The sequence below is a fragment of the Lepisosteus oculatus genome, chromosome 10 (assembly GCF_040954835.1).
Source record: "Lepisosteus oculatus isolate fLepOcu1 chromosome 10, fLepOcu1.hap2, whole genome shotgun sequence".
Taxonomy (NCBI): Eukaryota; Metazoa; Chordata; class Actinopteri; order Semionotiformes; family Lepisosteidae; genus Lepisosteus; species Lepisosteus oculatus.
The window spans coordinates 2,654,583-2,779,501 of record NC_090705.1 but is presented as its reverse complement, the minus strand read 5'-3'; the positions used below and the strand labels follow the sequence as shown (position 1 = coordinate 2,779,501).

At 37.5% G+C, this 124,919-nt stretch overlaps 1 protein-coding gene across 3 annotated transcripts; it reads right to left on the bottom strand.

The window, feature by feature from the left end:
• Nucleotides 1-3,872: 3,872 nt before the first annotated feature.
• On the bottom strand, nt 3,873-113,568 carry dgkb (diacylglycerol kinase, beta). Of its 3 annotated transcripts, none has more exons than XM_006636183.3 (25): nt 113,340-113,568; nt 105,655-105,941; nt 99,141-99,217; nt 97,948-97,968; nt 97,420-97,573; nt 95,866-96,009; nt 89,965-90,014; nt 88,324-88,398; nt 87,446-87,565; nt 81,836-81,953; nt 80,122-80,210; nt 79,787-79,903; nt 77,462-77,560; nt 74,381-74,494; nt 71,372-71,445; nt 69,374-69,448; nt 65,659-65,744; nt 64,105-64,194; nt 61,844-62,004; nt 53,945-54,009; nt 32,390-32,480; nt 27,491-27,686; nt 16,545-16,665; nt 15,245-15,305; nt 3,873-8,499 (listed from the first exon to the last, which is right to left on the bottom strand). In XM_006636183.3, exons 2-25 carry the CDS (start codon nt 105,722-105,724, stop codon nt 8,386-8,388), a joined length of 2,382 nt encoding a protein of 793 aa, XP_006636246.1. In that variant the 5' UTR covers nt 105,725-105,941; nt 113,340-113,568; the 3' UTR covers nt 3,873-8,385. The 3 variants fall into 3 exon arrangements, with proteins under 3 accessions (XP_006636246.1, XP_015213263.1, XP_015213260.1); XM_015357777.2 differs by having other exon boundaries at nt 105,798-105,941; nt 113,340-113,567; XM_015357774.2 differs by having other exon boundaries at nt 113,271-113,358.
• Between the last annotated feature and the right edge of the window lie 11,351 nt (nt 113,569-124,919).

Genomic DNA, 124,919 nt, shown 5'->3' with positions numbered 1-124,919 from the left:
TGATCCAAACTGGAAAAGTCTGCAACCATAGTAACAGGGGTGTGTTTTTGAGCTGATCCAGTCGGAGCTGCGGGACACCATGTACTTCAGCCAATGGACTGTATGGGTTTCATCGTGATTGATGTACATAGACACAACAGGCTCGATTTGCCTGCAATTTGGACGAGGACCAACCATTTTCATTAAAAAAAAAAGAGAAAAGGTCAGGGATGGTCACACGGGATGCCAACAAGGGGAAAAGAGTAAAAGCGAAAATGTGTGACTGAATGACAAGGTGTCGCACAACAGCGCATTTCACTGAATTCTGTTAATTCATGTACGACGTGTCTTTGCCCTGTTGACAGACTCCATTGCCCAAGAGACAACAAAGCCGGGTTTATCTGGTAAAACACTATGAGGGAGTAGCGAAATAACGTTGATACACAAGTTTCTCGGGGCTATGTACTGTATTACTGTATACACGTATACTGTATACTGCAGACATTTTCAATGACTATTGTGAATGATGTAATTTTGTGTTCATTTGTATACCGTACAAAATAGTTTTTTTGGATTATGTTACAAGTTTCGGAAGTTAAATGTGTCTGGTCTTCAGGTTTATTCAATTCGCAAGATTAAGCAGAGTGTTATTTGTTATGCTTTCCTGGAATCTGTCGGACCCAAAACTGAGAATTAAGCGTATCCAACTCTCTAACTTGCTTTTCTCTGCAGCAGTTTGATTTCTTGTATGTACAGTAGGGGAGTGAAGAGGCTTCACTTTGAATACCTGTTAGACTTGGAATATTATCATTTTTTTCTAGCTAAACGATGCTAAAAACAGGACCACTCTGCGTCTTTCTTTATTATTTTAAAGATGACAAAATCAAGGAATTATTTTGCCTATCAAAAATAAAATACTGAGATTTAAATGAAGTGCTTTCACACAAATGACGCGACGTGTCACTGCCTTCAGGATTTCTTTATACATTCCTTACATTAATTTCTGTATGGGTATACCCATATGAGCTCATAAATGAAATTTATCTTCACGGCATTTCTAATGAATAAAATTAAATTCAAGACGTGTTATACAACAACAATTCTGAGTTAACCCCATACTCATCAACAGACGAAAAAAAATGGAACATGAGAACAATGAGATAATTTAGTGCTTCAGTGTTACAAACAAGGGCTGTTAAAATTCTGTTAGACTTGTAAACTACAATTCATACGGTACATGGACTGGTATTCAAGAGTTATCTAGAGCTATTATACCTGTATCTATTATGTTTCCTTTACTGTATGTCTATGTATATTTACCTTAATATTTACCAAATTAAGCTACCAATTGCTAATTATTTACATTATATAATGTATTTTCATGAATAAAAGACATTAAATTACCACTGTAAACACTGCAGCAATGATTTCACAGCTACTGCATGTGAAAACAGTAGTATTTTGGTAACAGTATATTGTGGGCTTGTGGTATTTGTTATCTAAGGTGATCAGTGAAGTGTTTGTCAAGGATTAAGTTAATAAATATTCATATGGTCAGACAGGAGAGACTGTAATAAAAAAAACAACTATCATGCTGTTGGTGGATTTATGACACTGGAACACGAAGGAAATTTACAAGTGCATGTTAAACATGCTTGATAAAAATGTTTCATTATGATGACATGAGTCAGGCTGTAGGGAGTCCCTGTGGAAGGAAGGCAGCACGAGTCTTGAAGGTGACCTCAGAGCAGAGTGGCCTACAACTGCGGTGAAAGAGGAAAGCACCAGGGCAGTTCTAGGCATCACTTTTGGAAGAGCGCCATGATATTATTACATTGGTGGCTGACACTGTGACAGCAATCCTGTGTGATCATATTGGGAACACATAAGGTGACTGAATGCTTTGTTCACAGAACGCTTTTCAGATAACTTGTACTGTAATTAAGCACGAAGAATCTCGGCGAAGGGAAGAGACGAGCTTAAGACTTGATTCATTAGTGCTGATATTAGACTGCAATTTACTATACAGTCACATCCCCCCAAAATCAAGGCAGTTTTATTTGTGCAGTGGGAATATTTAAATTCACCAGCAACAGAAATTCAAATCAGACTGTTTTAACAGGAAAGATCATGTGCAGCATTTGGATCTGGATGTTAAATGTTTAAAGCACACCTTGCGCCACACAGAGAGGTAATCACAGGCCGGAGATACTGTATGCACTTTCTCCTTTGCTTGCAAATCAAAGAGGGTGACAGTTCAAAAAATGTTTTTTTATGTGGTATCCATCTAAAAATTACATTCCGAAGATTTACAATCATCCTAATAATCACTTAACAAACTTTAACCATCACCTTTGCACTTAATATGCTGAATAAGGGCCAATCTTTTTTTTCTGAGAAGCTGTCTTTTTGATTCAACCAAGCAAAGTATGCTGTGAAGTTTGTAAAGCCAAATTTTATTCTCACTTTTACAGATTGTTTTTTGTTCATTTGAGAAAAGAAAGAGAAATGAATTCAAAGGACTTGTAGCAGCAATCTTTCAATACATTTCTTGGGAAAAAATCCTTTTATCTTTAAGACATATTGAAAAACACGATTCACTTTAAGGAGAAAACATCAAATCCTTTTATCTACTGTCCACAGCACTTCAGCCAGAGGGAAGAGATGAGCTGAGCTTATACTGGCAGACAGGGGGCACAAGATGCGACTATGCACCAGACAGTAGGGGGTGCTCACGTACAGATCCCAATTAATCTAGCCAGTGTGTCCAGAGCACATGGAGAAAACTCACACAAACACAGTGAGAACACGTAGACACAAAACAAAAGGTGCCCCAGTCCAGAATCATAAGAACATAAGAACGTTTACAAGTGAGAGCAGCCAAGTGAGAGCAGCCCTTGGAACCCATTAGGTAGTTAGTAGGTAATTGATCCCAAGATCTCATGTCATCCATCCAAGGTATCAGCTTCAACAACATTGTTGGGTAACTTATTCCCTACTCCAGCAGCCTCTTGTTTTCGGTTCTACTGTAAATGCTCTTCTGCTGGTTTGTGCTTTGTCTGTTATGAAGAAATACAGTATTCCCGGGTTTATTTTGTCCATGCCTTTGAGGATTCCTTCTTTGTTGAAGACTAAAAAGGTTCAGTTTCTCCAGCCTGTCAAAGATGGACTGAAACCCAGGACCCAGGAGCTTGACAGCATTTCAGTATCCTTTCTGGTTATTTAAAAAATGTTCATGGAAGAGCCTTTTTTATCTGAATTAAACAGTACAGAATGTGTAAAGAAAATCATTTTGTAGAAAATCTGTAGCTCGAATACTTAGAAGACGAAGTGCACTTAACCAGTATAGTGAGAAGTACTTCCCTTATTTCGGATGAAGTAACTCCTCTCGGAAGGGGAATTTAGGGCCTGCAAATGCCCTTGAAGAGGGACTGTGTGTCAGTGACCAGATAAGGATGCATTCTATCCAAATGTTTTTTCTAGCAGCAGTATGGGGTTATAGGAAGTGCACAGCCCTGCTGAAACTGTGTTGTTTTATAGGCGCAACCCACATTCTTTTCTGCATTCTATAATGCTATCTACTAAACTACGGAGGTCTAAATTATGTGTAGTGTCCTCTTTGTCTGCAAGTGAAAAAAAAAACATTTACTCATTAAATAGATAGACACACCACAAGTCAAATCACATGCAAACAAGGTATTTTATTTAAAAGTCCTCAACAGCCAGTGAGATTATATCCTAGCAGAATGTGACAGGGCTACCTTATTTAGAAACAAATTATTTAGTGGAAAAGAAGGCTTGCTAACACAAGGATGATGGATGGGGGAGGGCAAACTGTAGCATGAGGCATTACAAGTGCTAATCACATCCATTGCTAATCACATCCATCCTTCCATTGGCCTAGCAATTTACATACTGTACTGTCGTCCTAAAAAGATCTTTTATCTATACAATAATAATAATAGTAATAATAATAATAATGAAGATGGTGATGATGTACTTGAACATAAAGGTCTGGACAGAAGTCATGTATGGTCTGTGCATGCCCATTTACATCAGCATACAGACAGAATAATCTCCACTCTTTGATGGCAGAGATGTTTATTAGGATGGTGTTTTTCTTCTATTCTTGTTCAAAGCACGCGTCCCACTTTTTCTAGAGTCTGGAACAAGCTGCCCAGCCATATCATTAAAGCTGGCACCCAGGCTTCTCTCAAGGAACAGCTGGGTGGGAATCTTGCATAAATAAACTACTAACTACCTAATGGGCAAGATGGCCCAAACAGTTTCTCTTGATTGTTTCTTTTGTTATAACTTTAAAAGGTGGAGACACAGCAGCCACTTCTTCAATATTAAACTGCTCACTGTAGCACCGCAGTATGTGACACACCATACCAGCTCCACAATGTTGCAGCTGCAGTACAACATCAACCGGTCTTATGTACAATAACAATGTCCTGTATGGATTAAGAATTAACCAATTGCATGTATAATGTCAACATTCTGCGTCCATTGGCTCATAAAATATCAACATTTACTGTATAACTATATTTCAATCATTCAAACTTAGCACTTGTTGTTAATGTTAGAGCTCTGAGGTTGATCTCGCTCTTTCTGTTTATAATAATAGGTTAAACAGGTATCAAAAGAACCTCTTTTCTCTTTTTACAGTACCATACTTTATTAAAGTTGGCAAGCTTACCCAAACAGCCATAGCATTGCAACAATTTGCACAACAATGTGACGCCTCATACAGAATATCAGTGTCATTTACAAAAATACAGTTACATGTTAACACAAAAGCAATTTTCAGGTTTCTGACAGTGAAAGTTGAAACCCCAGTATTTCCATCCACAACAATTTGTTTCTTTATTGAAAAAAGGCATACTTCTTAAAAGACAATTAAAATCAATGTGCAAGAACAACATTCACTTTTTTGCCCCAAAAGTTGCCTTGTCATTAACAAAAACATATAAATATATTTCTTTTAGAAAATTTAATAAAACTCAAATTTTATTGGAAAACCATCTTACAAAGTTATTAGGGATGATTCCCACGAGTCAAGTTAAAAACCGTGGCTCAAAATATATCACTCTGTAGTCTGTTTTGCCCCTGTTGATCTATGTTGTTTCATATATACTGTACAGGGATTGTTGTTTAATTTAGCTATTAGAGATTTTAAAACTAATTAAGTTATGCAGTATGAGTAACTGAATCCCTTTTATTCAATTAGAAATTATGAACTTTCTGACTTTTATTGGGGCTATTTTGTGAAAAGAGAGACCGAGACTTTATGAAACCGATAGCTTTATGAGCCAGACAGTGCATCTGAGACTTTACACATGATAAATTATAATAATTTTATTCACAAATCTACTGTAGTTATCAAAAGAAGCTTTGAAATATCAAAAAATAAAAATAAAGATTATTTTGTTTCCTTACTGGAAAAAGACACAAACATTCCCAACTCCATTAATATTAATATTAAAGTAAAGAAATACTGTAAATACTTGAATTTTTGTAATATTTCAAACTACATTCTTAAGAATGACATCAAACAAATTATAACCTACAGTATTGTATTTCCATCAAAAGAAAAACGTGCAATATGTTATCCCCATAGAAGGTTTGATGTCAAAATAGGGTTTCCTATAATAAATCAGGTTTACAAAAATTTTTTTTTCCATCTAATAATTTTATTCTACCATAAGAAAGCAAACAATGTAGTATCAATCATGCATATTGGATATGGTAGTTTAAAAAAATAAACATGCTAGTTCAGTGTAAATTAACTATATTAAGATAATGCATAGTTTTAGATCTTAGAACTAACAAAAATGTGCAGAAAACACCATTCATTGTAAGATTTCACAGTAACCTGCTTTAGAATATAACGCAGATACGGGAAGTGTAAATAATAAGGTCAATTTCTTTGATAATGTTAACATCTGTTATTTTATTAAATACAATTAATTCTTAATAACTCAGAGCTTTGAAGCATTTTAAAACAAACTGGGGATATTACACATCATATTATTGTCTAAAGCTTTTTCAGAGGCATCAACAAGTCAAGCTATGATCAGAATTTTTTCTTATCAGCTCAATCCCAAATATACATGCAAGTGCATAAATACAAGTAAAAAAATCCACAAGTATGTCTATAGATATAAATCTTCAAATGGTTAAAAATGTAGAAAGCCTGAATGTAAAGGTAGTAGTTTAATTAAATAATAAAATAAAGGCTCATAATGCAGCAGAAATTCATGATCTTAATGTCTGAGAGGACTAAGGAACATAGCGTAACAATTTGGCACATAGTTTTCTGTGGCACAAACAAATGTGTTTCTTTGTGTCGCCTTCTGCTGTTCATAGGAATACATATGACAGTGTATGATTCCACAGTTAAGGAGATGGAAAATAGGGCTTCTAAATGAAGCTGTCTGTTTGTGACAGCTTCAAAGGGAAATCCACAGAAGAGAAGAGTGCTCCTGTGAGCAGACGCCAAAGCAGATGCTGTAGAACAACAGGGGACAGGCCTGGTACTTCGAGGGAGCTAAAGGTAGCTTGATAAACAGCCGGTCATGTGCCTGGAAAGCCCCATCCATCAGAACTTATCAGGACAAATTAATGGTGACATGCCCTGATTAAACTTGCTGTGCTCTGTAATGTAAGGCATTTTCTACAGAGCTACTCGCTCACAAGAGGAAACAAATCAGAGGGATTTGTAAAAACTTGTGTTTGGGCTTTTTTTTTTTTGGGAATGACACGCTGGCATGTTTTTTTCTATGACATTTTCATTTTGTCATCCGTGTATTGTGTTCTTCAAAAGAAGAGAAAATGAATTATTACATCATGTAAAACACAATGTTTGGTCTTTTGACAATCTGACTATAAATATAAACATATAAAGGTGATACAAATATACATATCTATACTTTATCTTTTGAGCTGGAAGTATTGAAATCACAATTAAGTTAGGCCCTTCCTTAACTAAGATGAGTATGAAATACTCACTAGCAACACTTTTAATTCAGGTTATTTTTTATCATATGCAAAATAAACTGCTTGCATTTTTTTTCCATTAAAGCATCATTAACATTCTCACTCAGGTGTGGCACAAGCCAGACAGGCTTTTCTCTCTTTTTTCTCTCGTTCTGGCAACTCAAACGCTGTAGCTGGAAACATGGGGTAAAGAGGAAATCGCAATAATAATGCTGACAGCAACATGCTGTTTTTACAAACAGGGAGCCAAGCATTTGTGAAATAATATCTCGGAATTACACGGGAATACACTTTGATTTTTTTCTTACAAAATGTGATAATAAAATGTTATCACTTATTATTAATTCTGAACAGCACTAACACCTTGTAACTGTATTTGACCAGACAATATACAACATGTGTTAATGGGTAAGAGAAGAGTTCCATTTATTTGTCTCCTTTTTTGAATGCTTCAGTATTTTGTATGATCTGTTCGAGAAACTATACTTCTTTCTTTGATACTAACATTAATCTGGGATCAATTATAAATGAGCATATAAACTTAGTCCACAAATTCTGAATTTAATTGGATAGACCTGCCTCTACTGTTCTGGACTGTGCTAGCAGATCCAAAGTAACTGTATGAAAATAAACCAACCACTGCTGGAGAAATTCAGCATACTGTACTTAACCTGAAGTGCAGTACAACCTGTACTGTGCGCCAGGAGCTACTGTACACGCAAGAGAGCATGTGACATTACTCACTGGCCCATGAATGACCATAGTGTGTGAGTGGATTTGTTGACCTCTATTATTTCATGTAAAGCAGTGTCTGCAATTTAGATGTGCAACATGTTAGTGAAGTTGCAATTAAAAAATATAATTTTTGCACTTTTACTCGCTGGTAAAGAAGGCGTGTGGTTAGAATTGCATTTCAAAGGCTGAAAGTCCTGCACAAAGCCCTGCCTGAACAAATGTTTTGAAGTCAAAGCAATATTTTCACAAAGGATCATTTTGCTAAAGTAGAAGCAGAGCACTTTAGCTAGCATCACTTAATTCACTATGATTAACCACCAGTGGCACTGTCCCAAGAACGCTCACATAGAAATCGTTTCCTCTCCACTCCCATGGTTTGGAACAGTTCACTCCATGACAGAGACGTTTTTCCCCCGTCCTTCATGTTGTGAAAGAATGCAAACAGCAGTTTTAAGCACAAATAAATACATAAATAAACAGATAAATACATACACAGATTGATTCTGTGATGCGAATATTTTGAATTGGACAAAAACATTTAAAATATCACACACGCTCACTGACATTCCACGCTGAAATCAAAAACGGAGAAGTAGAAAAGACGGGACACGGGTGGAGTGCACAGATGCCTGCGCTGCCGGCCGTTAGGTACTGTAGGATCGAACGGATCTATTCCTTGCTCTGGCTCCGGCTCCGGGTTTTCCGCATGATGGAGGAAAAGAACCCAGTCCCTGGGGGAGGGCCCATCAGCACTGGAGCTTGGTTCTTGTGTGTTATTTTAATCTAGGAGGAGAAGAAAACATGGTCGGAAAAGTTATTCTTGTTTATAGTGCACAATAAATAAACACTTAAAATAATTTGTATAACATGACATTTTTACCTTCTCTATTTTGAGGCTGGCAGCAGTGCAAATTGTCCTGCAATTTATTATCATTCATAAACAGCCTGTCTACAGGCTGAAAGTGGTTTGCTGACCAACAAAAACACATTCTGTGTGCAGCGCAACTCATAAATAAAACTATAAATAGTATTGCAAAAATTAAAGGCTTCAGCTGAGTTCTGAGGCATGAGGCTCCAGGCCTTCCACCATCATTGAACCTGTTTCTAACAGAAAATCATAACAGGAGCATGACGTTGCCCAAAGAATGTTGTAACCCCAATCAGAATTACTAAGAGTTTTACATTTTTACAACAGTGTCTGCTGTGGTGCAGTCAATTGAAAATTAACATCTAGTCCCTGCGGTTCTCAAAATGCCCTACACTTTTCATCAGATGATGAACTGCTAGTTTACAGTATGATTAAAATGATAGTTAATGTTCGAATGTGCAAAAAAAGAACAAAATAAAGACTCCTTACAAAGTTAGTCTATGGAAGAGCACAAAAAAGGCTATAAGCATATTTGTTTTATAGTCTGCACAACTACAGTATGTTATATGTAACAGGTCCTAGTAAAGATCCTTGTGGTACTCCACTAATTATATCACCCCAATCTGACCATTCACCCCTTATCTGTACTCTCCACCGCCAAAACGTTGTGTTCTCTTTCTTCTTTTTTTCAGCATGGAATAAACCTATTACTTGTTCTCTCTTTTTATCATCCATTAACTAGTTCTCAATACAAACACACGCATTTCACTAAATGCCTTCCACCTGCAATTAATCTTTTAGGAGAATTTATCAAAAGCCTTCTGGAAATCTGAACACGCCAGGTCAGATACTGTGTGTATCCACTATGGTTGCTGATTGCTCAAAGAACTCTTACAACTTTGTTAGGCAAGAACTACCTTTTCTAGATCCATATTGACTACTTAATAATTGTATAATTTGGATATTATTTCCAAAAATAGATAAACAGATGGTGATCCTCTAGTTTAGTTATCATTTAGTTCCATCGAATTAAACATAACAGAAATCAGACGTATTGCTCTCCAGGTCCCTGGGTACTACCCCTATCTTAAGTGACTGTTGGAAGAGTTGTGTCAATGCCTTCTGTAAAACATTTTACAATTATATGATATTATGGGATAGGGCTTTGTAGATTTTCTAATCTTCAGTGCTTCTTGTACCTGAAACAATTCTGCCTCTTCTTAGCTATAACTATATAATACTTTAAAAATAACCTTCTTCTGTTGTTTGAGCCATGTCTGTGTGGTGAGCACGAGTCAATGTGCACCATGCATACTGTTAACAGGGCTCAGGTCGTGAAGGGGCTCCTATGGGTGTTTGGACTTTGGTGCTGCACCATTGGCTTCAATACAATTGGAAAATTACATTATTAAAAATGTGTCACTAATATACTGTAAAAACCACAGTTATACTGTGCATATGCTATGTTTCTCATTTTCATGAAGTCACGAGGAAAGGTCACAAATGAAAGACCATCTAGCTCATCATGCCGACAGGGTTGGTTGTAGGCTGCTCTTTTAATTATTTCATCCAAATGTTTTTGAAGGATCTCAAGCAATAAGTACAGTATACCCTCTCTTTACCTGACTAATGGAGGGGTAGGAGTGTCCGGTAAAGAGAGGGTATACTGTTAAATTACAGAGCCTAAAAACACACTCATATATGAGAAAAAATTAAACATTCTGTACAGTATATTATGCTTTCTGCATATGTATATCCATGACTGTGCTATATATAAAAACAATATATTATTGTAAATTACATTTGTAATTCTAAAAATAATACATTGTATTGATGAGAGACCAGTCTTGTCTGTATTGTACATTTGGGATAATATGATGCCTTCAGCTTGGATTAATTAATTCAGTTTCTTAAGGAACAGTTCTATCTCTTCAGTGGTGCCCTCAAAGCTTCACTATAAGTTTTGTTCTTTTTTTTGTTTTGGGATAATTTAAATACAGACGGATGTCGGATGATGAATTGCTCAAATAAGATTTTATCCATTAAATCTAAAGTGCAGTCTATTAAAGATAGGGTTTACTGTATCATTGTTGCTGATACTGTATCATTGACTGGGGAGCTTATAAATTGTATTAATTTAATCAAAATATGTTGGGTTTATAATTTTTTTTACTTGTTTTTCTTTAATTCTCTGTTTCTCACTTTTAGAGTTAGATTATCTGGAGTATTCAAAATACTGAGTTAATTGTTTTAAATACTGGACTAATTTATATAGATATAATGTTTTATGCATGTGTGATTGAGAGGTCAACAAAGTATTGGGCATATGGTATATGCATAAGAAATATTCATTATCTTATAAAAGTACATAAGAGTTAAATATGTTATAATTAAATGACCATATTCTGGAAGAGTTAAAATGTCAGAAATGGTGAGATTAAATTGCCATACCTCCTAATAGTAACATTCCTAAGATGAAGACATCTAGAATATTCTGTAAAATTAAACAAGACATTTAATGAGAGCTTTGTCAGCTCCCAGCTAATTGAAACCAATTATCAAGGTGGCATTTTGATGCCAACTTTAAGATACATTGTAAGATAATAAATGATACTCATTATGTAATAAAAAGGTCAAATCATGCCTTAGGGGCCAGTGACGTTAACATTTTGCACAGAACAGTTTGAGACATTTTCATTAGTGAAAGCAAATCCAAAGAGAGATCAATCAGCTATTAAATATCAGTTGTCGGCTACTTTCAAACTACTGTTGACTAGAAAAAAGCTATTTCGTTTATAAAACATCCTTTGCATTTTACAGACATTTTTAACATGATCAAAAACATCTAATCTAACATCCAATAACCTTTAAGATCAACATCTAAGAAACAACAAAGGAAACATATTAAATTGAAAATAACATGAAGGGTACTGTATGTTTAATAATAGTGTTATATTTAAAACATAGTAGTTAAGGTTACTACAGTATATGCACATAGTTGATATGTTTCTGTCAAATTGCTTGATATTCCTGTCCTCTGCTTCTCCCATTTTCCTCTCCGTTACTCTGTGGATCCTATTACAGAGTCCACATCCATCTCCCTGCAGGAATCCCGTTTTATTTAAATGCAAGCCAAGTTGGGTCTCGGACATGGGGTACCACAAGTGTGAGCCTTATCAGTGACTTCTGATCCCTGTTTTATGGTCTTCCCAGTACTGTAGTTTGTGATGACACAGTAATTCGAAATCTGTGACTCCACAAGAAAAAGTGTGCAATACACTGTGGCCAAAAGCACACCGTTTCCACAGTGCCGCTCCCTCTGTGCTTTACAGTGGGAACAGCATGGGTGTGTTTGTGTAGTTCTCCCTTCTGCTGCCACAGGGCAGTTTTCCCATTTCAGTCTCAGCAGACTGCAGCACACAATCTCATCGGGTGTTCTCGGTGGTTCTGTTGCAACAAGAGATGTTTGGTGACAGAGTTGTTCAGAATGCAAGAAGGCCTATAGCATTAATGACAATTTAGCCAGGTAATAATAGTTACCTAAAAGACCAAATTAGGTTTCACCTTAAAACACTTCACATTACATGACTCTATTAGTGTCTGAAGTTTTGTTTTTTAAGACGAGAACTGCTCCCAACACAATTTGCTCATACAAATGAGAGGACATGACAAGAGGAAGTGTGGTACAAAGCAAATTTTGTAATATGGTTGGAAATGAGCAAACATTCAAATAGCTACAGTAGTTTCAGAAAAAAATACAATGTGAAGTCGGTTAATTACATGACATGATTACAACTTCTTGAATTTCTTACATCGCCAATCATTCTAGAATTTGCCAGCTACTTTTTTCTTTTATATCTACTGCATCACTCTTCCATTTCTAAACTTTAAAGACTGATTATAAGAGGCAGAACAACAGGACTGGTCTCCTTGTTCTGTACCCCCTTGTTGAGATACTCATATCAACCACTGACAGTGAGTGATAATTGGAATAGGGACAAGTGTGCACATCTCTAGGTTTGGACTTATAGTGTATCCACTTCAGTTTTACTCACAAGACATAATTGGACTACTCTGAGATGGGCCCTAATAGGTCTCACTGACAGCCTGACGTCTGCTCTGTGTTCTCAGGGAGTGACAGCGAAGTGGGAGTGTTTCTTTGTGGCTGTGTTTCGGGCGCAGGTCTCTTCAAATTCTGTCTCCTGAGATGACAGACAATATCCTTTGTCCTTTGTTCAGCCGTTGAATGACAACTCATCATTAGACTTACAGTATCTGTGTAGCAGAGGCCTGTTGGCTGATGCACAGAGGATGGGAGCCTAGAGTTTCACACCTGGCATCAGTAGGTCCTTTGCCCTCTTGCTGGTGTACAGGCGGAGCTTCTCCACTGCTTGGTTCCATGGATACAGGGTGGATACTGTGTGAGGCTGGGGTGAGGCTGTGGACACCACTAAAGACCACAACTAAATACTGTGGTCTGATGGGGATTCTTTGGATCCTCTGTGGCTGGGAAGCAAGAGGGTGCCCACCCGGGCAGAGAAGATGGGATTGGGGTTTTGGGGATGGTTTATCACTGGGCGAGGTTTTTGGGGATGGGGGGTGGGGGGGGATTGGATTGTCCTTTTGCTTCTTTTTTTTTCAAAAAAGATCTGATTCCACGAGAAATTATTTGGCCAATGATCTGTAAAAATGGTAGGCATTATTTAAGCTTTCTTTAGTTTGCTCATAGTGCTCTCATACTGCTAAGGTAAATATACAGGGACATGACTGGAAGCCTTTAATACTGCTTGATGTATTCTGGTACTGGATATTGTTACTGCAGCTATTGTCATTTTTATATTTCTTTCTGTGTCAAACACTGCCTGGGAGAGAATGTTTTGCTGGAAAACTTTAAACACTCTTTAGCTGACTAACCTTTAATTAATTTATTTTTCATTTTATTTTTTCATATGGTAAATAACAGACAAATATGCCAATTAAATACTGTATGTTTTGTCACCATGGGGAACTGGGTTCAAGATCCTTCGACAGTCAGATTTAATCTATTTTTGAAAATCCACAGTATGTATTTACTAGTCTTATAACACAGTACTTCAATATGGTGTTTCTGTAAACTGTTAAACACAGGTAAAATCTGTGGGGTATTGTCATTACATGTGAACCCACTGTGAAAGTTATGCAAGTACAGTTTTAAAATATTGTAAATGATTGATTGTTTACCAAGTTTTCACTAATAGGTATAACAGAGTCTTTAAATTAATAGAGCTGTCATGCTTTATATTGTTAGAGAACCAGTGAATAACCAAAATGGAAATTGTACTGCTTTTCAAATGTGATGCTTTCAGAAAATTTACATTTAATTGGCATTAACAAAAAACTTTTAATGATCACAAATTAAATGCAAATTTGTCAAAAGTTATAGCACAGTGAAACAGAAAAAATGTTGTTTTGCATGTTAATACACTCTTCTGAAGTGTGTAAAAGCACACAAGCAGTAAATTAAATGTCAGTTTTTCTCCAGATTTTGAACTAAACGTGACGGTAGATTATGTATTGGTAAACAAACATAATTAACCAGATTAAGACATGTGAGAATAGAATGATAAAGAGAGAACATTACTGGCTGTTTCTAAGAAGACATAACCAAGCAAACCTGTTATAGACAGACCACACAACATAGAATACCAATGAATGAATAGCATAATAGGAAAAATATGTTTTATATATGAATAAAGATAGCATATTTTACATAAATACTGGTAAATTCATTCAGTTTCATGGTTTAAAATTCCTTATAAACAGATATGAATAGTTATAGAGAACTGTATTTTACAAATAATGCAGGTTTTCTAAAAGTATTCTGTGTTTTTTTTTCTAGAAAAGCCTCTGTTATACTATGTTCTGTAAGTAATCATTTGTTTGATTTTACTGTGTATCACTTTTGGTGAAGGTGCATTTCTGCATTTCCAAGTCACACACCATTTAAAACAATTTAGAAAGAAGATGTTGGTATCTGGTGACAGCAGGACCATTCCCCACATTACATCCCCCTGTCCCACACAGAGAAAGCTCTTCCTAACGCCTGGAAAGAAATGCACCAAAGAGTACAAAATCTGGGATCCCCTTGTGACCGACTCAATCAAAGACTTCATATGTCTTCTTCACTGGCTAACAGAACAGTAATATCATTGCAATTAATATTTCTCCTGACAGTGATCAAATTATCCAATAAAGTAAGTCTCAGTCATTTTGCTTCATGAATTCAAGACAAATTGAGTGGTACCTTAAACAGACGAATGGTACATGAAGAAACAAGTAGAAAGGAAGGTCTGAGCAAGATCAAGAGCTGAATGTTTTCTGAGCACGTCTCCAGGCAGGTGGCTCAGCAGGAGGTGAAAAGTGGGAGACCAGGAGAGATGTTTGTAAGACAGAGCTAAGTGACTGGCTGCCAAAATGGTATCACCCATCATACACTGATTAGCATGCACAGCAATCTGGAAAGTAATTATTAAATGTGTTAGTTTTATTTGCTTATCGCTTCTGATTTTGTTACCGATGATTAACCTATCTTTCAGAGCTGCTGCCTCTGGCCTAACTTCAAAATTCAGAGAATCAGAACGTATTTTCATGATAGCTGAATATGATTGAATTTCTACTTACAGTGCAAGGGGTCTGCATCCAGGGTTCTCCATCAATTTGCATTGGAAGAAATTTGCTGGTTCTACAATAAAGGAAGGAAATCATATACCATCATATACCTTCATATCAAGCACTGTGAGCTATATCACCCTGCAACTCACAACTGGTAGCCTACCAAAGCTCAGCAGGTGTGAGTCTGACCAGTACCTGGATGGGAGACTTCCTGGGAAGGCAAAGGGTGCTGCTGAAAGAGGTGCTAGTGGGGCCAGTAGGGGGCGCTCACCCTGCGGTCTGTGTGGTTCCTAATGCCCCAGTTTAGCGATGGAGATGCTATACTAAGGTGCCATTTGCTAGATAACGTGTAAAACCAATGTTCCGTTTCTTCATGGTCATTAAAAATCACAGGGCGTTTCTCGGAAAGAGTAGGGGTGTTAAGTCCCATGTCCTGGCCAAACGTGCCCCTGTCCTTTACCAATCATGGCCTCCAAGTAATCCCATCTATGAACTGGCTTCATCACTCTGTTCTCCTCCCCACAGAGAGCTGGTGTGTAGGGAGCGTACTGGAGCACTTAAGCTGCTGCCAAAGCAGGGTGGGTACTACATCATCCAGGTGGGGCTGCAAGTGGTGGTGGACGGGATCCCTATTACCTGGTAAGGGCTTTGAGTGAGGGCTATATAAGTGTGAGGTTTATGATTATTATTGTTGTTATTTTCAATAGTATATTGAAGTCTTGAGAGTAAGAATGATGGAAGAAAATCTGAATCTGAAATCTGTGTTCCCATTAAAACAGCTTATTCAGTTAAGACTCAAGCCTCCATTTGTGTAGCAGAATGGATACTTAGTGCACCATGTATAACATACAGTAGCAGCCTTCAGTCAATTTAAATGGTTAAATGATAAATGTGTGAATAATTTCAAGTGTGACTGGTGTTTCATAGATGAAAGTGCTGTAACTGCTGTGCTGTTGGCAATCTAAGTTGCCAGTACTGGGACAGGAGAACTCTAAGAAAAAATAGATTATTTTCACAAGTGGACCAGTAAGAGGGGCTCTCTCCACCTGGACCAGAAGGAACACTGTGTCATAGGATGAGCCGTTCTTTGGAAAGAACGTTACATGGAGGCCCTAACTTCTTGGTCATTAAAATTCCCAGCACTCTTTGTCAAGAGCAGGGGTGAAGCAATTTCTGCTGTGATGTGGGGCACTTCAATGGATGGTGTATAAAGTTGTTCCCTTTCTATATTTCTAAAACTTTGAGATCCTTCAAGATCAGAGCTTTTTATTGATAATTATTATTATGTAGGAAAACCTGTATATCTCACCTTATGGTAGCAGAAGAACACTGGGCAAGTCTTCTCCCTGCACTTTTCAAACCTGTGTATATCTGCCCCATCTCCATAGCTCCTTCTAGTCCAACTACTTCGAAAAGCTGATCAGATGGATCTATAAACAGAAGGGAAGAAGACTCGAACATTTAATTTGAAATGAAAATAATTCAAATTGAACTTGTATTATTTGTTTATAACTAAATTTAAAAATGTGCTCAAAGCAAAACCATAAAATCATGTTTGTGTTAATGCATGTTTTGGTTTTGGACTACCTAGTGAAAAATAAATACCAAATAATTAGACAGGGGATTCTCTGAGCATAATAACAGTGTGAAGTGAAAGGTTGGTGCTGTTTGTGTTTTTTTAGTGTTTTTGAAGTTATGAACATTGATTTTTCCTCTGTTGGAAGCACAGTGTCTTACTGAGGCCATCTGTTCCTCAGTGCTTCAGTGTTAGGGGTACTTCTTCTCATTGTGTGCATCTGAATGTACTGCTCATAGTCACTGTAATTAATTGAACTATGTTACATGCTGTAAATAAAACCACTGGAGCTCAAGAAAGGATGTCTGGTTTGATGTTTCACCATTAGAAAACTAAAGGTTTTCAGTAACACAGAGTAGAGGTGATGTTTTCTCAGAAAAAGAAAAGCATAGTGATTATTCTTTTATTTTAATGTAGTTGTAAATATTCTTTCACATGCCACATGGTGAACACGAGTGGTGAGAGAGAACAGGGCAAACACACTGCCCGTTAATAGTCCTATTCCCACAGTGAGCTTTAAAATGCTAACATGGCAGTACAATTTCTAAAAACTGGTGCCTGAATATTGCTGATTTTTCTAAGAACTTCTAATACAAGGAAGCAAGAATTATTTATCATGAAATTCAAAGCCTTGATGGCACCTTTATTCTCTCAAAAGATGCACTTTCATGTTTTTCATGTTCTCTTTAACACTATTACCTACAGTATATAGTAGGTCTTTTCAAAACAAGCATTGATTCAGTGAACAGGAGCTGAACAGGATTCTGTAGCCTTCAAAATTTAGATTAGCATAAGCATTCACTCTGAAGATGTTGTACAGTATTTATGTACAGTTCAATAAAAGCCTGGATTAAATTTATTTGGTGTAATCCAGATATAAATGCATGCTTATAAATGTATTAATAATTTCAGTAATAAATTGATCAGTACAGATCACATGCTTCTTTAAGCTTTTAGTCATCATTTGTTGTAGATACAGTAGGTTCTGGGTGGATTTTGACAAACATAAAGAATCAATACTACTGATGAATTGACTGATGTTATGAACATGTCTGAAACAGGAAGAACTAAATTTTTAATTATGGATCAAATGTGATGAAAATTTTGGTATTCAGAGGAAAAATAAAAACACTCATACTGTAAATGTCAAACACGCTAAACTGAATATTTTGCAACCTGTCTGCCCTCACAACTGTGGATTGGTAATTAATGTAAAACATACAGTACTATTATTAATAATATATGCGATCTCACTTTGTTCATTATTTTCTTCATAAATGCTAAGTGTCATTTTGTAAAAAGGATTATCACATTATCTTGGCTGATGTGATTGGTCTTTGTGGTTTGGCGTAAATAGTAAGGCATTGAAAATTAATTTGTATCAGCTATAGACAGGCTTGCTGAAACATGGACAATGTAATAATTTAATTAAAACCCATTCATTTATATTGAGTGTTTTTTGCAGTCAATGCACTCAAGCACAGAACAAAATTTATTCTAGAAATATGGGTGAAAAGCCTTTGGAGTACTGGCACAAATTTGGACAGTTTTTCTAGCGTGCTTTTTTTGGGTGATATTTTCATAATGTTAAGTGATGTACTGTATCCTAGTTTTGTGCAACACAGTAGCAGTTGCATCGAATAACCGTGAGCCTGGTAAGTCTTCAGTGATAATGCCTGATCCCTGTCAATGAGAAACAGATCTCTCTCATTCTAGAAATCCATGAAGCCCTAGAATAACTCCACTCTCTCTTTTAAAGCAGGGATAAAAGTACTATACTTCTCTACTGTAAAACGGTTTGAGCATAAACCCAATAATGCTGAAATCCTCAACCAGTGCTGATAAAAAGTGTGCTCTAACTTTGAACATTTTGATGCTTTCAGTAGTAATTTTCCCAAATTAACTGGATTATAAAATTAATTGGATTATTTGTAACACCAGATTTACTGTACTTAGACGGATGTCTATGTTGCCAAACCACATTATTAGAAATTTTCAAAACTTATTTTGTCTGAAACATTAAGCCAGCAGACATTATTTTTTATTGTCATAATTACATAGGAATAGAAGAATGACAGGAGACCATTTGGCCTGTCTGGCTTTTTCATTTTTTTTTATTAGCTAATTGATCTGGGGATCTCATCCAGCTGTTGAAAGACGCTAAGGTACAGTATAAACATTAACAACTTGGCTGAGTAGGTTCTTTCAGGTTCCCACAACAATATTTGTAAAAAAGTGACTTGTATTCTCATTTCTATATATTGTAACATGATTGGTAAAAAAAAAAATATGAATAACATCTTTTTGAGATGTTTATAATGCTCCCTTTGACTTCATTTTCTAGAAAATTCTAGAAAAAAAATACAACAATATTTTCTTATGTACAGTATGTTGTAATATTTGTGTAAATATCTCACAAACCTGTTGGGGTGCTGGTTTAACAAGTTATAAAGACGGACTAAAAGTGTACGAGCAGTTCACCTTTACGTATTAAAAACTACTGCAGTAACATTGTTTCATTTTTTAAGAATTTAAGGGAAAAAACAAACAAACATTAAACAAACGTGCTGCTCACCCTATGGAAGTTTTTTTACTGGTTAATCCCTAAGTATCATGGAATTGTGTTGAAAACTGAGAACAGGAAGCACTCCTTTACCCAAAGGGTTGTGGGAGGGTGGCACAGGCTGCACAGTCGTGCTGTTGAAGCCGATACCTGGGTTTCTTTCAGGACGTGGATCCTGGATCAGTTAGCTACTACCAGATGGGTCTGGTGGGCTGAACGGCTTCCTCTTAAAACCACTACAGACCTGTTTGTAACATTGCCAAAGGTTTACTATGCTTGTTTGTGAACAATAACAGTCTGACGGTAATTCCTCAGGTGAAATAATTTGTACCACGCAGGATCCGTACGCGGATCTTTCCAAGGGGGGAAAAGCTTTGGTTATGTACAGAGAGCCTCCCCTTGTTATTCTGTCTGTGAATGAGCTGCTGCTAGCCTGTGTGGGAATGTATGCACAGCTCCCTGACTCTCTTGCCCTTTTTTATAAACCCAGCTGCTTCACGTGTCTCCTCACATTAGTGCTGTCAGTAAACAACGGCCAGGATGATGAACGGCTGCTGATGTCAGCTCTTTGTGAATGGTATGCAGCAAAAGGCTGACCCTTCACACATACATGTTGTGGTGACATCCCCAGTCAACAGCTCCTCTCGTTACAAAACTTATATAACAAGCTTATTCAACCTTATATATAAGGTTAATGATATAATAAGGTTATATATAATAGTAATGTTATCCTTCAGGTAGGGGCCCATAGAATATTAAAAGAGCCCCATTAATCAGAAGTTAAGAAATCACTTATCAGTTATAAGGGGAACACGACACACATCTTCTCTCTTTTAACTACATAACAATATCCTGTATGTTCTCATTTTTATCATGGAAAATTTAAGCAAGTGCTGTGCAAATTAAAAAAAACTTTTTGAATATAGATTTTGCAAATCAAGAACGATAATAAAAATGAAATAAGAATGAACTGGATTTAGAGTACACAGCACTTTCATTCCAAAGGATCTCAAAGGAGGCGACCCACTTCATCCACCACCGAAGAGCAGCAGCCATTCTGCACCCAGGTAGTGAAGGGCAAAATGACTTCACCAGTTGAATTAAGAGAGGACTTCCAGCAGGCTAGATTGCACAAGACCGGAGGAAAATTGAACTGAGACCAGCCTACACCCCTTCTTTTACAAACTGTGCCATGGGGTCTTTTAAGACCCAAAGGACACCACCTGCTACAGCACAGTGTCCCTTCGGTTACCATACGGGAGTGTTACGACCCCAAGTGTCTAGGGGAAGAGGGGTGTAACATTTAGGATAATTCTTTTGGAAACAGGTGGGTTCTGGTGAGGGACTAGGAAGCGTGATAACAAGGGTAAGGAACTAGAGTGGTGCCAAAGGAAAGAAAATAACAAACAAAATGGAGCTGGCTAGGACAGTGAGGGAAAGCTAATCTGACTACAAAAGAAAACCCGAAACACACGGTCTTCGGCGTCTTCAACACCCTAGCTAATCTGCTCTGACTACCCAAAACCATACAAGACAAATGGCACTCACCCGTACTAACCTAGTGTACTAATACAAAATCAACTACAGTAAGTGTGTAAAGTGTACCCAACAACCTAAACTAACCTTATATACAAAAGTTCACACAAAAACACAAGTGAACCAGGAATACAAATAAGGGAAAACAAGAGTAATCAACAGGAGCAGGGTACAAAAGAACACAAAAGTTGAACATGTAACACTGGGGCAAGGTAATGACAAAACAAGGATGAACACACAAACAAACGAAAGTACAAAGAAACTAACAAAAAAACCAACAAAACAACAAAGCCGAAGCAATACAAAAATACACACACACACAAAGCAAAACAAACCAACAAACGAAGCCGAAGCAATAACCAGAAGCGAAGCGAAGCGAAGCGATAACGAAAACCAAACGGGACCGAAGTCAAACGAAAGGCCTTTTCTTTCTGAAAGCCTCCATGTTAAATAGTGAATAAAATGAGTTCTGATTGGCTGAGGGCTGATTGATGATGACATCATATTGAAACAGTGGTGTGATGGTTGGCCAATGGGGAAGGGAGAACAATCAAGGGTCAGCAGTGTGGACAGAACAGAAAAAACACACACAGAACACACACTGGGACATAACAGGGAGCAATGGATTGGAGATCCTGGTCTAGAGTGAGGACTGCCACCTACTGGTCCCCACTATAGCGTTCAAAATAAACTCAAAGCACGAGTATTCTGCGGACAAGAATCATAAATTGAATTTCAGATTGATACAGACCTTGGTGGTTAAGCCGTAACTTATTTTTAAAAATACAGTTCATTATTTATAAACCCTTCTTTGAAAAATCATTAATTTGTGTTAATGTCTGTGGGGAACAGGACTTCATAATTCCGCAACCATACATATTAATCTGGCTTTGAAAGCAAGAGATCTCAGTTGATTTATGAACAAAACATCCTACATTATATCTTACAGTTGAAATGTAATCTTTTTTTCCCCATATACAGTAATACCTTCTACTGTACTTCTAACAAAATCAATGCTCTGTATTCTTTTGTAAAATAAGTTCAAATTTACTCACATCAATTAATGGGAAAGTACAAATTAAGCAATGGGGAGAGAATAACTAGATGAGTTTAATTAATTTTCAACTTTCTGAAATGCCACAGTCTTTCATTTAGTAATTCTTGTATTGACTGTAAAAAACGGAAATAAATATAAAATCTAGAATTGTGCTTTAGTATAAAAAAAACATTTATTACATGTATCCGAAGGCCTTGCATGTACAGTAAAATAGTCAAATGACATGCTCATTCTGAGCCCTCTTCTCCTTTTAAGGGAATGCGAAATCATCCACATGCTTTTGAATATGTGTTGCATTTAACCGCACAATTAAATCCATATCTACATGTGACATTTCTGGGCCTCTAATATTTGGTAGTAATTTATCAAAAGCCACATGTTGTATATACTGTAAATAGTGCTAGCATGACAAGTCAAAACAGAAAGAAGGAATTTGCCTCTCTGTCACAACAACAATAATAAAAATAAACCATTTGCTCTCTGAAGCTCTATTGGCAGTCTAAAGCTTCCTTCACTGGGTCATATCTTTGTGCTCCACAGAAATCACTCTTTATCGCAGCAGCTGCATCCTGCTTCATCTTTCCTCTCTTTTAGACAGTGTCTGGCCATGTGCCAGGACTCCATTAGAACTTGTCTTTACCAATTCTGTTCCCACAAGCACTCAGAGAAACACAAAACTGTTATCAGGTAATTGAATGTGATTCCTGATAATCCAAAAACTTCAGGTCAATGCAAGCATGTTGCCGGTTACAACATGCTTGCATTGGACACAAGGAGCTCCGCACACGATTTTGTTAGATTTTGACCGTCGTATTTAAATTAATTGCCTATGCATAATATTTTTTTTTTGTGTAAAAATGTTTGTTGCCCCCAACAATAGACCATAATAGAGGAGTAAATGCATATTATAAAAATAAATTATACTATATTGTTATTCTAAGGCATGAATTATACCAAAAATAAATATTCCAAAAAATAAGAACCAATGCAATAGTTATAGTTATCTGTACTATATAAATCATATGATAAACTACAAAAGGTCATTAACTGAAGTGAAACAGAAGGTGAAAATAGAAAACCTAGAATTTGATGCTTAAAAGTCTTGAAATTCCTAATAGCCAATCATAAAATAAAATTGCACTTCACCATTTGAAAGGATCCCAGTGCTGAGATTTGCATGGGGGTTGTCTTGCACTACTACAATAGTAAATTAATAATTTACTCTGACGTACTGTTCACACCAGGATTCCCAGAGTGCTTTGCAATGAAAACAGTTAGAGAAGCCATTAGCTCAACACACAATCCAAGTGCAGAACAAGCTGAAGCATAATGTAAACATGTTGTGATATTTGATTTAAAAGATTGTTTTTGTCTTAATTAAGGCCAGTTAAGGAGTTTTAATTTAGAGTGGAATGGAACTCCAAGGCAAAGCTAACAGTTCCCCCTGATATTAATCAAGGTTTATGAGCCAGTGTTCATTGTCTACTCATCTCACAGGCAAGGGAATATGGAGCCTGTACTGTACATCCTGCCAGTATAGATCCAGTCTATGCAGGACTTGGTTTAAATCAATTTTCCCTTATGTGTTTTAATTTGCATTATTTTCTTTGCAGTTTCTGTTTACGATTTTTTAAGATTTGGCACATAAACAGAATCTGTATTGAGATACAACGCTCTTCTACTGATTAAACTGATTTGCAAAGCCATGATCCCCATCAACCAAATTGACTGAGCAGTATTCTGAACATGTGCTTTTCTGTTAAGTGATCCCTTGTTTTTTTTTATGTATGTAAAAAAGCGCTTGTGAAATAAATGTCCATATAAGGGTCTATTTTTGTAAGCAAAGCACAGAATGGAACGAAGAGATCAGGAACTCTGCAGCTGTGGCATTTGTAACGGATAAAACAGTTCGGTGTTTCTAAACAATAAACAAGATTCTCGTGCCAAGGAATGAGAACAAGGTAAATTTTCTTGTCAGTCCCATGACACATGAGAACAAAGTAGGGAAACAGAGTAGTTTTATCTTGGCCAAATGGCAGAACATTGCCAAGAAAGGCATTCTTGCACTCCAGCCCCTAAGAGCCAGATCTGGCCTGTAGGGTAGATGCTGGAGTTTCTAGAAGCCACATTTACCACTAAAGTCCTGCTTACAACAATAATTTTGGACCAGGCAGCTGCCACCTCTCTGTCAATATAACTTCGGAAACTCTGCACAGTGTTATTGGCAAAACACAATCGTCGTAAATTCGCTTTTCAATGCATTCTGAAGATTGAGAGAATCATTTTAACTTTCTCATGCTTTAAAATAATTTAAATTTCTAATTTATTCGTAACAAGTTACTGTATCCAGTATCATGAATTACAGCAATACTGTATATAATTTCTGTAAATGCGATATCAGAACAACCATGCATCTGCTCTTCTTCATAGTTTACATGTGTGTCCCCCAACAGTGAAACACGAACCAGAGGGCACAAGAGGAAGCTACTGTACGTGTTAGAGTATTTAAAACTGCAAACAAGAAACTAGTACACAGACGTAAAGGATGCTGAATAAAAGATGTCTAAGATATGTTTAGACTGGACATTTTGAAAAACATCTACTGTATTTATCAAGTATGTGCTGTGGCCCCTGGATACACTAAGAAAGAGTGATATTGCTATTGTTCAAATATACCATTGCTATTGTTATTGCACCGAAAATACCACTACTGCTCCTACTACAATGACTACCATTACAGCCAATTCTACCACTGCTACTGTAGCTGCTACTAATACTTCTACTGTTGTTCACAAGACATTTCCTTTCTTATTGGTGCTTTACTTGGTCCACTTGCATTAGGGTGTAAATTATATTTAATATTATATAATTCCCATTTTACAAATGTAGCAACAAACAATCACTATTCAATTTGCATGTTGCACCTATTACCCTTTCCAGAGGTATTCTCTTGGTGCATTTCTTCTTTTTTTTCCAGGGTGTTTTTGAGTTTCGTGGCCAATGCCTTTTACCGGATATACCCTTTAAACTTTGTTCGTATAAGCTGACAAACTCTGCTGCATTAGAATGGGACATGCAGTGAACATTCACTTGGCATGGTTTCTAGGCAGATGTCACAGAACATTACTTCTTCTCACACTGTACAAGTACTTAATAATTAACTTTCAACAAACTCTGTCGGGAATATTTTTATTCTACCTGAAGTGTTTGTCTCCTAGTGTCACCTGGAAAAAAAATGTAACAGCTTTGGAAAGGTGGCAGATGTTATAAGGTTGTTCCATGCCCTGTTCTTGGACTAGAGGGCTAATGCACTTTTTCGTTTATGCACTCTTTATTTCAGTTCCTACCTTCTAACGTGACATAGGCTATAACCTTGAGACAGGATATGCGCAACAACAAGGACAGGATTCACTAAGTGCCTTTTTCGGTTCAGTAAGAGAATTTTGCACAAACCAATTGATTTTCTTAGATTTATGGATGAGGCAGGAGAAACACTACTTCAGCTATAAATTAATTGATCACCCACCCTCTGTTCTTATAATATACAATCTTTAAAGCAACTGCAGTCTCTCCTCCTTTTTGAGTTATTTGGCGTCTCCAGATCTAGGTAGAACAGATGCTAAAATGGATGATTTTGGGGGATATAAAAGAGGACATGCATGCTACAAATAGCTGCATTTATCAGCGCTGTACAAGTATTGACTAAAATTAAAGACCAAGAAATCTTCCGCAATCCTCAGTTATAAGTACACAAAATAAGATAATGGAAATTCTTGTTTTGATCAAAGAGGCTATATCAAATAAGTAATTATAGACTATAATAAAGTACATTAGATACAGTAATAATAATCAAGTAATAAATAAAAAGTAACAGGTGAAATCACAGAATATTAAAATGCTATAATTTCCAACACATCATTTGCTATATGTACAATACACCCTTTGAAATTACTTGAACAATTACTGTTGCAGCCTGGAATTAAAGATGTTTTACACAAAAGATGCACTTTGAACAGACTGAAGTGTAACTAGGAAAAAAAATGTCCAAAAAGCATTTAAAAGAACCCTTTTAAAAATGTCTGTAGCTCGATGACTGAATAGTCTTCAGAACACAATACAAAATAGTCATTTTTTCACTGAGAAGAATCATAGGAGAGTTAAGATAAGCTTCAATCTAAAACTCATTCCTGGCATCACCTCAAAAGCATAGTGAAATAAAAAGCAAGTGTTTCTACCATGATTTCCCACCAGAACTGTGAAACCTCATCAGGGATCCATCATTTGTAGATCTCCCTTTGACTTGTCATGTTCAAAACCCGTCAGATGCTTGTGAAAATTAAGGCTCTGGAGTCTATTTGATTTTCTTTGCCTCTTTTTTGGACATTGCTGCTGTATTTTAAGCAATCCTCCAGTTATCTTGGAGAAGTCCTAGTGGTTACCACTTGAGATTCTGCTTGACAGAAGAGCACTGAAAGAGAGTGACCGCTGATTTTTGCCTTTAAACAAAACGGATTCTAGTTTACATTGTGACTGATGACTTACTGAACCTCCTAATACTTGACAAGAAATAGTTACATCTGGAGCAAAATCCGTTTGCGTTCAGGCACTGGATAAGTATTAATTCAAAGAAACAGAGGTTTCACTATCAATAAAAAATGCATTGAAAAGTTATAATACATTAGCTTAAACTTTTTCAGTTTTATCTTACCAACTTTTATCTTACCAAGGTGGATGCTGCACATGGTGGAGGGGAGTCCCCATTACTTGTAAAGCGCTTTGAGTGGGGTGTTCATAAAAGCGCTATATACAGTAGGTGTAAGCAATTATTATTATTATTTATTATAATTATTATTAACTACACCAGCGTTAAAAAATAATGTATCTAATAAATGAATCTAAAATAGCACACATCATGAAAAAGCCTAATAAGAACATTTTAAGATACTTAAGAGTCCTTGTAATGTACTGTAAATGTATTCAGGATTCCTTCTTTGCCATATAACAGCTAATCAAATTTGATCTGCTCAATCTGTTCCTATTAGAGAGTCCTGTCCACTGGCACTTACAGAAACCATTAGCAGTAGTATGACAGTATGAAACACTGACAGAAAACAGGGTTACAGTGTGCCCCAATACAATCTTCTGCTAGTGATTAAACCTGGCATTAGTGAATTATTAAAACTTGACCACAGAGTATGAGAAAAGTTTTCTTCCATCCACATTCTTAATTAAATAAAAAAACAATGTTTCTCAATATTAGTTGTAGGCAAGATCTAATGTTATGAATTAAGTGCCAATAACTTATAAAGGGTGACATCGGCTTACATTTTGCCATGATATTGAAAAGTCACCAACATTAGATCCATAACCGTGTGTGGTATCTTTAGTTTCTTTAGTTTTTACAACATGAGGAGGCTCGGTCTTGCTCTTCAGCGGTTAGGGCTTACCTGCTTATCTCAGTGATGATTCTAAAACTTTCTGAAACCGGGCGATGACGGACCCGACCGCCTCTTTTTACTGTACCTTGAACTGCAAACGTGAGCTCTTTCGGATCCACTATGGGGACGCGCTTTTCGGGGCTCCTCTTCCCAGCTCGCCTGTGGCTGCGCCTCTTCTTCGACTCCCCCCAGAGGTTTGAGCCCCCGTGCATGCTTGGGATGTTGAGAACTGCGATCCCTTCCAGAGAGATGTTGCTGAAATCGAGCTGGATCCCATCACACTGCAATGCAGATTCGGGGAAATAACAAAGAGTAGAAAAACACACTGGACAGTTTAGATGGCACTCGGAAGACGTTTATCCATCATTACTGCATACTAATTGTGTGAAACACACTGCTGTTTGAGGACACTGCCTTTTTGAAGCATTACAAATTTAGAATGCAGAAACCATGTCTGGTGTGGCATTTTCTTTCAGCGCTTCATTCGCCCAACCTTCAACGTTTCTCTTTTCTTTCTTACTATTTACACAGTATATATAATTTGTAAGCTATAGTTTAGCATTATCCTGAGAAGAGTTGTTATTTCATTGCTCTTGATGCACCTCTCAGAGTGAAAAAGATGAGGGCCTCCACACGCCAAGCAACCAAACAACTTCAGACAGTAATTGTGACACACTGAGCCAATATGTGGCAGATCTTCGTGGAAGAACCGGCATGTCTATTGACACTTTTTGACTAACTTTGTGTCTTCGCTAATGGAAGCATTCAAGTTTGCCAGGTCATTTATATTACCGCAGTGTTATTTGTGAGTTTCAACATATGTTCTGAGAACGCATCAAACAAAAAAAGAAAATTAATTTCATAATTAAAAATAATCTTATGTAAATAACACTGCAGGTCTCAATGAATCAAACACTCCCTGGATGTCAGGGCCCCCCGCTGTCCTCAAGTGGAATCTATTGTTTGTGTAATTAGCCGATACATATTTTTAAACTTATTTGCATACGCATTATATCTCTTGTAGACTGACAAGCAGCAGTCACAAAAAAAGTCAAATCCCCTCAGGGAATTCCTACAAAGAAGCATTTACTCCATATAATTTGCAGCCTAAATTAAAATAATTTGATCTTTGACAAGCTAGAAATGTCAAACAGAAGGGGGTCTTCTGCAAGTCATGACCTGTAGCTTCTGAAATATGCCTCATTTAAGTCAGCCACATCTTGATTCATATTTAAGCATGTTACTGTTTAAATAAATGATACGCATTCAATCTAATACCTTTGGTATACCCCTGCTGTTAATTAATGGGGGCCTCAGTCCTTGACACTAACTGGAGTTCCTTAAACAGGGGTGTATTGTGAAGAGAGATTGGACGGGACTGGGTTCCATTATCACTCAATATTAAACACAGCAGGTAGTTCAATGAGCTAATTATCTGAATCTCCTTTCATACCCAAGGTAAACTACAGGGTCTAAAATACTGCAGAAGCTGGGCCCTCTGTATTTAATTGTATAAGACATCGTCCTACAGTATGTTATCACTGGATTACCACGAAAAGGCTAGCAGTGAAAATTAAGCATTCAGCTACAATATGATCACACATCATGTGAACATTAAAATAATCAACCACATGTTAAACGACAAATTTCTGCCAAAATCATACGAAAACAAAATGCAATGGAGGGTGGATACATTTGGCTGGCAATATACTGCTATCTTTTGTTGCCTGTATTATTCAGACCTACTAGTCTCTCACAGATAACTAGATTAATAGATGATTTAATACATTATTAATAGATGAGAATAGATGAAAAACAGTTCCAATATCCTTTTTTCTCTTTGCAGATGGATTCTTTCAAATGTGTTACAAAGAGGTTAATCTTATTGATTTTAAAATTCCTGATTTAGGTTTAGTCCAGTTGCACGCTTTGTGTTGCAATATTTCCGAAAAACAAACCCTTCACCTACTGATGCCCCAGTTGAGGATATATAGTTGAAGAACAACATGACACCTTGCACCAACAAATTCAGTAGATTCAGATTCCTCATACCTTGAGATCCTCTCTGCCCTGTTTCTCTACTCACATATAATTTTCTTCTTGGCTATGACAAGTTCAAATGTACTGTAACTCATTAACTGTAACAGTGAATGATGAAGAAGGATAAATGGGCCACAATTTACCAATAAAGTAATTGAGGCATTTAATATACTGCATGTCGGAGTTCATACTGAAAGTCTGTAGGAGGATGTAGTTTAAGAGTCAGCAGACATATCACTCTGCAACTCACAATTGGCAACCCACTGAAGCTCAGTCAGTACCTGGATTGGAGACTCCAGGGAAAAACTAAGGTTGCTGCTGGAAGCGGTATTTGAGGGACCAGTAGGGGGCACTTACACTGCAGTCTGAGTGGGTCCTAATGCCCCAGTATAGTGATGGGGACGTTTTATTGTAAAAAGGTGCCGTCATTCGGATGAGACTTAAAAGCTAGGTCCTGACTCTCTGTGGTCATTAAAAAAATCCTAGGGCGTTTCTCGAAAAGAGTAGGGGTGTTACCCCAGCATCCAGGCCAAATTTCCCATTAGCCTTTCCCAATCATGACCTCCTAATAATCCCCATCTTTGAATTGGCTTCATCGCTCTGTTCTCCTCCCCACAAACAGCTGACGTGTGGTGACCGTACAGGCTCACTATGGCTACTGTTGCATCGTCCATCCAGGTGGGGCTGCACACTGGTGGACAGCAGTCCCCATTACCTGTAAAACGGTTTGAGTGTAAACCTGTAAAATGCTATAGAAGGAAAAACTCCAGTTCCCATCAACCACTGCCTCCGGGGCACTGAAATGCACTCCTGGTAAAGGCCACCATGTCTTCTTGATTTCACTCCACTCTGGTCTCTTAATGACATTATTTAAATCAATGGTTCACTTAACTGGACAATATTATGCCATTATGTAGCAATGACAATAATGCAGGCATCCAGGACCAGGAGCAAATTTCACTGCTCTAGGGTATAAATACAAGTATTGAGCCCACGTTTCACCAGCATTCACCCTGTTAACACCCCTCTGTCATCACTAGCTCCTCTACCATGTGGGGCATGGAGTGGGATCTAACTTCCTAATGCACATAAGCAGGTAGTTGTCCCTCATACCATTTGTAGCCAAAGCCAAAATATCCTTACCTTTTCTGCAATCACTTTATTATGTAGCTTCTGAAATGTGTGCTTTCACTTATTTTCAGAGCAAGAAAAAACAGCACTGTATTATATGTATTTACTGTAACCATGCAATTTCTCTTTGACGTTCCCACAGACAAGCAAAAGCAATGCAATGCAATGCAATGTGATATTTTCAATCCCTGTTATTAATCCCTCTCTTGCTGACCATCTCCCTAGCCCACTAAACGCAGAACTGTACTGTGTTCCAAAAGGTGAGCCCTGTGCTGTGAAATGGAGCTGCAAATGCAGCACACAAGGCAAAGTAGTTAGTCTGTCTAACTAACTAAAGCCAGCAGCTACAGCATATCACTCTGCAACTCACAACTGGAAGCCCGCAGAAGCTCAGCCTGGCCAGTACCTGGCTGGGAGACCTCCTGGGAAAGCTAAGGTTGCTGCTGGAAGAGGTGTTTGTGGGATCAGCAGGGAGCTCTTCCCCTGCGGTCTGTGTGGGTCCTAATGGCACAGTAGAGTGATGGGGATGCTGTACAAAATGTGCCGATGATTTACCAATCATGGTCTCCCAATAATCTGTATCTTTTTATTGCCTTCATTGCCTTCACTCTTTTCTCCTCCCCACAGATCGCTGATGTGTGGTGAGCACACTGGTGAGCTTTGGCTGTCGTCACATCAGCCAGGTGGGGCTGCACACTGGTGGTGGCGGAGGGGATCCCCATTACCTGTAAAGGGCTTTGAGAGGAGTGTCCAGAAAAGCAGTCTATACTTCAAGTGTAGGGAATTGGTATTAAGGATACTTAACCAATTCAAGCCAAACAACACCAGATGTTTGCCTGTTGAATAATGACTCCCAGAGCTAACAGGACTATTGGACTTACCCTTCATTCTGAGTACTGTCTGGACTATTGAACTGCATTATCTTTGCTGTGTGGACTATAGGGCACTCCTGGCATCCTGAGCACTGTCTAGACTATGTCTGCATTCTAGATAATGTCTAGACTATAGAGATCCCCATGCATTCTCTGTGCTTGTCCGGACTAGTTCTCAGGCTGTATTCGGAGTGCTATCTGGACTACAGGACTCACGCAGCACTCTGAGTGCTGTCTCAACGATTAGCAATCTCCTTGCTTTCTTGTTGCTGTATGGACTATAGGCCTCACCCTGTATTCAGAGTGCTGTCTGGACTATAGACTTCAATTTATATTCTAAGTCCTGTCTGGACTATAGGGACTATAGGGCTCACCTTTCATTTGGAGTGCTTTCTGCCCATGTAAACATGTAATATCTATGCTATCTGTACTATAGACTCTCACTGCATTCTGAGTTTTATCTGGACTATAGGCCACTTCCTGCTTCGTTGGTATAGTCTGGACTATAGGGCTCACTGTGAATTCTGATTGCTATATGCACTGTACTGTAGGACCCTTCATTCTGAGTGCTGTAGGTAATATAGGACTCTCCCAGCATTCTATGTGATCTCCAGACTATAGCACTTTCCCTGCATTCAGAGTGCTGTCTGGCCTATAGAGATCTCCCTGTATTCTCAGTGCTGTCTGGACTATAGGTCTCACCCTGTATTTTGAGTGCTGTCTGGACTATAGTATACTTACTGCATTATCTGTACTGACTGGACCATAGAGATCACCCTGTAATTTGAGTTTTTCAACCAGCCATTTAAACTTGTAATACCTGTGTTTTAGTGCCCATCTATGGGACCTACTGTATAATGTCTCATTATTTGCATTTTTACTTTTTTCAGCAGACAAAATCTATGTTGTTGCCCCATATATAGTACAACTTTTGCACTTACTTCAACTTCCAAAAATTCATGAAGCTTCTTACAGGTGGCAGAAAAGGTTTCAGAAGTGCCAAATTCAAAGTACCAAAACTTGTTCTTCATTCTGAAATAAAAGGAAAATGCTATTAGAAAGAGAATAAAAATGCTGCACTCCCAAACTTTTCTAGAAAGATCAGACAAGTATGGAAAAAGCATCATATTGAATTGGTAACCAGATGCAAATATGTTAATTAATTAAACAAATGCAGTGTCCTGTGAATGTTTCCATCATTCTTTTTAATGCTATAGTATCGTTGTTATTTTTGTGCAATTTTCTGTTAAATATTAGGGATACAAGGACATATAGTACAGTAGCTACATTAATCATTCATTCTAGTATGTATTGAGGCCACCTTAATATCAGGATAAAAATATTTTAATACAATAATATGATAAGAAAGATTTAATTCCACATTTATTTTGAAAGGGGAATCGTACTATAGTACAGTATGTTTAGTATGAGTAGTCTCTTTCATTACATATTTCCAGTGCCTACTAAAAGGAGGATTAAAATTATTGAAAGTTAAAAATGTTTTATGACTCATAAATTGCCTAAAAACATAAAACATGAATGTGCATCTTATTTTTGTAACATTTGAATTTAATCCAGATAATTACAATAAAAGAAGAAGTGAAGCACTGTTTGAATAATTGTTGTAGACAGTGGAGATCAGAAATTACTGTGTCATTTCACAGCATCCTCTGTGTAATCTTGTTTATATATAGCTCACAATTATATATTTGAAAATAGCCCGCAAAATAGTAAAAAGTGGCATTGAAAAAAGTCAATTTACAGTGAATTGTTGTATGTGGAGCTCAAACACAAATGCTCAAAAATATGGAAAAAACAGTTTGTTTCATGAAACGTCGATTGTGAGAGGGAGAGAGAGGTTTGAAAGAGCACTTCAGCTTTTCTCTGCCATTAAGGCCTAAATGGCCTAGAAAGTAAATCAATATTTCCAGGCAGCTTTCTGGCTACTATTTAGGCAGCGAAGATGACTTCTCTTTGACTTACTGCACTCCTCTGGGAGTTAGTCAGCCTTGAAGAGTTAATAATAAGTTACTTACTCTGCTGATCTCTTTCAAGTGTAAACAGACAATATACAGTATGTCACACTCTGTCAGGGCTCCAGGGCTGTTTTACCCTAACGAGTATTTATGGGTGTTGCATGGGCATACAAATTATCCAAAGGTAACACAAGTGCAGCGTAGGGGCAAATGCATTTTGACAAACTGTTTAATACAATACAGAATGTTCTGTACAACGGAGGCTTCCACAGATCTTTTTGGAGACCTCCAAGGAGTTTTAAGAATGGAAATCATTGGCAAAAACAACTGGTAAGAGTTGCCTGTTTTCCTTTCCCAGAAGAATGTTTTTTCTAAGACAGCTTTCATTAAAATATTTTAAAGCATAAAGTATTTCACAGCCTTTGGAGATATATGATTATGTTCTTTTGACTTTGCTAAGACTCATACTGTACCTCAACTGTTTATTTCCCAAACACAATAAAATACAACACAAAATAAAATGATTTTCTCCACCCCATACAAATCCTCCAAAAAAGCTGCAGTAAGAGAAGCCTGCAGATCAGATGCTTAAGCAAAACACATTCATAAGCCTACAGTACAGTATATGGTGGATACCAAATTCATAAGGTTTCTAACTCAGTGCTCAAACTCAGTCCTTGATTACTTGTTACTCAATTAACCATTTGATTCTAATTATTCCCTTAATTGTTTTAATACACGAGGGGTCTGCAAACTATATCACATACACTGATTACTCATTGTTTTTTTTCTACTTCATACCCCATTGCATCTAAAAAAATTGAATTGATAAATATAAACCATTTCAGTTTCAATTTAACAAGGGTGTCGTGGTAAAAAAAAATGTACATTGCATGATTATATCGGGGATTTCCAAACATTGTCTCAGGAATAATCTCACAACCATCAAAAACTGGTCTGAAATCTCTAGCTGCACTGCCCCGATGCATAGAAGACAATAGTTTTAATAAGACAGTAGTCTTATTGTCACATAACAGTGAAATCTTTGCTGAGTGCTGTTTTGAATAACTGTAGGACATGTATTTAACGTAGACACATATAAAAATAAAAATCAGTTTTAGCATACAAATACATTTGCATGTCATCAGCCCAGCAGTGATAGCAAATGTCATGATGAATAATTATTTGACCCAGAGGTGGCATTAGATTTAAAATGGGATAAGTGCCGAAACAGATCCCTGAGGAATGCCTGGGATAACACCGCTGACTTCAGAACTAATCCCGCCCAAGGTAACAAATTGTTTTCTGTTAGACAACTAAGAAGCAAACCACTTTAGAAAAGCACCACCAGAGACCTGCATATCACTGCCGCCAGCGTCCACGGCAGCACTAACGTCCAACAGAAGGAGCAGAAATGGTGAGTGCGAGTCAGTGGACATCACTAGAGCCCTCACCACCCAAATCAAGGTGGTGCAGATCTGAAACCGGAGGGAAAGTTCCAGAGAGACCAACAGTCCCCGAAAAAAGGACCGGAGCCGAGATGCAATGATTCATTTTATTGTTTTAGCCCAAACTCTTATACAATTCCCTCAAAGCAGGAGGTGGAGTTTGCCTCTGGCTAGAAACTGGTGCTCTATGGGCCTGAACCGAGCAACTGTGATCCAACCCTGGAAGGGGAGGGCAGAGCAGAACTGCACCTGTTACCCAAGCCACAGCCACCACACTTAAGTCTGTAAACTGCCCTTTTGCACTAAGATACAGGCCTCTTCTAGGACCCACACAACAAACAAACCTTAAGAAAGCAAGAGATCCTCTATCTGAACAATTTCATGATGAACTAAAACACAGAGCTGTGGGGACAGATATTCTGGCCTTGTTACCCAACAGGCACTCTGAATCCAGAGACCAGAGTGATGTTATATACTGTATGTACAGTATGTCTGAAGGGAAGAGCTCATAAGGGAGCTGTTTGTGACCAGAAAAAAACAGCATAGAAAAGAACAGCCTAAAACTGATAAGCACCTGCTTTTAAAAGATAAAACTCAAAACACATCCCAGCCTGTCTGTGGTAACTCACGGGAAGGTGTTTATGACTTGTGGAATTTTTATGTAGTATCCCCGTGAATGTCAAAAGTTACACTGATGTGCAAAAGGCTCAGAGATTTCAATTACATACAGTACTGTGACCAAGACCATTATATCAGCCTGCAACTCACCACTGGCACTCCATAGAAGCTCAGCAGCTGTGAGCCTGGTCAGTACCTGGATGGGAGACTCCTGGGAAAGCTAATGTTGCTGCTGGAAGAGGTGTTAGTGGGGCCAGTAAGGGGTGCTCACCCTGTGGCTCCTGTATAGTGGTGGGGTATACTATGCTGTAAAAAAGGCACCGTTTTTCAGATAAGACAAAACACCAAGGTCCCAATTAAAAATCCTAGGGTGTTTCTCAAAAAAGAAAGTAGGGGCGTTTACCCCAGTGTCCTGACAAAATTTGCCCCTGGCCCTTACCAATCATGGCCTCCTAATAATCCTCGTCTATGAACTGGCTTCATCACTCTGTCCTCCTCCCCACTAATAGCTGGAGTGTGGTGATCATACTGGCACACTATGGCTGCCGTTGCATCATCCAGGTGGGGCTGCACACTGGTAGTGGAGGATGTGATCCCCATTTCCTATAGAGTACTTTAATTTATTATTAGTTAAATTATTCTGCTCTTCATTTAGTGCTTTTCATTCATTGTCCAAGAGGAAACATAGTTCTATGGCTATCTTGTACTGATGATTTAACCATTTTGTTTAAAACTACCAGTTAATCCTGGTATAATGGATTTTTTGTGTTTCTGCCTTTTCTGCATTTCTTGCAAAATACTTCCCTTTAAAAAGCAATTAATAATGTGGCTTCACTGGATACCCATTTAGCAAAACATTTTCAATGCTTTCTGGATATAGGGTGGCACTCTTAATTGAACAATTCATTAAAATATTTTAAATTTTTTACTTGTGATTATATGTTATCCCTCCACTCTTCTTGACTTGTTCAACAACCTGTTTATAATAACACACAAATCCCTCAGTAAAGTACAGGACATCCTTATAGTTCAAGGGGCTATGGGATTAGTGATCAGTGTTACCTGTGCTCTTCTTTGCAGGATTGATGAGGCAGTAACACACAGTGGCCGAGATGTATCTGAAAAGCACCTCACCTTGTTTTATAATTAGCAGTTTATTAGTGTTCTTAACTCAAAAAAGGAACTGACCAAAGGCAGCTTAACAGGACATCATAAGCCAAAAAATAAAATTGTGAGCACGTGCAATTGTGAACTTTGTAGAACCACAGTAACCTCTGAGCTTCACGTGAAGAGAGGAACAAATTATGTTAATGATGAAGAAAGTCTGACAATGAGTCCATTAGATTTGATTAGTAAAGTTGATGGATTAGCTACTAGGTCTCTTCATATTGACTGCTCATGAACAGTTTACTTTGAGTTGTTAAGCTCATGTCTTTAAAGGCTGTAATCAATGTGAATTAAAGATTGCTTGATTTCTTCTCTCTCAGTCTAAAATGTAAGATCAACAATCAAAGTTCTTATAATAGAGGAAAACAGTGTTGGAGGCTTTGAGGAAATTATTGATACTCAAATTGTTTTAACTCTTGTTTGTATCAAAATTGTCAAATCATTTTGCCTAGAAGTGTGTATAAACTTTAATATATAGAGCTGTTTACATGATGTCAAATAAAAATATTTTCATATTTCATTATATACAGTGTATAGTTTTATAGTATTCATAATACAGTATATGAATGTAGCTACTGTAAAAATGTGGCTTGGGGAATTAGGAATATAAGTGTGTTAAGTGTGTTATGATCTGTGGTTGGATGGACAGAGTGAAATAATGAAAGTGGACTTGCATTCTCCCATAACACAGAAGCCTCCAAAAAATCTGTTCCTCGTGCCTATAGAATTTGCATACATTTTGCTGTTTAATTTTATTGCAAAAACAAAACAAAACAAAACAAATATAAAAGTCAACTGTGATTATTTTTTATCTTGTGCAAATAAAGAAGAAACAAACAAAAATTGTTCCCTTTAAATATGCTGACTGGACATGCAAAGCAAAGCAAGGCTGGAGCAGTATCAAAAGAAATGACCTTTCCTGCTCTTGAATTAAAATGAACTACAAGGATATATTAGTATAACCAGACCAACAATCACTGGATTATTGATTTGCTCATTATACTTTTGTCAGGACCATTTAGTGATTTTAAAAATGAGCTTTCATTAGCCACTTACAGCAGAAAAAATAGTCTGTTTGATTTATAACGTGCAACGTGGTCAATAGATACAAAGTGTAGAGCTTAGAGGGGAGAAAACTGAACCGTTGGTTGACGAGGTTACTCACTATGATACTCTCCCACATGAACCAAAATCTCAGCTCTGATTAGTGCAACTGGGATTTAGTTCACAAAAGCATCTGAAAAACTTTTACCCATTTTCCAGATGACTGCTATATACGCAAAGCCTGGGCTTTATTGTTTTTTAACTGGGCTCCTGTCATACCCAGGATTCCAACAGGCTTTTACAGACATGGTTACTTGAAGTGTTCCTATTCAGTTTATTTATTTACTGAGCAACAAGGAACCCAGGCCATGTAGTGAAGAGCACTAGCTGTTGTAATAGATAAGATACACAAACAATTGAGAGTGTGTTAACATTCTCCAGCCTTTATCCCAGCACTCCACTCCACACATGAGCTGAGGAGACAGAATCTAGATGACTACAGTGTATTCCGGAATTCCATTGTAGATTCCTGAATGACACGAACTCGGAGAAGAGCAGCTGACCTACTGTAGCTGAGACAGGTTCTCACTCGTTCCTCGATTTTAATCTTCACCATGCTTTAATCTTGATCTCTACACAGTCGATGAATCGTAAAACATACTTCCATAACTAAATAAATATTTAACTTTATATATTATTATATTATTAAATTATATATTTAATAATCCAGTTACAGCATTCAGTACTAAACCTCTCTCCTCCACATTTGCAGATATAGAAAAACTATCGTACGTTGTCTCCTTAAGATCACAATGTTAAATAAAACAGAAACTTGTTCATGGTTAACCATTAGGTTAACATTGATAGCTGATGCTCGCAAATCAGAAAGCTGCAATGAAAATTCACAATTGGTTATCTTGCCTTGCTTCACTCAAACATAAACTCTCTGATGACATTATAAAAATAAAAATGTGCATTTTTGTAATTAAAGTAATTTCTCAAAGGTAATTTCTAGCCTTCAAAATACCGTGCAGGCTACAACTTCCTTGCTGCTTTTCTTGCGTGGTCTCCTGGGGTTTCTGATCATGTTGCTAACTGGAAAATCTTCCCAAAGAGACACCATTTAGATGACAGTGATGATGTCAACAGTGTGTTCAGGCACGTTTCCGTAGCAATGCTCGTTATTAATGAAGGTCTGTCTTTGCATTACAAGGAGTCACTCCACAGGGGCTCTGGTACATTAGTCCCACTAGTAATGTAATTGTCACTAGAGATTCCTTTTGTTATTTCATTCTCAAATTTTAACAAGGTAATATATACTACAGTACATCCATTTTAAAATGGATAAAAGTGTAAAAAAATACAAGAGTGAGTTATTTGAATGAGAGATCTTATTTCAAGGAACCATACAGGAAGTAGACAATTAAATAATATACTGCAGTTTATAGCTCTTTGCAATGATTTTGAACTATTTGCTTCATTAGCTTACAATTTGTGCTTCACTGTGTGAGATTCTGAGTTTTTATCACTGCTTAACATATAACTTAAAGCAATGGGGGCATGGAAGTAATTGAAAGATAAACAGTACAGTAGATGTAGATATTGTTTATACTATACTACTATGCTATACTGTACATACAATTCCTCATCATCACTAAATAATTAGATACTGTATACAGTATTCCAATGCCCTACATGGAAATAATAGTAATGCATTTATAAAGCAAAATGTAAAACCTCTAAACATTTGTCACAGGCTGTAACTAATTCCTCCTCTCATACCTCAGACTTGATGACCATACAGAGATCATGTCGAACTATTATATCAAACTGGCAGCAATGAGTGCGTTGATCTCTCACTCGTTGTTGCCAGCTGTTCCACACCATACAGGGTGACAGAAAGAGTAATACAATACAAGCAGAAATAACACATAAACTGTTCAAAGTGACCAAGATAACTTTAAGCCAGTCTAATACATTGTCCTCTCTAAGGCTGTCTGTGGTCCTCGCATGAATTACTGGTAACTGCTTCTTGAATTTGAAGACATCCTGCATGTGTGACAGGGAAGCCCTTACAACGCGGAAAGACATATTCTTTGCTGTATTTATGTTTACAGTCAATAACTCACGGCTGCTCGATGATGAGAGCTTCGTGCCATTTCAGCTCTACTTTGCCATTAACACGCATCTTAAACAATTTGAATCTGCCACATTAAACTACTAGAATATGTCCTGTGTTAGTAAAATTAAAGGTAAAAATGAATGAACAATGTTGGATTGATGTACGGCAATGCTTTTTCACCAAGTGATCTCAAGACGGCTTGCCAAGACGTCCCTCTGCCAAAGACAGCAGCCTTGAAATGCGGCTTCTGTTGAGGCTTCCTGCACCCTCACACCCACCCTAATGAAGAACAGGGGCTGTCTAACAAGGGGATTGACGGAAATGCCAAGATAAGGGCAGCTTCAGCCAAACGCTAATGACCTGCATTGAATTTTGGGCACAATCAAGGGGCCAACGCAGCCTCCTGGGTGCATATGGACCGTGAAATTACAGCGTGTGAAGACAAACCCGAGACTCCCAACACTGGAGCTCAGCTTGGGTCCGTGCATTCTCCAGTGCGGCATTTTCTTCAAAGAACTTGTACCCCCAAATGGTGCAATATTTTCGGGTTACCAAGTCTGGCGTTCTAAATTCTGGCTAATTTAATATTCCCTTCACTCTGTCTGTACCCCTAGCTAAAGTACATCTGTCACACACCACACAGCATGCCCTTCAGCAGGAAGTTCCCGGTCTGAGGGTGCTGTAGATCAAAATTTGCCTTTACTATGCCTCTGTTTTTTGAACCCCAACCCATAACACTCTTACTACAATGTATTACACAAAATTTTGACAACTTCTTTATCAAGAGAGCTTTTTGGGGCCAGTTTTCATGGTTTAGTGTCCATTTTGGGATTTTTTCCTGTATTTCTTTTTAATCTCCTATCATGTCATATTCTAAACAAGATGTTACTATTCAGTATTATGTGTACAGAGTTCATGGGAAATTGAAATCAACAGCGAGTGCCCATTAGGAAAACAATGAATTTTCGACTTTCATATAATCAGTTTGTTTTCCCTTTAGTTTGTTTTCCATTTACATCCTCAGCAACTTTTGTTGCTGTAGCTACCGGTAATCTCATACCTGATGATTGAAGGTTTTATTCAGCAAATCATTGACGTTTCTTGTAATTTCCCTCACAGATCACCTTTGTTTGTGGAGAGTAATTAGAGATATAGTACATGATTATCATATTCTGTCACCTTCCGTGGAGCTATGGTAACCCCACTCCTAAACACTCCTGGGAAGTGTCTGCAGATGATAAAACGTAGAGGTGGTAAATGAAGGTTTGGAGTTGTTTTGTCAGTACACAAAAAAAGAGATGCAGGTGAAAATACAAAGTGTAAGTGGGGCTGTCTGCTGGCTCGTAATCAATGACTTTGATTCACAAAATGTATTTCATTTTGCCCATATATTTAAAGATTCTAGCCTGTTAAACTAGGCAGAGTAAAATACTTAGATTTTGTCTTGTTTGTCAACCAAAGCTTCCACCAATTAGATGTTCTGAACAGCCTTACTAACTTCCTGTGAATGACCGCTCAGTCCAATACAGGTTATCGGTATTCAAGATCCAGGGCCTATCTCAGCAGCCAGTGGGCTTATGACTGGATACAGTCTGGGCCGAATGCCCTTTGATTGCTGGGTACACACATGTGCATGTACAATACACACAGGCAGCAAAAATAAACATCATGGCACATAAAAATAATAAGTGAAATAACAAAATAAACTTTACTGTAGTAATAATTAAGTCATCCCATTCCTTCAACAAACAATGAACCAGATTACACATGAAATTGTTTCAATTTGGAGCAGGTAAAAAGACGATCATGTCTCCTGTCTGGTTGTATTCCAGGGACAGTTTTATGCTATTTATTTTTATGCTGATTTTTACCAAACTAAAATCTCCAAAGACCTCACAAGGAAAATCTTGCTCACTTCCACAAACTGTGAACTTTAATAAAAGACACAACTTCAAATTTCAATTCTACAAACACAGAACCTGACAGACCTTCCAGACTGCACCTGCCTAATGCACTGTAATATAATTAATCCAGCCTCCCCCTCTGAATTTACCAAGACATGTTTCTGCATTCTGCATTCTGCATTTCAACAAATTCTGATCCGTGATCACTTCAAATAAAACCTTTCTGAGGCACATAAAAGGCACATTTTGTAGCTCATAAACCAGACGTTTTCCAAAGGCAAGATAAATCGAACTGCTTGCTGTATAAAACAGTCAATGCCTTTGCAGTTAGAACAGTGTCGGATCATCATATAATACAGTGTTAAGAGGGCAGGTTACACTCAAGTGCTGTTATCCTGAGGCTAGAGTATTTCTGCACTCTCATACACAGCCGTGAAAAAAAAGGTGTTCTACCATTGATTTTTCCCTTGACACTTAATATAACCTGGTATGATCTATGACCTTATTTTCACACTAATTTCTTCTTTATCTAAGGTGATAAATAGCACATTGACATTACTAGTTTTTGTGCATTTCATCAACGTAAGTTGTTGTCTATAACATGACATCTCCCAGCGCTGTAGAAAAAGACTGCCTTGTATTCACAGTTTTAAAGAGACAGAAAGTTGATTGTTCCTCTAGAACATGAGAACGTAGGAAATGGTTACCAATGAGAGGAGGACACTGGCCCATCAAGCCTGTCTGGTGGTCAGTAGTTAATTGATCCAAGGATCTCCATATTGTCTCTAAAAGATGTGAATGATGTAAACATAAACCCTAAGGTACTTTCATAAGTAGCCTCTAACAGATCAGCATTTCACATTTATTTAGAATTTATATTTGCAATACCCTGCACTTGTCTGTATCCAGCAGTGAATGTTATCTAAATCTTTTTTAATGTCATCCGATGCTTATACAGTGTTTGCTAATCCTCTTAATCTGGTATTGTCTACAAACTCGAATAGTTTACTTACTATTCAGGAGTCTAGATCGTTGATATAAATTAAGAAGACCAGATAAGATCACTGTTATTTGCCATATACAATTTCTTGTAATAGGAATTTGTCTTTTCGCATACCCCAACTTGCTCTCCATGAGACACACAGGCACACAGAAGGGGAGAGAGAAGCTTATGGTCAGATATTTATATGGCGCCCCTGGAGCAGCTGGGGTTAAGGGCCTTGCTCAGGGGCCAAACAGAGAAGGATTCCTCTGCCGACCGCAGGATACGAACTGGCAACCTTCCAGCCACAGGCGCAGATCCTTAGTCCCAGAGCCACCGGCCCTACCACAGATCCCTGCGGCACTCCACTTTTTCTGTCACCCCAATTTGCCTGACTGCCCACCATCTGCAATTTAAGAATGAACCTTTTATAGGGAATGTGATCAAAGGAATTCTTAAAATCTAACTACACCATTTTGTATGCCCTATGTATCCATCACTGATGTTTATTCAAAGAACTCTAACAAGTTAGTTAGGCAAGACCTATATTTTCTGAATTCCATATAGGTGATTGTATAGTTTAGATCTTATAATCATTTCCATTACTTTACACTAGAAGTCAGGCTTATAGGTCTTTAATTACTTAGCTCAGTTTTCTCACTCTTTTTATAAATGGGTACTGCATTAGCAGTTCTCCAGGCCCTGGGTATTACCCCAGACTTAAGTGACTTTTGGGAGGGTTGAAGCAATGGTTTCTGAGTAACATCTCTCATTTCCTTGAGTACAATTGGTAAGATACTGTACCATCATGCTCCAGGGATTTATTAATCTGAAACTCTTCTCCCTCTTCTGTGTTAGTAGCATCCAATACAGAACCTTGTACTTCTGCTGCCTGAGGCATGCTGGTGACTTCTTTCATGGTGAATAATGTATCTGACTGAAATGATCTTTTAGTACATCAGACATTTTCCTTTTATTGTGTAAAAGATTATCGTTTTTTGTCCCAGACATATTTTAACTGCATTTTTGTTGTTGTGCTGAAACAACTCTTTTTTACCCTCCATTGCAATATTCCTTTCACTTTCTATTTTGTCCTTTCTAATATCGTTTCTTACCAGTGCTTCCACTACATTCAACTCTGTAGTTAACTGGATCCTCATATTTCTTAATGATTTTATAAAGCACTCCTTTTTTCTTTATGATTTTCCTAATTGTATTGTTTTTGGTATTGTTACTGATATTGTTTGTTAGCTTTTAATTTACACACGTTTGGGCTAAATATGTTCCATGCTTTAAGCAGAATCTGTTTAAACCTTTGCCATCTGCTTTCCACTGATTTCCAATCTGTCCTATCTCACTGTACTTCACTTAAACTGTGTTTCATCCCTTCAAAATCTGTTTTCCAGAATTGTAAACTGTTGCTTTGGACTCATCCTGAACAGTTTCAAACTATACTTCAAAGCACATAATTCTATGATCATAGTTCCTTAATGTTTCTCCCACAGTTCCCTTATGGTTCAACAAAACAATTACTTTATGAAAAATGATTCAATAATTACCATCACCAAGAAACAGAAGGAATGGCATTCCGCAGTCCAAAAAGGTTATCTTGAGCATATTCTCTGTGGAAAACTGTGGAGTTCAAAGATTACTTCAATTCAATTGGACAGAACTCCCCAGAGGGGATTACTAGTATACCTGCTGCTTTTCTGAACCCCCTTCCCATTTTGTGACTTTTAATTTTTAAGTAGATATTTTATCGTTAAAAGATGTCAAAGTTGCCATTTTGAAGATCAAATTGATTTCAAGCAAAGCTTTACATCAGAAATTTGCCAAATGCCACAGCACCATGGAAATTAAAAATCTTCACGACAGTATTACTGGTGAGACTGTTAAGGCCCTATCCTCACTTCATGTCCGAGAGTCTGAAAGATAGAAAGTAGCTTGTTTTGACTTGACAATGAAAAGGAGAGACAATGAAAAAAAGTGGGTTTTGAAGAAGTCGGTTGCCCAAGCTTTCTATTGTTAGAGCCGTAATGAAAGATTCAATTTATCGAATATCCATATCTTTATCCTTAGTCCAACAACGAATCAAACATTTGATGTTTCTGTAATTTGAATGGGTGGCCAAGAAAACGTCGCCACAGTAAGTTTTTCACTGCTTCAAAGTGAGGTGAATGAGGTATTACGTGGACACCTTTAGAGCTGAACACATCGCCGAATGCACTACAGCCTGATCAAAATGTAAAAAAAACACATTAAATTGGGAGCCTTCATTTCAATATTAACTCCAGAGGCTAAGAAAGACTTCAGCATGTTCAACAAGCAAAACACTCAAATGTGAGCAGTACCTATAACACCCTCGTCAATTAATCTCTGTTTTTAGTGATGTGCAAAGTGAGCTATTCTCAGATTTATTGGTTATAATTACATTTTAAATTATAATTTTAAATTTCCCTGCATATACAGTATAGTGCTTTCATAGAAAAGAATACCAAAGGAGTTTAATTCACCAATGTTGTACAGCCCCAGGGCACTGGGGTTAACATCCCTACTTTTACAAACAGTGCCCTTTGACAGTTAATAATCAAGTGATCAGGGACCCAGTTTAACTTCTTATCTGAAGGATGTCACCTCCTACAGCACAGTGTCCCATGTCTCCTCACATGGGCTTTGGTTTTGACATCTTAAACAGAGGAATGAATACCACCTACTGACCTGGTACACCAAGATCACTTACAGTACAGCAGCAACCTGGGTTTGATTACAGGTCTCCCATCCCAGTATTGACCAGGCCCAGCCTTGCTTAGCTTCTGAGTTTAAAAAGGTGGCGGTATTATGGATTAATGTCTTTATCCTAAAGAAAGCAAAAAATGAAGAAGTGAAGTGTGGTGGCAATGATTAATTGTTTCTGTTTTACTGCTATGAAACCAGACAGCAGTGTGTCTTCCTACTCTTTACTGCACAGATGAAAGCATTGTTGGTGATACAGCCTGGGATGAAAACAAAAGCCCTTTGCTGTTTAGGTCTTAAGGCTTCAAACCTTGCAGCACTGTCCGCAGCATGGAGACACAATGGGTGTCAACAGCAGAACAGCCAGCTTCCAAGCTGAGTAACAAAGTCATTCAGCAGTTAGCTGCTGTCTTACGACTTGCTAAAGGGCTCCAACCACCTTCAGCGAAGTTGCTACCAAAGGTCAGTACCAAAGGCCTTAATGCTGAAACACTGCATTGTACTAAAGTCCATCAAATGTTTCTAATAGTTTTAGTATATAGCACAGTATTTAGACTTTTCAGGTTTACTATATATTACTATTACCAACAGCCAGAAAAATACACGTTTTACAGTGACATCTAGTGGCACCCAATTTGACAAAACATCTTTTTATGAAAAGGTTTAACTGGGATCATTGTGATATACAGTACATCCACAAGACTAAAAAACCGACGTGCAAGAAATGACAATGACATTTTCTTACTGTTCAATCTGTGAAAATGAACATATCTAACTATATCTTTCTTTTTTGTGTGTGTGATTGTGTTTTTAAGGCTGTGCTGCTGTTCATTCTCTTCAAACCCAGTGTTCAATGATTTCTTTCCTCTCTTACAGTACACATTGCTAGTTTTTGGACAGCCTGACAGAAACATTGTGTAAAAATAGCTCTGGTAAAGAAATACTGCATTATTTTTAATTCACGCTAACATAAGGGCTGCAGTCTTCTCATGTTTTAAAAATAAAAATGAATAAGGAGGGGCATGAAAGAAATATATGGACAGATTGCTGCTCATCAGGAAACAATCTAAGCAGGCTGACAACACTGCAGCCCTGGTGGTGATTCCTCCATGTCTAGTAGGAATAAACACACAGACATGTCCAAAATGCAAAAATATTCCTGAACTATTACTTTCATGAACTACAATAGAAAGGTACTATCTTCACTAGAAGATTGTTAAGGCTAGAAAATACTACTACAATACAACTGCCACAGCTTTTATTACTGTTGTTGCTACTGTAAGCTACTAATGCTATTACTGCTGCTAATACTACTACTGCTGTTACTACGACTATAATAACATTCCTAAGATAATAAGCTGTTGTATAACTAAAAGAAAATAAAGCTAAACTACTGTCAGCTCGAAACTAAAGAAACATGTTTTGAAATGTATTGAGAGTTTCACAACGCAAGAAAGAATCTTATTGCCAAGAGCAGGGGTTTAAAGAAACAGCTATTCTGCCCTCCCTCCACGATATGTTTTAGTTCCCTGAAGAAATGAAAATCAATTACAAAAAGACAAATATTTAAGAGACTGAATCCAAGGTCAAACAAAACTTGGATGTAAATTTGTGGTTGAGAAGTGGTATTGTGAACAAGCCATCAATTTGCAAAGTCGCATTTGTGTATGGAAATAATGTACATACACTAAGAATAGCAAAGAATGCACCCTAGAGTAATGGTCTGACTAGGACTTGTGACCTACGATTGTTGTATTGTTGTAAGAAGAATGTAAACACAGGGTAAATAGGCCACAGGGACAGAATTATTTACACGATTAGCCTTTATGCATTGCAACTCTTGAGTCACCCTTAATATTTGATTTCAACAAATATACACATTCTTAAAAAATAACCCATTTCAAAACAGTACATGCTTTTACCATTCTACGCCAACTTTTGCAAAAGGCTCGTTGTTATTGGAGCGTCATCTTAAAATTATATGAATGCCAAATACATATCATGCGCGGACGCAACTAAAAGTCTGAGGTGTGGTTTCATAATATCGTTGTTTTACCATGCTATAGGCCCCTGATTTTGGCAGTGCAGCGGATATCTTTGAGAGCCGTGACCATCTTCCAGGTGACACGTACTGTATACTGCTCTTTCTACTCCTTCCTTCACAAACCCACGATTCGAAAAGAAGCAACCATTCCATCAGGCACAATCCCCAGAGGAGACCTAGATCTCTTTGTATCAGCTCCTGTTTGAATTACACATCTTTTCAAAATCATTTCTTTCTATTCATCATACTTATTATAGAAAATAAACATTGTGGGTTTTTTTTTTTTAAATCAGTGGGAGAAGAAAAAAAACAACTTTTCAGGGGGTTCCTACTGTGAGACAGACAGGGCCACAGGTGAGATCTCAATAAATTACACTCATAAGTGGTCATTAATTATAGATGACAGCCTGGTTAGACAAATTATTTTATCTCAAATTAGGTGCAAGCAATTAGGCAGCCAGAGGCCTTGGCTCCTCTAGCAAGTATGCAGGCACCGGCAGCTGGCTGGGCTGGGTCACACAATTCCTTCTTTGAAGAAACCAATAATTAAGCTAAGTATCGCAGAATGTTTTGGCTTCCCTCTGCCTTTTGGAAAGGTTAACACAGGAATATTTTAAAGCGTAAGTACGTAAATGCTAAAGGGCTGAGTAAGCTGGTTTGAAAGGGTGATAACCCCTTGTTATCCAGTTGCTCCCTGTTCTTTGTTTTAAAATTTCACTGAGGTGTTCCTTTTCCCTCCTTGCTTCTTAATTTTGAGACTTTTCTGTTTCGGAAAGCCAGTACGCAATAATGAAAATGAATAAAAATAATGCTCATTATGGGGATAGAGCTACAGGTTACTCAGTTTAATAAGGGACAAAATTATTATTAATGGAATGTTTCAGTCAGGAAGGTAGGTGTATGTAGTTCATATTTAGCTGATAATTTCCATATGTGAACTCTCAGGTATGCCTTTGAATGCTTAACATTGAAGGTGTTATAAAATAAAGCTGTAGCTGTTGCTTTCTTTGAATTTAATTAAAAAACAGGTAGAGTGTGAAGGTATTCACCCTCCCAAGAATTGATACCTATTCTCTGAAATGTGGATTCCATTTAGTCAACAGCAAAGCAGCAACAGGAAATTGCATCTAATTAGAGAAAAGCAGCAAGCCTTACTATGTTTTATTGTTTTTGCAAGAATACAACTCCTGTTGACAAACCAGCAATCATTAATGTTAAACATGATGGTGTCAGGCCTTGCGATCATTTTCATTAAGATCTTGATTTACCACCACTTTATAGGAAAGATACTGCTGCTCTGTAATCAGCCTATAGAAGAGATACAATGATGAATTCCTGGGTTTAAAGGGAATGTCCTACACTGACAGAATGACTGAAGTTAACCTTCTTAGTCTTGAAAAGAGAAGATTATAAGGGGGGCTATTCAAAAGCCTCAAAGGCACTGACAACATCAACTCAGTGGATTGTTTCAGAAAGAACAGTAAAACATGAACCAGTGAACATAAATGGAAACCACCATTTAAGTCTGCATTACCTGCATTTAACATTGAGAACAGGAAGCACATCTTTAAGCGGTGTGGGAGTGTGGATCGAGCTACAGTACCCAGCCAAGTTGTTGAAGCTCATATCCTGTCCTCTTTGAAGAAAAGAGTGGATCAGATCCTTGGAACAATTATTGTAGCTACTTACTACCAAATGAGCAAGGCAGGCCAAGAGGCCTCTTCTCATTTGTAATGTGTCTTATGTTCTTAGTGTATGCACTATAGTGAAACACTCATTGACCAGGCCAATGAATTGTGTGTGGACACAAGTAGGTTAATCTGTTTAACTGCTCCCTGTCCAGAAACTTAAAAAAATATATTTATGTACCGTAGCCCCCTGCAGCAGCAATATAAAAATTCTATTTTTAAAAACGTATAAACAAAACACCAATTAAATTCAATTAAAAAGAAAGAAAGCTTTTCAGCCCTTTATTTACCAGAAGGCATTTTGAGCCATCCAGCCCTGTAATAACTGTGATGGAAACTTCACAGATGCTTGGACCTTAAAATCTCAAGGGATGAGACATGAGAACAAAAACATTCTGTTCTGAATATTTGTTCTTAAAAAATAGAAAATGATAGAGGCAATTCAGTGAAATACTACATGTAGCTCTTCATAACTGTTTAGCCTCCTAAATTCTTTGCCCCACATGAAGAAAATTAAAAAGGAATCACGTTTGCAGACAGCAAATTAAAAACAGAAAGAGGCTGCATGAGGCAAGCCGGAAACTGAGCTTCTGTAGGACAGACAAACTGGTTGTAAACTGCTGACAGGACCTTGGTTACGGTCATTTTCCCTGTAGTATTTTTTCAAAAAGTTTGTCATTTCCAGACTTTTCCCCCTTTTTTATAGTAAAAAAACCCACACGTCTAATAGAAAAAGGGCTAAATGAGAATAAGCACAATCATAACAAAGGTCTGCATTTAGCTCCCTATCTTTTCTGAATTAATATAATAATAATATAATAATAACGTTAGTCCCCCCATTTCTTAACTCACACACAACAGAGCATAACACATCTGTCCATTTTGTCCTTTTTCTCTGTGCACCCTATGTTCATGAAAAGTGCACACCTCCCATCGGATGTGCACATTTCCTCATGCTGTCTAAGCAGTAGAGTTCCTCACCTCTTCCACAAAAGCCCTCACACCCACACTGCAAAATACAAATGCCAACTTTATGAACTGCACAAAAGCTGTTACAAACCAAACAAAATAATCACAAATGTATTAAATCGATTGGTTTCGGAAAACAAAACATCATACTGTATGCCATTGATTGGCTGCACAATGAAGAGAGGGATACTGTATAGCAGACCCTTAATTCACAAATTGCAGCACTATCTGTTTAAATTGTATGGTTAAAATCCTCCTTGGCTTTCCGTTATGTCTGATACAGTAGGTGCGTCGTATAAAAAACGATGCACATCTGCACACCCTGGCTTTGGTTTTTCAGTAAGCTCCTGGCAATCTGGTGCCATTGAGAATCACTCAATAAACATGAAAAATAAAATGATGCAATATTCCAGTTTAAAACATTTAGAAATAATAGAGTGGGACATCACTCCAAATTTCTTCAAAAAGTCTTTGTAAGCCTCAGACAAAAGCCAAGGTATAATTACTGTGACATCGACACCAATTCTAATAAAATTCATGACATTTGGTCAAAATATTTCATACCCAATTCAGGATTCATGCGAAGAGATCTGAAAACCTTTCTTTTAAGCAGAGATTAGCATATAATTACATTTGAGATAACTGACATAAAGAACAATATATTTTAACAAGCCTCTGTGTCAGTGGCCTGATTGCCTTACTTTAATCCACAGACCTAATTATCACCTTCTTATGGACTGGCTTTAGAAGTAAATTAATCTATTTGCAAAGTGTCAAATTTTGTCACCTTTTTTTTCATAATCACCTTAGGTGCAAATAAAAAGACGGAGTACTGTGTATTCATCAACAAGATCATTTCTTTAATAATTAAAAAAGAACATGTCATTATTTTGTTGTTAATTAAAACTGATCAAATATTTATGCCTTGTTTAAGGTCAGATCTATGACAAATATAACATTCTGTACTTTAAATACCAGAACTCAATTAAAATAACAGACTTCACAAAATCTGTGACACTGCTTTGGCCTAGCTGATTATGGACCTATATTTATCTGATGTAAAACTACTACATACAGTGCTTTATAAGTGTGACTGACGTTTTTCTTAAAAAAAATTTGTTTGTTTTCTAAATCGAATTTTTTAGGGATGGACACAGTCATATTCAACTGGGGTCAGTTTATTCTCACATTTTGTGAGATGGTTATGTGTGGATTCATTACTGACCAGCCCTAACATGTACACTAAATCATTAACAGTACAAAGCCAATGGAGAATAGGCACTTTTTGCAACAATGTGTGCTGTGTTGCACTGTTACTGGGACTCTGCATGACAACAGCTGGAGGTTTAGAGTTCTAGATGGCTGATATATTTGGGTTTTCTAAGAGGGAGGCCTGCCTTCTACAGTATATCAATGTCTGTCCTTCCACAGAAGGCAGGATTTTAAATGTGAGGTATTGTCCCCAACATACAGCATCACTAACATAAAAGATACCAAGAATATCAGGTTATCAGAACTTGAACCACTTTGAGCTTCATGTGGGTTGAGATTGCAAACCATTAACACTATTCTAGGGCTGCAGAAACTATGGATTCTTTGCTGCTGTTCAAGAGGCAAAGTGTGACTCCACAAAGCATGGATTCCTTTTAAAATATTCTGATTCTAAGCACAGTTTCAGGTTAAATATTCTTTATTCATACTGTGAATATTTTTTAGGTGGATAAGATAATGAACATTAAAACTGTTTCTATATATTTTTCCCCTTTGGTTACTGATTTTGCCAGTAAATTTATGTCTATGATCCCTTCAAGACACAACATTTTTGAGAACCTGTAAAATGGCTTATATTTAATATATTGAACTGGAAACTTTTTAAAACGTATTGAACAAGAGTCCTATATTTTGTTTAAGTGGGCTGAAGATACAATACCTTGAAAAAGTATAATCATGCATTATTAAAATAAAAAGGATAGTGTATAATAGAAAGATCCTAAACCCATTCCTTTCTATAAAATATTCATAGAATTCAAATAACAGATGATATAATTTTCTTAAAATATCTCAATCATTTTTCAAAATGGTATAAAACAATATCTATATACACAGGCTCAGAATTTCTAAGCATTTTGTCTCACTGAGGAAATTCACGATGTTCAGCTGTGGGATTCATTACAGTGCAGCCAGAAAGAGAACTGAGTAAACAAATGTAAAAGTACAATCTACAAGAATCTCAGATTTTTATGATCTGAGTTATATTAAAAGGGACTACACAAAAATACAGTAGTCAACAAATTACTTTGTCAAATAACTCCTTTCTACTGTACATTGTTTCCTGGAAGGAAACAGAAATGTAGACATGTGATTGGAAGAAAAGGCAGAGTATGAGCATGTATTGCAATAGATGTCATTCTGGGAGGCACACTCTCCAGACCCAAAGATTAAAAAAAATATCTGCATATAGTTTGCTCCTCGACAATTTTTTTGGTATTGCTGGATCTCTTTCTTATACTTTACTACAGTGACCTCTGGGTGGCTAGACGTCACCCACAGACTACTTTTTATGAATTTCTTCACAGCACAAAAAATACAGCTGGAAAATGTGGTTTACTAAGCAAATCACCCCACTATAAACCATTCATGTGGAAATGTGATTATTTTCCTGTCTATTAAGAGTCTCTGCAAAAGGTCTTACGTCTTCATTCAGACCCATAAATGATTTAAATCTACCCAAGCAAATTCAATTACACAACCAATTATTTCCCATTGTGACGAATGATTTATTGGTATTTTAATTATTGATATACAGTAGATGTAGATGCTCCATTTATGCATTTTTCGGCAAGAAGGAAAACACTTTTTGGGTTAGAACTAACAGGTGTATTATACTCACTCTATACAGTACATACAACGATTTCAGTTCTAGACCCTCAATTTGTTTTGTAAACCAATTTTTAATCATTTAAAAAATATAAAGTATAATGTAAAACATATTATACTTGCTATATAATGTATATACAGAAAGCAACAGAGAGCAAATCAAGATTTAAAGTATTTTAACAAATAAATAATACATCCTTTAAAAATAAATCCCATAAAGGCCAGGCAGTAATAATTCATATAGTTAATAAAAATACACACATTATATAGACTGAAAACTGTTCTTATTATTACTGCTATAAAGATCTAGCGTTCTTCTGTGTGCATGTTGTTTAAAAACAAATCTAGGAAGAAACATCTTTCTTTCTGGATGGGTAAGCCATACACTCAGTTTATGAGACAACTGTTTATCAAGCAGCATTAAAAATTAAAAATCCCCCAAAAATCTCTTGCAGAGCAGAAAAATATGTTGCATTGTAAACATAACCTCGTGCAGAGTACATTGCACATAAACCTCCATAAAAATAATACAGTAGATCTATCCACATTACTTCACACATCTTAAATCTAAACAAATGAAGTAACAGCATTTCACCAGGCATATTGTAATTAAAGAAATTGTTGTAAACTTACCAGGTTTTGCTACTGTTTAATTGTAATGTTTGAAGTACCTGTTGAGTTTCAGGTATTATATTACTGTACCTGTGTTATAGGAACAAAAATGATTTTGTGGTGGACGCAACGATTGTCCTTTAGTATAGTACTTTAATCTGCATTTTTAAAATTTATTTTTGTGCAAAACATGCATGACAAATGTGACATACTGTATATAAGCTGCAAACAATGTTCAATGTTACACAATATAAGCTGTTTAATTATCTGTTAAATCAGGGGGAAAAAGCTGTAAATGAAATCCAAACTTACCTACTGTTGAACTTCTCAGGGTGCTTCTCCCGCATGATATGAAATCTGTGTGCAATGGAAGCATCCTTAAGGAAAGAGAAAAAAAACCTGGTGAAACAGAAGTTAGAATGTAGCAGAATGAGCTTTTCTTCCTTCTCTCCCAATGTTTACTACATCAAGCTGAGAGACACAATATTTCCCTGCTTTGTGCTCGTGACATTCAACAGATGACATAAATTGTAAGAATTTGAAGAATTAATCATTTGTTTTGTTTAATAGACCATAAACACATATGCCATGTCATGTAGTATCAGAAAATTCATAAACCTGCTTTTCCAGATGAATGGTACTGTAAATAAACATCACAGAATTCTTACAGAATTAACCTAGATTACTGCTATGATATTGCTCTGACTAATTCAATTACACTTTTTCATCCATTATTTTATTTACGCACAATACCAAAATATAAAATTCTAGATTAATGGTAGAATAAATGCATTCTAGCAGTTTAAATATTTTTATGTTTCCATGCATGCTTTGATAATGACAACAGCACCAAATTTCTAGCTGTCTGTGATTTTAAAATCTCTCTAAAAATGTAGTTTTTGTTGTGTTGTGGGTTGGTTTCTGTAAACTGATGGTGCAACATGTTTACATCTAAATAGTTGAATGATACCAATATACTATATGGAACCAGAAAACATATTTTTGCTTAATCAATATACAGGTGTACTAAAACAAACAACTCCATTTAGATATATATCATATTCAAGCATGACCGTTTCATTACATAAATGCTGAAAATGCATAATTATTGATACAAATACATTTAATTCTTTTGAGCTTTGGAAAAAATGAGCTCCTTGGTAACTCAAGGCTGTGTTTTCACACAGATATCACTTTATTGACAAAAAACTCCCCTGCCATCTCAAACACCACAGGGTCTCTACAAAGTCTAATTAATTAAACACACATATTGAATAATAAGAGCTGAAACCATATAAGATGTTTTATTTTCCCTTGGCAACTATGTTGTGTTTCTTTTCCCGTTCCTGGCAACATGAGGGCTTATTTTATTCGTGTGTTATCTATTTGTTGCCATAGAAAGAATCATGTTAGGAGAAAACTCTGTGACATTGCATCAGTTTATACATCCGGCAATTAATATTTAAGAAGTCTAAAGCACAACCTCTAATCAAATCTGGCAAACAGGATTTTTTTATTGAAGTAGTAGCTCATTTATGTAGCATTTGCACTTTACAGTTTATTTCTTTACCAGTTTGACTTTCTATATAGTGCAATGTTTCATATGCTTTGGTTTCATTTGGAGTGTTTGACCACAATGGCAGAAACACAACACCTGCAGACACAGAATCAGCAGGCAAGGAGAATCTTGTGCACAACATTCCAACTGCAGGTAACACTATTTGGAAGACTTTAGGAATAGCTGAGAGAACACTGATAAATGGTGCTTCCTATGCCATTTTGAAAAACATGACAATTCCCTTTAAGATTTAACAATACACTGAGTTAAAGAGCCTTTGCTATTTATTTTGACTGAGCAAAGAAGATCTTTTTTTTTTCCATCTAAAAAGCAATCTGTTACTTGGATCCAGTTATTGTGTCTGTAACCTCAGGAGATCCCCCCTGATGTCTCACAGCATGAAACTGAGAACCCCAAAAAGCTGATTTTTTTTCCAATGTGATGTCTTTTGTAGGTGATGTTAGACGGAGACCAAAGTGATGTTTGTTTTTAAACTCCCCAAAGATAACACTCTGCATGCAAGAAAGAACTGGAGTGCTGATGGAAACATCTTAAACAGTGTTACTTGACTTCTTACAAGCTATACGGCAATCATAAAATAAGAAAGAAAAAGTTCAAAAGCAGTATCTTAAAGGCATGGTAGCACTAACATTGATCAAAGCCCTGAGATCGCAGAGGCAGATCCCGCTGGGTGAGTGAAACTCTTGAGATTTACCAACAAACTGCTCAAAGCAGACTAAAGCAGTTTCACCAGACTTCAATGTACTGTAGAAAAGCCGTTCATTTGTATACACTGAACCCATCTCAAAGTTATCTGCATAAACAGGAATACAATGGATGTGAAGCTCACCAAAACACCCTGCTTTGAAGCCAATGTACAGTAAAGTGTGGACATGCATGGATCTCAGAAGTGACACAGTTGGTATTTCTGTGCTCTTCTTTTATATTTCTCAGCTGCAGTCGGATGTTCACTGAGTGAGGACTAGCAATGACTTGTTGAATGTAGTGCAGGGAACTTGCCTGCAGTCCCACATTCAACAAAGTGGTTTCAGTAGCTATGAGTTGTGAGTAGCACTTCGGGAAAGGGTAGTCAAACAGGCACCCAGTGGCTCAGTTATGAACTCTGCTCTCATGGTGTATCGGCACATTCTTTAGCAGCAGTGCTCTGATCACATGCCAGATTGATGGCTTTCAGCGTAATGAAACAATGTTTAAATTTAGATAAATAACACATATTGTAAAAACATTCTGTAACACTGTACTGAATTGCTGTACACTGTACTTTTATATTTCTATACTTTTGCAGTAAATGTCATCCTGTTGAATTTCAGCAGGGCTGTGGAGTCGAAAGTGTCCTCTTTTTTTCAACTATTCTTTTAGTTTAGTGACTAATGCAGCATGCTTTAGCAGCATATTTAGTGACTGTTTTATATTATTTTTGTTATTGGGAACACTTCATTATATAAAGGAATAGTAAAACATCCAAAATATATTCATACAAAGAATGTATATTAGAATATATGTTAACATTTGTATACTTGTAAGTTATATACTTAAATTTAAAAAACACTTTTTAACTTTTCATAGCAGGGTCGCAAAGGTGCACAACACCTTTACCTCCAATATTCTAGAACTCCTTATTAAAAACATCTGTAAGTTATTATAATCACTTGAAGGGCCTTAGATGAATGTGCTATGAACTCTGCTTCTTAACCTTGAGTTCACAACAAGTTATTTGAAGACAGCAGATCTGAGGAAGCTCGCCATAACTGTTCTTTGGGCTGCTCAAATAATTACTTTTGTAGAATACAGCTCCAAAATTAATAAAGGACATGCATAATGCCTTCTCATAGCTCAGCTTTTAGTCCAATTATCAGTGCCCAAGCCCAAATGATATCTCCTCACAGTGAGAATAATGACTTTGGCAGGAGCACAGGGTCATTAGTAGCCTAACTACATCAGGTTCAGGCGACTTGCGTGATTAGCTTCAAGTGTTATACTTATTTCACTGGGTCATTACCTCCTGCAAGATTATTCCACTAGTTAGCACAAAGGATAAGAAAGGATCAATATGAAAATGGCATCTCCTTTCAAAGGAGTCTGAGAATCTCGATAGAGACTTGTGCAGACTCTAATTGCAAAATCCAATGTATCATTAACATGGTGAGGAAAGGTTATCTGCCCTTCTTGATTGAAATCCCACTTGGGGGTGTTTAAGGCTTTCTGTATATATGGACTGTATAAATCCACTTTGAGCACTGTGACAAAAAATTGTGTTGATACATTTTTAACAAGATAAAAATTTGCAGTCGCTTTTACGCAATGTTTTATATTATTATGTTACTTGAGAAAGAGTTAGAAAAGAGAGGGGACTGCAGTCAGAACTGATGCTACTGTCCAAAAGTAAAACATGAACCAAAGAGCACAAGTGGAAAGTACTTGGAAGTCCATTTAAAACTGAGAACAGGAGGCACATCTTTATAGGCAGGGTAGTGGGAGTCTGGAAAAAGCTACCCAGCCATATTGTTGAAGACATTATCCCAGCTACTAACTGCTAAATACACTAGATGGGCAGAATGGTATCCTCTTGCTTTTAGTGTTTTCCCTTGTGTAATTAAAATGACATTATATGCACACAATTGCATACAGTATTATCATTTTATTACCTTTGTTGTCATTTTCCTAAACAGGACCACCATCTTTTTATTTCTTTGTGCCATTGCAGTTATTGAAAATGTAACACTGACAAATGGTATAAATTGGGAATAACAACTCACCACAACATATCCAAATACATCTACTTCAACAAGATTAAAGAATTACTTCCATTAATGTGATCTTAGAAAATACAATCCGATAGTGCTCACCGAAGAACAATTTGGTGCTCCATTCCAGGATGAATCACACAGCAAATCTATTCATGTCTATATCTTCCCTACATGAACTGACACAGCAGGATTGCACAGTCTGGTAGACATTTTAAGCCAAACCTGACCTTAAATCATGACATTGGATCAGCCTATTGACTTCTTTAATTAAAGTACTGCTGCTGACATGTTATCCGTCAACTGCAAAACTGACTGAAAAAAGCAGCGAAAAGTGCAAGAAAGATCCATAGCTGGAATAGGCAGAGAGCAGTCCAGAATATTCAAACGCACATTTCAACGTGAAAGGAAACAGTGACTTTAAAATGGGAATCCTTGGTTGGAAAGTTCAGAATCTTTCAGCATAATCTGGACTTTATAGTATGAAGCATCTGGTATGATTTTCGCAAGGATACATGAAAAAAAACAGTCTTTTTAATTTAAAGTGATGTTGATTATCTGACTTTTATAAAGCAAAGTTTTCCAGCCATGCTCCCATCCACTAACTTGCATTCTATTAATATATTATATTATATTTTCTCCATAGAGACATTTATATGTGCAGTGTAGAATGCACGCATGCACAAACACAATATCTGACAGGTGTAATCCTGTTTTGATTCTTAGTCAGCTTTTGTCCTGAGCCAAGTGGTCTTTCTGTACCTCTGCACTTTGGTTGTTAACATATTCATGGTTTTTCTTCATTTATATTTGGTTTCATATGCATTTATATCTATTCTCCAAGTAATTATGGCTCGGCTCAGCACTAATCTTCCTCATGTTAATTTTTTAAACAACATATGACAACTGACAGTATGGGTCTTACTGTCAAGTTGGATATAAAATATCGTGTTTAATGCCACTGTGATTTCAGAACATTGAACATACAGTACAGCCTCTAATGCTCAAATCAACAGCTTTATTCTTTTATATAAACCCTAGCTCGCCCCTTGCAGTACATCACATGTCACAGAGCAGACCAATTAAGAGCACTGAGCCTTGCCCCTTAAATAGGACTTAACCCTTAGCCCTGGCCACAAGGGCCAAAGTCCTTGACTCTAAGGCAGAGGCTACAGGAGCTGAATATATCATTGCCTTTTTGTGCTTTGAGTTAATCACTTGCTGAGTCAATAAATCCAACAATACAACAATGAAGTAAAATGTCCATTACAATATAAAATGAAAGCAATCAAAACGTTTATAACAACAACAATAATTACAACCTCTGTGTTTTATTTTTTTCAGAAATATATCAAAGCACTTCTTTGCTAATAAGGTCCAGACAGAAACTCAAAAATGAAAACACAGTGCTGATTTTCAAACTGGGAAAAGACTGAGCTTAAGTGACCTCAGGGGCTTTTCTCAGTTTTTCTGACTTTCCAACAAGCATCTGGTTTTCTTCTGAATAGGAAAAAAAGGTATGTTAAGCTATGATGAACCACCATATTTCTAATATAAGTTAAAATGTGGGCACAAATTCATGCTTAGGCTAGGATAGTTATTTGTCCTGCTCTACAGTTCCTTGAAACCTGGACCATAAATGGTACTTTTCAATTCTGGATTATTAGACATGTGTGATGTCATGATGTGATGCTTCTTGAAGTCTGCTGCTAAAAAAAAACACATTTCTGCTCTCCTGTGTGGTGAACAGCAGGAACGTCATGTAAAAGCAGTCGATCAGTTCATTTCCAAACTGGTTTCTATCCAACACCTTGAGAATAATGAAGGAAATGGTTTTTCAAAAGACACTCAGTTTTAGACTCTGGATTAAATGACTTAAACTGTAAAGTACATATTCTATATAAATGCAGTAATTAAAAAACTCATTCATCTTTTTAAAGCCAGGACAATATTCTAAATGTATTCCAGATTTAGCTTCACTTGAAAAGCCAACATCAGGATGGAACCACTGATCACTGGTAATGTGGTGTTGAAGCTCAGTACAGGAGCACCAGTGCTGCATTAGGAGAAACTGCACAGTGGAAAATTGCATTCTCTGTCACCTGATATCAGCAAAACTACTCCACACCAAAGAGAAAGGAGTTCCTGCAATGCATTTAAAGTTAAACTTGTTTATTAATTGTTTGCTGACTGCTGATATCTTGGTGTGTGCTCATAACATTCGTTCACTAACCTGAGGCCATTGGATTTTCCTTTCAAACACCCTCTCAATACTGCATGAATGAACTTTAATTTTGCAGGAGATTAAAGGGTGATAACTCTCGTAAAAAAAATCAATGAACAAATGCGAGTTATAGCAGAAAGCCCTGGTCCTGTAGTCCACCTGAGGTCTCAGTTATTTAACTGAACAAATTTGTTTTTAAGATGAACACATACAGTAAATTGTTGGAAGGTTTTATAGAGGTAATAATTTTAAAAACACCTACAAACTCGTTGGGGTGGTGTTCCTCTAGGCTGCTAGCGCACTTTTCTGTAAATGTCTAAAAAATAATAGTTAGCAGAGATGTCCAGAATTAATGATTTTCATCACTTCTGTTTTGTAAGCATAAGGTTTGGTACTCTACAGAAGAGGGCAAAAGTATTGACTCACCCGCTGGAGCAAGGTTTTATTCACAAAATACTGACATATCTAAGCAAAGATTAAACTCATAAAAGAATGGTTAGTAAATCACTCTACTGTTTAAATCATTTTTTGAGGGGACTGTTTGGCTACAGATTCTTACCGTATGATTACAATAAGTGCTGACACAATAATGCATTAGACATAATTCAGGATTTTCAATGACTACCTACCCTGTTTGGGCCAAGATGACAGCGGGTCAGGGAAGATAACTGCTACATTATTTGAATAACATTTGTGAATGCATGCATCATTATCCCAGCATCACTTTTTAATAGCAGTTGTGAGGATGACAGCGTAGCTTAATCTGCAAATGTCAATTACCATCATTCCACTGGCATTTAGCTATAATGGCTAATATGTAAGACACATAATCTGCATCATTAGGAAAATTTGAAAGAAGTCAGAATCAGAGCATGCCTGCAATACATTGTTACTTGTAAATATGTATAGGCAGTAAGCATTTTTCTTCCAGTCGGAAATCAATTAATAAACACTGAAGTATAAGAACGTGTGTCCTGCAAATACCTTCAACATTGTGACAAGCAGGCTGTTCTCTCTTTCTAAAACATCCTAAATGTCTACAAAATGTCCACCCCTTTGTTTTTAAAGTAGACTGATGGCTGCTCTTTTTGCAACGATGAAAAATACATGCTACCCTATTGTGCAAAAAAACAACAATGTGGATTTAAACACTTATGGCATAATGCTTTAAACACTTAAACACACTTACAGAGGTGTTAAACTCATTTTATGAAATACACACAAAACATGACAGTAAAAAATATTGCAATGAATAATAAATTAATGAAAATAATAAGCTTTGCTTTAACTCTGTGCACAGCTTCTGTCCTGTACTTTGCAGAAAGCAATGAGCATGTACAGTATGTATATACACACTTTGGTCAATATAGTCATTGATAACTAAAAGTAATAGCACTAGTTCAGTCATCCAATCTGTCACACAGTGCAGAGTTTGAATATGTAAAACATTAGGAATAATATGTTTCCTGTGTCACTGGAGTGATTTTTTTCAGTAAATGCAAAAGTTAAACACAACAGAAATGAAAGAGACTAAATTCTAAATATAATAAATTATTTAGTAATCACCTAACATCTGCATTTAGCTGGCACAATGTTAAGCAAGGAATGTAATTTCAGCAGCATCCTTTGCAGAATACAGTATGTCCATGCTCACAAAGACTTACCACTCCAATGGAGAAGTAATTGTTTACTATGCTGTAAGGCACAGGGTCACCCTTTTCATCCTTGTCATTAGGAATCACCTCAATCTTCCACCGGTCAAGCAGGACCTCTGTACTGTTTTCAATATCTTTTAGAAATTTAAGCAGACTCTCTCCTTCATAGCCTATAAAATACGGCAAAATATGCCAGTTCAGAAGATTGTACTTTACTTTGGCTACTGGCATTTCAGAAGAAGATGAATGATTGTTACACATGCTATCATTAAATTTATAACTAACATTAACTTCAAACATCAACTCAGAATAAAAATGAAGAGACAACAGCATTGGATATTTTTTCATGAATCAGTTAGATTTATAAAGTGACTGTTCAATTACATCCACTTTAATGACGTAGTGCACAAACATTTTGCAACATGTCTGTGACCTACAGTATACATTTTGTAAAAGCTTCATCCAATTCAGGGTGACGGGGGAGCCAGAGCCTATCCTGGCAAGCAACAGGCGCAAGGCAGGATACACCTTGGATGGGACGCCAGGCCATTATAGGGCAGACACAGGCCTGCACACACTTACACCAGGGCCAAGTTTCCCAGGAGCCAAGTAACCTACAACTTATGTATTTGGCCAATGTATTTCCAAATCCAATGTTTTGGGATTTTAGCACATCCTTCTAAAACAACACATTACTATTCTTCTGTAAGGTGCCATGACTGAAAATGTCTGACAGAAACCAGGTACTTGGGATTGGAAATAATGAAAGGTCCCAGGAGTGGTTTGTCTCAGTGTCCACCCAGCATCTTTCTGTCACGATATTAGTTCCCCCTCCTTAAGGGTGCTCCAGCCCTTTCACTCAAGACTTTATTCTCTGCACCTTTTTCCCATTCCCAGCCCACCTTAAAAGCCAGGCGCTGACGCTCATCCGGGCTCTGCATCTGATTTCCATATCGTGCGAGTCCGGGACCTTTAACTCGCCTGGTCCCGTTAAGGTTTTAACCTCTGTTCCCGTTCCTGTTCCCCGTCCGCCGGTTCCGACCCGGTCTTCGTGGTTTTTAATTCTTTGTTCTGATGGATCTCCTGGTTTTGGACTTACCCTTGCGTTTTGGATATTCCCTAAGGACTACTCTCTCGTATTGTTCGCCTCGGCCACACCTCCCCCATACACCAGCACACCTTGGACACGCCCCCCTGTCTTCAGCCCCGTATTCCTGCATGACGTTTCCCTAGTGTTTCCCCACTCCGTCGGACTGTGTCGTCCGCATAGGGTCCGGAAAGAACTGTTCGTTACATTTCTCATCTGCTGTTCTGACACTACTGGGACACCTTCTGTTAAAGACCTGTGTAACCAGTTTGATTTTCCAGATCCATAGTTGACACCATCATCAGAACTTTCTACCATGACATTTGGTGAAGAACAGGCCAGTGACAGGCCAGGCCAGTATGGTGTGTCGCATGGTAAGACACAAACATTAGGATTAGGAGCTGCACAACAGAACACATAGTCTGCTAAGGTTGGAAGTCTAGTTTTGGGATCTGAAAGAAGGCCAAAGCCCATAGAGAACAAATGACATGTAGGGTTTGTAGTGAAGTTACAGTTCACTGACACACTCCAGGGTGCAGGAGTCCAACCCAGCAATTAAAGATTAGCAGCAGTATTTTGAACTTTATTCTGTTATGCACAGGGAACCAGTTCAAGAAAGCCAAAACACGAGAGATTGTGTATTTTATTTGATGTATTTTAGAGCATCCCCCAGCATGAGCTATATATAATAAAGGCCATAAACGACTACTGCATACATCTGCTTCTCTGTATCAGAATAGTAGAGACATGAGCAGTATTACAAAGCCAAAAATTAAGACACCTTCATTACAGCATGAATCGTGATTGTCAACTTCAAGATGCAAACTGCAAGGTCAAAGATGAGATCAGGAATTCTGAGCTGGATTGGAACAATTTAGAACAAGCCAGGTAGTATTTGCTTAATCTCAAGAATTTGGGGTTTCATCAGCACAGAAAAGAAAACAGATACCATATCTACACACAATCCGACTGAACGTGATCAGATCCGGAAATGACGCCAGATGTGACCAACTTGTTTAGAGGAATACAGGAAAGCATAAAACACCAGTTAGCAGTCAGTGGTAAACCAGTAATAACCCTGACAATCTGAAATAATACAGTGTCTTTCCACACCAGGGTTATTGGCATCATGAGTTTCAGTGTGTTTCTACGAAGACACATATACAGTATGTGTGGATCTTACCTCCTCCCCATCGCAAACATCTTGCCAGATCATTCCCTGTCCCAAGAGGCAGTATACACACTGGAGGATTCTTATTGAGATTTGCTTTATCTGCAAAAGATAAGCAGTTTGAATATCCACAGAATCAAGCTCAAAATGTAGAAATATAGTGGATCATTTCATATCATATCATATTGATGAGTTGTCTGTATAATTACAAAACGTGTATACCCATAATAAGGAAAGCTTGTAAAATCACTGTGCCTGATCTATATTGTAATATGTTGTTATGTATTTTTAATTTTCCTCTTTGTGGTAAATTAAAGACGTTCCCAGAATAATAATATACTGTACATGTTAATACATTTGTGTTTTTTTTTTGCTGTTGAATATGAAGCAAGTTTCAGAAATAAAACTTTGTGGTAAAAAAAGGAAGGCACAATAAAATGTCACCAGCTCCCATTTGGAAGTTTTTATGGAAATTTGAGGATTCTGATATTAATAAAAATAAGCAGCTGCTCAACTGGTTTTACTGAGAAACCTGGAGTTCAGAGAAATGTAGAAGATTTGGGTGAGCTCATCTACTAGATTCTGCAATGACAGTTCCTTTAATGCCGAGAGAAGAGAGGTGAAAAACAGAAAAAGCAGTTTTGTCATAAACAACAAAAAAATCCTCAGTAAGCATCTAACATTAAGGACTTTTGCTCATTTACAAATTACAGCTACACGAAGCTCCCACAGAACTGCTAACTGTTAAAAAAGCAGCTGAAGGTGATCAGTAAAATGATTTAACACACTGATCTGTTTTTAAACCTACAAAACAGCTAGGCGGAGTGGATGCTTGCTCAATTAACATATTTCACAAGTGGATTGTTAAATGTGTAGATAGTAATGAGAGGTTTTAATGTTTAATGTTACCTAGCTTTGGGGTGTCACCATGTTTTTTCCTGAACATTATGTTCAATATGAATATTTATTTAGTTAATTTGGTCTGAACAAAATTATTTTTCTGCTCCATTCTAACACCGGAGCCATACATACAGTACAGAATACTGACTTCAAACATATAACGTTATTGTTTAAGGTAAAATACATTCCTAGGTGTAACTTTGGTGGTATTAAGAATAAATTAAGGGCTTACTTTCATCATATAAGTATAAGATCAGTATTTCATGAAATCTCCAGAGACTTGCAAAAAAATAATCCTTGGCCAAAAAACAGACATGAAAACTTCACCTCACGTTTTCTCAAGCTTATGTTGTGTTTAATTAAGAAGAAACACAGACAAGTTGAAAATTTCAACATAATTCTTTGAGGATGCTAATTTAATCTGTAATATAATACATTAAAACACTTATATTTGATGTTGTAAAATTAGTTTTGTCTTTTTTTTCCATTTTAACACAGGAGTAGGAAAATTACATAAATTAAAAGTTTCATGAACACAGCCCTATGCCCAGTTCAATTTAAAGAGTTACAGACTTATGATGAGAAAACACAATAACACGGACATGTACAGTAAGTACAGTACATTGTAGGGTACACTATAATTCTCAAAATACAAAAGCTTCTCACCTATGAAATCCAGAATCCATCCAACAGTTCCATCTCCCCCACACGCAAGTACTCGGAAATCTGGAACCTCTCGGAAGAAATTTAATCTGTGAAACAGAAGACATTCCTCATATAGATTTACATATTAGTCATTCCATGTTAAATCAAGCAAAATTCTGGGGTTTATAACGTCCCCCTCTGCATCACAATCAGTTGAAAAATGCAAAAGAACTCTAGAGCACACAGACAGACTGCACATCTCTTTTCTGGGCTCTGTCTTTAACCACTCCAGCATAACAGCAGAAGAAGAATCACGACAGACTTTTTTTAATCTTTTCTTTTTTGGGACAATAATGTTGAAATTTGTATTTATGCCCCCAAAAAGAAAAGATAAAAAAAGGTTCTAGACTTTTCAATTGAACTTTTTGTGTACTAATTAGATGCTTAGTGATTGAATTATAATGCAATTATTAAAACATTTTATGCATTTATGTTCTCTTTCTCGCTTTATTTTTCTTTCTTTCGCTCATTCTGAAGGATCCTTAAGTGCTTTACCACGTATAAAAGGAATTACACACATTTCATCCACCAGGGAGCTGCACAGTACTAGTGCTGGTCACACTGAAGCACTTATAGACCTCTGAAATGTAAAATAGGTGAAATGATGCCCCTTTGGTTTGTATCGCCTTTTCACTAGTACAAAAAGATTCAGCTAAAGTTGCACAAAGTTGGACAGAAATGCAAATTCCCATTGTGCCATGAGTTCAGGCCCCTACTAACCTCTTGTTTGGCAGATGGTAGAACTGTACAATTTCTCGTTATAAATCGAATCTCTCCAACATAATTAGATCACTGTACAATTTCTCGTTATAAATCGATTCCCCTCCAACATAATTAGTTCCATTTTACAATTTACACATCCAAAATATGTTGGATTTTTTCAAAAGGCCCTGCCGTATGTTTGCATTTTGTTCGTAAATTAGCATCAGAGCCTTCAAAGGTTAGCCAGGGAAAGGCAGCTGCATTTGTTGTTCAAATGTTTCTATCATTGTAAAAAGACACAAGAAAAATTGAATTTTTGACAATTATTCATCCATAAAACGAGCATGGTCACAGGATAATTTGATCAGAACAGGAAATGGTCAACCAAAGTTCTTCCGTTCCCCTGCAGTAATAGCCCCGTAACCTAATGAGGAAGCCTCTGGCAGGCATGCGGTAAGTAAATGAGCTGCACAAGTTTTCTCCTTTGGGAATTCATAAGATTTGACAGGCATAACCCCAGAATACTGTGAACTAAAAGGGAAATGCGGAGAAATCTGTACTTCAAAAAACACATTTAATTTACTGTTGCGATTCTAACTCAGTCCTTAATTAACATTAAAGAGAACGGATTATGTCAGTATGCGATTTTAACAAGTCCCCTAACAGTAGCGCTAATTTAAACTTTGCCATATACACTTAAAGAATATTGATACAGTAGTGTGTTCAGTCAGCTGACCAGGTGCACTGCCTATTATGCAACAAGTAGCCAGCTTGAGCTTTATTTACTGTGACACGTGTCAGTTGGGACAGATAATGCAGTTGCTTCCAGAGCCTCAACATTATGAAGTAAAATAACATCATCTTAGTAAGAAAATATACTGATACACAATGAAAACACAGAATCAGGTTCTACATCAATATTTCGTGGGGAACATACAGTACATAATGTTATTTCTATTTAAATAGGGAGCTTATACAGTACATTTGTTGATAGTCTGACCAGTACTCTTGTTTGGGATAACAAAATACTGAGCTCGAGTCATGTGATTTTGTAGAAATGCCTGTCCTTCAGTTATTGCAGGCTTGAGTCTGAGTCACGTCACTGTCCGACTGTGACCGAAATTCTCAAATTTGCAGAGCTCCACTGAGGGTATGGCAGGGTTAGTCGCCCCGCACTCAGCCTGCAGCTCCCTGAGCACGGTAGAGTGTTTCAGTCAATAACCAATGCTACTTTGCCTTCGACAGGAACAAGCCAACCAGCAAGGTGGTGGAAGTAAGATAATGTGGGGCGGAATCTCTTTTAACAAATAACCATATGGGTACAATAAGATTGAGGCCAGCCTTACTGCTCAGTGATATACTGACAAAGTTCTTGAGCCAACGGTTTTTCCTATTCCTACCATCCACACTGGAAGTGTAGATTCACCAGACTTGTCTACACGAGATCACATAGTGTGACATCAACTGCAGGACTGTGAAAGAACAATGTCGAGGTCCTCAACGGCCACATTTTCCTACTGACCTGAGCCCAACAAAATGTCTGTGGGACCACCTCTCTGATGCGATCAACTGTAACCAGCCGTCTTTCCTAGCTGGAAGGAATATCCTTATCCCACAGCAGCCTGTACGGAGGCTGATCAGGTCTGTGCGCCAAAGCTGCCATCATTGTGTTAGTAGTTGGAAATGTCATAGCATATTACAGTTAGCAATGAGTCTCATTTCGACAATGAGTCATTTCTTACTGAAACTATATCAGAATTCTTTGATCTTCACTTTTGTGTTTTTTTTTTTTTTTAGTTTAGTTTATTGAATTCATTAGACCTAAGTGTTGTATTTCATTTGTTTTAGGTTATATGATCTGGGTTTGTAGTTACTCTAATGCAGTACTCAATCCTACAGGACCAAAAACCTGGAGTACTCCAAGATCAGGATTCAGAACTACTGCTCTACTGAATTAAAAACTCTCCAGACTGTATTTTGTAAACATACATTAAAAGGTAAAGTGTGTATACAATCAATGGAAATACATAGCAGGAAGTTGTTCATTTGTCCTATTTAATGTACAATGTGGCTTTTCTGCACAGATGGTTTAGTTATTTTTATCCCATTAGTCCCTTCACTGAATCTGACCATTTGCTTAAATCATCATATTTTATTATAATTTGCAAAAGTTTTTACATTAGCTGAAAGGTGATCTCATTTTAATTGTGCAGTACCATTTTTGGCTCTCTGATTTTTGTACTCTGCTTATTTAAATATAAAAAATTCAAAATGCTTAAAGTGACTGATTTCTTTGGCCATGAGTTACATAGCATTTCAAGTGGTCAATACTTTCCATTTAGTGATTAACATAAGTTAATTGTCTATTTAACAATACGGTTGTGAAATGCCTTATGATGTTTATTACCAAATTTTATCTGCACATACCTTCAAGGCCAGCATTTGTGTTTCTACACTTTCTTGAAAAATGCTCCCAAAAATACAAAACAATTTGTTTTCCCCACACATAAATGAACTGTTCATCTTCCACCTCACAGTTATTCATGCATGCCACGGATGAGCACTTCTATATTGGCATATCAGTAGGAATATTTTGCTGTCATTTGTATGCGCCATCACACTTGAAGCTGAGCTGATATCGCTCAGCTTGCCCTGTCATTTATATTTCTTACTTACTCCACCTGCCAGACTCACAAGCCCTTCCCTGTAGACCAAAAAGGCCCTTTCTCACTTGAGATGTTTATATTAAGATATCTGTAATACATCTATCATTCTCTAGCGCACGAAAAGTTCGACGCTCTTACTAAGGCAAATTCTTGGACATAAGGATTCTCTAAATGATTTTTCTCAACATGAGAATCTAAGCAAGAGAAGCATTTACTCTGTTTAAGGGGGAAAGTCCCCCTAAAGCATACTGTAGCAACAAAATGTTGCTTTTTTAAAGGAAACATTTCTCATTTGTTTTTTAACTTACCCTGGCATAGGCCCAGTTTTAGCAAGATTGTAGACTTGACGAGGGTTGAGGAGATACTGAAACTTTCTGTAGATCCTGAAAACATAATGGCATAAAAAACAAATGTATTAAATTCACTGTATATCATTTTCTATTGCAATCTATTAAGGTGCTTTATCTCATCTTTAATGTGGTTGGTGTCAAGACAGTTCTGATTGACTGACATGTGGGCTACTATAATCCATTTAATCCTGCTATAAATAACCACTTAAAAGCCCAGACCAGGAAAAGTAAAGCTACTAACCTCCATAAAATACACACAAAAAAAGAAATATGTTCAGAAAACAGTACTGAGATCTAATATTTAAAAACCTATCTAGGAATTAAATAGCAATGAAATTCTTTACCAAAAAACTGCAAAGATGAATCAATGCATTTTAAGAAAGTATTCAGTGTTTTACCTCAACAAATATTTTTTTATTTTTATTATGTCACATAAACAATGATCATCTTTATCTATCAGACTTACTTTGCAACATTCCATGGCTTTAAAAAGACCACCTTTATTAAGAACACTTGATCTTTTAAAGATGATTTAATTTAAAACAGAAATAACGCAAGAGTACGATTGTAAATAAAAAAGAAATCATGGTATAAAGTTGAATTAATAATGTGCAGTAAATGTTACACAGATATAAAAGGTATACAAAACAGCAGAAACAGAGGCAGCCTAAGAAACAGAACAAAATTAATTAGAACTATGATCCAACAGTGACCTTGGCAACAAGGTAAAAAAGACTGATATAATGATTGCGGTCAGAAACCATGTACACAGTCTTAATAAAACAGTAGCCATACCTTTTAACAAAACAATGAGCAAAATATCCTAGATAACTTTCTTTGGATATGGTGCAGTAGATATGGAGAACATACTGTGTTAAATTGGAATCATTTTTCGAGATATTTGAATTATTTTATGATGTCACCTCTAAATGTGTTTTTCTAAATGTGTAGAAAAAATAATTTAGTATATGTTGAATATTAAATATAACTAATTGGGATATGTTGAAATATTTCTGTGCTTTTTTAAATCTAATGGAATGATACAATTGTGACCTGTATTTTCCTTAATTTCCACAGTTAATTAGGGTACTACAGAAACAATCTATAATCTAGACCTTTCTTTTATCCATATATGCTTAGCAACAATTTGTAGGGAAGATTCGGACAAAATGCGGACAAACTTTACATCCAGATTTAATTTGTTGTCAGCATGTTTGTCCTGTGAGGCTACTTTACAAAGCTAAAAGCTTTTCTAGAAAGGAGGCATTTATTTAAAGTAATTCCTGAAGAAATCTTCAGCTTTAAAAACAGCATTCAGGGGTGCATAATTCAGCTTCCTTCAAAGTTTAATACAAGTCCGTTAAACTATGGTTCTCTTCAATGCTGTGATGTAGCTTTTGGAAAGCAGCGGAAAAGCACTTTGCACAAAGACACGCTAAGCACACACCAGCTTTAACAGTGGTTAGGTCATCAGGAGAATGCCCTGAGGGTAAGTCATTAGTAAGACTAATTCATTCTAATTTCTATTTCATTATAACAACTGGGCCAAGTCATATTTTGATCACATAATTTTAAAAAATGAAACCGGAGTAATAAAGGGGGAAAATGAATATTCCTAAGTAATAACCCTATTAGTTCAAGGAGTAGAAACAGGTCTGAATTCACAGAGCAGCAGAGGGATGACATCAACAAGGATGTGTCAAGAGGCAGTGGTCTATCGTAACATTGCTGTTGTCCAGTTCTTCCAGGCAAACTTATCGATTAAAGATATTTGACGCAAGGATGCGTGTCTTCCACATATTCTACATTCATCTTGCAAGGACAAATAATAAGCTCTGTACTGTTCTTCAAAATGTTAACAAACTACTGCAGAAATAATCAGAGAAAAAGTATCTCAACTTTAGTTAATAATATGCTTACTGTAATACAGGCTCATTTTAAGAGCAGTTGGATTACCTTTCTCCTTGCTTTCCTCCACTTTTAGGATTCACAAAGACAAGGAGAGGATGGGTTCCAGCTATTGTAGTGATCTAAAAAAAACAGCAATATGAATACAATGCAATGACAATAGAAAAATAAATATAAATGTTTATAAATATATAAATAAAACTCTTCCAATCTCTTTTGTTTTGCTCAGTATATTTGTTCTTAAAAGTTTGATGACCTCTTTTCAAGCAATGAAAAAAGCTGTTTTACAGAAAATGCCTTGGTTAAGAAAATGATTGTTCAAGGTAATAAATACACATTTATCATTAATGATAATGCTGTCTGTCCATTATTTAACACTCTAGTGAACAGCTTCATGGAAAGTAAAAAATAGTAGACATTTGTCTTTCAACATGCAGGTGACATTTACATGTTTAGAAATTGTTCAGAACTGTGCCCCAGAACACAGCGTTTCATAAAAGTGACAAGGAGACACGGAAAACTTTTGGCCAAGTGTGTCACGCGGCCTTTCAGGTAACAAGGAAAAAAACTCTGCTTGGATTAATAAGGACATAAATGGAAATGGATAACCTGATCATGTTCAGATTTGATACAGTAGGAAACAGAATCAAATGAAGGCAACTTTCACCAATTAGTGAAAAAAACAGACTAACATGAAGAACATAATTATACTGTATGTATGCCTAACATTTTCATGTAGGGTAAAATTGTCCAATGACGGTGACAAAGCACTGTAAAGGAAGGCGTGCAATGAATAAATTTAAGATGCCTTAAAAGAAACAGGTTTGAATTTAAATACTTGTGCTGCCCACAGCCTTAGAGCAACCTTCCTGGAAAACACATGGTACTCAGCTGTTAACACTGGAGTGAACTGCTCTTTTTCTGACAAACAGAAGAAGATTGGTATGCAAGGTACATGTCTGCATTGGAGTTTATGCACCCTGTCACCATAACAACTATAATACTTCAGAAACTAATGAAACACAAGTAGCCTTCATTTGTGAAAATGTTTATTCACTTTCTGCTTTCTGTGAGCTCAGTGTGCACTGATGATTCTGCAAATGACAAAGATAAAGCACTTAACTACCTTAGTCCAATGTCCCGGTAGACCTAGGTAAATTAATGAGCCTCATCCAAAGGTTATGAGTGATCTATTACTTCCTCTAATTATAAATAATAATCCTGATTATTATGCTGGTTAGCAAGAAAGAACAGAGATGAATGTTATTAAATATGATTAATCGTCTTCTCTGAGCCATGTGGATCACTTTTGTCATCAAGTTAGCCTGTTTCAATTCATGTGAACTCCTTATTACTGTAATTGTCATTATGATTATTATCTTCAGTTTTTCTGATAGTTTTCCATGGTGAATACTGGACAGAATACATATGCCCCTTCCAGGTTTCACATCAATATCTCCCATAGCAGATGGGGTCATTAATATTTTGATTGTACAGTATGTTGAAAACAAGAATGAAAAGCCGAAAAAGGTTTGGATTACCTGAATTTGAGTCTCACAAACCCTGTTAAAATGTTTTGATAAAGGAAAGTTTGAATAGTCACTTACTGCATATCTCACATTTAGAAGAAACCACTTGAAACGGAGCCTGAAATAAAGTACCTACTAATTTTAAGACACACAGATATTGACGTTTTTGGATAATTTATTTTCAGCTTTTTTGATCAGGTAAACTGGCAAGCTCAGAATTAAAAGCACCCATTGTAATATCAATATTGTTTTATGTACTTCATAGATAGTTGTGTACATAAATTGTAATTAGGGAATGCAATGTTCCACTGGACTGTCATAAGCAGTCCCCCATAATATTATCACTATGTATGTTATCACTAACTATGGCTGAAAAGCTGATCAGCACATTTGTGTTTTCCCAAATTGACTACTGTAATGCTCTACTCTCTGGGGTATCTAGATCTACATTGGCCCAACTGCGGTATGTCCAAAATTCAGCAGCCAGAATCCTGGCCAGGTCTAGTGCAAGTGATCACATTACTCCTATCCTGAAGTCCTTGCTCTGGCTTCCTGTCAAATTCCAAAATCTTCATGCTCGCCTATAAGGCTCTGCATGGCTTGACATGTACCTGTTTGAACTATTATCGCCCTACTCCCCACCTCGCAACCTTCGCTCTTCTAATTCTGGTCTCCTAACTGTCCCCCAAGCCTGTCTACACTCTAGGGGTGACAGAGCCTTCTCCTGTTATGCCCCCAAGCTCTGGAACTCTCTCCCCAAGGATATCAGAGAGTCACCTTCTCTAAACTCCTTCAAATCCAGACTCAAAACCTTTACTTAACTCAGAGCTTTTAGTTAACTGGTTCCATTCTTTACCCCTCTGCTCCTACTTTACTTAGTACCACCATCCACAGTCTCCTCTGTGTATTGTAATTGTGTTTTATCTTGTGTATTCTTTTTATTTATTGTTGTTGGCATTCTGTAAAGTGCTTTGAGAAGCCACCTTTAAAGGCACTATATAAAATAAAGTTTATTATTATTATAATTCCTGAAAACTGCAAAGAGACACATGGGACTGGAGCACATTGATAAGGAGAACAGAAGACATGGTTAATGTATCAATTCAGATGTCCTCATGGGTGTACAGACAAAGGCTGACAAGTAAAAAAATACCACTATAAATGGGAAGGAGAAATTCCAAGCTTCAGGACAGTACTGAACCAAAGAGACAGGTGGAAACTTTCACATCTTGTAAGAAGATCACGTCACCACAGACACCTAATGGAATTCTTGCAGCAGAAATCAGTAGCTGGACCAACCCACTGTTAGGGGCTATAATCTATATATATAATATTTCATTAATAAAAAATAATTAGAACTGTATATAGTGTATATATAGGATTTTTTGAAAGTAAAATCATAATAACGCAAAGCTGTCACATACCCTGTTTGCAGCACTAGAAATAAGTTTTTGTTTTGCTCTTGCTTCTGTCTTAATTTCAATAAGATATGGCAGCTGATGCAAAAACATGAAGCCATGAAACGCACCTGGAGCCCTTGACCGTCCACAGTAACAGAATTGGCTCTTTGCATCTTTGCTCTGTCCCCTGATCTCTTCGTCTGACCCGAAACACCGTCTCTTTTCAGAGTCGCCTGCCTTTCCTGGAAGAAAGTCATAACACCTTTCAGGCTGACAAGGAGACAAGTTACAAAACGAGGACACTTGTTGAAAGCTCTGCTCGGTGGAACTCTTCTGGCAGAGGAGCCCCCTTCACACGGAATGAGCCAGGGAGCTGCTCTAAGAGTGAAGTTGGGATGCGGGGATGGATGCAAGGGAGGTTCACAAAGGGGTGCTTGGAAGATGAGAAGTAGGAGATGGAAAGTGGGTGACATCAGAATTTGACCTCATCCCAAACAACATTTAAATGAAAATACTGTTCATGTTGCTACATTACTTATATACAGTATATATATTTGATATTCATGAATACTATATACAGTATACACTACAGTATGTTTCCACTCCAAAACCAAAGCTCTGTGTGCAACATTTGTCATTTTCTTTACTTTGGTACAAATACATTTATGTGTGTCATTTAATCATGAAAAACTAAAGTTTGTAATGCATTTTATTTAGTCTGCATATACGGTAGTATCATATCATATCTAGGGTCTCTACTCCACTTACTCATTTAGGAATGTAGTCTGAAAATTCTGAGTTTCACACAGAATTTAGAAACATTAAATATGCAGCCACATACTGTATATTGTGTATGTACAGTACAAAACCAAGATATTACAAAAAAATAAAAACAAATTGATGTACAGAACTTGACTTTGGGGGATCAGACATTTTTCTTTGGTTGAATCATCTTCTAAAGTGATACTGTAAGTCTGGTGACATTTTTTGGAATCATGGGATATGTGTAGCACCAGCAACAAAATCAACAACATTTTCCCCTTTGAAAGTATCAGAGCCGCCCATTGTATCTCCTCAGACAGACACCTAGTGTAAATTGCATTGTCACAAAGATAACTTTGTTTTCTCTGCTGGTTAGTGTTCCAGCTGACAGTATATAACTTTTTTCACACCAGTTGTAAAATATTCTTAGGGCTGTGTTTTATAGGTTACAATGAGTGTTTTAACAGGTACATTTTTTACAAAGATTTAACAGGTTCTGAAAAGATTTTACATATATTATGCAGGGTATCTACCTTACAAGTTAAAAGGTGCCAGCATATATATTCAACTTTTACACCACACATGTCCTTGATGATCTGTAAATTTGCCTTTATAAAGAATGTGCTAATTCACTTCAGCTCACGAGCTCTTAAAATAGCTTGGCCATCATTGTCTGAAAAACCTACCAGTGTGTCTCTGACCATTGCAGTTTTAGACTTTACTGTATATATATATAATATAACCCTACACAAGTATTTTAGAAAGAAGCTTTAGACATTTATTTTAGAAAGTGGACTCTTATGCTTACTACCCATACATTGCATGAACTTTGGCTTTTGTATAGCCTGACAAAGTTATTTCATTAAGTTTTTTTAAAAGTACTGAATCTAATATGGATAACCAATAATTTTGCAGACAGATATCAGGACCTGTCCAACAAGCTGTATACCGTGTGAAATTCTCAAGAACTCTTCAGTAGCACTTCATTTACATGTTGCTTCATAATGGCTTCATAATCCCTTCATAACTGCTATACACAATGTTATAATCAAATGCATAATGTACAGCGACATGAGCAAATGACATAACATGTGCCAACCTCATGACACAGAGTGAATGTCACATGCATCGTGCCAAGCACTCAAAATGACCTTGTTGTCATTTGCAGGCGTCCCTGTAAAGTATTATACACGTGTCTTCTATAGCAGTTATGGAGGGATTATGAAGCCATTTAGTACCGACATTCAATTACAGCGTGACCTACTCTTTTAGATTGCTTTGCGTAATGCCTTTTTTGCTTTGCATGTAAACCATAATGGATGCAGAAAATCGCAATGACAAAAGATAGAGCACTGATCTGAAATTAATTTTAGAACATACAGGTTGTGAGAGGTTTACTATGTTTATGTGTATTGTGTTTACAGGAAGTTTGTCTGTGTTCGTTGTCAAAACCATGAGGACAAAGAGAAATAAGCATTAGTAAAATATGAACGTTTTTAAACTTAAATTTACCTCGGGAGGAACAGCCAACACAACTAACAGAACATACAAAGAACAGAAGTTGATGAATTATCGCTGTTAGTTACTGTGGGGGTTCATAGAACGTTCAGTATCTGTTACCATTCGCCTAATTTATTTGTTGCTGAGAATGCTCATTTGTTAAGGTTCATGCCTGCAGTTTCACTAATTTGGATTATCCTAATTTAACTTAATCCAAATAATCTTGTTCTTATTATTATTTGATATACTTTGCCCACTCTGAGCCACATTGTGGGAGAAATAATAGATGAAACCGCACCTCTAATTTTACATTGCATGGTAAAAAAAAATGTTCATTTTAAAAAATGGATTTTTGAAATAAATCGAATTGACACAGCCCAGTTGTTCTACCCCTTTAATCTCAGAATGATTGGGTTTTTTTAGGTGTGTTTGCATTTAGCAGTTTGCAAAACTTTCAGCTTCTCTCACATTTTGCTTTGCCAGATAAAAGCACAGGAAGAAACAATTAGAATTAAACCCTGTTTTCTTTGCTTGTCTTCTAACTCTTACCTGTCCATTGCTACAATCTCTCCATAATCGGACAATGGTTGGAAAAATAACTAAATGACTGTAAGTCATTTTTGTTACTGCTGTATGTTACTATGGGGCAGAGTTAATTTTCATTGTCCAGATATAAAGGACAGGTGATGCTTAATATAAGGGGTAATTTTATACGTTACACATACTGTATTGCATGATTTTGAATTTTTCTCAAAATTAAATACAGTATACTATACATACATGGAATATGATGTAATTGAAATATACCATAAACACCAAGATTCATAGAAGAACAAATCAATATCAGCAGCAAAACTGGCAATATTTTGTTACAATTTTCTTACTACAGTATCTACTACTTTCTCTGTGTTTGTTACAGTACAAAAAGCAGAGATAGACAAACTCACCAGCACTACTGGACAGATCGTCGTAGGAGGCAAGATGTGGTCTTTCAGCACCCCACAGTCACATTCAGGTTTCATGTGTGATGCACACTTGTTGTGAAGCTAATACAGTAAATAAAAAACAATTTGATACATTATACAGTAGGTACATTGTATGCAATACAAATAACATTAAACACAATACCTAGATTAAATCACAGATATGTTGTGGTAGCCATCATTAAATCTAATGCTCAAAGATTGGAATTCAAATCGAATTTATTATTTAAAGTGATAACAATTAGTGATTATTAATTTTACATTTATTAAGACTGAACAGAAGCAAATAGGAAATGGTTATAAGCTGTGTAGTGTTTACTACTTTGCTCTTATATTTTCTTCTATTTTCATTTACAGTCGCTGGCCATTCAGAGGGCTAGTGACTGTTCTGCAAAATTCCATGACAGGGGTTCATTTTTACCATTTACGTAGCTAATTAATTAGTCCTGATTGGTTCCAGTTAGCTAATGAAGGATCCCTGGTCTCAGCATCCCATTGCTCTTCTGTTCAGAAACTAGGAGAGTAAAATCCTTATCTGATTAGCCTTCTTCATTATTTATCTTGAAGATGCTTCGATTTCTTAAAAATGTTTTGGGTTGACAGTCTGCTAACATGGACATTCTAAAAGTTAAGCATATGGCACTTAAAATGCAATCATAAACCTCTTTGTTATAATTCTAAAAAGCAGAAAGCAAATTGTAAATCCTGTCTCTGTTTACTGAGAGAAAGGTGTCTAAGGCATAAAAATTAAAATCTTACAGGGGCTGATTTAGCTGGTATCAAAGCTTAACTGAAGGATAATTTAACAACATGGTAATCTGTCGCGTTCGTCATGCTAATTCTCATCTCCAGCAGTGAGGCTACTTGTACAATAATTAATGCACACCAGGCCACATAACATTAAATAAATGTATCTCAATAAGTGCTTGAAATTCAGTGATAATTAGCAGCACTGCTTCTCTGTGACACGCATGCTTGTCTATGAAAAATTGCTTAATCTTCTTATTAATCTCTGAGGTCTCTTGTCAAACTGAACCAGTTTTTGTGAAGAATAAGAAAATAAAGTTATCTATTTCTTCAAAAAAATATCTGATAATATTATACTCTTTTTGATTTATAACACATTTACCTGATCTCTAGATATTCTGTTAAAGTGTATTTTATATTTAAGATTTTCCATCAAAACAATCAGAGGTTGCTGAAGAAAAAAAAGTAGCCTTCTAATACAGTTATTATTCCATTTGATTGTATCTCATCAGTTTTAGTGAAACACATTGTGAAACCTACAGTATTTCAATGAAGAGTGCAAAAACACAGTCCAAGGTGTGAGACCTTTCAAAAAAGCAGTTTTTGCTGATTTTAGTTGGGGTAGATGGAGAAATAGTTACTGTTTTGTTAGCCTCTTTTGTTTCTAGCCTTTCTTATGTTTTAACATGTCAGGAAAAAAGTAACAGAAGCTGCACAGAAAAAAATAATGGAATAAAAATGAAAACAAAAAGCAAAATGAAAATACCTAACTATAAAATATAGCGTGTTTTTTCACGTTTGAATTATAGTGCAACTTGGAAGCAGGGAGAGTGTTTTTTGGCATATTATTAATTATTTAAATTCATAAAGTCCATGAATTCTATAGTTTTGTATCTCAGGAAGTAGTTGATTATGTTGTGACATCAGTACCAAATGCAACAGTTCACTTAACTGGCATTGCAGTACAGTTCATTGCATATTTATGGGAGGAGAACAATTCTGACAATTAGCATTTTAAAATTAGTACTTTGAAAGCTATGCATGAATTGACCAACAGTTTAAATGAAATTCTGTTACAATCATTTCAACCTGTCAGAAGACATCTTACTAGCCAAAAAGCTCCTGAACAGGGCTTATATTGTCTTATATTTTATGCACTTGCAGACACATACAGTAATTGCTGTGAGATCTTAAACTTATTTTCAGAAAACTGAAAAACTCATGCATTCTATTATTTGAAAGAATAAAGGACATGAAAGTGAAAGTTGTCAGCTGGCTTCCTCTCAATTTTAACCTCTCTTGTGTTCTAATAATATGTTCTAATAGGTTCCAATAAAAGCAATTAAATGGGTATTTTACTTCTTTCATTATATGAGCGGGACCTGACTGTAAGAGAGTCAATGCATTAATCTCAGTTACAATTTGTAACTATTACAATGTGAATTAAATAACATTGTATTCAAAATGTACTCATTAGAATAGTCTTAGTAGGATATTTAAAGAGGCTGAATTCTCCGCTTCATTTCTCTGAGGTTTACTTACGGTAATTTGGCACCAAACACAGTGAAGTCCAGTGAGGCCCTGGTAACATTTGATGTTTTTATGACATTTGTCACATTTTGTTGGGCAATTTCCTTCCACCCAAAAATGATGCATCACCTGTATACAGTCACATATGAGAAAAAAATATGTTATGCATACCCTTTTCACAGCCTTGCTGTCTGCTGTTTAAACCTTGCTAATCTTTCAATTAGCTGTGCTAAATATTAACATTTTGCGTTAATTCCATTAGCTGTGAAAGGGGCTTTCAAATAAAGCTCCATGGCACAAAGCTGCTGAGATGCATGCATTTTTCTCAACACTTGAATCTGACTTACTTCAGCGTTCTTTTTGGACTTGACGTAAGTTTTGATACAGGATGGAGGAGCCCTGGCTACACACCGTTCATGAACTGTGTACTTGCAAACTGGAAAACAAAAATTATTTTTATATAGTAATGCATATTAAATTTGAGCACACCTGAGAACATTCCATATCTACCGGTCATTGTCCAAGCTTATATTGGTAATGTAATAGCAAAAGATAGGGGGGTGGGAATGCGTTAGGAAAGCTCATAATTTTTTACTTCATGAGAATGGTGCTTATAGACAAAGACCGCCCCTAGATAGGGAATAGACTAACACAGGGGTCCTCTGGAAGATGAAGGGTCAGAGACACATACAGTATATACTGTATAACCAAAATGGAAGAGCTCTTTGATTCCAGCAAAGGTTAAAGAAATCAATTATTAAATGCACTTAATACCAAGCTAAGTAAACACTTGTGAGTGAATATCTGTACATATATTCAATAACCTTTAAAAAGTATAATGTGTTTCATTCTTGGTTAAAAGGATATATACACCCTTGATGACTTGAGATCAACTGTGTCACTGTACGTGATGGCACTGAGTGAATTCTTAATGCTGGATGGAGCAGATCAGGGTCTCATTATGTGCTATAAAGTACTCTGCTCGAGGGCTTTTCTGACTCTGCAATCCATACAACATCTGCTTCTCAAAAGTCAAGTTCGCAGGTAAGCCCAGTCTGGCAATTAAAAGCGTCTTCCACTTGTTCATTCAATCAAATACTGAATTCTTCCTAATTTGTGTTTTTTGTCATTTCCTGCTGGTCTCTTGCTGCTGTTGCATTTATAAATGCATTTTTTTTCCAATGTCTTTGGCAATGTGATGTTAAGTGTCGCTAAAACAGCTCAGAGAAGTACTTTTAAATATTCAGAATCTATGTGAGCACTGTTTCAAGATTATAAATTAATGCAGATGTGTTGTGAAAGTAGACAACTATTGTCTCAATGCTTTTGGTCCTGTAGCTTGTACGAAAAAATATTTTTTCCAAAAACAGATGAAGAATCAGCCCAGGGCCTTTTGAAATGTACAGTATCACTTGGTATCACACACCATGCATCAGTAAAACCTCACTGGAACTTTATGAAACAACTATCAAATCACCTACACAATATTTGGTAGTTCCTGAGTAAAATTGGCACATGACAGTTTTGCGTAAAAAAAGTAGACTTTAAACTGATTGGTAGTAAACAGATACAGTAGTGTGCATGAATGTTTATCCATCTGTTATCTGACCACTTCCTCCAATTCATGGTCACAGGGGAGACAGAGCCCATCCCAGCAAGAAATGGGCACAAGGCTGTGTACACCCTGGACAGGACGCCAGTCCATCACAGGGCACAGGCAGGGTACACCCTGGACAGGACACCAGTCCATCACAGGGCACAAGGCCATGTACACCCTGGACAGGATACCAGTCCATCACAGGCAGACAGAGAGACACAGGGCAGACACAGAGTGGTAGATAAAGCTTGAAAGGTTAATAGATTTATACTGTATATACTGTACTGTACAAATTTAAGAGCCTAGGTGTGGGGAACATGATGATCATCAAATCCATGAATTAATATCAGCTGACATCAAATATATTTACTATGAGAAAATATTCCAAAGGGACTGAGTACATTAATATAAAACACGAGTAATCTGAATTTTTTTTTGTGAGATCTAAGGCATATGATACTTACATGAACAGCAGAGCCCTTGCTTTCCCAGTCCAATCAGCATGTTCAAACACAGGTTGCAGTAGGCAGGCTTGTTAAAATGCTTAAGTCTCCAAATGTGTTGCCCATCATCCTTTACGTTCTAAAAGTAAAAGAGTTGTTTTTAATAAGATACACTAATTACATTTTGAATTACACCTGACAGGAAAGTGAAGCATCCTAAAACTTTACATGGGAATATATGGGCAGAGCTATCACAATTTCCTCATCTCGCTGAGACAATCAGAGGTGTTCTTATTTTCATAAAGACTTTCACAATGGAACGTGCAGCGTTTGCACCGACAAGTTAAACAACTTGCAGGAATGAAGCACCATATTTTTGAGTGCATTGATGTTTTGATGATAAATCACATGTGGGCTGTAATACTCTAGTAATGGAACAGATTGGGAATTGAATTGTACAAATGTATACCGTTCTGCTCATACTTTGAAAAGTGGCAGGTATATCCTTTTCCAGTTATTATTTCTACATTTAAGTTCCATGTAAAATGGTCTGCCCCCTGTTTTATCACAGCCAAAAAGCTTTTAAGCCACCCACACATGGCCAATTCTTCTGTCAGATTCTTTCACAATACAGGTGTCATATCTAATTCAGTATCTCCTGGAAATCTGTATCCCCTTCCGAAATGCTCACATGCTGTTAAAATCTTTCCCCCTTACACTCTCAGGGAGGCAGGATTTATGTCATCCTCCAAGTATAAAATGATTTATATGTAACACATAAGGACAAAAGGGTGGCAGAGTGGTGCATTGGTCAGCATTGCTGCCTCGCAGCCCTGGGTCCCTGGGTTCAGTTCTGAACCTGAGGTGCTATCTGAGAGGAGTTTGCATGTTCTGCCCGTGTTCGTGTGGGTTTGCTCCAGGTGCTCTGCTTTCCCCCCACTGTTCAAAAACATACTGGTAGGTCAGTTGGCTTCTGGGACAATTGAGAGTGTGAGAGAGTGTGTACAGAATGTGGTTTGTGTCTGTCTGCATTCTGATGGACTGGTGTCCTGTCCAGGGTGTACCCTGCCTGGTGCCCATTACTTGCCAGGATAGGCTCCAACTTCCTCATGATCCTGAAACAGATGAAGCGGTTAGAAAATGGCATAAGGACAAGGCACATAACCTTCAGCTTAAGTTTTTAAAACCTTAAAAACCGATAGAGACATCCACAAACAATGAGCTCCTTTTTTGTCCATATGGCTGAAACACATACAGTACACAGCCCCTGCATCATGAGGCATCCTGGAAAGTGTTATGAAATGTGCATTTGGAGGGTGATGCAGATTTCTGAACTGGATACAACACCGGCACAGAACCTTAAACCTCACCTTTTTATTACTTTAAAACTGCTTGCAATTTGAAAAAAAATCCATGATATATGAATGCTGTATTTCTGGGATATGTGATCCCTTTTGCCTTATGTAGTGTGTGGGTGTGTGTGTGTGTGTGTGTGTGAGACCGAAAACAGTTATGAATGGAATTTAAGGGTGTACAGTACAAATATTTTTATTTGACAGTGTTTATAACACAATCACACTCTTAATTTCGCTATCCTTCACACCTGCAAGCAAATACTAAAAGACAATTCCTAGAGTGACCTCTAGTGGCACAATACTGTATAACTAAACCTCAAGCAAGATCGTTTTCTCGAAAATCATAGCGTGAATTAATGTCAAAACTGGTATATTATAAATAAATTTAAACCAAGAAATGTACAAAAATAGTCTAGGAAGGAGAATTTCATTTTTAGCAGCAGGGCACTGGCAGAGAATTTGAGGTAGTGGCGCAGAAACGTCAGAGCTCTGCTGCCCTCTAGTGACAGACTGAGAGATATCTCTACACGTTATGGGATACTGATTTGTTTTTACTGCGTCCTTTAGCAACAGATGAAAAAAGCATTTTAACAAAGCACAACATACAGAAGCTTCTCCTCTTCCCATGCGGTTTTCTTTGGAAAAAGAAACTGTGGATCAGAGGAGTGCTGATTGTATAGAGTAAATAGTTGGGCCAGGCAGAAAGATTTCTCTTGGGTTCAGACATCACTCCATACCCCAATATCCTTTCATTGATATGCGAGAAATTACAGTATTCTACAGTAAATATCCTACTGCTGGCCTATCTGCTTCTGGACACCCAGAGACCCCCAAGTACAGTGAGTCAAGGGGCAATGGAGGTCTGTGAAGATTTGACATCATGAACCCAGAGAACATCTTTAAACAGGGGAGGACATTATTATGGTGGGACGTCTGCTGCACTGCTGAATGCTGTTTTCTAAACTCTGTTAGGATAAGACTGTCAAAACAGAAAACGCACACAGATTATTACCCTTGACACCCAGATTCTAAGAGAAAAACGACATGATCTTAACGAGTAGGCTTCTGTCAAAATTCGAAAACCATTGCTGTGTTTATGTTCTGTGTTCAGATTGCAGAACTATACTTAATTTAACCATCTCCATGCTGACACGCAAATTAACCTATTTAAATGATACCGTATTCTCACAAGTACTTTCATATGTATCAGAATGGTTCTTATTCCAGGTACAGGTTATCCCGCAGCCTATCCCAGAAGCATGGCAAGCAAGGCGGTACCACATCCTGGATGGGAAGTCAGTCTGTCGCAGGGCACCAACACGCATTCAGAGGCAATACGGTGACACCAGTTATCCTAGCAAGCATGTTTTGGGAATGCGGGAATACATAGGAAACACCTGGAAAACCCATGGTTTTCTGGAACACGGAAACAGGAAGAATTCTTGAAGAATTCAGAAACAGGGACCCCACTCAGAGTCCCTGATGGAAGCCAGGACTCAGCAGCTGTGACTCACCCACATGTTGCCCATGAAAATATTTTTACTAACTTACTGCATGGCTTTTCTGTGGCCCTCTGTGTCGCCAAGACAGAACTGTTAAAATTATATTATACAATATTTTACATCATCTGTAAGAAAGAGCAATGGTCACCCCTTTGTGGGTGTCAAAGCTATATTAGGTAAAAATAACTAATACCTATGGGCAGAGGGGCTGGCTAAGGATCTGCTCCTGCAAGGTTGCCAGTTCAAATCCCGTGGCCAGCAGAGGAATCCTATTCTGTTGGGTCCCTGAGCAAGGCCCTTAACCCCAGCTGCTCCAGGAGCGCTGTACAATGGCTGACCCTGCGCTCTGACCCCAAGCGTCTCTCCCTGTCTGTGTGTCTCATGGAGAGCAAGCTGGGGTGTGCGAAAAGACAAATTCCTAATGCAAGAAATTGTATATGGCCAACAAAGTGATCTTATTTTACAAAGGAGGCACTTCCTCACCTAAACAGTTGAAGGGGTATGGAACAAGTACAGAAGACATTTAAAAAAACAACTAGATGAGATCCTTGGATAGGCTGGCTACTAACTACTAACTACCAAATGGACTTGAAGGGCTGAATGGCTTCTTCTCGTTTGCAAACTTTCTTATATTCTCCAGTCCTGGTCCTAGAGGGCTGGTGTATTCACAACCAACTGGGCTCATAACAACCCGAATCAGCTCTCATTTGGTTGAACTGAGACAGTTTAACAGCTTCGCCCAGCTCTTAAGGGGCTTCAAAGAGACTCAGATAGGCTCCTGAACCAATGACCCCCCAGGACCAGGATGAGGGATCCCTGCTATGGAGTGTGTGAAGCAATATGATAAAAGCTTTGCACATGTTAGTAGTGAAATCACTCCACCTAGTGGCAAGTGATTTGAATAATCCACCAATATGAACAATGATGTGAAAATCATACCATATGAAAAATATGAACAATATCATCAAGATACATACAGTAGAAAGCAATCCTGACAACATGGTTGCTCATTATGAAACATTGTAGAGATTGTGAGTCTCTAGTGCCTGAAGGTAATTATCACATGCTTGAAAATTAATATACCGCTAGACTGGTCAGTTTTCCTAACTGAAAGGCTACAGTCCCATTTAATTTGTAAGCTCAGTGCCTGAAGATTTATTGAAATGATGAAGACTTAAGTTGAAATGTAATTTCAAAAACCCTTCAAGCCCAGTATTTTGAGATCTGTATTTATTAAAACAAATACATTAGGATCCAAAGCATCTCATGGCTGCCCTTGCCAATAATTCTTTCACCTAGACAATATTAAAACATTGTTAAGTACATAAATCCCTTTGAAGTGAAGGACCAACATTTCTAATGAATAATTGTCTTTTATATTGTCATTCAAATGCACTTAATATTTCATATATTATATTGTAGATCTCCTGTGTCTGCTTTCTGGTGCACAAAACGTAAAGAACTTTAATGAAATCTGACACATGCTGGTGTGTCATTCAGAACTGCAGACTATAAACTGTCTCACACTGTTTTACGCAGTGAAGATTTTCTGGTGAGTTTCCTGAAACTCCCTTCCTGCCAAAGTCACTACTGACGCAGTTTTCTAATATGATCTGATTTGTCATTCTTGCATGCAACCTCACACCTGGTATTAGGTTGGGAGGGCTGTGATTCTCACCTGAAACAAGCAGCTTTCTGATAATGGAGGGATGGAGGTTTGCCAGTACTGATGATTTAACTGAAGAATATTCTTCTTTGCAAGGGGAAATATTAAAAAGTAATCTCCAGTCTAGCAATGGTTGTATCATTTATAAAATAAATTACAATGCTAACAAAATAAAACTTTGCAGCTTTAACAATATTAGATACTACCTGCAGTGCAAAATGTTTTTCTAGAAGTGCAACTGTCAAGTCTAAAAGAGCTATAAAATGTAGACCATGAAAATGTTTGTAAGACAATTACTCCACCTAGTGGCTTAATATGTATTGTTGATACCAATAATTCTTCACACCAAACGGATAAAAATGTAACTCCGACATATTCAGAAATCAAACCTCAAGAATATGTAGCACTGTACTTCACGAAACAAAAAGTAAAAATACACCTTTAGGTCTGTCAGTTTCCAATAAAAATCCAAATGGGATAGCCTGACCAGAAGTACTGTATGGTGTAAGTAATGCATACAGTACCAGCACTGAGCACTCCTATTAGTCCTTAACTGTGTTTTTTTTATGCTGACTCCACAATTCCTAAGTTGTGGCTGCTTATTAATTAGAGCACGTTTTTCACAAAGTTCAGACTTGCTCTGTTTTTGGGTAAACAGCTTGTTCTAAAGAAAATGATACCCACTGGAATGGAATGTCTGAAGTCTGAAGTAATGCTAAAAGATTTAGGAATAATAGTAGAGTTTTGATTTACAGTAGGTGTGTTTGGGGCGAAGTCAAATTGCAACTTGAATTCACCCATCTGAATTATTTTGGCTCGTTGGCCCTAGAAACACAGCACTGGGCAGGTGAAACGACACACGTTAGATGGCATAAATGTCATGCTCATGTTCCTGTTAAATGAACATCTAACGTCCAGGATAATACACTTGCAGATTTAATCCATTGGCAGCCACTGTTCTGTACATTAACACAGGCACTTCCTTTTCTAGGATATTTGATAATACACTCTTATGTTTGTAAGCATGATAGCAGACGTCTATCAAATAGCTGCTTATATACAATTTCAAAGTTTTAGGCGGAAGTATTTAATAAGTATAAAAACTCACTGTTTCGAGCCCAAGTAGCACAAGCAGTGGGATGGTTGTCATTCCCCCTTGTGTCCATTCCTTCAGCGACACTGTGCCATCGTGATCATAGTCAATTTCCTCCATCATCTCCTGAAGAATCTACAGCCACACAGTGAACAGACATCAGAGCACCCGCACTTTCAACCATGAACCTCAAACGGGCTTTCAAAACAAGACAGCTTTAACAATCTTATCTCTTTATTTCATAGAGTGCCTTTCATGACTCATCATTTCAAGATAGAGAAAAAGAAAAAAAAAACTTACCTGGACCAAAAAATTATAGTAAGGTTGCTAACAGAGCTATAAAATCCAATATGGGCTAGAAGCTGATTCTACCTTCTTGGAGCAGCGGAACACATAGCACAGTCCCCCAGAATGGAACAGACACATAGTGTAGTATATGTGATGTAGCTGGGGAGCTGGACTGTTTAAGGCCTTAAGGATAAATGCCAGTATGTAAGTTTGTACTCTAAAATCCACTGGCAGCCAGTGCAGGGAACCTCAGACAAGAGTTATTGTTTTCATCCATTTCTTACAGTTTGTGTTTTGTGCTCTGCCTTTGCATCCTCTCATTCATTTTCTCTGTATTTCATGCATGTTAATCAAAGAGCACCGACCTTAAGCTTTAATTCCTGGTGGAGCGAAGCTATAACAGACAGTCTTATGCCAGCACTCTAACTCTCCATTGAACACAGTATGATAAAGAAGTCTGTTAAAGCAGGATGATCAGAGTAACAATGGAAAACAAAGAGAAAAACTAATCTGCATTTACACATCACCTTAAATACCGCAGCGCCTACATTATATATTCGATAAAAAATGAAAAACCATTCAGAATTCTGAGTTATGCTACGTACAGGCTTGAGTTCTGTGACATCCCATTCAAGGTACTCTGCTACACGCATCATTTGAGAGATGATATTTTCTAGTTCCTGTGTAAATACAATTCAAAAAGGAAAGATAATAATAAGCATCCCTTAGACAATGCAGGTAACGAACAATGTAAAAAAATATGCAAAATTAATTTGGGCACGTGTTCTACCTGAAAATAGAGCAAAACTATTATACCCCTGGAGTCATGAGAAAATCTAAATGAAAATGAATGATTTTCTGATTTTACTGACGAACTCGAGATAGTGAATTTACATTTGATTAAACAGATTAAATTAAGCAAAGCCAGAGTCTTATATGGCCATTCCTCAGAATTTTGGTGCTGGTCCTATTCGCAAAGCAGCAGGAATTATACTCCAGCACAGGAACTGCAGTGCATCAGTCTGCGGTCTTATTCCTCCAAGTCAGACACTCAGTGGGGAGCACTTTGTGTTCCATAAAGATAATGAACTAAAAAAGAATTGCTCAATAAATGACATACAGTATCTCATTTACTAGTCAATGAGTGCATTACTGTGTACTCCTCATTTTGTTTTGTCATATTGGTCAAACAGATGAGCTGCCTACAAATTACAGCCTAAAATATTTATTTTACATTTTATTAAAGATAAAAATGACTTCCTGAGAATGAATGCATGTAAGCAAACAAAAAGGGATTCAGCTGCATATTTTAATTGCAAACTTGGAGCCTGGTTTTCCTCTTCCTCTTTCCTTTCACATCTTCATTTCTTTAGGTTTAAAATTAAGCCCAAAGCTAAAAAAAGATGCCATAGAATTTATTGTTTAAATGGTGCAGTAAACAGGGCTTTGTGACAGATGAGGCAATCTATTCTAATTCCATCAATAAATCAAAAAAACTCTCCAACATAAGAACAGCTTGCTCTTGTCAATATCATTGCATAAATGCATATGTTTTTATGAATCCAGACAATTTCTAAGTTAATGTATAGGGGCATGATATTGCATGTACTGTATAATAAAGTATTATTTTACCATATTAATAATAACTTTATAATATTTGAAAATAGTTATTATTAATATTTAATAATAACTTAATACTTAACAAACCAGTCTTTTTTCAAAACACAAAAAACTTTATATGTTCTGTGACTCTTCATGACTCTGTTTTGTCTGTGAGTTAGAATTTTACAGCCCTTAAGTTCGCAAGCAGGATATCGCTCATTAAAGTCATGCCAATCCCATGAGACACAAATTCACGGATGGGCTGAATTTCAACAAAGACTGCTTTCTCTGGTTTGTAAGAATTAGGAAAATCACTGCAATGTTGATTGAGCATGTTCTGAAGGAGTTACACTAGATACCAATTAAAAGTGCTGTCAGTAACACAAACCCTTACTGCCAAATACTCACTTAATATCTGCTCTGAGCCATTCTTCTCTTGTGGGTGCTATCCAGACACATTGGTTGTGTAACGTGTACTAGACATAGACTACAATTGGCAGAACGAGCTACACAAGTATGTGGTTGGTATAAGTAACTACAGAGGGATGATTAATCTCTCTAAAAGCCTTATTCTTACAAATAAAGCAAAGAGATTAAATCTCGCAACCACTGACACTAACATGCTAAAACTGTAAAATATTTACCGAGCTATCCAGATATCCATTTCCATCAGTGTCATAGAGATGAAACATGACTGTAAGACAAAGAAAGACAGGCATCTATTAAAACGTGGCATTGATATGAGTTGGGGTTTATCTTATTTCAAGTAAACAATGACAATGTTACAAGCCTTTTTCTATACTACATGCTACAATAATTGCTGGCATTTCTAGATAGTAAACTATATGTGCAGTATGCAGTATGCTCTCAATCTCTTCTACATATGTACTATTTCTAACCTCATGAATATCCTATGCAAAATAACTGTAATGCAAAAGAGCATTCTCATAAATACAGTACAACAACACACATACTGTACTGTATATAATGCTTTCAAATACATATGATCAGTTTTTTTAATTTAAAACCTTTTTTCTTTCAGAAGAGGTTTTTTGTACAGACTCAAACTCAAGATGAAAGCTACATGCCAGAATTTCATATTAAAAAGAAGAGGTTTTCCATGAAGCCATGAATGAGCACCACTACAGATAACCTCGTTAGATCCAACAGCTGGCACTGTGTGTGCAGCTCTCTTTACACACTCGTAGTGATTGTTTCTGTGATGTACTGTGAGAGTAAAATTCCTTGTAATACTGAAAAATGTGGAAAATCAATGTTAAGTATGACTGTAGTATTGTGTACAAATTACAGCCTAAAATATTTATTTTACATCTTACATTTTATTAAAGATAAAAATGACTTCCTGAGAATGAATGCATGTAAGTCAACAAAAAGGGATTCAGCTGGATATTTTAATTGCAAACTTGGAGCCTGGTTTTTCTCTTGTTTCACATCTTTATTTCTTTAGGGTTACAATTAAGCCCACTTTCATGCATTCCTCTTTTCACACACAACTACATCTTCCCCGTGGAACTAATCACAACAAACAGGCACTGTGACATTTCTAGGAGGATCTACTGGAGACAACCCTTCAAAGCATTTCAAGCTTTGACTTAATCCGGTCATCACTATGTCAGTAGTTACCTTTAAAATTAGGTATACGACAGGACATGTTTTCTGGTAAACAACCTTGTCTCATTATGAAATGAAAAATGTATGGCAAACTCCATGGAATACTGTAATCAGATTTAACAAAATTTCAGACTACTGTTGGAAAATTTGAACTGCACACATTTTTTTTCTTATGTTTTGCTACAAAGCATACAAAATGATCCATCTGGGTCATCAAAGTACCATTCTGAGACATCTCAGGTTTTAAACTCACGCAGCCTCTGTACTTTGTAGATACAGCCTATAACAGCGTTACAGCCATCTTGCACTTCTGCTCTATTGTCATGGAAACCGACTTCTCAACAAGAAGTAAAGTGGTTGGAGAAAACTTGGGAAAACTGGGACCTGAAAGACTGCCAGCCCCATGACAGGAAAATGGACCAGAGAAAAATGCATTAAAATGTTTTAAACAAGGACACCGCTACACTAATCAAGGTTTTCTATTCAATTAAACACACCAGTCTCTGGATTCCATAATGCACTAATATTCAAGCAATGTCATATCTCTCCGTTTTTGCTTCTGTTTAAAATTATTTTACACTAAATTCTCATGTGGCAAAGTCAAGATTTCATATTTGCACCTATAATACAGGTAGCATGTAAACAAAAAGTTTTTGTCATTGTTTAAAAACAGATTTTATGTCAGATGTACAGTATCTGGTCAACTCTTCAGGCAAATAAAAAATGATCATTTACAGTACGATACCTTGTTATTCCAAAGGTCACTTGAAGGATGACTCTTTTAGAAGCCAGTTAGGCTACTTGTTCAAATGAGCTCTTTAAAAAAGTCTTTAACCACAAAGACTGTACACATTTAGGCTGGCATAAGGTCCAGCGATAAACCATCCATCATACGTTATTATGAAACTCATAAAGCAATTTGACCAGGGTCTGTCTCTGTGTAAGACAGAAAAAGACAAACAACTGCATGGGTAGTATTTGGTCATTAATTATTTACTTAAACAAGACTCACAAATGTCAAGAAGATTGATGGGCACAAAATGGCAACTCAATTCAAAATTCAATTTCTTTTCAATTTTAAAGCTCTGAACACTCACTCAAGACACAGGTCCTGGTCTGTGACACAAACAGCTGTAGAAAACATGTAACCCATAAAGATGTTCACATACTGTATTCATCAGTAAGGGAATTACTAACAAAATCCAAAATATTGTGCTTCTCTTACAAGAACAGTACAGTTCTTGACTGAGTTTGGTTCTATAAACCGTTTGTATACTGGATTTTACTTTTGAGGCTTTGTGAATGTTTATTATTTTATACTGTGATGGTAGCAGGTTCCTATCCTACTACTGTATGTACAGTATTATGCAATAAAGTTAAAAAAATCATGGACTAAATTCTCCATTAGTATTAATAAATACAAATTACTAAAGTTTTCATATACTTTACATGTACTTTAATTTAAATGTAACAGTGTAACAACTTTAATTTATGTAAACATATTTAAAATGGAAAAAAAACTGGAATTACATTTTACATGCTGTATAATGGACTTTGTAAAAGTAACCCAGGGAGTACCTTAAATGCACAGCACATCATAAAGTCTTAGTAGTCCTAGAGCTTAAATGATTTTTGTAGATCAATTTAAATGTACATATGAATGCATCGTTTTTATACATAAATGTTATGTAAATGATCTTTTCGGAATGCATTTGGTTCAACTGTAAGCACAATACAGTAGCTAACATAACAATTTCAAGAAAATCAGTAATTAAAAGTAATCTCAAGTGATTACAAGTATATATAATTTTTTGTGTAGCATTCCCAAAGGATAATCTAGTGTTGTTTAATGTGCTAGTGAAATGAAATTGAATGAATTAGAGCAAGTAATGGTAAGGTCTTGATTAATTAAGGTGCGTTTCTCTGGTGTGGCGACTCCGGAGTTTCCTATTGAAAAGACAGGCTGGAGCAGGTCAACAGGGCTCACGCAGGGTTATCGCACAGAGCTGTGCTGATCTAGGAGAGGGGAAAAAAAACACTGGAAAAGCAGAGACGGGAACACAATCAACCGCTGGACTCACATGAGGAGAAAGAGGTACGGCAGACCAGAACCTCCCCCTCCTTGTACAGAAGCGAGTGAGTTTAGTAAAGGGGAGAGATCAGGAGCAGACGCTACTGCAGCATGTTCCCCGAGCACCCTGCAGCCAGAAGGAGACTCATTCATTCCCCACAAGTGCGGCGCCCCCTAGGGTGCGACATGACTCCTCCGCTACTGTACACAGCAAGTACTGTAAATTGCAGGAGCAGACTCTCCATTTAAAATAGTACTTTTGGTATATTCTACCCCTCATTTGGTAGAGCTCTGTCACATTCCATTTCAGCAGACAGACTGTTGGTCTAAGTTCATGTTTTGGAGATGCGAACTACACGTTCTCAATATCCTCAGAAATCCTTGAGCCCATCTTCTCTTAATGGTTTAATACCCGTTGCCTATCTTATGCAAGCAGTTTCCCAAAAAGTGGGATCATTTTACATGTACTCTTACCCCAGCTTAGCAAGAAGGAAGACTTCTATTAAACAGATATCGGCAGATTTTACATTTAGTACAGTACATGCTGCATATTTCTAAAAACTAGATACTTTTCTCGTAATTACTTTTTTTCCCTTGGTGGCAGCAACGCGCTTCTGTAGATCTGCACCTCATTACCGCAGACTATTCCAATTAAACCAGAAATATTTTTGCACCTAAATCACACCAAATGGGTTCTGAAGTCTTTTTAAAACTTTAAAACTGTGAAACAATATTTAGTTATTGAAGTAAAACGGATGTACAGTGGTACAAGGCATTTAGGCTTGTAGACCCATAGTCAAAAGGGACAACAGTAAAGAGCATTTTATTGCAATCATTGCATGTTCTGCAATAGTAGCAAGATTATTATGTCATATTTTCATAATATTAAACCTTTCATTTTGTCTTGGCAAAAATAGTTCTGTATCACTGATCATTGCACTGCAATGAAAAAACTATTGGTGTTTTGTTGTTTGTTTTTGGAACAACAGAATTCAGAAAAACATGAATGTGGCATTTAGATGGTTCAAGGTTTAGCACTTAAGCTAAGAGTTCATTTTCATGTGCTCAGGTAAATGTAATTATAAAAATATATAAGAAAGCACAACTTGTATACAGCACAGTACGCTTAAAAAACAATTCTTTCTACAAGTGCAGGGCTTCCAGTAGATGGAGCACTCTGTCTAAGAAAGACCTTATGTGGGACTCACCTCCCTGCCACAATGGAGCGTTCTGGGTTGAAAATAAGATACTCATGATGAAGAGAAAAACACATTTGCATGGCTATATATGCTTTAATCAAATAGAATTATTTATTTAATCTAGCTTTCTGAACTTCTTATCTAAAAGGCTATTTGCATAATGCTGTGAATGAAGGTCTGGAAATGTATTACAGTGGTAACAAAGCAAAAGGGTCAAAGGAAAGAAAAACTGAGCTCAACTTTTTTTGCTTTACAGTAAGAAACGGTGTCTGCTGGAATAAAAGAAAACGGATTCTAACTGATTTTAAAAAGCAACTCATTTGGGTCTCAGCTCCTGTTAAATCTGCTGTTGAGAGAGAATGGTTCTAGTAACACTGGGTTGTCCCAATCACGCTCTGGAGATTTTCATTCCACTTTAACTCTTAAAAGCCTAAAAGGCTTTGGAATTAACACAACAGGAACAATTTAATAGATTCTCTCTATAGGTATTGCTGCTTTCAAGAGACCAAGAAAACCTACTGCCACACCAGCCCTGCAGAGTCAGAACTGCCCACCCCTGTAGGAAGAGGTGGGAACGTCTCTTGAAATTATCCGTATAAATTATTTAATACATCCTCCCATAATTCTCTCTTTGAGGGCACTTGATATTTGTGAATTCTTTAAAATACATGCGGTAAAATCCAAGCTGCAAAATTTTACCGATATAAACACATCAAATTGGAAAGAACAAGCTGCTCATTTTAGCCTAGAAAAAGTCTATCTATTTTTCACAGAGAGTGACCAATTCCTGCTTTTATATTCCTGATTAATCTGCAGGAATCAATTTTTGGCACACGGCAACAGCCCCTGTTTCCTCAAGGAGAGGATGAGGAATGACACAAATGCTCAAGAGATGCTCTTGTGACACTCTGCCAGGCCCACGGTACCCCTACAGGAGGGTAGACCCTGATCGAAGGACTGGCACTGCCTTCTGAGGTATCACTCTTGCCAAAGGCTGGAAGGACCTTAGCTGGCTTTTCCCAGCTGTGCCACAAGAGGTGACCACTGCTTGGGTAGGTCCCATCACATCACCCTGTCTTGAACCCACCGTGTGCTGGAGCCCACCCTTCATTCAGGCCAAAACTCGCAGCTCTGCTCACAGGTCCCCTTTTGTCCTTTTTATGAATGTGCAATATAATAATAATAATAATTGCTTACACTTATATAGCGCTTTTCTGGACACTCCACTCAAAGCGCTTTACAGGTAATGGGGACTCCCCTCCACCACCACCAATGTGCAGCATCCACCTCAATGATACCTGGAATATACAGTACGCTGCCTATCCCAACCCTCTGTCTCGTAAAAACAAAAGATTTTCCCTGTTGTAGGGACTCCAGCTCAAATGGAAAGGTTTTCTGAGTAGTGGAAAAAAAATGAATCACTGGATTTATTATTAAGATCTCTTAACAGCAGGAAGCTCCTGCTGAAATATTCAGGGGTTCTTCTTGAGCGAAACCCTACTGGTAGCTGTCAGTGGGTTGGCCTTTGAAGAAAGATTGACATGGATTAGAAGGCAACAAGGTGCTCCTCTCCTGTTCAGGCAACTATTCTCTGTGATGAGGCTGCCATGAAAAAATACTGGTTTCAAAGAGCGAGTACTTACACTCCAGTTTGTCCTCCGGTCTCCCCCCTTCAAGCAGTGACAGGTAGCAGACAATATCTTTCAGTTGCACAGAAACAGGGGGCTCCATTTTTGGTAGGTAAGGCACCCTTGAGGGGGTTGTATTTCCTTTAATAAGCTTTAGACCTGAAAAAAGAGAAGAGTGTCAGGGGCACTGCTACTTGGAAACAGACTGGGGCTGAGACAATATGAAACTCTAGAAAGCGGGAGGGAAATAAATTCATGTGCTGTTCTGTAATGTGTTTAGGGTCCCCTCTCGCAGTTTCTCGTGACTTTTATGCAGCTGTGTCAGTGGCATATTATATTGTATATCACTGACATATCTGGGATGTGGAAAAATAATACACTCATTAATTATTCTTAAATGTCACAGAGTGAAAACGTGGGTGTGCAGCGACAGGTGAGGGGGACTATATTGATTTTTTTAAGTTTGACAGTGTCTTTGTAAGGGTCGGTGCATTTGTCGTTCTTTGTACTCTGAGCTTCCCCTCAGCCAGGGGTCTTTTTGGTGCAGTTCGTTACTCCACCTTGAGCCTTAGCTCTGCCTAACACCCAAGACATCACAAGGACCCTCCCTTTCGAGTCCTGAGCTCTGGCAAGGAAGGGCCTTCATAAGCCTCAGTCAGAAGGTCTGAGAGCAGAACTGACGGAGAAGAATTTGGGGGAACACAGATTGTACCACTGGACACAGGGGAGGACTCAGACAACAGAGGGGGGCTGTAGAGAGAGTAATAGAGGAAGACCCAGCATCATCTTCCTCCCCACCTAACCAAGTACTATTCTTCCCTGGGATAAAGAACCATGTTGTTCAGGTCAGCTGGCAATGAAGAGGAGCCCTAAGACCACCGAAAGACTTTCTTCTCTGTGGCAGCAGGAAGCATGCCAGGGTACTAGAAGGAGAGATTCAGGAGAACAGCAATGCTGGACTTCTCTTCTGGGACATTGGGCTACGGGTAACAGGCTTTGGGCAACTGGGGTTCACGACGGTTTGTGTATTTCTGTGTGTATGCGCCTTATAGAAATTCTGTGTCATGTGTTCTGTGTGTTGGGCATGTAGTGAAAGATAGGGTAATGGTTACAATGATAGGCTGTAATAAAAAAGATAGTACTTGTGTACTTGTGCTGGTCTGTGAGCACACTACTGACTCTAGAGATACAGGTATAAGGAGGCAGGTGGTCAAATCTCAGTTCCCCTCTACCCGTGTACAAGACTCCAAGGTACTCCACTCCACTTCACTTGGGGCAGCTGTCCTCCCCTCACCTGGAGAAAGCAATCTAGTCTTTTCTAGGAGAAAACCATGACCTTAGATTTGGAGGTGCTGACTCTCATCTGAACCACATCACACTCTGCTGAAAACTTCTCCAGTACTCGCCCAATGCATGTTTTTGTTCTATCTTATAGTAACAAATCAAGAATGAAGAATTGCAATAATATGGAAGCTAGGCTATAACGAATAATTTACTGAGGCATAGAGCAGCACCAAGATAAAGAGAAAGATATTTTTCTCTTGTTATTACCAATGAAACTGATCCTACCTGCAACACGAGACTTCTCTGATGTGGAAGGGCTAGGGCTTGGGTGAGAGAATTTGTTACTGAATGACACAAAAAGATGTTGACAAAATTCCTCGGGCAGCTCAGTTTCCAAAAATGTCTTCATGAACAGCTTGAAGCCTTCAAAGTCAATTTCCTGAAGTAGAAAAATGAGCAGATTAAAACATAAAAAATCAAAGCTTTAAAAGTATTATATGAAAGCAGCTTTAATGGTTTTATTCTTTAGACCTGTTTGTTTTTTGTGTCACTTCCTTTGTCATCCACTCTTCTCCAGGATTCACTTTTCAATTTACTTTTTTAACAATTTCCTTGAGAACACATTAACACAATAGGAAATTTTGCCTCCAATGTAGACGCTTATGTTTTCAGATCAGATTAGGCAGATTGATATGTACAATTTGTATTATTTATTTGTGATAACAAGAAACCTGAAATACAGTACAATATTTTTTGCACAAGTATTAAAGGCAGGAAACTTATATTAATGCTTCTCCATTATGAAATTCTTACCTGATTGAGTATTTCCTGTTTCTATGCAGCATTCCAAAAGATTTTAAAAGAGGTTAATAACTGTCAGTTTCAACAAGCCAGTGTATTTTTTTACAGTCAATATGTAATACAAGCACAATTACAATAAAAGCTTAATGACATATATTCTAGCAGCATTAGTTCTGTTTTATGTTTAATTTATGCAATCAAAAACCGACACTTTGATTTTATTTCATTGTATTTACCTTGACCTTACTCAAGTTGAAGAGTGAGATTTGGATAGTTGAAGTCTGCACTTATTGTCAGAAGTGAACTGTTTGGCAGGAGATTAGCAGTCCATTGTGTACTGCAACTGAAGAAGAATGCATCTCCTCCATCGTGCTTTCAATTAAGTCTTTTCACTAGGGTCTAACAACTTTGGCTACTGAACATTCGTGTTCAGGTGACCATATTTTTTTAGTTAGGCTTTTAAAGGGAAGAGTAAGTTCAAAACACTTACTGCACATGCCAAAAATCTAGCATCATCTTTGAAACAAAGGGAGACGTTTTGTTGGTTCTTTCACCACAGCCGGGTTTTCAGAGGAACAGAGAAAAATCTAACTACAAGGCTAATTTGACACTATCAGTGTGACTCTGCTTCTTAAAGCATGTGATGAGACCTGTACGGCTTGCTTTGACCTACATAGATACAGTAGGATCACTTTAGCTACTGCAGTGAACAGATTGTTATAAAAAGAGAGATATCTTAGGGGAAAAATCCTTTCATGGCCTAGCTTTGATTTTTCATTACAGCTGTTTTTTTCAGATAACAATCTAGATGCACCAGACCCTCATAGATGCTGATAAGACACTAAGTAATGTTCTTTCAGGATTACGGGTGGTGCTGTATTTAACACACCATACTCAATAAAAAGAAAATACATTTAGAAATCTATAGTATAGCACCATTGCATTGTTGCGTATAGTGTGTAGACAAGCCATGAATAAAATTGCATTATCCATTATAAATTCCTTTCGGGTGTTTTATCTGAAACCCATAAATGATAAAATTATTCTTATTCTACCCAAGACAGTTGGTTAAAGTTTCCCACTCAATCCACATTTCAAACTGTCTAAGCTCATCCAAGGTAATGCCTATTAAAATCACTCTGAAGATATTCAAGAAGAGGTAAGGTCTGTTGAAAAGAATAGAAACACTAATGCTGATTTATTACCTCTTCAGGGTTATACTTTGCCAGCACACCGTCTCCATGAAACTCCTGCAGAACATCCTTAAGCTTCTTAGTTGAGTCTGCAAAACAATTCTATTACTTTAATATATTTTATATACAGTATTACTAATATATTTTTAATGTGAGGCAGAAATAATGCATGTTAAAGTACTGGATCTGACAAGCAGAGAGACAGTATATTCCAGCTACTATAATGTAGCACTGCACTGTAGTTTTAACTGCAAAAACTGTTTTAGTAGAAAACAACATTATGTTTTTATGTACAGTCGGTTTTTGCTAGCCACCAACATATCTGGCTGTCAACATGTTTTGGTCAACTGTCAACGCTTGGACAGTTCACATCAGTTCACCCACAGTTGTTTTTTTTTGCTATTACAGGATAGCATATGCACTACAGTACTGTATAGTATGTCCCAGGATTCTCTTTTGTTTCCTATTCTGCTAGGATTATTTTTTAGCACTAATATAAAATTAAAAAAAAATGAAATCCCATTAGTTCTAGGAGACACACCCCAAGAAAATCAAACAACTGTGTTTAGGGGTTGGGGTAGCCTGCTGGACATATTGAGAACTGTTCAATGTTAAAATGCAACAGACAGGGCAATGTTGCTAACTAAAATTAAATCTCTTACCTCCTGAACCCTCTCCACAGTGGACCGACATAACACTGTTATGGTTGAGCCCTCTTACCTATTTGAACCCTCTTCTACTTGTGCCAGTGTCCTGAAAAGCCTTGCTAGGACATCTCAATTGAAAGGTGGCTTACTGTATGTCTACTGCTGTTTGCGTTCAGCTTTTCCACCTTTTCCATCACTGAAAGCATGTACTGTGTGCCCGTATGTAATATACGTTATAGGGAACAAATGCAGATTATCGGAATGAAAGTTAGGATCTGGCTGTATGTAACATTTTAAATTCAATGTAAGGTATGTTGTAATCTTATTTTCACTCACTGTTACATCCCCTTACTTTATCTTTTGTTCAACAGTAAGCAATAGAAATTTTAGTTACTGCTTCCTTCATCCAGGATGTAAGATTTAAAATGATACCTGTTAAAATCGCCATAAAACAGAGAGACATCTAAAATGCAATTGTACGAAAGGCTTGCCAAGTGCTCTGTTTGGTGATGAAATGAACTGTTGTTCGACTGCAATTTTCAGGTGACACAGCATAGCTGTCACAATATACAAACCAATTAACATGAGGTATGTCAAGACTAAGTTAAACATTTCACCCTTAGGACATTCATAAACCTTAGCGTATTCATTATTTAGATGTGCATTCTGCACGATGAATAGCTTGCAAAGGAAATCCAAATGTGTATCATTTAAATAGATTACAGAAAGAAATCCTGTTGCAAGCCCTTTAAGTATAGTAATTCAACCTAAAATCAGTTTTGTTAAAATATGAGTGGTTATTAGATACAGTATGTTTGCTCGTCAGTGAGTGCTTGTTGCAGTTGCTGTACTGTATATCGCAGCCTTTGAGTCCATGGGCGTGACGTAAAACCCCTATATTCTTGAATTCCCCCGTAACTGGGGGTATTCACCGCTGTTCTGTTAGGTACTGCAAGGTACTGTATCTAAGAGAAAAGGATTGAATGTTGTGGGAAGGGTTGCACACACCACACAGGTATAGGGAGTTTACTCTCTTTGATACAAAAGTCTTTTTTTCTGATATAAATTTGGGATATAAAATGCTCAGAGATTCAGACCAAAAAATTCACTTGGAGTGGATAAACTTAACCATTTCTGAGTAGAGCTAATTGTCTGCATGTGGCATGCATTCCATAGGAAATGAACATTGAGTTTTCCTTGTTGTAGACTTCCTTGTAGACTGTCCTTACTTCATATTTTACTGCTCTTGCTTCCTGTGCACTTTGGAAAGGTCACACTTGCAAGCCTACACTCTACAGCTCTGGGAACATGCAGCACAGCTGCATCAATAGGTCTTTATCTTTCAATGGAAAAGCAATTTCTCCTTTAACTTCCAGGATGGAGTCAGTACAAAAATAATTTACAATGCAAAAAGACCTCTATAGAAATGCCAAAAGCTCAAAGATTCTGAATAAGGGACAGTGGTATAATGAATTTTATGGTATATTGAAGAAAAACCTAAAACAGTGAAAACACATTCCAATCTGCTTTGATGAGGTCTATTGAAATAGGGTGCAGCAAGGAGTATAGATAACACGATAAACAATCAGACAAAGCTATTTAAAACAATTCTAGGAGCATTGGAGTAAAAAGTGACAATAACTGTAAAAACCAAACGAAGTCCTTGTGGTTTTGTTTTCAATTACACGCTTCAGGACCTGCTGCGGGTCACCCAAGTTCAATGGCTCATGAGGGTAGTTTGGAATTTCAAGCCAACTCCAATTAAATGTTTACTGAATGTATTTGGATGGGAGAGCTGAGTCACTGCGAGAGTTCCAAAGGACAACGCAGACATTAATTACATGGTGAAAAGAAAAAGGAAGTAAAGACAGTGTAAGGGGCTGCACGATAAACATGATGCTCTCCGGGTGATTTTGAAATGGCCAGAGCAGCCTGTGTTTGCCGCTTGCAGGTGATGCGGCGGCTTCTGTTGCTACTCAGGTTGCCTGAAATGAACGGCATGTGACTAAGGGCGTGTAAGGAAACTGAGGAAAAGAAGGTTCTGTCATTTGGATGGCTGGCAGCAGCAGATGCTTGGTTTGCTCTGGAATCCAGATTGCAATAGAAGGGCCATGCTGTAAAATGGAGCTATTTTGTTTCATTTAAGCAAATGTGGACACAAGTTAAGAGGCGTTGTAGTTTTTGGTAAAACCGTGTGCTTATGAGGCCCTTGGTTCTCTGCAGCTCAGTTTAACTGAAGCCCAAAGTTCAATAGTGCATTGCAAGAGTTACAGTAGCTCTCAGTCACAGACCTTCAGGCTTACAGGCTCCTAACAAGACAAGGATATTGTGACCAAAATCTCCAAAACACCTTAGTGGCACAGACAGAAAAGGACATACTGTAGTCTCGGCTTTAGACTGAGGATTCTGGTTTGTGGGGATCAACCTGAACTCCAAAGAAGCTTTGTCACTGGCTGAGCTGCTCCAAGAACTTCTTCATGAAAAATTCTCACTTAATCAGTGAGTGCGTCATTCATGAGAAAGTCATTTTAGCTTTTGAACATTAAAAAAAAACAAACAATTCAATATTCTCCATTTGATCTTGATTTTTTCTATTGATCAGTTCACCCCCATGGAGACCGGGGCAATTAACATTTTCAAAGATGGAGAAGCCAAAACAGTGTAATACAAAGAGAAATTTCCTTTTTAAGGTGAATATTGATTTTCACTCTGATAAACCGTTTTCAGAAAAGATTTACTGCAAGAACACTTTACACTGTAACAGGCACGTCTTGGTCATGTCTGTACTACTGTGCCCTTGCTTGAAGACAGACCTATATTAATCAGTTTAAAACAAAGGTTTGAGAGAAGGTCAAACCCAAAACTTGCCCACTTCTGCCAACTGAAGTACTGTATCAACACCTTTCCTCTTCCTAATTACTGGGTTCATTTTCAAATCTCTGCCTGTGGCCCATCTTCACCCTCTCAGCAGTTCCATGGCTCATCCTTGATTGAAGGGGAGGGGGGGGGTTCTTACAGACAGCTGTCATTTTCCCCAGCCAGGCGAGCTACTAATAGACTTTATTATTTCAATCGTTCCTCTTTGTTTAATCATGGTTTGACTGAGCTACTGAAATAAGCATTAGTGTTCATCTTATTATCATGTAAATGTTTACTAATGATAAAGAAACATCTATCATTTTTCAGCAGGGGTTGCAGCAGGACACACTGACTGTATTTTTCACGCTTGATTAATGTTCATCAATACTGCTTACGGTATGTGCTGTACATGACCAGAATGTTTTGCCTGGTAGAAACAATGAATGGAAAAATCCAACTGGGAACAGAAAAAAAAAATGATAGAAAAGACTAAAATAAGTCAACAAAGGATGATAACAATTGAAAGAGCTTTAGATTCTGTTGTTAGTGCACTAAAACAAAAAATCAATACATTGGGCTATGCTGGGATTGGGGCTAATGTTAGAATGGGCATTAGTGTTAAGATTACGGTTTAGGTCATCATGAATGACCTAAACCGTTACCTCTTTTTTGTAAAAAGGATATAAGGGATATTTGATTATAAATGTTATTAGACTATGATTATGTAGCTTCTAAGCAGGTTTTGTATGTAGTTATATAAAACATCATGCAAATAAAGTGGTATTGAAAACAAACCTAAGTACAGCCAGCAGAATAGTTGTGGCATTTTCATAATAAGCTGTAAAAGAGGCTGAATCATCCTCGTCTCTAAGCAGTAAATGCCTCTTTTTGTACTAAGGGAGTGTTTATATAATCAACAGCTTTTGAACACCCTGATATAGAGAAAAGCACTCTAAACCTTCCTTAGTTCCTTAGAGGATGTTTCTTTAGGTGCCATTATGAATATATAAAAAAACAGATCCACATGATCTACAGTACACTCATGTGTTCCAACGTTAGTCCAAAGTAATAGTCCATACCAGAGCCACAGCTGGTCATCCTGGTTTCTGTTGTGGTAAGCAGGCTATAGAGCCTGTGATTCTCCCTCTGGGTGGGACACTGAACCATCGCAGAGATTTACCCCCCAGCAATCCTGATTCCCACTTACAATTGGGTAGACTGGAGCAATTCTGGTCAAGTACTTCTCTCAAAGGACCAAAAAGCACTGTCTGGGTCTGTGATTTGAACCCACAACTAGCCAGTCACGTGCCCAAAGGTATACCCACTGCATTATACAGGTCCCCTTACAGCTAATAACAGAAAATAATTTTCACCTCACCTTTTTGTCAGCTCCTTTTAAAAATAATGAATTGGTGGTCCAATATAAACATGAACAGGGTAGAATATAAGGGTGTACAGATCATTTTAGTCAAATTACAATTCAAACCCAATTAAAGACAAGAGAAAAACCAATCAGCCAGAAAATGGGCCATTAACACAAGTGATTGCTTGGAGGGAAACAACAGGAGTCACCTGTACTGTACATCTTTAAGAAAAAAGATCAATCAGTTTTTTTTGCTATTAATAGAAGCTAATAACAAATAGTAAGTGCTTATGCTGAAACAGCTGTGCGATTCTGATGTATTTTACTCAAAGTTGTTATTAAAACCCCTGTAAACACTCTGTGAATTTCACCACAAACCCAAACCAGTTTGTATTCTATCCTAATCCCGGCACTTCTTGCAAACAAATTGTACTTCACATCTTTATCAATATTATGTGATTAGCAACCACTGATTCCAACTTGGGGAAAATACTGAAAAACAGTGTATGGTAAATAAATTGTATAAACATTTAAATTAATTTTCATTGCTGGATGCTGGATGTAAATTGTGAAAAAACATTTATATCTTGTTTCTTTCTACACATATTCATAAATCAGTTAATCTTACACAGTTTTATTTCAGATTTTCAATTTCAATGGTGGTGCAGTAGTTAGCATTGCTGTCTTGCAGCGCTTAGGCCCTGGGTTCAGACCAGGAGTGCTATCTGCATGGTATTTGTACAGTACGTTCTCCCTGTGTTGGCATGGGTTTCCCTCAGGTGCTCCAGTTTCCTCCTGAAGTTCACAGACATACTGGTAGGTTAACTGGCATCTGGAACAACTGGCCCCGGTGTGAGTATTTGCTTGTCTGTGATTGTGTGTCTGCTCTGTGATGAACTAGTGTCCCCTCCCTGCCTTGTGTCCATTGCTTGCCTGGATAGGCTGTAGCTCCTGTGCAGCCCTAAACTGGAAGAAGCAGTCAGAAAACAGATACATGGATGGATTAGTAATTTAGTTACATTACACATGCAGAACAGTAATTCTACGAAGTGTTCTTGACAAATGAAGTCTTTTTAGACAGGATGTAAATTATTTTGCTGATGGATAAAAATCCCTTGATCATGAGTGCCTCATTTAGGCATGAAAAACAGCAGACATATGGGCAAATGATGGAAAAATTGCCCATCTAGTTCATTAATCTATGAAGGAGGCAGATTGCCTAGAGGGAAGCTGAACCTACATTTTGTGTGCATGAGCCTTCAACATCTTTCAAAACACTTACAGACATGACCTGTGTTTATGTCTTGTACTGATTCATTTGAAGTGTCAGCTTTCAACTTTCGTACTGACTTGTGAAGCATTTCAAAACCTGTAAGTCAAAAATGCAGATATTTTAACTTGGTTTTGTTTATCATCTGTTTTATACTTTGTGTAACTGATTTATATTCCATGTTTCTGATGGACACCAGTTTTGGAAAAGACCTCGGCCTTGATACATTGTTTACATGTATAAAGCAAAGCTGTATTATTCCCTCAATATAATTTCTAAACCGATTTAAGCATTTAGAATGAGCCATCTTACCATTGCTCTAATTGCTCTAAAGCTCAGCTAATAAGTGAGGTCAAAAGCACACACAAGATGAGACGATCCACCTACACTGAGCGTACTCCTGAAGCTGGGAAAATTCCGCAGGGCTAAGGGTGACCCACTTCTCCTGGTTCATCATGACGAAAAAAACGGCACCTCGTCACATTCCAAATATCCGTGTCAGCTCAGCCTTCTGGCAATCAGATAATCACCTGAATGCCTCTATCCTCCAAGGTGCACACACACTTAATTGCATAAATCCACCAAGGCTTGATCCAGCTACAAGTAACGTGTAGAGAGCTTCCAGTCTCTAAAGCTGCAGGGAAATTAGATTTCCTGAGTGTCCATGGAAGCCACTGTTGGAAAAGAAAAACACAGGACAGGTTCAGAAATGTTAATTCGATTTAATAGATTAAACTGATAGAAAAATATATGCATCTAAAGATCTCTTTTTTTAGATGAATCCGTTTCCAAGATGTATTTTTCTGTAATGGCAATTGTTTTAGCTTAAATATTAAAAGTGAAAAATATATTAAAATATATCTCTATGAGGAATCAGTAAAACTGTTTGTTCATTTTTGAAAGGGAAGTTTAATTAAATCTATCTTATGTAAATTGGTAAAAAAAAAGTCCAGGGTTAGTTTGAATTTGGACTGGGTTATGGAGGATAATTAATGAAACAGGTTGTTTTGTTAACTAAACATTGAATTGCTTATGCTCAAAAGATATGTTTATTTTGATGTCTTTTCACAGGATTTCTTATGGTATGTATGCCTGCTTTTGATCCTGTGACCTCAAATTAAAGATTTTATCTGCCATCACAATGATAAAATTGTAAAATGTACCAAATAAGAATATTATTTTATAGGAGGTGCAATTGGTTTTATAATGCCAAAGGCTACTACAATCCCACTAGCCTCTGTTTTATTGCATTGTCCCAACAAAGTGTGCCTGACAATACTATGCACTTTGTTAAGTTATTGAATTATGCTGTACTTCCTTCAGTCTATGTTATAAGCAGAGCCTTTATTTCATACTATGTACAAAGATAATATGTCATAACGCATATAATAAGAATATATCCTGTTGTTTCTTTGAAAGTCAAGATTAAAAAATTGTTAGCTAAACTTTTTGTTGACAATACTCTAGGATTCCTTGTTGAATTTCAAGTGTAAGTCTATACAGTTTAAAAAGGGGATTAATATTTTATGTAAACTATGATTAGCTTAATATAATATCTAATTACATGTGCAAATTACAAAATATTGAAAAACACATCCAGTCAAACATATCCCTGAAGCCTATTTTTTGTCCTCAAACACATCTGTCAATTTAAAGACACAGAACTTGACACACCATCTGTTTCCTTTTTGCTAGCACTTAAATAATTCAAACCAATTTGTCTAACACTCAGTTGTGCAAATCCAAACTAATGCTGATTAACTTTTAGATGCTGCTAAGGCTAACCCTATCTACTGTATATTGTAATTTTCCACTCTACAGTACTGAACAAGCTTTATATGCACCAAAAACAGAAACTGAAGAGCCTGACAAAGGCTTTGAGAGGCTGGTTATGACCGTATAAAAGGCATTGATACCACACTCAACACATATCGAAAACGAAGGAGAACTAGAAGTGTGTGTCATCTTAAATGGGCTCCAACAAGGTCACATCTAAAAGCCATTTCAAAATAGGAATAACACACAAGCATAATCTTTGCCCAGACATTGAAAGGGGTCTGATCAGCACTCTTTCAATTTCTGCAACAATTCAGAGTACAGTATTTTTAAGATAGAGGTAAAGGAGCAGCAAGACAGTCCACTCTGAGCTCGGCTTTCCACGTGATTCCATACCATGAGGGCAAAGGGCGACAACCCTGATGCGTCCAGTATGTCTTGGCAGTGGGATATGAGATACATCTTCATGTCCATTATGAGGTAAATAAAACCAGTTTAACAAAAAAAGTCTGTGGCCCAGCAGGCTCATCACTTACAGTAGCAACTAAGAATACGCAGTTTTCTAGTTAACTAACCACAGTTAATCAGTATGCTGATAATACATTTTAAAACATATTTAACTTATAATAGCTGCAGTTATGAATACTATTTAATAAATAAAAATGCTTTGACAGACTTTGTATTTAATGGACAGCATGTAGTTAAAGGTAAAGTGTAGTTAAAGTGTAGTTAAATACACTTGCATTGAAGTGTATTTAAATAATCCCAAAATAAAGTAATAAAACCAATGTTGATTGCACCAGAAACTGAAAAAATAAATCAAAGATGAACAAAAACTATGCTGTTTTATATATAGTACAACAGAGTCATGTACAGTATATACTGTAGATATCCAGTAAGCATACTGTACATACACTGTATATATAATTTTATTCTCATTGTCTTGTGAGTTTTATGGGCTGGAAATATCTCCTTTGTAATTTAATATACAGCTGGCAAAACTGGACACACCTTCCCCTCTGTTAGTGTGGTAAGACAAGAGTATATTTTAATAGTGTCTCTCTTTACTGTTTAAGTGCTGTTCTTTGGATAAAAGATATCTTCCTGGTGCAGTTGGCAGTCTGATGTTTGTGTGACCTACTGTATGAACTCAATTATGTGTCTCATGTCATAAGGACTTGCAGACAAATGGTAGTCAGAATTATTTACCATGAGGCAAATGTCTTAATTGTTAAAAAAAGGTTTCCAGGTCAGTTTTACACTGCATATTGTGTTAATTTACATATTTATTTTTGTAGCACAAAGAGAGATACTGTACTGTATATACTGAGAGACACTGAAAACACAATAAATGCCAAAAAAATACTCAATACTCATCCTAATGTCTCATAGTATACATTAAAAATGGAATTGTGGAAAAAGGAACTAAATTGCTAAGACATTAATAACATGTACCGCTTTTCATTGTACTGTATCTGAACACTTTATTTAGAGTAGAAACTGGCAATTTGGCAATCAATTTTCCATTCAGGCAGTCTGGACCGCCTGAATAAAGGAGACCAGCTCCAAACTCTTTTGTTTTTCACACCATGAGCACCTGCACTGAATTATTGGGTTTCTAGCAGGCAGGGGCTAGACTGCTTATTAGGTCTGGAGAAATGTCTCTTACAGATGGCAGCAGACAGTCAAAGGTCCAATCAACACAGTGCCCTCCTCTGAGGCACAATTCTGATCTTCAGTTCTACTGTCATTTTTACATGCAAATTCCTCTCTATATACAATTAGATTATATACAGTAGCATCATCATAACTATGTTTTTTATGGATCAGAACCCTAAGTACTAGTTTCCTACTGCAGTCTTCCATCCAATCTCTTTTGGAAATTTTCATCTGACTTGTGCTCTGAACCATTTTGCAGTGCTTGTTGCAGATGAAGTGTTCTTTTGTATTCAACAAAAAAAAGTTAGCAAGTCCTGGCCCACTTTTTCATTTAAAACCCTAATTTAAGATCAATGAAAAAAAAAATACATTTAGTAATGTCCAAACCCTTCCGTCTGGCAAGTAGAATTATTCTGCTAAGCCAATTATGTTGTTTTACAGTGCTTTTTATAGTCTCACTATACACTAGTCGAATAAAAAAAATAGTTTTTAATTGAAGATGCATCCCTACATCTAGTTTCCACCATTAGTAACACTAACTATTGAATTCACAGACTAAAATTGTATTATAAATTATTTTAAAACAAAACATCTTTGTGCAAATACAGTACATAATGTACAGTCTTACAGTATGTATCACTCCATTTAAATGTGACAAAAACTGAGGTGATGTGCATAAATTCCAGCTAAGATACAGTACATCTCATTTCTCTACAACTTGGAAACAGTATCTTCAAATTATGTACAAGTAAAAGCCATCTGTAAAGTCTTACCTTCATCTCAGAAACATTGTCCACATTCGATCTTTTCTTTATTACACTGCTGTAGAAACCCTGATTCAAGCCTTCATCGCATCTTGACTGGATTACTGCAATAACCTTTACAGTGGTCTCCCTACACAGCCTTCAAATGGTTCAAAACTCAGTTGCTAAACTTTTAACATGTTCAAGTCTCCATGACTAACTCATCCCATTTCTGACAAGTCTTCACTGGCTCCCAATTACCCCGTGGATTCAGTTCAAAATTGTATTTTTTAATATTTAAAGCTCTACACAATGGTGAGCATTTCTCTTTACTGCCTGTGTTCCGAGCAGGGCTTTGCACTCTTCAGAGAGAGCTACATAGTTTAGTAGTTTAAAGATTTAAATTAGTGTATACCTTTTCTCCCTTTTCCATTTTTTATCTATATATTTCTGTTTAATGCTATTTAGATGTTTTACCCTGTAAAGTGCCCCAAATACTGTTGGTGTACATGGGCATGGAAAATCTTGTAAATCCTTGTAAGCCTGTCTCTGTACATAAAATGTTTTGGTCAATAGCATTAACGCTCATTAACACTGATTTACATGAGTTATTTATTGAAGATTTTATAGGTTACGAGTCAGGTCCATATTTTTAATACCGTTCACAAATTTATTATTAATGTTTTGACCCACTATGTAATTCTCATTTCAATAATCAGGGGGAGTACAGACTCATCCTTACCACCGTATATGAATGAGCCCAGAGACACACTATCTATCTAGAATGTCTTTTCAAATTATATTTAAGGTAAACTTAGCTGCTATTTTATGAAGTTTCCTATTAGAGTCGAGGATTTCCAATTTAAAAGTACTGTATTACTTTACCAAAGTAACATTGGGCTGTCAGCTATTATAGTCACTGATGTGCTTCAATGCAGAGCTTCTTATTGAAAGAAAGATCTTCTTTTCTGTGTCAATAACTGGTTTTGCTGAAACACATGAAGGGGCTCTTACATAAATCCATTAAGGCAGCATGCGCGTTGGAAATTATAGGGCTGTCTTCAGGGATGGCATGTTGGTGTCATGAAATATTCTGCATCCCCAGGAATCACCAAATCCAGGCACTTTGCCCGTGGTTTCAACAACAGCAACTGTCTTGATATGCAAAAGCAATTTTGATTTAGTCCACTATTACTGCAGTTATCAAAATTGTGATCCCTCCCTCAGGAGGACTAGAACACATAAATGCCAGATTCTAGCTCCAATAGACAACATTACAGTAGGATGCACTCCTAAAGATTCTACATCCTCCTAGTCAAAATGTCAGGATAAGCAAAAAAAAACATTTTTTTCTATGCTTTTGTGTACTTCATGCCATCATGACAGAATAGTAACTGCTATTAGGGACCTCTCTAGGTTAGAAAACACAGAATCTGAAGAATGCGGTGGTTTATATACTATGAATTTTTAGCCTTTTACTTAGTTTTAGCTAGTCAACTGAAAATGGTAATGAACTCTTTTCAGATACTACAAGTTATGAAAATCTGCACAGAATTATCGCCTATGAGAAAAAACATTTACATTTTTTCCTCGCTAATTAAAAGTTCTGCAGAGCCATATTTTCATCCGTTTTTCATTTCAGTTGAGCGCTGGATAAATTAAGTGGGTCAATCAGTTTCTTATTAGGAGATGTTAGCATGCTATCTTAATCTCCACTTAGTGACATTTAAGGTAATCAATACAACCTGCAGGACTAAAGACTGGGATTGGACATTAAGGTCTAGTTTGCTATAGCCTGTCTGGTACAGTACATGCAACAGAATGGTTTCTCTCACACACAATTGGCTCTTTTAGATGTTCATGTAGCTCAACATGAGGCCTCTTTCCTTTACCGCATGCATCATTTACAGTATATTGTAACTTAATACCAAATCAAATAAATCACCTTAAAATTCCTCACGTAAAGCTCACAAGAACAGATTTTTTAAATCACAGTGTCACAAAACACCACCTGAAGCAAATCCATTGCTTAGAACTGCTCTCACCTCTGCTGCAGACACTGCAAAAAGCACTTCTGACAACATTTCAGCTTTTGATCATTTGTAACCCAAAGTATTTTAATTAAAAGCCTTCTGGAAATGAAGGTTAAATTCACTCATATTTGTTTCTTAAAACCCAGCCATACTGTGTAAAAACATGCTTTACACTGTACGTTTAACACAGCACAGTCTTGACATGCTAGAAATGGCATTAGACCAGATAACCTGCAGCAGTATGTTTCTGTTGTGATGCACAATTTGAAAGTACAATATAACAATGTAAGAACCTCAGGGCAGTAATAGATATTGTGTAACATAAAAAATACAAATTTAAAATGAAAAAAACTACCTTTGTATACTGAAAGTAGCCTAAGGAACAGTCTTCAGACAACCTGATTGATACAAAAATTACAGCTTCTAAACTGGAAATCTCTACAGTCTAGGGATACTACATCTCTTTTCTCCATCTGATATATACACAGTGCATTCATGTATACAACATGTTAGAGAAAGGTGACCAAAAAGATGTTCTGTTTTTAAATGATTTTGCCCTGGTGCGTCTGTATGCATTGGACAAATGCTTATCTCAGTGATTTGCTAATCCAACCAATGTTTTCTAACCTAATTAATGCATAAGAACAAGACATAATTTCAGTGGAGTGTTTTTTCTGCTCTAGTTGTGTTACTTAGGTTCTCTGAATAGAAGAAGCCTCTCTGGGTTGTGCTTGTAAGAACATGAAGAAAATATTTTAAATATATATTTCTGCATGCTTTGGAACCAAATTATACAAGGAAGGACTTTATTAGATGAGAAAAATAAGGAAATTAGAGAGCAAACAGCTCATTTTCAAAATTTAATGTATGATCTAGAAAAATTCATAGAAAATGTAAAAAAAGATAAATCTACTCTGTTTCACTGACTGTATCATTGTGTTTATCTCTCTGTACTACTGTATGTACTTTATTGTTGTTTTGGTAAACTATGCAAAATCACACAAGTGAATGTGATCTGGGCTCAAGCTTTCAGCATTTTCTTTTGGAAACTTCCATCTCATCCATGCGTTTCACACACAAATACTGTATAATGCTTCACTAAGACAACATAAACATTAATGTTTGCTTTTTTACAAAAAAGATCATTATCTTATTATTTTGGCTAATTATCAATAATTTTACTGCATTTCTTTTATGGTATTAGAAGATACACGCATAATTATAAACACACGCTCACCTCTACAATAACATCCTACTGTATGTAAACTATTGCACTCTAACATACTGCGCTGTAGTTCACTTAATCTACAGGCTATGTACAGTAATTACACGGCAAAGAGCAGCAACATTACAGTACACATTTTCATAACTGAAAATCAATCAAAGATGAAAACGATGCATGAAGGAAAAACCTTGCAGATCATGCAGGTTGAATGCAATGCACACAGAAAATATGACTGTAAAACACTTCAGAGACTCCTATCAGATAACCCTAATGCAACTGGCGCAACAGAAAAGCGACAGCAGGATTTCATACTCTTATGTGAACTGAATGAATTCAGCTGCAGTGCATCTTCTCCTCATCCCTCTGGTTACAAAACCAATAAAACACTGGATAAAGCTGTAATGGATCATCATTAAGAAAGTGGGTGTCTCGGACCGAGATGTCACCGAGGAGGAAACACAAAGTACAAAATGACCAAATGGAAATGCGTCAACACACCCAGATAAAATTCACACAAGAGTATTATGCCAAATGCAGCATTCTGTCAAAAGGAAAGCACCAACTTACGTGGCATCAAACAAGGCAAAGCCTGTTGTAAAGGGAGCAATTTTCCAGGTGTTTGCAAATTGTACTCACATCTCTTGTCCGTTTAGACTCTGTCCTCCTGATCTCCTCATTAGTAAGCCAGCAGCACGGCCTTTTGCTTCTATTGTCACCAAAGCAAGCAAATGCAGTTGGCTTCTGCAGACAATACAGAGGCAATAAATGTGTGTGCTGTGCTGAAGAAGTGCTCCAGCGCCTCTGTAATTATCATTTCCCACACTACTACTGACGTCACCGTTGGCCTCCAGGAGCTCCTACTTCTTTTATTTGATTGATGTCCTGAGCATGAATACTTTCTGAAAGGAATGGATCCCTTTCTTGTTAACATGCTGCTCAACAGGAGGCAGCTGCTACACATCAAATTAGATTCCACTTAGCTTAATCAAAATTGAACTATGGGAGTGTTCACACATAACTGTGTGATTTATAAACACATTATTCAACAGCAGAGTCCAAAAGAGAGAAGTACTAGCTCACATCTATTGGGGAATCATGCAAATACTTATTTAAAAAAAAACAACTGTGTTTCTATTTTTAGAATTAAAATAAATATGAAATGTGCTTTACTTTATTCCATCATATACCTGTGCACAGGTGTTTATTCTAGTGATGGGATATACACCTGGGTTTGGAATGTCAAGACATTTGAACAGGAGAGGTCAATTACACCAAACTGAAAGCAGAAAATTAACTGGGGATGATCCCGATAAAGTAAGTACATAGGACACAGCTCTGCACAAAATATGCAAGTCTGTTGCAACTAACATAAAGTTTTAAAGGCTTTGTGACAATAGTCATGTTTTCTATCTTTTCGGATGTATTACTTTTGTTAGACTTTATTTTCAGAGGTTATTCCCTATTAAAATAAACCATAATGACCAATATTGTCGTTATCTTTCCGATCAAGTTGCCACAGCTGATTGGTACACTTATCTGATCAACTAAAATTCAAGGCAGACAGTATACATTAATATATACTTATTTAAACACAAAAACTATAACATGGCAAAAACAAAAAAAAACATCTTAACTATATTTTAAAGTAACTATATTATCTGCTTTAAAACTCTAAAATGGCAATGGCAAGGTTCAGAAATAAACACATGAATTGTATGTTATTATATTTTTAGTGCACACTGATGGAATCCAAATTCACTTAATAAAGGTTCAAAACATTTGTCGCTGCCATTTTAGCAAGACATGCACTTTCTCACAGTGTCCTTGACTAACTGGGGCTTGGTACAGTAAATGCCCTAAATACCACATCCAAATGACAAAACAGCTGCTGCTTAACAGAAAGGCAGAAGGTTTAAAACTAACAATTGCCAGAAAATAATCTGTGACAGAATGGTTGACTCATAGCATGTATTTGCAATACTGTCAGTATCTGTGTATGTAGGGCTGGCCCCGTCTCCTCTTTCATGCCATTTAACCTTTAATTGCCCACTGAAACCAATTATTTAATTAGACTTGTTCTTTGATATATATGCCAACTCTAACCTTTTCAAAGGTCTTGAGCAGACAAAGATTAAAGCAGGTCTTCTCCCCTTTAACTTTTGGTATCCTTCATCCAGCAGGCTATCTAGGTCTGCTTAAATCAGCTAATTGCTTGTGGATGGTGCAGTCACACCTTAACTGGGCTTATTTACTGTAACTCTTCTGCTGGATCTAAAGCTGTTCATAACTTAAAGGGAAACAGAGGGACAGATTTATGACAGAACATTACCAGTATTACAAAACATTGCTGGGTAGTGTATGCAATTTGCAGTTGTGTTGCAACAATGTATGTTTCTTGTTGCAATGACGGCAGACAAGCTTAGAGGGCAGTTGGGAGGTTTCTTAGAAACCCAATTATTTCCACGAAGTACTTTATCACAGTCAGTTTGCCAGTGAAATTGTCACGCCCTCTGCAGTCAGAGGGCGCTCCTACTCTGTCCTGTCCCTAGTTTCCTGCTTTGCTGTCCTTCCGGTTTCCCTCTTTCCTTGGGCTATATATTTCCGGGTCACTTATTCTGCCTCGCTCAGCATTGACATTCGGATGTCCTGAGACTCGCCTTGCACCAGGTCGCCGCTCCGTCCGTGGCCTGAGGGCACAGGTTTCTATACGGCACCCCAGAACTCTTTGCACTGTCGAGCCCGGGCTAACTCCCCGCTCCGCCGCCTCGCATAGGGTCTTTTTCGCTCTCCGGCCTCTCCACGGTTTGTCCCTTCTGACATCCGTGACAGAAATATACTGTAAGTTTGTTATTCCATGTTCAACGGCACAAACAAACTTGAAATGATTAGACTTTGGACGAGCCAGAAATCGTACTTTTAGGGATTTTGTTTGGACTGTGTGTCCATGAGAGCTCCTCGACACCAGACTCCGCAAGACGGTCAGTGTCACATTGAACCTATGTGGCTTTGTCAAAGGGTGTGGGAGGACAGACCCCATCCATGCTGCCCGGTTGCTCTTGGAGAAGCACCGGGAGAAGAACAAGTCCGTCCACATGGCATTCCTGGATTTGGAGAAAGCGTTCGATTGGGTCCCACATGAGCCCACATGGGTCGGCGGCTGCGAGGGCGGCCCAAGAAGCGGCGGATGGATCGGATCGCTGAAGACACGCGGAAAGTGAACGTTGCCCCGGAAGACACCTATGACCGCGCCAAATGGAGACAGGGTGCTGACAAGCGGACCCTGCCGATGCGGGATTATCGCTAGGATGAAGAAGTGTGTCCATGAGAGCATCTCTTGAAGAGATGCCTTAATGCGATCTATCTTTGTTTCGGTGGGGGGGGGCAATAGCGAGTATGAGGTTATGCCAGCAGCTGCTAGGTGTCATGGCAGCTGTTTTTGCTACTGTTCCTCTGTGCCTTTTAGGCCTGCTGTTTGTGCAGACCTGGTTTAATTAATTCATGATATCGGTGACAAGAGAAGACAATGGCAAATGTTCTCCCAAGCCTGCTGAGAAATCTTTGAATGGCGAAGGGATGTCGCCAAACATTGGTACGAATCTCAGTCTGACATTCTTTAGCAGCTTTAGCAACAGGTGTTGGAGCACAGTCTGATAAATAGTGAGCAATTTAGTGACGCAAACACAGAACAAAGCTATGGAGGTCTTTCCATATTAATGTCTGTAAACTCCACACTGTTCTTCTTGGCCTCCAGCACTTCCATACATTGCTACAGAACAGGAAAAGTATACAAAGGTAAAGTGTACTTGACGATATTAACAATATAGTAAGCAGGTTTGCAAATAGAGGGGAGGAAGATGAGAGAAGAATCATGCAGTAACTGTGAACAGGTTCCTGTCACGGTTGACCTCCCTTGATGTCGATGTCACAAGGCCCACCTGTCACCAGGCTGCTGGATGCCTGAGGGCATAGGACTCATCCCCGACATCGCCTGACTTTCTAAACCGGGGCCTGGAGGAGCTCGCCCTGTGATCCCAGGACTTCCCGTGTGCGTGTTTTCCCCTTCCCATGGATTTTAACCTTGTGTTGTCTCAGGATGGATCTCACAGTATCAGGCAGTGCCCTGACCCTCCTTTGGACCCGTTCAGATTTGGATGCCTCTCTTTGTTCCCCTGTACACTAATTCACAAACTGTCACTGTTATTTTGATGCATTATTAAACCCCTGTGTGTTTTCCCCGAACTATATCTCATGTTTCCTCCGGCTCTTACCGCTTCTCATAGAATCTAACCTAACACTAGAGATGGACCGTGGAGCCAATCTGTAACAGTTCCTTTGAAAAGACTAGACATGCAGAACACATGAGCTCTGAAGAGACAGAAACTAGGGTTCAGGTAAGAGACGGTTGACTTGAATTTATGGAAATATTTATTTCCTGTTTGTAAATTTTGTAATAAATATTTATCTGCTTTATTTATTACGATCAAACTGGGACAGAGAACAAGCAAACCAGGTGGCTGCAATTTTTTTCACTTGGTATTGCCTGACAAATGATTGTTTAACTTTTACAAGTTGTTTGCAAGACAAACTAGTGTTAGTAGTTCAGGTGGGTAGACTTCATTTTCAATTTTTAGTTGTTTTTTTTACTTTATATTATTTATTCAGACCTTTAACCTATTAGTATAAAATAAAATGTTTATGTTTATTTAATTATTGCAATACATTTCATACGTTCTCACCATTTTGGAATGTATGATGTATGATATATCATTGGCTTGCACTGGCCCTGTGATGGACTGGCGCCCCATCCAGGGTGTGCCCTGCCTTGCGCTCGTTGCTTGCCAGGTAGACCCTGGCTTCCCGGGACACCGTCTGGAATAAAGCGGCTTGGCAAATGGCATGACATGACTTCTAAATGTCATATTTTATGCAGCTTACGATCCTCTCAGCTCACCTCACACCTACAGGGTGCCAGTGGCAATCACTCTGCCTTTGCATCCAGTGGCTGACCTTAAACCTTCTTCAATGGATCTGGATACTTCCTTGTATAACCTTTTCCTTATGTATAAAATCAATCCTCACCCAGTCACTTATTTAAAAATAATCCTATTATCCCTCTTATCTACAGTATTTATCTAAGGTCATTCTCTTTTTTCCTGCCTGGTGATACTCTCTTTGTACTTCATTTTGCCCTAAGTTGGTCTGCACGAGACTGTCCTATGGGGCCGTGCTGAACTGCAGATTTAATTGACAGTGTCTTGCCAGGAGGAAAATATACTCAGATGTGATGACATTTACCTGAGATAATTAGGGACAGCACATCTGAGCAAAACATGATTGTCATGCTGCTTTGAAAAAATGACAATAAATTAGATAGCTGTGCAGTGAGCTGGAAAACAAGGCAGGAGAGTGTTAAGTGGGCCTTTTACTCTTTAATGGGCACAAATCTTACAGAGCTATTGATTTATCCTTTGAGCATACTGTACATTCAATGTTCTTTACAAATGAGGGCTTGGAAGCTCTGTGCAAGCTCATTAAATATATGGATCAACATACTGTAAGAAAGGCAGGAAATGTAGCTCTAGACTCTGGACTTGAGGGCTGTAGGTTCAAATCCCCAAAGAGGTGCTGCTGTTACAAGTTTCATTAAGGTACTCAAACTGCTCCAATAAACACCCTGCTGTGCAAATGGGTCTCTAGGCCACCAATGCAGAGGAGAATTAATACTCAAGTGACAATTACATTGTAAAGCAAAGGAGTAAGTAATAATATGGCTCTTGTAATAGTGGTAGAGTATATAAAATTTGAATACTATATTAGATAATACTTTCTTGAAAAACTGAAAAGACTGAATATGTATCAGCTCATGAAACACCTCAACAAACTGAGGTACTCATGTCCTAAATAAATTCAATGTTATCGAAATTTGAATGTTTGGAAACATATTCCCAAACATACATCCTAGACGTTTCCAGTCTACTGCTTTGAAATTGTAGCTTTAAATAATAAATGAAGGTGATCCAGCCCTTGGTCCATCTACCACAGAAACAGGACACATTTGCATGAGGAGCCAAACACCACGTGGGGCTGTGTGGACTCACTCAGGTCACTTGTTCCAACCACCTGCCTCCAGTTAACAGATGCATTATTCGATCAGTCCTGAATATTGAAAAATTGGATCCACCACTGGTCCAGTGCTCTGTCATTGAGGTACCTTCCACCGAGGTTAGTGCTCATGTAGCGAAGCTAGTTCGGATACGGTGACGTCTCATGTCCTCCTGCACGTAGCAGGGACCTCAGCCGCCTGGGCTGAGGGAGGTCTCCTTTAGCTCATGCGGCTGGTTCCCTGTTGCGTTACGCCGGAGACCCGGGTTTGTGCCCCAGGTGCTGCGGGACGGAACCGGTGGTGGAGGGGCACGAGACCGCGTGGAACCGCGATGGTCACATTGGTGCCTTGACCCAGATGGGAGTGTCCGTCGCCGAGGCGAAGTCAGCAGGGGAGGGTGTAGAGGAGCTAGCTCGGATACGGTGACGTCAGCATCCTCCCTGCGCGAAGCAGGGACCTCAGCTTCCTGGGCTGAGGGAGGTCTCCTTTAGCTCATGCGGCTGGTTCCCTGTAGTGTTATGCCGGAGTTTGCGCTCCAGGTGCTGCGGGACAGAACAGGTGGCGGAGGGGCATGACACCGCGCGGAACCGCGACGGTCACACTCACAGCGCAACAAACCTGATTCCCAGAAGGACACTCAGCTTAAATTCAGCCCCTGTATTTCTCCATCTCTCTCGAACCCGCTCTGCCTGTCAGCACCCTATCTGTCGAGCCTATCTATCTCCGCCTGCTTTCGCTATCCAACCTGCTTCGGCGATCTCCTTCAGCTCTCGTCACTCTTCGAGCCTTCACTGGGATCAAGCTTTTGGATTCTTTAGCCTGTCAGACGTGGATTGCTCCATCTGCCCTTTTATATCGTAACATGTATCATATAAAAGGTACTGTATCTTATAGTACATAGTTAATAGTTTCACACTTAAGATACACCATTCACAGGACATATTATTCAGTAAATAAAATGCAGATAAAAATTATGCCTTTGTTTGGCTTTAAAGTTAAAAAAAGAATTTTGCAAATAGGAAAATACTGTATGGCACTTTGCTTACCAGGCAGCACGGTGGCACAGTGGTTAGCACTGCAGCGGTGCAGTGCAGTGTTGGGTTCAATTCCTTGGCTGCTGTCTGCATGGCATTTGCACATTCTCCCCGTGTTTGCGTGGGTTTCCTCCAGGTGCTCCGGATTCCTCCCTCAGTCTATGTACATGTACATGTAGGTTAATTGGCTTCTGGGAAAATCTTTCCTGGTGCAAGATGGATATTAATACCTATAAAATTTCAAGAGAAAGCAAAACAGTGTTTATGAGCATGAGTACACTCACCTAGCACCTCAGTCAGGCCCAGTTGTTCTTCCATTATTAAGAAATAGTAGTCCAGACCACCAAGGGGGGTTTATAGACACTTCCTCTCATGAATTATTCTGTATAGTTTTAAGTGACTATATTGTTAAATTCAAAGGCTTCCTTGTGTAAGATTACATTATTTCACTAGATAAGAGATATAAGACAAATCAGTTGAGTTCATCATCCTGGGTCCAGCTCCCAGGTCAATGAGTTCAGCACTCACACACACATCAGGGTGAGGACAAAGGCAGAGAGGAAATAGACCAGGAGGGTGTGTTGGTACAGAAAAGTGCCAATGTAGTGTAAATGTTACTTAGGAAACATTAAATGTACGGTACTGTATGTACTCACATGACATCTTTAAAGGATCATCCTTTGTAAGAATGCGCCTGTTCAAGAAAATAAAATACTAAAGAGTTAAGTTGTTAGTCTAGATGAAAGGGCTGAAACTGATGGGACCTTCACACAGGTAAGTCATTCCACTGTTCAGTGTCCCTAAATCTAAACACTTTCAATTGTGTTTGGGGATTTTAGGAGCAGATGACTTCCTTATACCCAGATAGCCCACTAGAGCTTCACCAGTAATCAAGGGAAATGGACAATGAAGAAATTGCAATACCATTCTAGCTGTAGCCTTCTGGCAGTGTTAATTTAGTTGATGAAAATTATGACGAAAATGTTCGTCAATGACCTGTTTTTCATTTTAGTTAACGAAGACAAAACTCTCACGAAAATAGTCCACAACGCTTTCAGCTAGAAGTAAAAGATCTGGAGTCAGACTGTACTTCATACAGGATGAGCAAACCAGAAAAGGCTATTTCAAAACATAACTGAAGATAAACAGAACACGGCTACATTACGAGTTGAAAACTACAAAAAAATTGAAGTGCCATATGAGTTGCTCCACGGAGACACGTTTGCATTAAAACATACTGTACATTTTAAACACTGTAAATAGTCAACAAATTAACTAGAAAACAAAGCAAGAATAAACCGTGTTTTACAGTTTGCGTTTTAGGAAATTACTATGTTTTGTCTGGGCTAGGAATTAATGTGTAAGAAGTAAGGTACTCTTTAAATGAAGTAGTTTAAATAGGTACCTGCGTCAGGTACAAACAGTGCTAAGCAAATAAATTGTCTAAGTAGAGTGTAAAAGCTATTCCCAAACCTAGCTGGGGTGTTATCAGAGGAATTGGAGATTTACATCTGTCCCTCTCTGGTCAAAAGATTTTGACATGTTCCCCAAACCAAAAAGAATGATTGGGAAACAAAGAAGACCACTGATAGAAGCACTTACATTAAATGACATTCAATAATGCTTGGTACAACGTTGGATCCATCCAACTTTGATTTTTGTGATATAATTGCTGTGCGGTGCACCGAGATATCTAGGCCCCTGGGAATATCTGAAAAAACAAATTCTGATAGGACCTGACATGGGACCTAAAATCAGTCCCTGAGCTTAAAAATGGTCTAATTAGTGTGTGAATCGTAACAAAATCCCTATGTGGGGTGTCAGCCTAGCATTTCCGCTGTATATATCAAAACTTCAATAGGCATAGCATTTTGACATGTTCCCCAAACCAAAAGGAATGAGTGGGAAACAATCAAGACCATGGATATAAGCAATTGCATTTGAATGAGTTTCAATCATGCTTGGGTACTCGTGTGATCCGACTGACTCAGTTTTGGAATACAACTGCCGCGCGGTGCTTTGCGACAACCAGGCACCTCGGAGTTTCTGAAAAAAACATTTCAGCTAGGATCACGAAACCACTTTTCTTCAACTTGACTTGGGCTAAAAATCCATCCCTGAAAATATAGATTCTCTAGGTAGTGTTTAAATGCTGATCCTTACTCTACCTGGGGTGTCCACTGAGCATTTCCGCGAACTTATCTAAAGTTCTCTGGGCATAGGACTTTGACATGTTTCAATAAACCAAAAGGAATGAGTGGGATACAATCTACACCACGGATTGAAGAACTTGCATTTGAATGAGTTTCAACCATGCTTGAGTACTCGTGTGATCCGACTGACTCAGTTTTGGAATACAACTGCTGCGCTGTGTACGCGACAACCAGGCACCTCGGAGTTTCTGAAAAATAAATTTAAGCTAGGATCACGAAACCACTTTTCTTCAACTTGAGTTGGGCTAAAAATCCAATCCTGAAAATAAAAATTCTCTGAGTAGTGTGGAAATGCTGATCCTTACAATACCTGGGGTGTCCACTGAGCATTTCCGCGAACTCTAGTTGAAATTCTCTGGGCATGGGATTTTGACATGTTAACCAAACCAAAAGGAATGAATGGGAAACAATCAAGACCAGGGATAGAAGCTCTTGCATTTGAATGAGTTTCAATCATGCTTGGGTACTCGTGTGATCTGAGTGACTCAGTTTTGGAATACAACTGTCGCGTGGTGCACCGCGGCATCCAGGCACCCCGGAGTTTATGAAAAAGAATTTTCAGCGATTTTCACGAAACCACTTTTCTTCAACTTGAATTGGGCTAAAAATCCATCCCTGAAAATAAAAATTCTCTGAGTAGTGTGGAAATGCTGATCCTTACCCTACCTGGGGTGTCCACTGAGCATTTCCGCGAACTCTATCTGAAGTTCTCTGGGCATGGGATTTTGACACGTTCCCCAAACCAAATGGAATGAATGGGAAACAATCAAGACAACGGATAGAAGCACTTGCATTTGAATGAGTTTCAAGCATGCTTGGGTACTCGTGTGATCTGAGTGACTCAGTTTTGGAATACAACTGTCCGTGGTGCACCACGACATCCAGGCACCCCGGAGTGTCTGAAAAAAAATTTTCAGCGATTTTCACGAAACCACTTTTCTTCAACTTGAATTAGGCTAAAAATCCATCCCTGAAAATAAAAATTCTCTGAGTAGTGTGGAAATGCTGATCCTTACCCTACCTGGGGTGACCACTGAGCATTTCCGCAAACTCTATCTGAAGTTCTCTGGGCATGGGATTTTGACTTGTTACCCGAACCAAAAGGAATGAGTTGGAAACAATCAAGACCACGGATAGAAGCACTTGCATTTGAATGAGTTTCAAGCATGCTTGGGTACTCGTGTGATCTGAGTGACTCAGTTTTGGAATACAACTGTCGCATGGTGCACCGCGACATCCAGGCACCCCGGAGTTTCTGAAAAAAAATTTTCAGCGATTTTCACGAAACCACTTTTATTCAACTTGAATTGGGCTAAAAATCCATCCCTGAAAATAAAAATTCTCTGAGTAGTGTGGAAATGCTGATCCTTACCCTACCTGGGCTGTCCACTGGGCATTTCCGCGAATTCTATCTGAAATTTTCTCAGCATGGAATTTTGACATGTTCCCCAAAGCAAATGGAATGAGTGGGAAGCAATCAAGATCACGGATAGAAGCACTTGCATTTGAATGAGTTTCAAGCATGCTTGGGTACTCGTGTGATCTGAGTGACTCAGTTTTGGAATACAACTGTCCGTGGTGCACCACGACATCCAGGCACCCCGGAGTGTCTGAAAAAAAATTTTCAGCGATTTTCACGAAACCACTTTTCTTCAACTTGAATTAGGCTAAAAATCCATCCCTGAAAATAAAAATTCTCTGAGTAGTGTGGAAATGCTGATCCTTACCCTACCTGGGGTGTCCACTGAGCATTTCCGCAAACTCTATCTGAAGTTCTCTGGGCATGGGATTTTGACTTGTTACCCGAACCAAAAGGAATGAGTTGGAAACAATCAAGACCACGGATAGAAGCACTTGCATTTGAATGAGTTTCAAGCATGCTTGGGTACTCGTGTGATCTGAGTGACTCAGTTTTGGAATACAACTGTCGCATGGTGCACCGCGACATCCAGGCACCCTGGAGTTTCTGAAAAAAAATTTTCAGCGATTTTCACGAAAGCACTTTTCTTCAACTTGAATTGGGCTAAAAATCCATTCCTGAAAATAAAAATTCTCTGAGTAGTGTGGAAATGCTGATTCTTACCCTACCTGGGCTGTCCACTGAGCATTTCCGCGAACTCTATCTGAAGTTCTCTGGGCATGGGATTTTGACACGTTCCCCAAACCAAATGGAATGAATGGGAAACAATCAAGACCAGGGATAGAAGCTCTTGCATTTGAATGAGTTTCAACCATGCTTGGGTACTCGTGTGATCCGACTGACTCAGTTTTGGAATACAACTGACGCGCAGTGTATCGCGACAACCAGGCACCTCAGAGTTTCTGAAAAAAAAATTTCAGCTAGGATCACGAAACCACTTGTCTGGTTATAAAACTGTGTGGGTTAATATAAAATCAAACCTTGCCTTACATTTTGTAATATTAACTTAACAGCATTCCAGAGCAGAATATAAAAATTAAGTTCTTCAGTCCTGAGGAGCCCAGCATTGAGCCTCCGTAATTAAAATGTGTCAAAGTCTTTGCAGAGGCACATTTCAGATGCCTGCAGATTCTTCTTAGCTGTAATAGCATTTGGTTATACAAGTACTTGGAGTAAATACCAGTAGGGAAAATAACTCTAGAATGAAGAAATATAAAAAGCCTTGGTTATGAACACTGACCTATAATGTCAATTTCACATTTTGCAGACCCATGCGGAAACCATTGCATAGGCTTTTATTAAATTATTAAATTCAAGCAATTAAGTCAAATTTTAATTCAAGTACATTGGTTATTTAATAGTCTTAATTATTTCAAAGTAGAGATTACAGTATGAACTAAGCATTCACTTACCCATTCAGATGTATAATAATTTTGTGGAAAATTC

Coding starts and splice junctions, on each gene's coding strand:
- dgkb (XM_006636183.3), bottom strand. CDS start 105,724: ATGATGAACCAGGAGAAGTGGGTCACCCTTAGCCCTGCGGAATTTTCC. Junction 77,561..79,786: donor GTGTTTGGTGCCAAATTACC/GTAAGTAAACCT, acceptor TTACTGTATTAG/CTTCACAACAAGTGTGCATC. Junction 15,306..16,544: donor TGTTCTTCTGCTACCATAAG/GTGAGATATACA, acceptor CCTTTATTGTAG/AACCAGCAAATTTCTTCCAA.